This window comes from Telopea speciosissima, chromosome 11 (genome assembly GCF_018873765.1).
Source record: "Telopea speciosissima isolate NSW1024214 ecotype Mountain lineage chromosome 11, Tspe_v1, whole genome shotgun sequence".
Lineage (NCBI taxonomy): Eukaryota > Viridiplantae > Streptophyta > Magnoliopsida > Proteales > Proteaceae > Telopea > Telopea speciosissima.
The window spans coordinates 40,409,975-40,554,153 of NC_057926.1; the positions used below are offsets into that span (position 1 = coordinate 40,409,975).

General features: G+C 39.0%; 5 protein-coding genes and 2 long non-coding RNA genes across 8 annotated transcripts in view; 3 read left to right on the forward strand and 4 right to left on the reverse strand.

Moving 5' to 3' along the window:
* The first annotated feature begins 253 nt into the window (after positions 1–253).
* On the forward strand, positions 254–35,246 carry LOC122646334 (pyruvate kinase isozyme G, chloroplastic). Of its 2 annotated transcripts, none has more exons than XM_043839870.1 (12): positions 254–505; positions 2,375–2,626; positions 5,957–6,122; positions 16,676–16,810; positions 16,942–17,052; positions 17,149–17,237; positions 17,439–17,501; positions 18,886–19,061; positions 20,566–20,671; positions 33,952–34,103; positions 34,714–34,822; positions 34,911–35,246. In XM_043839870.1, exons 1-12 carry the CDS (start codon positions 257–259, stop codon positions 35,034–35,036), a joined length of 1,734 nt encoding a protein of 577 aa, XP_043695805.1. In that variant the 5' UTR covers positions 254–256; the 3' UTR covers positions 35,037–35,246. The 2 variants fall into 2 exon arrangements, with proteins under 2 accessions (XP_043695805.1, XP_043695806.1); XM_043839871.1 differs by having other exon boundaries at positions 20,566–20,668; positions 33,955–34,103.
* Positions 35,247–40,805: 5,559 nt separating this feature from the next.
* LOC122645505 (protein NRT1/ PTR FAMILY 7.3-like) lies at positions 40,806–45,958 on the reverse strand. The gene is made up of 5 exons (XM_043838816.1): positions 45,832–45,958; positions 45,473–45,617; positions 43,066–43,283; positions 42,395–42,957; positions 40,806–42,199 (listed from the first exon to the last, which is right to left on the reverse strand). Exons 1-5 carry the CDS (start codon positions 45,856–45,858, stop codon positions 41,290–41,292), a joined length of 1,863 nt encoding a protein of 620 aa, XP_043694751.1. The 5' UTR covers positions 45,859–45,958; the 3' UTR covers positions 40,806–41,289.
* Positions 45,959–59,300: 13,342 nt separating this feature from the next.
* On the reverse strand, positions 59,301–85,719 carry LOC122645732. The gene is made up of 3 exons (XR_006330507.1): positions 85,549–85,719; positions 71,550–71,560; positions 59,301–59,313 (listed from the first exon to the last, which is right to left on the reverse strand). It is a non-coding gene; the product is annotated as an uncharacterized LOC122645732 (long non-coding RNA).
* On the forward strand, positions 80,745–85,021 carry LOC122645731 (ent-kaurenoic acid oxidase 2-like). The gene is made up of 8 exons (XM_043839072.1): positions 80,745–80,983; positions 82,803–83,283; positions 83,391–83,660; positions 83,888–83,977; positions 84,061–84,139; positions 84,229–84,335; positions 84,432–84,553; positions 84,828–85,021. The coding sequence occupies exons 1-8, from the start codon at positions 80,745–80,747 to the stop codon at positions 84,931–84,933; spliced, it is 1,494 nt and encodes a 497-aa protein (XP_043695007.1). The 3' UTR covers positions 84,934–85,021.
* Positions 85,720–86,537: 818 nt separating the features above from the next.
* Positions 86,538–87,586, reverse strand: LOC122645733. The gene is made up of 3 exons (XR_006330508.1): positions 87,322–87,586; positions 87,133–87,283; positions 86,538–86,652 (listed from the first exon to the last, which is right to left on the reverse strand). It is a non-coding gene; the product is annotated as an uncharacterized LOC122645733 (long non-coding RNA).
* An 8,057-nt stretch (positions 87,587–95,643) lies between these two features.
* On the reverse strand, positions 95,644–121,393 carry LOC122645730 (probable galacturonosyltransferase 10). The gene is made up of 3 exons (XM_043839070.1): positions 121,271–121,393; positions 120,823–121,024; positions 95,644–97,178 (listed from the first exon to the last, which is right to left on the reverse strand). Exons 2-3 carry the CDS (start codon positions 120,970–120,972, stop codon positions 95,727–95,729), a joined length of 1,602 nt encoding a protein of 533 aa, XP_043695005.1. The 5' UTR covers positions 120,973–121,024; positions 121,271–121,393; the 3' UTR covers positions 95,644–95,726.
* Positions 121,394–127,954: 6,561 nt separating this feature from the next.
* The window catches only part of LOC122644606, a 24,215-nt gene continuing 7,990 nt past the window's right edge, over positions 127,955–144,179 (forward strand). Inside the window, exons 1-2 of the mRNA XM_043837986.1 lie at positions 127,955–128,204; positions 139,410–139,542. Coding sequence (XP_043693921.1) covers positions 128,037–128,204; positions 139,410–139,542 — 301 coding nt within the window. The 5' untranslated portion in view covers positions 127,955–128,036. The remainder of the gene's footprint in view (positions 128,205–139,409; positions 139,543–144,179) is intronic.

Here is a 144,179-nt window from a genome sequence, read left to right on the forward strand (position 1 = left end):
ACAAAGCTCCGATCGCCATTTCCCCCTCTCTCTCCGACTCTATAAATAGGAACAAGTGTCACTGATCAAATCAGGGCATATCAGTTGTGTTGCTCTCTTCTGTCTCTGCTATAAAACATCAAAACTGTTTCTTTGCTACTTCTACTACTCCTGTCGATCCGCGGTTTTAGGTTTTTGTTAATAGCTTTCTTTGCAGAAGCTCAAGTCTCAAACTGTTGTCATCTCTCTGTTTTCTTGCTCGCTTCTACGATCGGTAATGGCGGCGGCGGGGGCGACGGCGACGGCGACAGCAGCTGCTGCTGTGGAATGCAATCTCCGGATGGGAATGCCGTTCTTGAACGGTTCGGATGGTCTGTCTTCGTTGAGAAGTAAGAGTTCATCATTCTCGACTCAAACAAGAAGAAGAAGTGATAGGAAGGTTTCTTTCTTCCCTGTTTTGTCGATGAAGACCACGGAGAAAGACCAGACTGTTGATTTGGGGTCTGTCAACGGTGCTTTGAATCTTGTGAGTCTTCGCTTTAATCGAACGTTTTTTTTTAAAAAAAAATTTTGTATTTATGTGTTCGGTTTAGCGGATGTAGAAATTTTTGAACCACAGTGGCAAGGCGCGAAATTGTTATGAATTTAGAAGGTTTTAAGTTGCTTCGTGAAGATACTGGGCCTTTTGGAGTAGGCGAAGCTTATTTGCTTTTATCCTTTTGGACCAGAGATCCACTCCTTGCCTTATTCTCCTGGTTTCTCTCTGTTTGTAGATGCATTTTTCTGTTATTGGCTCAGAATGACACTGTTTTGTGTGTTCTGAGGTAGAGTTTCCTGATGGAGATGGGCTTCGTTATCTCGTTATTAATGTGGTTAGATTTGACAGGTCTCACTATTGCGTGTTAATTGGTAATCTCGTATGCCCTGACATAAGTGCTGATGCAGAGGTGAAGATAGTCCTTTGCTGCAGCAGTGGCTCATAAAATTTTGGGTATCACAAATTATTGTCCTTGTTGTGTTAAACGCGCAAGGCATATGTGATTGTCAGTTGAATTGGGAGATCATAAAATGTGTAGTTGATGGTTACTCAAACGGGCATCCATAATATACTTATGAGATTCAATGAGATGACTAACTGCCTCCATTCTTGATGTATACCCTTGAGTCCTGTTCCCTGAAATGCACTTCAGTCAGTCAGTGGCATGCTTTTTAAAATACATGTTTGACTTTGTTAAATGGATATAGAACTGCTCCCCATTTGTTCCTAGAAGGTAACCGTTATACAGTGAATGGAAGTGGGGTGGATTCTATTTGTTGGCTTTGGCATTACAGTTCAAGGCTGACATCCACTAGTTCCAGTTTAATGACTGGAACTTCACAACATCTTTTAGAGGCAGTCAATCACAAGATCTCTTTTAAGGGAAAAACAGGGGATGTGGGCTGGATCTGCTCAACTTAAAATACACATTGTTATTTGATTTTGTCTCGATACCCCGAATAATGAATGCAACTGCTGAAGGGACATGTAAAAATATTTTCAGGGGTTAATTGATTGCATTCATATAACCTTGATCAGTTCATAAAAAGTAAGAAGCCACAGTATTTAGATTCATGAGGTGTTCGGACATCTATCACTCACATTTATCTATTCTAGAAGTATGGGCTAGTAAGGCTTATCGGTTGTGGCTTGCATGTGGGTTTGATTTTGGTTAACCTTTTTAAGTTTCAGACTGACTCTGTTTTCCCAAAATAACCTTCGTTTGGACTTTGATTGTTCTTATCCTATATTTTCCTCTCCATTTTTATATGTTATTAGTCCACTTTATCTCGTTTTGCACCAGGTATGTCAAATTATAAGTTGGTTGAATGTGATATTGGGTCTATTCCATTCCAATTTTAGCCATATCAAGATATTGTTCAATCCTTACTGATCCTACCTCATGAAGCATGTAAGAGATTAACCAGTTTTATAAGGCAACTGGGATGGGGCCCATGTTTCTATGGAATAAATGGCCCGAATCTTCAATGACTAAGGGGTCCACGAAACACCTAGTGGGGAGATGGGACCCCGTGTAACTGGCCCTGTTCTCATCCTTAACGGCGGTATTCTGCTGTCCCCCTATAGTTCATTGGTTGGGTTTCCTAAGTGGATGGTGTCTATGAATGCTTCTGCATCTTTCTTTGGATTCCATAAAAGTATTTGTTTTGACCATCGGAATAGGATATGTTACTTTTAATTGCATTGTGAGATTGCTGATATGTGTGCTGTTTTGTGTATTCATTATGATTTGAATTGTACATTATTCAAATTTGTATGTTTTACCCTTCTATTTATAATTTTGGTATTTTTTAAGTTGTTCAGGATAAGATAAACTCTATTTTTTCCCCCTTTCAGTCAAGCAATACTAATTTGGGAGGGACAAGGATAACTAAAAATGCTCAGAGAAAAACAAAGATAGTTTGTACGATTGGTCCATCTACATGTACACGTGAAATGATATGGAAATTGGCTGAAACTGGAATGAATGTGGCGCGATTAAATATGTCCCATGGGGATCATGCTTCACACCAAAAAACTATCGATCTGGTTAAAGAATACAATGCACAATTTGAAGACAAGGTTATTGCCATAATGCTTGATACCAAGGTATGTTCATTGCCTACAACTTTTATATTATTGTTTTCTGTCTCTACAAATCATCTCAACTCAACTATGTCTTATCTCGAATAAATGGCATCGGCTACATGAATCTTGTTTTCTGGCTCTCTACCCTAAAATAGTTTCCTTGAGCTGAGATCATTAAATTGGCATGATGACTCATAAACATGTAGACTTGCTTGAAATACCAGCTCCCCCCTTCTTTCCCTATGGTATGCAAGATCTTTCTGTTTTTGTTCCTTTGCGTTATACCCATACATGCATTCATATTTGGCAATACTTCACCTTCAGTGGATATAGCAATACATTTAAACCCCCCCTTGATTGTACAATTTCTCTGTCTCATGTTTTCCTTCTTGATAAATAATCCCTAACTAATGTAACGGTATGGTCAAGCGATTGTGGGAAACTTTCACGATGGTCAAGGTGTAGGGGCTGTAGGCTGTAGGCCTCTTGGGGAATGAAAGGGAAGACCTCCTAAGAGTTCTGATGGGAAAGCCAATAATGTTTGCAATAACTAAAAGAAAATATTTTTTTAATACTTAAAAAAAGGTCCTGACATCTTTAAATCCTGTTTATAGTGATTTTAATGTGCCTTTCTTACATGATTTTGTCACCCTTTTGGGTTACTTGTTACATAACTATTGGATATTGGTCTGCTGCATTACCTTTTATTACATTAACTCCTAGAGAACCATATTGCAGTGTCTAAATATTGCATAACATAAATAGTTCGAAATTTCGGTTGAAATACCAAATTTTTTGACGAAATATTTCGGTTTTGACACTTGCCGAAATGAAATGACTTGCAAATTTAGGTGTCTTCAATGTTTCGGTTTTTTCACCGTAATGGACCATATTTCGGTGGTATATTTTGACCATCATTTCAGTGGTCTAATTCGGTTTTGTCCAGGGTCAAAACCTCAAGTCAAAACTGAAATCTTGAACCTTAATAGCTATAACTGTCACTTACACATTGTTGCATGTTTTGCCTCCTTTAACTGCATGATGCAAGTAAATATTTCATCTTATACAATAATGTTGCTTGTTGTTTTAAGATAAAGCCTCCTTTAATGAGGTATGAAATTCTAAAAAAGGGCGCACCCAGTGCACAAGGCTCCCGCCACTGCGGGTCTGGGATGGGTCATAATGTATGCAGCATTACCCCTGCTTTCGCAGAGAGGCTGTTTCCAGACTTGAACCCGTGACCACTTGGTCACAATGGCGCAACGTTTACCGTTGCATCAACCCGTGACCAGTTGGTCACAGTGAGTTATGAAATTCTTTCCTGTCTAAATTATGTCACATCCCATCCCCCCTTAAAAAAAAAAACCCACAGCAGGCATGAAGGAAAAAATGGAGGAAAGGAAGTGGTTGTAAAATTTTCATAATATCAGAAAGAGGTTCACTTATTTTCATATAGATCTCATGTAGCTCAGACAACTGACAAGTAGATGCTTTTGGGTTTGGGTAGCAGATATAAGTATAACTGTATAACAGCCATTATGCCAATCTTGGGATTCAAGATAAAGAAGAAAAAAGCGGTGCTGAACTGTTCATAAAGCCCAAATTAATAAAGGAGGTTGTTTAAGCATTTGGTTTGCCAAGGACTGAGGACTGATTTTTATTTTCCTTAGGATCTGTGGCTCACTGGCTCTTTGAAGTTTGCTTCAGATTGGCAGCATGTTGTTGCTTAATGGCTTTGCATTAAAGCCCTATCAAGACAAGGGATGCCTTGGATCTGTAGCTTCTTGTTGTCTTTGCTTTTTTAACTTTTCTGTTGTAGAAAAGTTGGATATTTGGTGGAGAGGAAAAAAGAATTGAGAAAGATTATTTTCCTTTTTTCATCTTTGCATGTCTGTTGCCTTTGCCTGTGGTATAAACTCTGGTTTTAGCCCTTTACGTAGAGGAATACTTCACTTGGTCTGGAAAAATGCTGTGGACTGTGATTTCCATTTTTGACTGAATGGTTGGAACATTTAAAAAAAAGCACAAATAGTTATGACATCTTCCAAGAATTAAGTACAGAGCATCTCACACTTGATTGCAAGGTAATGTGTCTGGACCAAATGGATTAAATGGAATGGAACTTTATAGTAAAATTTCTCACAATTTAAACAATGAAATTATGAGGCAAATACCAATCTTGACATTAATAATGAATACTGAATGGTAGACGAAAATCATCAGATTTGCCACGATAAGTTGCTTGTATCAAAGTGAGTTTATTCAAATTCATTGGTTTCTAAAGAAACAAAGAATAAAACCCATAAATCTTCATCTTAATAATCAATACAGACAAAAGCCACTAAATTTAGCGGCAATAATCAAATTCATAGCTGATAAGTGGGCCTAAAATACAGAAGAAGAATTTGGCTTAATCATGTTGGATTTATAGTGAATGTGATTCTGGTTTATCTAGCCAATGTTTAAATCCTTGATAAGGGTTGCCAAAAGCAGTGGGCTGTGACAGAAATACCATTCTATCTTGAAAAGACAGATCTTTTCTTCTTTTTTTTTTGGGGTGGGGGAGGGGGGATGGTGGGGACTGTGTTTCCATCGTAAACTGTCCTAGACTGTCTACTGAATGTATTATACAGGTGCCTCAGCAGCAGGGGGTATGAAAGAGAGAGAGAAGAGGAGGGGGGTTGGGGAGTGTGTTTCAATATTAATCTGTACTAGACTGTCTACTGGATGTATCATACAGGTGCCTCAGCAGCAGGGGGAGAGAGAAGAAAAGCACTTGATCCCAGGTCTTGGTTAGAACATTCCAAAGACTTTTCCAGCTGGCACCTTCTGAAAAGAGAGATCTAGAAATTTATAAAAAAAAGAGAAGAAAAAACAGTGATTTAAGTATGATATCTTGGTGGCAATTTATCCTACCATACCCTTTTTGAAAACCATACCCTTTTTGAAATATTTGTATTCCATCTTAAAAGATTTAATGAATATATGTGTCTAAGCCTTACCCTGGCCATCACTTGGTGCGATGGTAAGAACTCGGTCTGCTAGATTCAAAGACATAGGTTTGAATCTTAGGGTGGCCAAATTGGTGCAAAAAATGTTGAATGTTAGGTTCAACCCCAATCCACTGGCCTGGGATCCTGTGAAATTGGGGAGTGCTCCAAGTTGATGCTCCCTTTTTTATTTTTATTTTTATTTTTTTAAAAAATAATGTGTATTAATGGTATTCTCTTTTCGGATTATAATAATGTTTCAAGTATTTTGTTATGTTCTTTACATTTAGGTCTATTAGTACCTTTTTAACTTTTCTCCATAAAAGAAATGGTTTGTCACACTGGAATGTTCTTCATGTAGGGCCCTGAAGTTAGAAGTGGAGATGTGCCACAACCAATTTTGCTCAAGGAGGGACAGGAATTCAATTTTACTATTAAAAGAGGAGTCAGCACAGAGAACACTGTTAGTGTAAACTATGATGACTTTGTGGACGATGTTGAGGTTGGCGACATTCTTTTGGTTGATGGTAAGTGTTGACCCTGTTAACAAAAGACATGGTGCAACCCAAGAAAAAACAGTGTTTCCAGGAAAATTCGGTTATAATTTCTAACTTTCTGAAATCCATTATTCTCAGTCTGATTGGATTTAAAATTTGTAAATTAAAATGAAGTTAAAACAAAAACAAATTGAAAATTCTAACTAAAATATAAAATTATAGTGTAACTAACTTATATTTACTAAATATAGGAACTAAAATTTTCAACTAGATTCCTTGGATTTTTGGAGAGAGATTTTTGATTCAAGAGATGAAGCTGCTCAGCAGAACTAGATTTCGATTCAAGAAATGAAAGGGAGGGATTATGTGCTCAAAGATCTAAGTTTACTTGCTCTTTCTTTTTGGTCTATGTATTATTTGATGAAGAATTTCAGCAAGGAGAGAAGATGGGTCTGTTGTTTTGGGTTTGGTTCACTTCTTGGTTGAAGTTTGGCTTAATTTTGGATACCCAATGGCTTATATGGGCCATGGGCTTAGTATTTTGAGTTCTCTATTGTAATTGCCAATTCTATAAGCCCAAAAATAGGGATTTAGGTTCTATAGTGGGATTAATTAGTTATTTTCTAATTTATAGTAGTCTAGAAGCTTTCTGTTTTGTTTTCTCTTGAACTCTCTTGCTAGTGCAGGAAGAGTTACTATTCTCTTATAATGTTGCAAAGTTATAAATAAAGGAGTAGGGGGATCATACTACTATTACTACCCCAACGATTTTGGCAAAATACCTATAGTTATGTGCTGTTCTTCGTGTGTGAAACAGGAAATCTCTGTGTGATGTAGAAAACCCTAGTGGGCTGCTAATGGTGCTGGTGAGAGGTAGCAAGGCATGAGTATATGGGCCATGGGCTTAGTATTTTTGAGTTCTCTATTGTCATTTCCAATTCTATAAGCCCAGATATTAGGGATTTAGGTCCTGTACTGTGATTATATATATTCCTAATTAATAGTAGTCTAGAAGCTTTCTGTTTTGTTTTCTCTTGAACTCTCTTGCTTGTTGAAACAGGAAATCTCTGTGGGATGTAGAAAACCCTAGTGGGATGCTAATGGTGCTGGTGAGAAGTTAACAAGGCATGAGTGAAATGCTCGTCATATCTTCTTCTACTTTTATTCTCTTCAAATCTGTTCTGTGCATTCAAATAAGTGCTGTGATTAGTTTTCATTGATATGTTATTGGTTGAAGCTTGGATGAGTATAAAAAATTCTGTTGAGCTTGAGCATCATCTCAACCTTAACGCTGAGTTTATGTGGGCTATATTGGTGGAGTTATATCACTGTTTTAAAGGAGGTATCAGTATCTCACCATAAGCTACTGTTGGAGGTGAGACAACCCTGTTATAGGTCTTTGTTGATAATTTTTAATGCTTGATTTGAGAGGTTCCAGCCGTTGGACGGAGTAGATGTTTGATGTCATGTTCTACCTATTGAATGGTGAAATTGATGCTAGTTTGGTACTGTTTTGTTTTGTTGATTGGAAGGTACAGCATAGTTGCTAATTCTGTTGAGTTACTGAACTAAGGTTTCTGTCCATTGGATTAACTTGAGCTTCATCTATTATGTTCTGCTTAATGAATGGCTGAATCAACCCAACTGTGGTGTTGATCTGATGAGAGGTTGCTAAGTTATAGCTTTGTTTCTAATTCTGAAGCATAGTTTCTAAATTGGTTCATCTGTTTATTTCTCCATATCCAGCCACTGGATTGGAGTACTAGAGATGACCTAGTTTCGGTAGTAATTTCGGATTGATTTGAGTTCTATTTTGGGAGTCATCGAAGATCTCCTATTGCTGGTTTAAGTTCCTACGGTTCTGCTTGTGGGTTGGATTCTGAAATCTACTATGTTAGATTGAATCCATCATTATTCTACTGAAATTGGTGGTAAGCCATGTTGTGCGACGGTGTTTATTAGGATCCACCTGTGCCAAAGGCATCTCGATCCCTGGATTATTACGGATCGGGATTAGATCTATTTCTGGATAGCTGATCTAGAAATATTGTTGGTGTTTCTGGTGAATTGCAAAACTATAAAAATACTCTAACGTGGTTTGGGACAGAACCACCTCTATTGCTCTTCTCAGTTCCAATAGTCAAATCTCCCTTTAACTTTTAAATCTCTTTCTTACTTCCTTTGTTACCTTATTCCAGAAGAAGCGTGCACTCTAATGACATTTTTGGCAGCATTTTTAGTATTGTTTTGTTATAAAATTTGATCTTCTGGAAGATGCTTACTTATTTGTTTGTGGTTGCTTTATGGCAAACCTTAGTTTGAAAAATTACTTCACCAACATCTATTACCCCCCCTCCCCCCTCTCCCCACACCCCCCCCCCCCCAAAAAAAGAGAAAAAAAAAGAGTATCTTCACCAACTAACCTAAAAACCACTTTTAAAAATACTGTTCCCTCTTAAACTACCACCAAGATACGCAATTTAACGTAAATCAATCTCTGCACCCATGGTAAGAGTACATTAAAATTTGCTATCTGGTTCCTCTTTTTCCCCTTTTTTAACCTTCACCATAAGGTTGTTTTCCTTTTGTAATGCACCATTTGATAAATGGTAAAGAGGGAAAGGACCGAAAGGGTTCTAGGAGAGAGGGACAGCTGCACAGAAACGGGCAGTGAGGGAAGAGAGTTGTTGGAGAGAGAAATAAGGAGGGAGAGTATGGGGGGGGGGGGGGGTTAGGTAGGAACAACTCCAAAACCCTCCCAGATAAAATCCCAAGACAAACCCCATTCAGATAGCAAACCTCAAAAAACCTCTCAGATTAATGCCAAACTCTAGGAAACAATAGTTAATAGCAAGGATAGGAACCATTCAAAGGATGAGAATGATCCAATGAGTGGTTTGGGAGTAATTTAGGAAACAATGATCTCACGGGCCGAGATCCCAAAACAGTAAAACTAAAATTAAATTCAATACGACCTACAGAATTGAATGAAACTTGGGTTGATTCTCTATTTCAACAATCTAATCTGAATCCCCAAGGTATTATAGAAATCAGATAGTGTGATCAAAACTAATTTGAAAATCTCAGGTCTGAAATAAAACATAGGACAGAAATCAGGAGAATTTAAATTAAATCAGATCTGTGAATCAGATCAGCAATTTACCTATGTCGAAGGACTATCTTAGGGAGGTCTTGAATACCATAAAAGATGGAGTGAATCTGATGGACAGATTCCTCACTACAGGGAATCTCGTTTCAGCAAAAGAGGCTAAAAAACAGGGTAGCTGACAGGTCAAACTGAGATGGTTCTTGCTGTGATTTGATTCTCAGCATGAACATTATGTAATCAGCGAATTAAAGAGGTGATAATCCTATCCAATTACAGATTAATTAGATAACAGCAAGCTTGAATCAAATCGAATCAGATGAAACAACATTATTTGAGGAAGAAAAATCAGAGAAGACGAAGAAAGAGAAGGATAACTATGGCTTCCCACCAACAAGGTACAGAATCACACTGTCCTCCTGATGCAGGTGCACTACCTTGGACCGATCCAAACCCGTTTGAGAACCCAGATGGAGATGAACCAGGTCCAGTTTGAGTTTTTGGATCTAGTAGGGTTTTAGGAATCTATGTTATTTGGGGGAAATAATGTCTTTTTACTTTATTTTATTCTGTTAGCTTTGTAGGATATTTGGTTTTCCAATTCTTTTTAGTTTCCTAGTTAGAGAGTTAGTCTTAATTTTAGGAGTCTTTTATTTCTCTTTATATATGATGTAATTCCCCATCGTTAGAGATGGATTGAATAGAATGGAATAGTTGAGTTGTGGTTTGAGTAGCCTATGGGGCTGTGCGTGTGCACTCTTCCCCCCTCTTCTTCTTATGCGTTCTTCTCTCCCCTGCAACTTCTTTCCTACTGGCCCTCCGCCAATTTGGTATCAGAGTCGAAGGATCCAACTCCTTCTCTGTTAGTCTCCCATCCCATTCTTTTTCTTCTTCCCTATTCTCTCTTCTTCGTTTCTGTTCTGCCATACAACCAGCAGAAGTGGGAAAAAAAAAATTATGCTGAAACAGACATCTAATCAAAACCCTAACCCCATCTCATCTCTTCCAGCAGCAACTTCCGCTGAAACCTTACCCCAGCCCATCCTTTTGATTCCCAGTTTCCCACCCCACAGCTGTTCTGTTAATTAAAAAAAAAAAAAAAAAACCCACTGTCGAATCCAGCGACAACCTCCCACAACCCATTCTTTATTTTCCCCTTCCTCAATCGAAACCCCTTTCTAGGGTTCAGCCAGCACCCAGAACAAACAAAAAAAAAAAGAAAAAGAAAGAGAGAGATAGAAGAGGAGAGAAAAAGAGAAGCAGAGAACCATGGCCCAAAAAAAAAAAAAAAAAAAAAAGAAAAAGGTTGAAGCTTCCTACCGTGAGTCGTCCTCTCCATTGAAGTTGTAGTGTCCTTGACGAGTCCGATTCAAACTCTCTAACCGCTGATCGACTTGAACTCCTTGTCGAAGTGTGAGACTTCCGCCATTCTTTTCCTCCAGATTCTCCACTGGTAGAAGACTGAGAGTCATCACGTCTCTGCCCCTCCAAATGATACGTATCCCTTTCTAAACCTTTTCTCCTCATATTGCCCCCTCCCTTAGTTCTATTTGTTTTAACTTGATTTTCCCCATAATTACCCTTCCTACTGCATGTTTCTTACCCTAACTTTATTTTGTTCCAAAACCAACCCCCCCCCCCTGATTTCCTTATAATTCTTTATTTTGTTTTAGTTTCCAAGAATACCTACCTCCCTTATCCCGATCTCATACCTTATTTTTATTTGTTTCAAGATCACCTTCCTCTTTAATTATAATTCCTTCCATATCCTTCCACCTTCATCCCTAAACAGCCATTTCAGATTCTACTTATGTACAATTCTGCCATTGTTATCATAAACCCACTACATCATGGAGGTTGATTGGTACGATTTATTCCTTTCAATTAGAGATTGTTTCCGTAAATTGCAAACAAAACTTTGTAATCTCAATACAGGGCTTCTTGATTTAAAGATAGGTTGTCGGGAGCTTGCCTATAATAAAAACATCTTCTATGATAAGGTGTCAAGCATGATAGAATCTTTAGAAGGCGGATCAGAGGTGGCCAACGAACATGACAATCAAGCTGAAGTGATTGGTCCGATTAAGGTTGCAATTGAAGAATTTACCGACTGTCCGATTTTAGTTGTGGAACCCCACGATCAGATTCCCATCGAAGAGACGTTGTTTGCTAATGATCATCACAAGATCATGATGGTTGATCATGAGATGCGTTGGATCATCGCCCCATCAAAGTTGATATTTGTGGATGCCGATCGAATGGTGCTGATTCTTTTGGTCTACAAAACTCGAGGGTGAATTTTTCTCAACACCGAGGGTATTGATGCAGGTGCACTACCTTGGACCAATCCAAACCTGCTTGAACCCAGATGGAGATGAACCGGGTCCAGTTTGAGTTTTTGGATCTAGTAGGATTTTAAGAATCTATGTTATTTGGGGAAAATAATGTCTTTTTTACTTTATTTTATTCTGTTAGCTTTGTAGGATATTTGGTTTCCCAATTCTTTTTAGTTTCCTAGTTAGAGAGTCAAGTCTTATTTTTAGGAGTCTTTTATTTCTCTTTATACAACAACAAACTCAGCCTTATCCCAACTAAATGGGGTTGGCTACATGGATCCTTGTAAAATAAAGTCGGGAAAACATGACTGAATGTAAGAGGGTGGGAAAAAAGAGAGAGATGAAAAGTGAGAAATTATTAATGAAAGTAAGAGGAAAGAGGAACAACCATAGTTGTCACGGCGTCACGGCGATCCAAGTCGGTGGAGGGGTGTCACGTCGATATATCGATATATCGCCCGCCATGGTTTTGCCATGGCGAGCATGTCGACCATGTTTTATTTTTTATTTTCTCTATTTTTAATGTTTTAATAGATGTATACTCAAGCCATGTTTTATTTTTTCTCTATTGTTTCTCAAATTTTAAGAAGAAAATTCAGAAATCGAAGAGGGAAAGAAGAAATCGAAAGAAATCGAAGAGGGAAAGAAGACAGGAAGAAGAAATCGAAGAAGAAATCGAAGCGGGAAAGAAGAAATCGAAAGAAATTGAAGAGGGAAAGAAGAAATCGAAGACAGGAAGAAGAAATCGAAGACAGGAAGAAGAAATTGAAGAGGGACGCCATGGCGTAGGTCGCCATGCAACCCTCTCCAGCGCCAGGACGCCATGGCGCCGCCATGACAACTATGGGAACAACACAGGAAAAAAGGAAAATCTCAGCTAAATGGGGTCGTCAACATGGATCCTTGACCTCCAATAGGCTCTATCTGAGGTCATACTTGGTATAAGGCCCAAACTACGCATGTCATTCCTTATAACCTCTTCTATGATCATTTTAGGCTTGTCCCTAGCTCTTTTAGCTGCTTCGATCTGGATCAGATCACTCCTCCTTACGGGGGCGTCTCTAGGCCTCCGTTGGACATGACCATACCACCTCAAACGACATTTGTTTCTCTTTATATATGATGTAATTCCCCATCGTTAGAGATAGGTTGAATAGAATGGATTAGTTGAGTTGTCGTTTGAGTAGCCTGTGTGGCTGTGCATGTGCACTCTTTTCCTCCCCCCTTCTTCATATGCGATCTCCCCTCTCCTTTGCAACTCTGAAATTCCCTTCTTCCTAACCGGCCCTCCACCACCTCCAAGGATATCTCTAATGTAATTCTAGATGGCTAGAATACCAGCTAGAACCAATAACCAGGATCTATTCTTGAATGGGTAATTCGCCTAGGTCAAATATGTGAAAATTGTAAAATTAGGGTTAGGGTTTGATGGGACCTAGGAGTAGATGTTTGGGTTAATTTAGGAGAGTGGATGATATGGGAGAGAAGCGATGCCGAAAGTTATAGTTAAATCAGATGACTAAATCTGAAATTATTGAAGAATCCTTGTAGAAATAGGATTGAGAGGTAAAAGGGTAATTACAGACAATCGGCTGGGTGGATGGTAATGAAATTTGGATCAAGTCTCTCTTAGGGTTTGAGGAAGATCTGATCAAAATTTCAGCAGGTTCTAATTGTTAGATTTGGCTGGAGAGAATCCTCGCGAAAATCACCTTGCATGTGACCTAGAAGAGAAGAATAATAATTGCAGAATTTCAATTTCAGACTTGTTGTTTGAAAATATCTTGAACCTTGTAGAGAAATTCCAGCAACTAAATATGTTTCTTCAAGAGCGGCTATGGCAGAATTGAAACCTGAATGGAGCTTGATTGGAGATCGATGGAGGGGGTTGGGCAAGGGGCTGGCTATCTCAGCTCACCCTAGGCATCTCACCCAACCTATCTCAGGATTTTTAACAAAGACTAAAGCCAATATTTCATTAATCAAATTCGTATTCAATGCTTGCCTCCCTTACAAACTTATATAGAAGACTAAAAAATAGACTTACACTAAAAAGGAAAGGCCTAACCCTATCCTTAACTAATAAGGTAACCTAAATTGACCAAGAAAGTGAAATAATAAGGAAAACAAATTTAAAATAGGACTCTAACTAAACTAAGGAAGTAAATCCCATGCGCCTATTTTCTACCCATTTAGGCCCATTAAATTGGCCAATTACAAAATAAACCCATGGGATCAAAAGCATAGTTGTCATGGCCTCATATCGCTGGAAAAGTGGGCATATCGACCACCGATATGGATGATGTAAGAATATCGACCAATATGGCCTCCATGTCGTCGCCATGGATGCCATACCACGACATATGGTCATATCGGGTGACATAGTTGTTTCAAATTATAAAACTTATTTTTATAACAGTAATTTTTTTAACCAATTTTTATTTTAATGTTTTTTTCTTAACATAAAAAAAATTAAAAAAACATGAAACAGAAAACACTAATACACTATTGACTAATACACAATCACATATTCACGTCAGCAATTTTTTTTATTTATTTAGATGGGTTTTTTATTAGCTTTATTCACTCAATATAAATTACGTTTTTGTAATTGTTTTTTTGTTTTGTTACTTTTGTAGTCACTTTCATATGGAATCATATCTCAAGTCTCATGATTTTTCAACTTTATTATCAGCAAGACTATTGCTATCAATTATTTGATAATCCATGATTTCATATACACTAATGGATATCACAGTTTTATGAACTAAACCATAGTAGACTAGTAGTACACTTTCATGTTAATTTTTGATGTTACAGGGTATATTATAGCATACCAAATGACATTAAAAATAAAGAAAATAAAAAATAAAATATGGTCGATAGGATTGCCATGGCAATACCATGGCGGGCGACATGTCGATATATCGACATGACACCCCTCCATCGACTTGGATCGCTGTGACGACGTGACAACTATGATCAAAAGCTCAACACATATATGTCAAGGCGTCCAGGTGCCTTGACCTCGCCTGGATTTTTGGTGTCGCCTAGGCAACGCCTTGTCGCCTTGTTTTTTAACCCCCTCGTTCGCCTTGATTTTGATTCGCCTAGGCGCCTTAACAACTATGCATATATAACCCAACCCAAAGCTTATTTCCACTAAAATAAGCCCTAAATGACTTATCTACATCAATCGCGAAATATCCAAAATTTGGCGAAATTTCGCCGAAATATTGCATTTTTTCTGCAATATTTCGGGAGTCCATCTCGGTGGGTATTTGGCCATATCTAGGCCTAATACTTCATGGACACCCTTATTTAAGTTAAATAAACACATTTAAACCTTCATATTGCAAACAAAATGAACTCAAAGTGGTGTTTTGGGTTTGCACCCTTGATTGACTGTTTACGGTCGGACCCTGTTGTATAAAATAGTTAAATACATATTGTTTAAGTACTAAAAGACATAATAAGAAATTTAAACGAAGTAATGAAACAAAAATAAAGTCAAATGTAGCTTTTAGTTTAAACTCATAAAGTCATAAGTGCATAAGTCATAACTCATAAACTTCATAATAGTCAATAGTTCAATACTCAATACACAAAGTATTTCTACGAAATTTACTGAAATATACCGAAATGTACCGAAATTTACTGCTCAATACACAGTATTTCTACGAAATATACCGAAATATACCGAAATGTATCGAAATTTTGCCGAAATTTGAACTTTTTTCATTTCGGAAGCCCATCTTGTCTCAGTAGTGTAGAAATTACCGAAATTTACTGAAATTTCGGCGATATATCGTGAAATTTTGTACCATGCTTACAAGCTATATATATAAAACAAAATAAGAATCCTAGTTTGACTAGAAAAATCAAATCCTATTGCTAATTACAAAACATAGTTAAAAAAGGAATCATAATACTAATAGGAAAACTTAAAATCCCGTATTCCTACCATCCACCCATATTTCATGCCCATTAAAGTGGACCATTACAAAGAGAACACATGGAATCAAAGGCCCATTGCATGCATAACCCAACCCAAGGCTTATTTCTAAGCCCTCGAGGTGACTAATCTGCATCAGAGAGAGTGAGGGATGCCACATGGTTGAGAAAGATAACCATGTGGGAGATGGAGAAGGCCAGAGAAAAGAGAGAGTGGGTGGTGCAGGAAGAATTATATCTCATAGGGGCAATTGGGTAAATTCCAAAATCCTAAAGAAGGTTTCAAAAAATAGAGATTGTCATGGGAAATGGGCATAAGCTTTTGGGGACATTCTAGGTGTAACGATTCGGTGAGCACTAGTTCTTTTTGTAATAATAGTATAGATATGTTAATTTGGCAATTTTGAAACACATGGAAAACTTTAAAGTTGGTGGCTTAATCCATTAGTCCTAGTTTGACAAGGGGATGTGGTTAGAGTGTAGGTGGTTGTGAGTCTTTGCCTCTCAAATGTTTCTTTTCGGTTGTCACTATATCATCATAACTCATAAGGTAGTGTTGGATGAGCACAGCTTTGAGAGGCTTATTTTTGGACTTGGTACTTCTTGAAAGAAGACCAGGTGGGGGCTTTGGTTTTTTGAGAGTTTCTCTCTATTATGGTGTTTGCTTCTTCCCTGTGGTTTTGCTTGTTGATTGTTGTTTGCTACTGTTTCACCTAAAAGCTTGAACTGTTAGGGAAGGGCAGCAGCGTCAATGTTTACATTAACACTTCCCCGCACGTGCAGGCCAAGATCCAATGGTCCTTGCACTTGGAGTTCATGCGGCATTGAGGTGAAGAAATGTCGGCCCTTACCCAATGTTTGCACTTCCTAGCAGTTGAACACTCGACCTCCGTGCTCTAATACCATGTTCACTACCGTTTCACCTAAAAGCTCGAACTGTTAGGAAAGGGCAGCGTCAATGTATATGTTAAGACTTTTCTTGAGCCTCTGTGGAGGGTGTTCTATCATATTTCTTTATTGGTGAAAAACTATTTATATTCACCTTGTGGGTTCTCATGGATTGTTAAATACCTTGTTCCCAATGTAGTGATTGGTGCAAACATGTTTTCCAGAAATTAAATGTGTACTTAACATGTCAACTGCATTGTAAGTCGATTTTAATTAGTTGTTTTGTGTCACTGTGATAGGAGGAATGATGTCATTGGTAGTAAAGTCAAAAACAAAGGATATGGTTAAATGTGAAGTTATTGATGGTGGGGAACTCAAATCAAGGCGTCATTTAAATGTTCGAGGAAAAAGTGCCACTCTCCCTTCAATAACAGGTCACTTTTAGTTTCTGTTATTCAAGAATGTTGATGTGAAGATTCTTCTTTCCTCTATTGTTTCCTTTTGTACTTATTATAACTTATCTTCTCTATAATCAATGCTTGTGCTGTGGCTCCTATTCATACAGAAAAAGATTGGGAAGATATCAAGTTTGGCGTGGACAACAAAGTTGATTTCTATGCCGTGTCTTTTGTAAAAGATGCTGAAGTAGTCTATGAATTGAAAAATTATCTCAAAAGTAAAATTCTCTTATATCCTTTTTTTTTGTTTTTTTTGTTTTACAATTCTACGTGCTGTTCCTGGGAAGATTCATCAAATAGCTTTTCTCTTGTAGGCTGCAATGCAGATATTCATGTCATTGTTAAAATTGAAAGTGCAGATTCTATACCAAATCTTGATTCAATAATTTCTGCATGTGATGGGGTAAGTTATCTATGAGGTGGACCCTATAATTCCTGTTCTCTATTCATTCTGTCAAGTGTCAGTGAGAGGCTAAGAATGGATTGTCTGTGATAACTTTGTTGAAGCATAAATCTGAGTCTACAATATGTGAAATAAATGTACAGTAATTGGAAGAAAACTGCTTCTTGAGTGGTTTTGACTTTTGATTGACTCTTGCTATAGGCAATGGTTGCTCGAGGAGACCTTGGAGCTGAACTCCCAATCGAGGACGTTCCTTTGTTGCAGGTAGTTTTATTTTATTCTGGTTGAATAGTAAATCATGTCTCAACTATTGTCTATGATGTTTCCAGTTTATTTTCTTTTACTGTTTCCTGGAATCACTAATAGTAGTATAGTGCTTGTATGCTGTCAGTCAATTGTTATACATATGGAACATGGTTGATAAATATTCTAGTGTGGGTTTTGTGGGTTATAACCTTTCGGTTTTATCTGCTGTTTGTTACAGTTTCATGACCTTTAAACAATGTTTTGTTGGTATATAAGTTGTCCTCATTGATAAAGTTGACTTGAAAGTGGTTGTAAATTATGAAAAATGAACATTATCATAGCTAAATAGGGACTTTTCTATTGGAAAGAGTGAGTAGATTCAGAAGAAGGCTGTGGTCTTCAAGGGGAGAACTAGATTGAAAGAGGGTTACAATTAGAAATGAAATGCTTGTATATGTTCCTTTCTTTTATTGTTTTTTTTTGGGGGGGGGGGGGTTTGAATGTTACTTACTATCGTTTTATTTGTCATGAGAGGAAAAACAAGGAAAAACTAGACAAAATTGGGTTTGATTCTCTTCCAAAATTTTTAGGTACATAGCAAATGTGTGTTGTATAATAGTATTTATTTTTTCCCTCTAATTGAAATATGCAATAAGGATAGAATATGGCAGGGGAAGGTTTCTTCTAGCAGTAGGCCAAACTTTGGCTTGTTAAAGTATGTTTACCTATGCAGCCACTTGGGCTACAGAGCCCCCCCACCCTTATGACTGAGGTTCCTTTCAGTGTTTTGAGTCTTTTGACAACAATGTTCTAGTAAGATGAACTCTTGAGATGACTTAAATAGAGCTAATAATATTCTCTAGATTTATTTTCATATAAACTACTAGGACTGTTGATACTAAAGCCAACAAAATCTAAAATTATCAAAAAGCAGTAAATCAGAATTACTAGAGATAGTAATTATTAAAAATATTGAAAGACAAATTTATTAAAAGAAATTTACATAGATCTTTGAATAATCCTTAAAAAGATCAATATAGTATCAATCATATGCATGGATGAACTCACCCCCATGGTTTGATATGTGGAAATAATCAAAGACAAACCCATGTCTACTGTATACTGTTCTGCTTCCATGTTGGGGTGTTTTGTTTCTTGGTTTGGTTTCACGTCAGGGTGTTATAATGGGCTCTAGAAATATCCTGTCCAATGGGTTAATCACTATTAGCTTCTTGTGGTATAGATGATATTGCTGTGTCGCTACACATGCCTCATGAAATAACAGACAGAAACATAGGAACCCTGTAGAATGCACATACATGGATTAACAAAGTTCATAAAGCAGCGATGAAATTATCTTGTGTTTCACAAAGTTTCTCATGACATGAAATTATTCAAACAGGAGGAGATCATTAGAAAGTGTCATAGCGTGCAGAAACCAGTCATAGTAGCGACAAACATGTTGGAAAGCATGATAAATCATCCAACTCCAACAAGGGCAGAGGTATCTGACATTGCAATTGCAGTAAGAGAAAGTGCTGATGCGGTCATGCTTTCTGGAGAAACTGCGCATGGGAAGTAAGTTGTCTTGGTTACATCTTATGGCACGTAGACTTTGCCCCTTCTTTTTTTATTGTTTTGTTAAGTCAAGAAATTTTTGGGACTTGCATTATCCTTCACTGATGTATCCAGCGTCTGCCATTACCTATGAATCGGGGAGGCCAATTTCATTCAGAGTTCAAATACAATTGCTGTCAAAAACTTGACAGACTGCCAGTTGACCTAGTTTGATCAAAATATTCAGATTCATTTGTCTGGTTTGAAACTGAAATATTTCTATGTTTTCATCAAAAGCAGTCTATCCCAGCCACTACCATGGAAAAAGAAAAGTAGAAAAAAAGTACAATATTTGAACAGTTCATCCTGTTTAAAATATTCCACTCATTTTGCCTGGTTTCAGGCTGGAACACTCAGGCTTACATTCTAATTTTTTCCTCTGACAACAAATGCACATACTAAGTTTTCTTCATATTCGTAGGTTGTCCTTTTATTTTGTACACATCGTAGAAGGAAAACTAGAAAAAAATTTCATGTGTAAGTTAACTGCAGTTTGCACATGATCCAGATTCAACAGCTGGGCTTGTGCAATGCCAAAGAAAATTTGAAGGTCAGCCTGTCCAAATATAGCATTGGGTCTTCCAATCCACTAGCAACATTGGACCTGATCCAAAGTGGATTCTCTGATCCTATTAGTAGATTGGAAATCCCTTATGGAGCTGGTTGGGATTAATTGGGACCCATCAAAACCCCTTTTAACCATTGGGATCAACTACAGTCTGAGGCAACAGAATACCTGTCCAGGGCCTGGTCTGGTCCAGAAATTAAGATATAAATACTAAATTAGTGGCATTATTATCTTTTAATGTATATAACACATACTTCTCTACTTACTACTTTGCTTATTAATGTATATAATATTGAAATTAAGATATAAATACTAAATTAGTGGCATTGATATCTTTCAATGTAACATATACTTCTCTACTTACTACTTTGCTTAGTAATGTATATAACATTAAGTTCATTATTATATTCAAAATCTTATATATGTATGTGGCTAGACCTGGGTTGAGTCTTAGTTTAGCTTGCTCTGTAGGCCTGCAATTATCATGCTGATCAAGCAAAGGGCCTCTTGGCCCTGACTAGATCCTGTCTGATAATGGGTTGGGCATGTTAGGTGGGTGGACGAGCACATGTTGCCACTCCGTTGTCTTTTACTTGTTTAGATTTTTGAACTAATAATTTTCTTTTTTCAATGATACAATTTAATTGTTGGATTTTCCATTATTATTGTACCTTTGGCAAGTTCTTACTGACTTCAATTTTCCAGTCGAACTGCTTTGGCTTGTCAGATATATGACTTCATTATTCTTTGTTTATTTTTTAACTCTTTTGCACCCCAATGCTCATGTAATGAGATGAATTGTAAGTAAAGAATGTCGTATGATTGTGTATGTGTAACATACCTCCTCCCTGAGCTTAGTTTGGCGTTTGTTATGAACATCTATGATAATGGCTTCAGGTATCCATTGAAAGCAGTCAAAGTAATGCACACAGTGGCATTGAGGACTGAATCAAGTCTGCCAAACAGCACTACTACTCCCATTCATTCTACTGCCTTTAAGGTATGAATACTAACATAAAGTGTCTTGTGCCTCACTTTCCTTCAATATGGTGTAGGATGAGGATTTCAGTGGTTAGTGTTGTGATAATTGAAATTGATGCAATCCAGGGTTCTGAAATCCTTAAATTTGGATTGCTATGGGCCCAAAAAATGAATAAATCCAAATAAAAGTAGTGGCAATTCTGTAAATATATTGAACAATTTAAGATCCTTTTTTCTTTCTCTTGATGCGAAGGGAATTAACAATTGAAGAACAGGGATGAGTCTGGGATTTAAACAGTAGTGGGGATTAAATAGAACAAAAGTCAGAATCCCCAAACCATAAAGAAAGAAGTCTTCTTTTTCCTTATGATTGTACACAAACAGCGATAGACCTGGTATTCTTTCGGGTGAAGGGTCTCCTGCGATATAGCACTGATAAACACCCCAACCAGCAGCCAAAATTTAACTAAAAAATTTCTGAAATCTATCCAGGCAGTTAAACCATGGTTCTAAATCTCGGTCGAAACATGCAATTTCGACTGAGATTATCTCGGTTTCGACAAAACCCGAGATGATACCATGGGTCGAAATGGGTTCGTACTAGGTTTCGACTGGGTTCAACCATGGGGTATAAATCCTATATTTCTCACGAAACCTGCCTGTTTCGACAGGTTTCGATAGAGAACTTGAGGATGCCTCATGTTTTGACACTGAGGAGGAGTATTTTGCCGAAAACTTGTATTTTTTACCCAAAATTACTTCATTGATCACCATTTTTTTGCATTCTCATACGCATTCAACCATTCTATACCTTGGATTTGCTGATTGGAGCTTGAAGGTAATGCCTTTTACCCTAAATGTAATTTTGGTAGTGTATACTAATAGACTTGGTAGAATTGTTTCAATTTTTTATATGTTAGATAGAATGACCCGAGCTCACAGACTCGGATTATTTTTGAGTTTGTTACATTATTTAATGAATTTTTTGTTTTAAAAATAGGATTTTCCCTCAACAATTTTTGAAAAAATAGGGGTAAAATGTGATGGATGGGCTTCAAATTAATATATGGTAGACACTGTTGGCTGATCTACGGCTTGACGGAGTCATAATTTGTTTAGTGTTTTTATTTTTTGGATTTTTCTAAGTTAATTGATGAAATTTTAAAAAAATGAAAATTAGAAAATAAATAAAAAAATATTCTGTTTTGGTTTGAAAAATTAAGAAAAATAGTGAAAGTATTAAAAATATGTTTTCGGCCAAATTTGATCAACAATGTGATGTCCTTTAATTATTTTTTGTTAATTAATTAATTAAAAAATAAAAGTAGTTTTAATTATGCAAAAAATATAAGACTTAGGGGAACCCAGGGGTGTCAATACCCAGCCCGACCCGCTGAAACCGGCCCGAACCAACCCGAACGAGCCCGGACCACACCGGACCGATCCCTTAGCGGTTTGGGTTCGGTTTGAGGATCCAGAGATCAATCGGGTTCGGTTCGGTCCGGGCTAGCCCGACGATGCACCGCAAACCCGAACTGTTAGGCCCGAACCCAACCCAAACCACTAGGCCCGATCCCAACCCGACCCATTAGACCCGAAAATCACTTATTCCCCCCTAAATGCCCTAATCTATTTCACTCTCTCAGTCTCTCCTTTCTCGTCTCGAGTTCTCTGTTCTCGACTCTCAGTGGCGGCAACGGCGTCACTCCTCACTTCCTCACTCCTCATTGCTCAGTCACTCAACGACACTCAAGCTTCAAGAGTTCAACTGTTCAAGCAATCAAGCCTCAAGGCTCAAGGCTCAAGGGCTCAAGGTCACTCGGCAGCACCGGCATTCGACAACCGGCAACGGCACAAGCGCAAGTCGCAACCGGAGGTAAGTTCTGATTATCCCTTCTTTTTTTTTCCAATCTCAATTCCTGATTCTTCATTTCTATTTTTTGTGTCACTGCTTTGTTTCGTTTTTGGAATTAGTTTCTTCTGAACTTCTTTTTTTAAAATTTTTTTTGGATCTTCAGATTCAAATTTTGAACTTCTTTCTGATTATCCCTTTTTTTACCCACTTCTGAGAAGCCCTATATCTCCGACGATATTTACAAATTTTTTTTTTTGGTTCTTTCTGTATTGAATAATCTTTAACGATCTATGGTGTCGATTCAGATATGGATAATTCACCTCTGAACCGACATTTCGTTCTTGTACCTGCATTTTTGTTTTCCAATTGAGAATTCTTAAATCTCTTGCTGTCTTTTTTAAGTTTTCACTGGATCTCTTTCTGATCTCGTCTCGCACACTTTAACCAAATGGTTTTTTTCAGTCATTTATGCATTTGATTACGTTCGTTCATAGGGGATCAAATCACAAAAAAAAGACACTGTAGATCATAGGGGATCAGCGGCGGCAGCGGCGATAGCAGCGTCACTCCTCAGTCCTTAGTCACTCAACGACACTCAAGCTTCAAGAGTTCAACTGTTCAAGCAATGAAGCCTCAAATCTTTATATAAAAGTTAGTTAATGTTATCAGGATGTCCAAGGAAAGTTTGGAAGAATACCACTAAACCGACATTCTTATCTAAGAAGAAAAGCTTTCACCATCTCTTTATTTATTTGGGCGGTTTTCTTTTTTTGTTTCTTCCTTCTGTGTTTTTCATTTCTTGGAAGGTTGAGGTTGGTTTTGAATCACAAGTCACAACTTTCTTTTTTATTTTTCTTGGATGTTATTAGGCTGTCCTTCTCCCTCATGTTTGAATCTTACTTTTATACTACTAAGCACTAATCGGATCTTAGTAGTTATATAAAACCGGTTCCAAATCGAATCCAAACCGTTATCATAAACCGAAACCGACACGAAACCAAACCGCACCGAAACCGAACATTTCTTAATGGTCTGGTTTCGGTTTGTATAAAAGTCACACCGAAACCGAAAAGCCCGAACCGAAACCAGCCCGAACCGGCCCGTTGACACCCCTAGGGGAACATTTAGAATAAGCTTTGTTGCTTCAGGAGCCTTATTTGAAGTCTACATGTTAATAATTTTTGTGTTCTTATTACAACAATGTACCAACTAGTGCATAATGACTGGGAAGGTGGGGACATTGCATGGTGACATGGGATACCCCTTTCGGCTGGCAAGAAGAAGTCTCAGTTCAATTATTGTAAGAAAAAAATTTTGGGAGGTGGGTCCACAGGACTAAAATGGCGTCTTGCTGGCGGTGACAGAAATGTCATGGGCTTCCTAAGTGTTCCAAGTGAGATAAAGAAGGCCATAGCAACATTGATGAGGGGCGGGATACAGAAAAGGCAGGACTGGAGGGCAACCAGGGAACGGTTTGAGGATGCATGTCTGGAGAGGTTTCCTGAGTTAGGGGAGGAGGATTATGGTAATGAGGAGCTAGGTTAGGATGATGTAGAAATAACGATAGAGGCTGCACAAGTGAGGTGGGCAAAGGTAGCGAGCAAAGCTACCTTTAGGACGAAGCATGAGAGATTGTTGCAGATGGCCAGGGGAGCTGGTTCATCTAGACAGGCTCCAGTAGAGCCAGGGGGGAGGAGGAGGCTGAGACATAGAGAGTCAGAGATTCCATTTAGGAGGAGCCAGAGTATGGAGGCCCTAGCTCCAGCCCTATCCCGACCCCTAGTTTGTGACGTAGCCATTGAGATCCTTGAGTAAGATGCTGTCGTCTTTCCTAGATAGGACCGGAAACAAAAGAAGCTGAAATAGATATGGTCTGATATGAAGGGGCTAGTGGAGGTTGCTTTCTCCAAGTGGGCTTTCTACCTCAACATTCCAGCCCATGCCACCACAGGGCCATATTATCAAAACATGTTGGATGAGAATCTGAGATAGGTAGGGGTAACCTAAGAGTGAAGGGGCCTACGACATATGAGATTTACAATACTTGCTCCACCACAAGGAGTTGTTGGAGTATATTGAGGGGTTGAAGCAGATATGGGAGAACTATGGAGGGACTATGATGTGTGATGGTTGGACTGGACCCACTAGACAGTCCATCATCAACTTTATGGTCTATTGTGATGGTATGACTAGCTTCTTGAATTATGTGGATGCAACCAAGGAGAAGAAAAAAGAGCGTACCCAGTGCACAAGTCTCCCGCCACTGTGGGGTCTGGGGAGGGTCATAATGTATGCAGCCTTATCCCTATTTTCGCAAAGTGGCTGTTTCCAGACTCAAACCTGTGACCACTTGGTCACAATGAAGCAACCTTACTGTTGCATCAAGGCCCGTCCTCTTGCAACCAAGGAGAAGAAGGATGCAAAATATATATACAAGCTGTTGAAGGAGGTGGTAAAGAAAGTGGGGATGGAGAATGTGGTACATGTTGTCACTGAAAACAGGAGGAACATTAAGAAGGCAGGGGAAAAACTAATGAACAATCCCAGTTACCGACTTTTCTGGACTCCATGTGCATCCCACTGCATCGATCTCATGTTGAAGGACATGGGAAATCTTAAGCTTGTCAAAGAGGTTGTAGAGAGTACAAGATAAGTGGCCACATTTGTCTACAATCATGGATTTGCCCTACAGATGTTGGGGAGCAAGTATGGTGGAGAGTTGGTGAGGCCAGGGCTGACATGCTTTGCCACAAACTACATCGCTCTGAACAGCTTTGAGACGAAGAAACCTCATCCCTTATAGAATTTCAATTGAATGCACTTGTCTCGTGATATACTGTTCTCCTTTGTAGTGTTTATACATGATACATGTTATATATTGCTTATGTATAGTGTTTTATGCTCTAAAAGTGTATTCCATGCGTATCTTGACCATATCCATGCTTATCTTTAGTGTATCTGGCGTCTCTCTGATACGACACATCTCTTAAAATCACCCCTCCGATACAATATCCGATAACAGTATTTAAAACCATGGTTGCATGCATATTTAAAGAAATTAAATCATTCCTAATCATACTCTATTTTGGAGATAAAGTTTCAATCATACTCAACTCCTTGACTCAACCTAACAGTGCTAACAAGAAAAAAATAAAAAATAATAATAAATTGAAAATGACAAACAAAAACAACAACTTAGCCTTATCCCAACTAAATGGGGTCGGCTACATGGATTCTTACAAAAACCAAGTACGGAAAACCGAGGTCCTTACTAAGTGTAAGTAAAGTAAGAGGAATGAAGAATAAAAATGAAGAATTGAGATAAGAAAAGTGATAAATGGAAAAATGAAAAATGAGAGTAAGAGGAAAGAGGCAAGCCCAGGAAATCAGGAAAATCTCATCTACCTAGTGTCGACAATGTGGATTCTTGCCCTCCAATATGCTCTATTTGAGGTCATACCTGGCATAAGACCCAGACTCTGCATGTTATTCTTCACAACCTCACCTATGGTCATTTTAGGCCTGCCCCTAGCTCTTTTAGCTCCCTCAATCGGAATCAGATGACTCCTTACTGCGGCGTCCCCAGGCCTCCGTTGCACATGGCCAAACCACCCCAGGCGACATTCTCGGGGCTTGTCGCTGATCGGGGCAACTCCCACATCAGCTCTAATACTTTCGTTCCTCACTTTATCCTTCCTAGTTTTGCCGCACATCCATCTTAACATCCTCATCTCTGCAACACATAACTTTGCTATATGGCACTTCTTATGTCACACCCTGACCCGGTTTATAAGGGCCGAGTGTGACTGGATGTCTCTGACATCCAACCAATCCACCAGGATCGCAAGTGCAGTACCCTATTCACAATCATATTCATAAATACAGAGTTTAAATGCAGCGGAAGCAATTCAAATATAGAATTAAGGCAGTAATAAAGGAAATCTAGTGATAAGCTGTATATATATATATATATATATATAAGTGAAGTGAAACTGAGTTACAACACCATCCCATAGTAGTAAGGAACAAAAGACATATCTACACAAGTCTATGTACAAAAGTGTATAACAAAAGAAGGAAGAAGCCTGGTTTGTCAGGTAGCTCAAGAGAAAGCGCAGTCGTCGCACGAGCACGAAGCATCGTGCTCCACCACGAGAGGAGTATCAACTCCGAGAGCTGAAGGAGTGTCCTGAGTAGAAGAGACTCCCACAGAAACACCAGAGACAACAACAATATCATCTGAAAAATAAGGTGAACCACAGGGATGAGCTCCACTGAGCCCAGTAAGGAAAAACATGCAAACACATACAAATAGTCCATGATGAATGTCCCTAAACAACATGCTCCTAACATGGATATTAGGTCTCATGAGGTATAAGTACTATTGTAATAGAATGCTAGCCTCGGTCCTGGAAACACATAACCAGACGTCGATCACTCGAGCGAAAACATTCTACTACGGTGGAGACCCGGAAGCTCAGGCATCATACATCTGACGCTAACGGACCCCCAGTGACTAACCTTACTGTTTATTCCCACACTTGAGTGTTCTATGGTAACATGGGACAGTGAATGACATTCCAGAATCATCCCTGCGGACCTACCACGGGTTATCCAACACCTCTCCTCTATTGGTAAGAGACGTAGTATTGGGCAATGTAAATCCTAATCATATGCAGTCTAACATGATGGCATATGTATCAGATAGAATAATTGTAAGTTAACCAGTATATCATCATCATTCATACAATTCCAAAGTAAAGTAACAATGCAATGCGGTATGCCGATGCATCCTAATTCACATGCAACTAATGCAAAGAATATAAAGCTACAAAACTACATGAACTGGGTTATATTTATGATGCATGTCATGGCATACTCAACAAAGATACAATTAAGTCAATAAACACGCAAAATTAAGTCAAAATTCCCTTACCTGGTACGGCAGACTAGCCTAAGCCAATAAAACTCCAATGATCCAGACAAATCAGGCAAAGAACAGGGTATACAGCCCTAATTAACATACAAACAACACATATTAAGTTTAGGAAGAATCCCCAGGTCAAACCCTAAGGAACCAGTCTAACTAAGACACCAAAATGGGCAGCCGGATTCAGACTGCTAGAGGGCCGGACGACTGGCCCTAGGCCTGCAACTCCATCCGGCTGCCAAGTCAGATTTTGGGGTTTTTGCTCCAATTGCATGGATCTTCACATGCATAGGTTCAATTTCTGGTTTTTATCCTAATCTAAGGTGGGTCAATACAAATTTATAGTTTAATTTCAAAAACCATAATTAATTTGGGGGTTTTGGACAATTAACCCTAATTACTATCCTAGGGTTTAATAAACTACATAGTTCAGCTGTAATTTAAAGAACAGCATGTAATTCACAGCCTAATTTAATACCTGAACCACCATTCGGTCCAATTCAAGGGTCAAAAGATGGGTTCTGGTCTATTTAACCTATGATTACTAAGGTTTAATGGCTGTATAGGTTGTAGAAGTCAATTAGGGACAGAGAATGGAGAAAATGAAGATGGGAACAGCAGGTTTTTATGGCTTACCTGAGTTCAGCAGTGATAACCGTGTGTAAACAGCCTTGAATTATGCAGCAAGGTGTCCAATTGCAGTCCAAAGATCCAAATTCAAGTAGAGAAACAAAGCCCCAAGTATATGGCCTTCTCCTCCCGTCTTCTTCTTCTCCTTTCTCCTTCCTTCTACTTTCTTCTCTAACTTTCTTAAGGCTGAATCGATTGCTATGGTTTTAGAATAGTGAATAGTGAATTTAGCTTTGGTTATATAGTTAGTTAAGTTAAGGCATGTTTGCCTAGTTAAATAAAAATCTGTTTTTATAATTACTTCTCTAAACTGATTCTAATTAGAATTACTTCCTTAATTATCTTCTTTTAAATATAAAATGATGTCATATGACATCAGGGGAAATTCCAACACGGGTAACTACTGGGAATTGGATTTCCCACTGGGGATGCGGGTCCCACAGAGGTAAATTACTAATCTGTCCCTATAGACTCTAGTTCATCAATATTATACAATATACAATATACAATATGAATAGTTAGTACTTACAGTAGGTTTAGGAAATAGAAAGGTTCTGCATGCTGTCCAGCCAGTAGATCCGACACAGGTAGCTCTGGTTCAAGGTACCAACAGGGTCCTCAGACTCCAGAACAGCAAGTTGGGAAGATTCCCTGGAATCCTCCATAGGTGTGTCAAGAAGTTGATCCGCATCCTCTACTGATGAAGCCCACAGCATCGAGACAACCATGGACACAGAACTGAAACCTGAAATTACACAAGTTCCAAAGTTCAAATTTACAGTGGTTTTCACATCTTAATTGCCCAACATTCTGCCCCATACATCATAGCAGATCGAACCACAGTCTTGTAAATCTTTCCTTTAAGCTTTAAAGGAATGTGTTGGTCACATAGTTTTCCGGTCGCACCTCTCCACTTCATCCATCTCACTTTAATTCTTTATGAAACATCATCATCTATATCACATTCTTTGTGTATGATAGACCCCAGATATATGAAATAGTCACTTGGTGGTAACTCTCTCTCCTCAATTTTCACCATGTCATCATCCATCATAGTGTGGCCAAAGTTACACATCATATACTCCGTCTTTAATCTACTACTCTTAGAGCCTCTTGCTTCCAAGGTCGATCTCCACATATCTAACTTAGCGTTAATCCTTGCTTTTGTATCATTCACTAAAACGATATCATCGGCGAATAACATACACCACGCTACCTCGTCTTGGATGTTCTTGGTTAATTCATCCATGATAAGCGCAAACAGATAAGGACTTAGGGTTGATCCTTGATGTAACCCAACCGTAATTGGGAATTCCTTGCCCTAGCCTCCCACAGATTTCACACTAGTCACCACATTCTCATACATATCTTTAATTATATCTATATATTTATTCGACATCCCTCTCTACGCAAGAACATGCCGGATTAAATCTCTAGGAACTCTGTCATAGGCTTTCTCTAGGTCATTAAAGACCATATGGAAGTTCTTCTTGCTAGCTCTACATCTTTCCATGAGCCTCCTCAGTAGGTAGATAGCTTCAGTCGTGGATCTACCTGGCATAAAACCAAATTGATTCTTGGAGATATTAGTCTGTCTTCTCAGTCGGGCTTCAATAACCTTCTCTCAAAGTTTCATAGTATGACTCATTAGTTTTATGCTTCTATAGTTATTACAACTTTGGACATCACCCTTATTTTTGTGGACCGGAATTACAATGCTTCTCCTCCAATCATCTGACATTTTCCTTGTAATCATAATCTTGTTAAATAACTTGGTTAACCAATAAACCCCGCATGATCGTGGGTCCTTCCACACTTCTATTGGGGTCTCATCTGGGCCTGGTGTCTTGCCTACTTTCATCTTTCTTAAGGCTTCTTTCACTTCTCCCACACCAACCTTTTGTACATATCTATGATGTGTGGTGTCTTGATGACTAATTTAGTTAACCGAATCGATCATATTCAAATTAACTCCATTTAGAAGTTCACAAATATACTCATCCCTTACCAATACTCTTCCATCCTCACCTTTTATACATCTCACTTGGTCGAAATCTCTACTCTTCCTTTCTCTCATATTAGCTATCTATAAGATAGCTTTTCCCCCTTCCTTTGTGTTTTGATTAATATAGATAGAGCTCCTCATATTTCCTTGCCTTAGCCATCCCCACCATCTTCTTAGCCTCGTTTCTGGCCTCATTGTACCTCTTTTTATATTCTGTTTCATTAGTTCGTTGCCAAGTCTTAAACTTCTCTTTCTTGGTCTTGATGGCTGCTTGGACCTCCTCATCCCACTACTAGGTCTCCCTAGGGACTGACGCCTACCCTTTGCTTCCCCTAGAACTTCTTTGGCAATCCTCTTAATACAGGTCATCATTTCGTTTGACATCACATTAGTGTCTCCCTCAAAGTCCCACTTTCCTTGTGTGACCACATTTTCGGTAAATGTGCCTAGGTACTCACCTTTTAGTCTCCACCATCTTATCTTAGGGTACATAGGTTTCCTCCTCCTACGCTTCTGTGCACCAAGGCACATATCTAAGACCAACAATCTATGTTGGGTGGTTAAACTCTCCCTAGGAATAACCTTAAAATCCTTACACAACATCTTGTCTGCCCTTCTAGTTAGGAAGAAGTCTATTTGATTGGTAAGCATCCAACTTTTGTAGGTAACTAAGTGATCCTCTCGTTTTTTCAAAGAAAGTGTTCACAATAGAAAAGTCATAAGCTACCGCAAAGTCTAGGATTGAGGTCCCCTCCTCATTCCTTTCCCCAATCCCAAAGCCTCCATGAGCACCTTCATAGCCTCTACAATCGCTCCCAACATGGCCATTCAGGTCACCTCCAATAATGATCGCTTCATCTTGACCAAAACTCTGCACTAAAGCATCCCTGTGGTCCCAAAATTGGCACTTACTACTGTAATCCAATCCTGTTTGGGGTGCGTAAGCGCAAACGGTATTGACAACCTCATTCTCCAACACTAGTTTGATGGATATAATCATATCACCTAATCTTTTGACCTCCACTACATCTTTCTTTAGATCGTTATCTACTATTATCCCCACTCTGTTTCTACTATTTTGATCTCCTAAATACCAAAGTTTGAAGTCGTCCAACACTTAAGCTTTGTTACCCTTCCATCTAGTCTCTTGGATATAAGCTATAGTAATCCTTTGTCTTCTCATAACATCTATCAACTCCAGGCTCTTACACGTTAAGGATCCTATGTTCTAGGAAGCTAATCTAATCTGTGGCGTAACTCTCACTTGCCCTTGCCTACTTATCACTGCATCTGGGCGTCGATGCGGCGCGTCGCATACGGGGGATGCCCTAGCCAGATAAGGATGAGAAGACTTGATAACAAGAAAAAGAACAAGAAATCAAAACACAAGAGAATCCATGCAAAAAGGTGATTGGCTTAATAAACAAAGTGCCGGCTGCCTACCTGACACACCACTATAAGAAATATATATATAGTAGATAAGAATAAGAATATACAAAAGTGTACTTAATGCATTAAAAGACACTCACACAGCCTAAAAAAAGGTGCATATTCAAACAAAGCAAGATATCGGGATGGTACAACAATGTATAGAACTAAACAAATAATGTTGGAATGCGTAAACATGTGATTCAAACACAAGAATAAATATCTCGGAACTTCCCATACCAAATGAAAAGAGAATGCTACTAATACGGTGGAGCAACTTGTGCCACACTAAGCAAGGTGATTAAGCAGTAGACTAAGCAGTATATATGAAGCAAGTAAATAGACAACTAACTGTGGAAATATACAAGATAATGTCAATGTGAAGTATAGGTGAAGTGTTAGTGTGAATATTGGTGTAAAGTGATTGTGGAAGTGAAAGTGGTGATTTAAATGTAGGTGTTAGTGTAGCTGTAAGGGTGTAACTATAAGTACAAGTTCAAGAGATATCCCTTACTAATTGTAATTCGAAGCCAGCAGCCTAACATCAAAAATGTCGACAGAGTGATGCAGAGGCGGAGGGTCTAGCGTATCACAGTGTTACATGCAAGATAATCTGAATATAAAATAAAATAAAAGAGAAATAATAGGGATAGAAAGAGAGGAAGAGAGATAAATTTGGGATAGAGTTTTGCTTTACAGACATAGCAATGAAGTCTGGCTTGTTGGGAGGTAGCCGGCCTCTCTCAAGATAAACTCAAGATTTGTATCAATTTTCCAAAGTCTGATTTCTATTTAACCATTCACAAATAAATACACGTAGAATAATTGGTTATCACAACTACCCACTTCCCACTCCTACAACTTCTCCTACATTTTCTCTTCAACTCATCCGGTTGCTAATAACTAATTACACACTTACTACTAATTAACTACTTAATATTAAATAAACTTACTACTACTAATTAACTATTAAATAAGATACACATGGAGTACGTAACAATCCTCCCCCCTAAAATTGGTCTTGTCCTCAAGACCACTAAATTACAAATAAAAATTAAAAAAAATTCTATCTGGATCCCAAATCTTCTTGGTGAAATCCCAAGTTGCTTCCGCCGATTGCCAATGTTACACCCACGAACTCATCGGTTCAACAATACTTGAAGAACCTGATGAAAATCTCATACGGACCCGAGACGATCAATCTCTGTTGAACAAATCGCTTCCATCCAGCCGTTAAACAGAGGAGGATACACCCGTATAGACCCGGGACGGTCGATTTCCTCCGCCATGCTTGGTTCTGATGCCATTTGTTTCGTGCAAGATAATCTGAAAATAAAATAAAATAAAAGAAATAATAGGGATAGAAAGAGAGGAAGAGAGAGAGATACATTTGGGATAGAGTTTTGTTTTACAGACGAAGCAATTCGTCTGGCTTGTTGGGGAGGTAGCTGGCCTCTCTCAAGATAAACTCAAAATTTGTTTCAATTTTCCAAAATCTGATTTCTATTTCACCATTCACAAATAAATAAACGTAGAATAATTGGTTATCACAACTACCCACTTCCCACTCCTACAACTTCCCCTACATTTTCTCTTCAATTCGTCCGGTTGCTAATAACTAATTACACACTTACTACTAATTAATTGCTTAATATTAAATAAACTTACTACTACTAATTAACTACTTAATATTAATTAACTATTAAATAAGATACACATGGAGTATGTAACACAGGTGGTGGATGGAGGGGCCAAACACTGGTCGCCCTTCTGTAGGGGGAGGTCGAATACTAAGTGTCTGGTGTGAATCTGCTCACCCTTCTCACACTCATGTATGGGGTCAAACAGTAGGGTGAGATTGGTTAGGGTAGCAGGGAGTTGAATCAGATAGGTAGTCAGAGGACGAGAAGAGGAAGTCAATGGTGTTGGGAGGTGTGAATCTGTTCATCCTTCTCACACTTCTCAGAGTGCAAAATCAGATTGGGATGGTCTGAGTCGGGTTTCGGTTCCAAGGGAAAGAGGGAGATCGAGTTGGTTGGTGCTGGGTTTGGTTCTATAACAGAAATTCAAAAATGAGAGAGAGAGAGAGAGAGAGAGAGAGAGAGAGAGAGAGAGAGGGAGAGGGAATTTATCATTCTGGGTTCAATGGATATGGAACTTGAAACCAGGTCTACTGTCAGGATGAGGGTTTTAGTGGTTAGTTTGTGGTAATTGAAATTTATCATTCTGGGATTAATGTGTATGGAACTTGAAACCAGGACTACTGCCAATCAACTAGCTCTGGTGGTCCTCATTACTTTTTATGCTAAAACTCTCCTTGATATAATTTCCTTTCTTGACGATCTTCTTTTGAATGTTTTATCAGAGGATTGAGTACCATGTTTGCTTTCCATGCAACCACAATGGTAAACCATTAGCACTCTTTCTTGATGATCTTCTTTTGAATTTTTCTATCAGAGCCATATGAGTACTATGTTCGCCTTCCATGCAACCACAATGGCAAATACCCTTGGCACCCCGATCATTGTCTTCACAAGAACAGGATCCATGGCTGTACTTTTAAGCCATTTCCGTCCGTCTGCAACAATCTTTGCCTTCACAAGTGTGTAAGTTTTTTCACTCACAAACGATTCCTTCTGGTTCCATTTTTCTATTTTGCTTTCCTAAATGCTATCTACACAAGGGATATATATTTTGGTTTTTTTTTTAGAAGACACGGTTTCAACACAGTACCCCATAAAGCTTGAAGTGCTAAATGGCCATGCTCTTACTATGTTAATGTTGTCAAAATTATACTTATAAATTATTCCAATTCTGGCTTGGGAAGTGTTACAGAACTTTTTTCCAGATGAAGTACAGGAACAGTATACTCACTAGTGTATAATACCAGAAGACTGGAACTTATTAAAATTATTAAAATCCTTTGCATTAACAATCCTGCTGATGGATTCCCAATGTGGAACCAGTTGAAAACTGTGGTCGCTATCTTTTATTTAACTATTATGAGCCACTAGAAGAAATGATGGAGCATTTTAAAAGTCAAATGTTCCTATTTTTTGTATGTTTTTTTTTTCGGGGTGTTTTTGTACTCTTCTTGGTTGTATCATTCAAAGGTTGTTGGAGAGTGCCCCCTTCTTTCTTTCATGAAGTGATTTTGCAGAGTTACTGTGATTATTTTCTCTTATCAACCTCAAACACTAACTTTCTGTTGGGCAGGGAACGGGTTAAGCAAAGACTGGCACTCTATCAAGGTGTGATCCCCATATATATGAATTTCTCAGATGATGCAGAGGAGACCTTCTCTCGAGCACTAAATATTTTGCTGGTATTAGTTATTCCTTAATTTACCACTGATCATCTACTTAGATGATTGCATATATAGTTAATCTTTTCTTAAAATTTCCATTTGTCAGAGTAAAAATCTGCTGGAGGAGGGAGAGCATGTCACCATTGTCCAAAGTGGATTGCAACCAATCTGGCGTCAAGAATCTACACATCATATTCAAGTCCGCAAGGTCAAAGGCGACCTACGTGCTTAGGAAAAGCCTGTTGTTTTCAATCAAGATTAATTTTTGATTATATATTAGTCAAATTAAGTATACATATTAACTTACATGTTACTGTCATCAAAATACTTCATGTTGTCACCAATTAGAAAGAGAAACAGAGAAAATCATGAATTTGACAAACCAGGAAATTTTTAGGCAGTTGTGCAAGTTCTTTTATAAAATATGAATGAAATGGTTGATAGAAGTTCTTGGAAAAATTGTGCAAATTCTTTTCTAAAATAGGGAATGAAATGGGTGATAGTTCTTTATGTTCCAAAGGACCCCATGAAATTCCTGAATGGTACAAAATCAATCTTGAAATGACTGAATGGTTTCACTTGACTCCATCAATATATTTAGGGTACAAAACTTAAAATACACATTCGAAAGATTACAAGTACATTGTCAACGATGACCACCCCTGGGAAACACATTAGGAGAGAGGTATATTGTAGGCGAAGTAAAATATATCACAATCTGTCTGCTGACTGTGAGTTAAGGAAAGAGTATTTTCTTATAGTGACAGGATTTTAAACTCAAGGAAGATGCCTCACGTCTTACATACGTAAGAAAGTTTAGTGTGGCCTGAACAATTCCTTCTTTCAACAAGATGCCACAGTCATAGATACATAAGAAAGTTTAGTGTGGCAGAAACTGAAGAAGCCTTAAGAAAGATGAAAGCTGGTAAGATCCCATGCCCAAACGAGATTCTAATAGAAGTATGGAAAACCTTTGATAGTTGTAGGGCTGTTTGGTTAACCAATCTGTTTAACAAGATTTTAAACACAAGGAAGATGCCAGATGAGTGGCAGAGAAGCATTGTAGTCTCGATCTACAAAAATAAAGGTGATATGCAAAGTTGCAACAACTATAGAAGCATTAAGCTTATGAGTTACACTATAAAACTATAGGAAAAAGTTATTGAAGCCCGTTTAAGAAGATAGGCTCATATCTTGATGAACCAATTTGGCTTTATGGCAGGTAGATCCATGACAGAAGCTATCTATCTATTGAGGAGACTCATGGAAAGATATAGAGAAAGCAAGAAGGATCTTCATATGGTCTTTATTGACTTGAAAAAAGCTTATGTCGAGTCCTTAGAGATTTAATCTAGCGAGTCCTAGTGAGGAGAGGAGTTTCTAACAAATATGTAGATGTTATTAAAGATGTATGTAGGTGTAGTGATTAGTGTGAGATCTGTGGGAGGTCAGGGAAGAGAATTCCCAATTAAAATTGGGTTACACCAGGGATCAGCCTTAAGCCCATATCTATTTGCTCTTATCATGGACGATCTAACGAAAGACATTCAAGATGAGATCCCGTGGTGAATGCTCTTTGCTGATGATATTATTTTGGTGGATGAGACAAAAGAAGGGATCAACTCTAAGTTAGAGCTTTGGAGGTCAATCTTGGAGACAAGAGGCTTTAAGATTAGAAGAATAGAGACTGAGTATATGATGTGTAATTTTAGCCACACTACGATGGATACTGATATGATGCGCATTCAGGATAGAGAGATTCCACAAAGTGATGAGGATAAGATCGGCCTCCCGGTCATTAGAAGGTAATTTTTGTTCGGTTGTATTAGGTTTGTTCAGCTTGTTTGTAAAAGGGTGGGTGTGAAAGGATTGAGAGAGTGAGAGTAGTGTCTCCTTTGGTTTTGGGGTAAGGCGGATATGTGATCCCCGTGTAGTTGATTCTATTTTTTTGCACTTTCATTAATAAAATTCTAGGGGCTTCCCCGGGTCCCAGATAATATTCGGGGTAAAAAAAAAAAAAAAGATTCCACAAAGTGACTATTTTAGATATTTGGGGTCAATCATAAGTAAAGAAGGTGGCATAGAGGATGAAGTTTCATAGAAAATTAAAGTGGGATGGATGAAGTCGAGAGATGCGTCTGGAGTGTTGTGTGACCAACGTATTCCTTTAAAGCTTAAAAAAAAGTTCTATAGAACTGTTGTACGACCGGCTATGATGTATGGGGCAGAATGTTGAGCAGTCAAGAAATGTCATGTTGATAAGCTTTATGTAGCCGAGATGAGGATGTTAAGATGGATGTGTGGAAAAACAAAGAAGGATAAAATACAGAATGAACGTATAAGAGCGGACATGGGAGTTGCCCCGATTGGTGACAAGCTTCGAGAGAGTCGCTTAAGGTAGCATGGTCACATTCTTCGGAGGTCTAGGGATGCCCCAGTAAGGAGGAGTGATACGATCTAGATTGACGGAGCTAAAAGAGCTAGGGGCAGGCCTAAAATGACCATAGGAGAAGCGGTGAGGAAGGACATGCATAGCCTAGGTCTTGTATGGAGTATGACTTCGGATAGGGCCTATTGGAGGACAAGGATCCATGTAGCGGACATCATTTAGCTGAGTTTCTTTTGCCATGCTGGGTTGGGATTCTTCTTTCTTATTGTATCTTTCATTTGTCATTTGCCTTTTTCCATTTTCCATGTCTCTTCTTTTTTCCCATTTTTTTTGTTAGAACTTAGTTTCCCTTTGTTGTGTTTGGATCCATGTAGCCAACCCCATTAAGTTGGGATAAAGTTGAGTTTGTTGTTGTTTATTTTTCTTATTTTCATGACAGGGGCACACGAAATGTCCGACGCACCCCCTGGAACCCCGAAAATGAACAGGAGTATTGCAGTCATTTCGCGTGCCCCTGTGTCAGGGCATAGGGGCGGCATGCAGACTGGGTCGCGGTCTTTCTCCCATATATATATTTTTTCTTTCTGGGTGGAAGAATATTTTAAAGAGTTAGTGCTCAAAATATACAAAAAATTAATATAGCAGGTACTATTAGACAATAGTTATTTCTCTTCACCTACGATGAAGAGATCCCCTCCTAATCTCTCTCCCTATTAAAATTTGGCCTCGAGTGTCCAAAGTTCCATCCCAAAACGTATGTGGCTATTAATACATTTTGGACTACATTATGATTTGGCTCTCACTACTTCATATATGTGCATCCACGCACATTGGACTCATTCGGATCCAATGTGCCACAGAAAGCCCATAAGACACTTTCAAAGAATCAGGTAAAGCTTTGGCTGGGGATGCAAGAAAATAATTGGTTGTTATTCTAAGGGGGGAAGGAAAGAGCATGATTTTAGGTATCGGTATCAGATTGGTCCATTCATATCAGTATCGACCATGATTGATATTGATACCTAACCGGTACCATATCATTAGTATCAGAATTGGGGATGGTAAAATTATCTGAAAAGCTTAGACATCTGCCATTTGAAGGATAAAATGGTCCGATTCGACCTGATACAACCGATATGTATCGATATCGGTATCAATTTCAGAACTGACCAATACCCAATTTGATACCCTGCGCTAAAACCATGACCAGGCGAGCCCTTCCTCCATAGGGAAATCGTGTCTTTGGTATTGGACCATTGGTGTATATCAGTCTCCTGGGCATGATGTGGTGCTGACAATTATCTTTCAAAAATATGAGATCATGTTAAGTATGATATTATTAGCTTTGTTCATATTTTTTCCCTTAATATTTTCTTTCCCTTCGATACTAATTGTACTCCACTCATTATGGTCTCAAAAAAAAAAAAAAAAAAAAGAGAAAATATTGAGGGTGTCAGTAAAATTAGATTTATTATTCTGTGTATAACGAGGGTGGACCTTGATGCAATGGTATGGTTGCTCCATTGTGACCAAGTGATCACAAGTTCGAGTCTCTGGAAACAGCTTCTCTGCGAAGTGGGGGTAAGGCTGTGAACATTATGACCCTCCCCAGACCCCGCAGTGGTGGGAGCCTTGTGCACTGAGTACGCCCTTTATTCTGTGTATAATGACTTCTAAAATTATTACTAAGTTTCTTGTAAGTATGCTTAGGTGGCTCAATAATAAGTCTAAATTAAAAACACTCTCAAAACGTTACTCCATCCCCTCTAGTTTTGCTTGGTGTTATTAATAAATGTGTAGCTGATTTTGGTCTTCATGGTTTCCTTAATGAGTCTTCTCCAAATGAACTTGTTAATATGTCGCTTTTAGACTATCAAGCCATACCTTTTGTTGATCAACTAGTTATGATAAGTGATGGCTGTGTTGATAAGTCTACTGGTCTTGCTAGTTGGGTTGCTGTTTGTTTATCTGATTCACAATTTAGCTTGGTCTCTATGAGTTGTGGCTATGCAAGAGATGTGATGGCTGAGAAAATAAGAGCCATTCTACTGGGGTTGTAGCTCGCGTTAGCAAAGGGATTCTAGAAAGTGAGCATTTGGGTGGATAATATTGTGATTGTGAGGTAGATTTTATTGGGAATGAAGACTAGTTGGCCTTGGGATTTTTTAATTTTATTTTTGGGTGAATAACTCATATATTAAAAAAGGGAGAATGTTCGTTGGGCTGCAGCACAGGCTGCGCCTAGGCACATGGGCCAGCCACTCAGGGGGGCAGGGTGGTCATTGCGCTCACCCCCATGTGCCTGGGCACAGCCTGCGCTACGACACAGAGAACAACGCTCCACTAAAAAAAAAACACAGAAATATACAAGACACCTGAGAGAAAAGGGGGGGGGGGGAGAGGAGAGGGAGGAGGGAGGGGAGAGAGGGGGGAGGGGCAATGCCAAATTAGGTAAGCCCTAAAGGGGGGGTTTGAAAGTTCATTCAAGAAGGAGGCAAGGATGCTCCAAGTAGCAACAATGTGATGATTTCTAACATTATTAGGAACTGTAGGGATGTTAGATCCAATCTTTTCCTTAATTTCGAAGCCAATGACCTTCCATATTTTGTTATACGTCCTTGAATTGAAAGTTCATCTTGTAAGATTACTTCATACCAACCATGATACACCGAAGCACAAAAAACCAGCATTTCTATATAATCACAACAAGATTTCCCGTTAAAAGAAGTCTTTTCTCAACACCATTCATGGTCAAAGTCAAGGATTGCCCTCTAATAAGCCCAACATTTGTGATTAACTCCTTCCCATATAGAATGAGTGAAAGGGCCTTGTGATCTTTTTTAAGTCTTATTAGCTGTCTCCTCTTTGACTCGGATTGAAGAATGTTGATGTAATTTGTAAAGATCTTTTTGTAGTTTCTGTAGTTCGCAGAGTTGCTTATAAGACTATTAGGACTAGGACATCTACTGTAGTGGATGTAAGACAACGTTTGGTATACATTCTAGGTCGATTTCACTTTCTTGGATGATAAAAATAGTTGTTTTTATCGCTCGAGAATGTGAAATCAACCTAGAATGCATAACAAACACAACCTAAATGTTCATGAATTTATATTTCAGTAATGTTCTTGTTTCACATAAAAAAAAACTTACAGCGCAATAACCAAATTTTTTTTTTTTTTGAGTTTTTGTACCCCAAATATTAGTTAAGCAATCTTGTCATCCTTTGCTTATATTTCCTGTTTGGTAGAAACAATGGTCAATTGGGTCAGTTAAGATGTGATATTTAATTATGGGAAAAGGTTCTCTGAGCTACTGGGGCAGTATATATTAGCACTTTTGTGTCTATATCTCTCCTCCTAACATGAAATAACTTTGCTGCCCTCCAATGTAGGATAACGGCTTGTTGCACCTCATTGGTGTGCTCCTCTATGCTGCTTGCTCAGAGAGCCCTAGCCTTTAGTGCAATTTTACAAAATTCGTCAATAGTGAGTTGGAGACTAGGGTCCAAAAGCAGATTATGCAAATTATCCATCCTGCTAAATCTGCAACCAAGCAATTGACATCACCTAATTAAATTTACTTGAAAACTTATCAGGAAAACATAAGTTAGAGATTCAAAGAAAAGATATAAGAGTTTTATTAAATTTGAACATTAATTGAGAAATTCAAGTGGAATAGAAAGAACATACAAAAGACCAACTCTCTCTTCAAAATTCTCTACAACATTATTGTCAATTCTATGCCTATAATAGAATCAACAAATAAGAGCCAGTGGGAATATGGACCTTGATCAATACCTCCCACCTCTTAAACCCCTCTTTGGTCAGCTTAGCCTTAACCTTTACATTACATTTGAATCAGGGACAGTAGGATATGAGAAAAGGGGTGTAAAGGAGAGAGAGAGAGAGAGAGAGAGAGAGAGAGAGAGAGAGAGAGAGGAGGGTAGTGAAATGGGTTTTTCAGTCTCACACTATACCCTGTTCTTCTTTTGACATACAATTCCTAATAGAGTGACTACTGTGACAACCCCCCTCCCTTCCTGTTTTATTAATGTATAACAAATACATGTTATAGACGTCGCAAGAGACTCTTAGCTAGACACTGAAGTTGTCATTCTCGTCGTCGTCATTGTCCTCATCTTCATCTTCATTGTCCATGTCTTGGCAAAATTTTCCCTCCAACTTGATAGACTTGTACCACTTAGAACATATCACATAAAGCACAAAATCAACAGTAGTCAAAACTGCTAAAAGGAAATAAAACCTGTCTAGATGACCCCTATTAAGGTTCCCAGGGATCCATCCAGGCATATTATCTTTCTTAGAGATCTTCACAACAATGGACACAATCAAGCTGCTCACATAGTTCCCAAGTGACATGGAAGTCATGCAAAGTGCACTCCCAAAGCTCTTCAATCCATCTGGTGTTTGGTCATTGAAGAACTCTAATTGACCCACATACATAAACACCTCAGAAGCTCCTATGAGTGCATATTGAGGTATCTGCCATAAAATGCTCAAAGAACTTGAACCTTCACAATTCAAACATTCATCTTGAGCATATTTTAGTCTATAACACTCCACAATTCCTGCTGAAATCATTGCCATTATTGCTATGAGTAGCCCAACTCCCATCCTCTGTAGCTCAGTAAGGCCTTTACCATTTGTCTTTCGTAATCTACCAACAAAAGGATCGAGAATTCTCCTGTAAATGAAAATGAAAGCTGCCACACTAAGAATGTCAAAGCTAGACATGCTTGCAGGAGGAATACGAAAGCCTGAAATGGTAGTATTCATAGCTGCTCCCTGTTCTACAAAAATGGAAGCCATTTGGGTGAAGACCACTGAGTAGATTATGGTGCATAGCCAAATTGGGAGAAGTCTCAATATGCATTTCACTTCTTCCACTTGTGTAGTTGTACAGAGACGCCAAGGACTGTGAAGACCATCCTTGTCCTGTAGGGAGATGTCCTTTGAAGTGATATATGCTGCTTTATCCAAGAACCTACATGAACACATTGCACAAGAGAGTAGATATAGTTATAATTTGCTTAGTTTAGTTGTGGGTATTCCTCAATTCTCCTATGAAAGGAACCTATGTGAGTATGTGTTGATGGGTATGCTTCATTTTCTTTCTAAGGAAAACAGAGACAATTAAGGAAATGTAAATGAAGCTATAGTAGCTCTTAATTAAACTTACTTGAAACCATGGGTGTGGAGCATCTTTCTACCTCCCTTGATGGCACAATCCTTTCCATCCACTTCATATAGATCTTCCTTACCTATTGGCATCTCAACCCTCCATTTCTTGACCGCGGAGACAGCCACTTGGGCAAATCTAGAGAGAGGGTTGCCACTTGGTGTGAAGTGTCTGTACATTGGGGTCCCAACTAAAAATAGGATCAATGCTATAAATGCAGAGCCACTAGATACCCAAAACCCTAGTGCCCACATTCCTTCATCTTCAAAATACCCTAAAATGGTATTTGAGAAGAGAGAGCCAAGATTCAAAGCCAAATAGAAGTAGCTAAAGAAGGCCACCTTTGAGTGTGATTCCCTACTGTCCCCTTCATCAAACTGGTCTGACCCAAATGTGGCTATGTTAGGTTGGTAACCTCCATTGCCTAGGGCAACCATATAGATAGATAGATAAAAGAAGGCTATATGGTATGGTGAGTGAGGCCCACATGAGGTTTGCCCATCCCCACACCCATTAGGTTTAATCAAGAAAAGGTATGATGATAGTGATAATAGTACCAGGCCCTGTCATATACAAAACCACAAAATTAAAGAAGAGTAATTAATTAGAAAATTAATTATTTATGAAAAAAAGAGGATTGTACCTTAATTAATGGGGGATTAAATACTTACAATGACAAAGATGACCTGAAAAATGGCACAAGTCTTGTATCTTCCCCAGTAGGAGTCACTGAGGAATGCGCCAACGAGCGAGAAGATATAGACGGTTCCGGTCCATTTACTAACATTGTTTGCAGCTTCAGCATTGTCCTGTCCTATTACTCTTGTAAGGAACAAGACCAGATTCACTCCAACTCCAAAGAATGCAAGTGTTGCCAACCCTTGATTCACTGTTAGATTGCCAAAAAATTAATGAATACCCCAACTTCAGAGCTTGATTTTTAAGGAACTAAACTGATGTGTTTAAGTGAATATTATAAAATTTGAAGCTTAATTTGGTAATTAGTGGTAATATGATTTATCCCTCTTGAGGGATTTCCTCTAGTTGTTGCAGGATTGATCTTACGTTGATCATGTTTCATCACCTAAAAAGTTTGAAGGACAAAAAGTGTGTCTATGTTGGGAATCTGAAATCAAGCAGGAAAAGCTGAACCCAACACCCATGCACAGATTTGACAACAAACCAAAGCCTTTTATTAGGGTTAAGCGATTAACTTACAAATCATATCAGACCTAACTTTGCATCCAAGTTAAGCATATATTATTTCATATGTCATTGGATCCTTCATCCTTCAAATCAATCAAAATCTCTATGATTGGACAACCCTCCAATATGACCCATTCTTGCGTGAGTCACGTCGCCGATGATAAGGCGAGTTCTAACCATAGGATAGATAAAGCCTCATATGGACGTGGAATAGTCAATGTCAAATTTGGTGATTCAACTTAATCATATGATCCACCTTGTATTATTGATCTTTTTACTTATTATTTAAATAGTTATTTTTAATTTTGAGCAAAAAGTGAGTTCCAAATGGACTATAACATTTAAAAAAAGGCGTATCTAATGCATGAGACTCTTGCCACTGCAGAGTTTAGAGAGGATCATAATCTTTGCAGCCTTATCCCCATTTCAGAGAGACGCTGTTTTCTGATTGAAACCCACAACTACTTACGTTGCAGTGGAGCAACCTTACTGTTGCTAGTTATAAAATATCTAAATAATTTTTTTTTTTGGTAATAAAATATCTAAATATCCCATAGATATCATGAAATTATAATATATTTATAGGATTGCCCCTGAGAGAGAGAGAGAGGACAAAAAGATGTCCATCTCCGATAGAGTTTGGCCATATTATGATCAAAATTGGACAAGGGGAGGTAGGGCTTTACTATTACTATTTTAATCCTTCTTATGTTTTGAACAAAATAGAAAAACCCTACTTGTTAACCATTAATTTGATGACCATAGTGTCCTTAACAAAAGATGATAAGAATAAGATTTAAGAAGATTATCAAGGGAAAGTCAAGTAAAAGGTGGGGGCAGTAGTGACTTTAAGCCTTTAAGATTGTGTTTGGCGACCCTTCTCCAATCTCTAGCTTAAAGGGGAGACCTCACACCCTTCCTACAGAATAAACTGGTACGTCTTCCCTTATACAGTTTTTCCCTATAGATGTGATTCATGACACCACAATCCATTCTTTTAGGGTGATGTGTCTCTTTCCTAACCCTTCTTTCGCATGTGGATCACGAGTAATAACTGATGATATATTAGTGAATCCAAACCGTCCATTTCCATGTTTAGTGGAAGGTGATTTGAATGGGTGATGGGTTTATCAACATTAGACACCCATATATATTAAATGCCAAATAAGACCCAAAAGTATTTCAAGGAAAGTGACACAAATTATATATATTATACAAGTAGACCAAAACCTCAACTTTTCTTTAGAGAATAGGACACAAATTTATAAAGTCGACCAAAACCTCTCACTCTCTTTCTCTCTCTTGTCACCCCTGATCTTATATGTCAATTATGTAATATTGTCCAGCATATGAATGAGAGAGAGAGAGAGAGAGAGAGAGAGAGAGAGAGAGAGAGCTTATGATAACATAAATAAGAAGCTTATGATATGTATGATGAAAACTAAAGCTCTCCACCCTTAAAAGGAGAAGTGGAAAGTTGGAGGAGTTAAGGTTAAGCACAAGAGCCACACATGCATGAATCTTAAAAAATATTTATATTAAAACTAATTGGTTCAATTGGTCCATAGTTGGAGCATGCCCATAGCCGATGTGGGATTATTATTTCAATACTCCTCCTTACGTGTAGGTCTCTTCTGAGCTCTATCTTCATGGGTGGAACAAGGCCATCATCAACAGAGGCCCAACGTACCCATTCTGATACCATATTAAATTAAGTTAGATTTGTCATTATATCCATCTAAAAGGAAAAAATATGAATGGAATCCTTGATAAAGATTTATGTTAGAAAATAAAAGTGTTATGATAAGAAAGAAAAACAGTTCTAAGTAATAAGGAAGATCTACTACTTAAGTTCATTGATTTGAAGATTACCAAGTAACAGAATTCCGGTACCCCATCGTCCAGTTCGTTGACGGATTGCAGGGCGACCGCGAAGATCAATGGTTCCATCAAGAGTGTACTCTTCTTCCTCTTCTTTCATCTTCTTACCCTCTATTTCTTCTCCCACTTCCCTTATCTTTAGACAGGAAAATTAAGATAAAAAAAATTTAAAAGAAGATTTTACATGTAACCCAAAGGGTTAACAGTAATGTATGTGATAATCTTAAATACATCAGTGAAAAAAATGAAAGATTTTGAAGCATTTAAGATTAAGTGATAATCTTTATATGATAAAGTGATTAACAGTAAACCAAAGGGAGGAAGGAAGAGCCATAAGAAGCATCACTCACCTTCTTAGAGACTTCAAAGCATGCCATTGTTGGTATTGAGAAAGGATTCTTGTAAGATGTAATAAGGAGAAGATGAGAGAGGAGGAGGAGGAGGAGGAGGAGGATGTAGCTTGTGCTGGTTATGGAGAGAAGAGTAGCAGAGAAGTGCATATATAGAAGGTGAGAGTGCCAAGTGGACGGTGGAAATTAGACAAGAAATTAAATAGGTGAGACATATTAAATGGGCCAATATTATCCAAGATATAGTATTTAGTTGCAAATTGTTGGGAGGGGGTGAAAGTGATGCATGGCTCTGTTGTATCCAGGGCTAAGGCTAAATGGGTTTACTTTCAAATATCTATATTGTCTCTTTCACACTCACAGGGTTGGTTCGATTTTGACAGATCTAAAATAGCTCTAATGGTGTCCTAGTGTTACAAGTCTTTATTCTTATACCTTTCCTTTTACTAGTGTTACTAGTCTTTCTGACCCATAAGACATATAGACCCCCTTTTGTGACAAGCTCTAATTCCTAGAGTTTTCGTCTTTTTATTAATCATTATGTTCGGGACTAAGTTTTCCTCCACCCATAGAGGATGGTTCGTACACCATCTTAGGGTTCACAAATCCCTCCTAGGGTTTTAGTATGTGTTATTGGTGAAGTCTGATTTCAGTTCAAAAAGTGATGTGATGTTCCTTCAGTGGGCCATTTCGCTTTTGAAACGCGTGTAAATGGCCTAAAAGTGCATACATCAGCACTGAAGGTGCTGACCCTTATAGAGCTCGTCGAGATCTTCGATTTGATATGTATTTTGTCCTATTGTGATTCAAATCTCGGACCAGTCTGGGTGGGTCTCTAGGGGCAGTTTTGTACTTTTTGGATTTGGGTTTTCCTATATATTGTAGCTTTTTTTTTTTGGTAAGATCTTATGTATTGTAGCTATCTCTTTGAGAGATGTGAGAGAGGGTTTGTATTTGCTTCAAAGAAATAGTGGATTCATACTATCACTCGACCGTGGATGTAGTCTTCCTTCTTGAGGATGAACCACGTAAAATCTTGTCTTGTGTGTGTGATTTCTGTTTCTTTGCATTTCTTCTGCAAAATCGCTATTCTGTTGCGTTGTTTTTCTAACAGTATGTTCCAAAATACCCTACCCTTTCTCGCCCTCTCCCACCCTACGCTGAATGTCATCGTCGATAGAGGAAAACTCGGTCCTTATTTTTTCTCTTTCTTTCCTTTTTGTTTAAGGAGGGGGGGGGGATTGTGAAGAGTAGCATTGTGTGTATATAGAATATGAATACTTTTTTTTTTTTTTTTTGGGTATTCAATAGAAGAATTACTGATTTATGACCTAATCCAAATAATAATGGTGGAAGCACTTGATAGAATCCAATATTTGTAACAATGATCTCACCCAAAACTTCAGATAAGATAGAAAGATGGTTCTACACTAAAAAGAATGAAAAATATCTCTTAAGAATAAATGAATTAGTTATGATTAGTTTTGCAACAATCAACTCTATCCTTTCTTCAATTATGTAGCATACACGTAATTGATTCCATCCTTTCTACCAATTAATTGTTTTGAAGGTATCCATCTTTTCCATGTTGGAAATCTTGTCTCCCTTTATGATATGTTGTTGACATTAGAATTAGAGAAGCAGTTACCCAATTTATTTTGATCATCACTTTGTCCCTCAAATTGCTCAGACATATGACATCTTCCATATATATTCCTAGTGGGTTCTCTAAATCTATATTGTCCACAATTTGGCAAACCTATAATGGCCACTAATAATTGAATTAGGGGAAGGCCTAATTGGTAACATTATTCTATGGAGTTGCTTAATCATTTACTATACAAATCTTTGATAAATTGATATTTATACAAATAGAGCAATTTTAACTCGACATTAGAGTCCTAAGAGAGGCATATGATGGTATGCGGTACACCTCCCCCCCCCCCCAAAAAAAAAAAAAAAGGGGGGAAAATTGCCTATATCTACGTGATAAGAAAATTAATTATAAAATAAGTAAGTTTAACTTTGTTTTACATTTACTTGTCTTATAAACCTACTTGTAATTCTTTTTCTTATTGAGAAATTGCCCCCTCCTCCCCACCAAAAAAAAAAAAAAAAAAAGAAAGTAAAAAGGTGAACAAAATGAAGTTTGGACAATGGAGAAGCCTATTGGCCTTAAATTTTGGATACTCTTTTGCACTTTGATGACATTATCTGCTTTATTTGCATTGGTATCGTTACCTGAAATTTGCAGATTGTTGAGCCCTAAAAGTGGAAGAAAACCATAAAAAATGAAATCTAAACCTGATGAAATTTGTAGATTATTGAACCCTAAAATGTGAAAGCCAACTGTTGCCGTTGTTTTCTATCCGAGCTGAGGTAGATGACTTGTAAGACAAAAGGAGAATATTCGAATTGGCCAGGGGTTAATCCGAGGTAACTCCGATGATTAAGTTAGAACCGGGCAACTATCAATATGAGTGAGGAACGGTAAAAAGTAATAAATGTGAATACCTACCTCTGTCATACATTGCTCCTTATATAGTCTGGGTCGATTTGTATCCAGCTGGGTGGATAGTTAGCTGTCATAGCTGACTTGTATAAGGTCGGTCATGCTGAGTTGTCTTGAGAAGGGTTTGGAAGATGTAATATCATGGATGCATTAATGAAGGGTGGCCCACATGGTCGTATATTGTCAGAAGAGCCTTATGGATATGTTGACACCTGTATAAGTGTATTTTCGTATGTATCGCTAACCATAATCAAAGTTGCAGTAGTCATCAAAATCCAGGAAGAGATTTATTGTTGTCACTACTGCAGTCATCGTCAACAATGGCCATTATTGTCATTGTCATAGTCGCTCGGAGTCATAGCAAAGGTTTAAATTTGCAGCATAAAGGCATGGAGATCAAAAGGTAAAAAGGAGGATATAGGTGAAGGAGGAAGAAAGAGACTATTAAATGACCATTTTACTCCCATTATTTATTATTTTAAGTAAATCTTGTGAGATTTCAGAAAAGCACATACCTTTTGTGATCCCAAAATTTTGCCAATGTTAAAACTACTTATTTTGTGTCATGCACAATAAAGCAGATCTTAGAAGCCATTACTTTTGATATCAAAAATAGACTTTTCCCCATTCGTTCTGCAAATTCAGACTATTAATAGTGTATGTCTGTATCAGTTGCTAACACTCAGGGCCGCCCCAGGGCTACCTAAGGGTTTTTAATTTTCAAATATAGATGATGTTATGGACAGACAAAGATATCATATTAACATGGTATTTAATTTTAAACATGGATTGTCAGCAACCCATCATCCCTGTAGAGCTCATCGAGATCTTCGATTTGATATGTATTTGTTTGCCTATTTGAAACGAATGAATCAATTTCATTTTTATTTTCCTAAGGTATATTAGTCCATAAGATCTTTAACTAAAAAATGTAATCATCTGAGGTCATCCATCAGTATCTGAATAAACTATTATTTGGTGAAAGTTGAAGACATAAGATGATCTGACCTAATTTTTTTTGGATTTTTTAATGGACAATAGCATAAAGGAACATGACATGAGAATTAATGGTTCCAATTTGAAGCTTCTCCTCCTCATGTGTTCAAATGCTATGGAATTCTAAAATTTTATAGATTTTAATTTCATTGCGTGTGGCAACCAAACGTGACCTTATTAGTTGCCTTATATCCAGTTTTTGTGTCTTTTGCTTCCATTAAAAAAACTGTAAAGAGACAAACCCTATTCAGCTTTACTACGGTGGTCCTGCTTAGCCAACAACACAAAGTGGTCCAAGCCTGTAGCTCATTTAGACAGCCTGTAATCACAATCTTAGGGTCATGGTCATATGTCTAATCCCAAATCACTAATCAAAGTAGAATAAAATTAAGCAAGATTAATTAAAATAAAGAGAGGTCAACATCAGAGCCATCGGATCAAGGACGTCGTCGATCATCGGTGCCATCGCCATTACTTTGTGGTAGGGACAACAGTCAGATCTGAATCAGCATCCCTGTAGCTCTATAAGGATAGATCACTGGACTAATTAGTTTAGTGTTAATCTCATCTTGCATTAAGGACAACTTTTCAAACCTTTTTATAAGGAACAAAATTTGAATGCAAAGTCATATATATATTAGGTGAGAATTGAGACCAAAATTTCTTAGTAGCTATCAAAGTTTGACAATGAAAAGCAAATGCACTTATCCAATTGATGAATGGCTTATCATCAATAGCAGCCCATGCACTCAAATTAAACACTCAAGCTTGGTTTTTCAAACCATTGTGATATAAGTAGAAAAGGAGATATGATCTTTGATTATTCCTACTTTAGTCTTATTTTTGTCAAAATTTTATAGGTCAATATATCACGCCGACATGTCAGATCCCACTTGTCACGATTTGTCAGATTCCGATGACCGATCGAAAAAGGGTCTTAGGTCTCTTACAACATGATATGAAATTGATTGATAGACAATGACATATTCTTGTTCTCAATGGTGACAAGCACACTTTTGCATTTCAATTGGTCACTCTTTTGTGGTGGTGCCCTAATTTTGTATAGTATCTCTCATTGTTAGATGCAACCCCCCTACCTCTTTTAACATGGACTTGTTGAAGTTCCACGACGTGAATAGTTTGATGTGAAGACTTATAGATACTTGGGTACATTTTTTCTTAACGACTAACTTTTAAGGATGAGTTCTATCCAAGTTCTTAACAGGACTATTGTTATGTATCTTCAATCTATTTCATCTTAAGCAGAACATCAATGATCAATTTCAGTTTTCTTTGTTTTACTCTTTATGGGTTATGTGCTTCATCATAGTTAAGTACTTCAATATCCACTATCAATGTTTGTTTTATCTTCTAATAGTGGATCAATTTAAAATAATAATGATAAATGACATAAACCTAATATTTGATACTGATAAAAGGAAATAGTGGATCACTTCATCATAGTTTAGTGCTTCAATCTTCATAATCCATGATGGTGTTCTGTTGCTGAAAAAAGTTGAAAATTATGACATAAACCACTATAAACAGAAAGGGCCTACAGGACCAGAATTTCCTAAAATCACAATTAGAATCTTTCCAACTAATTGGAACCACAAGTTTGTACAAGGGCACAGATTTTGGGTGAATTTAAACAACAAATTTTGTAGGGTCCTCTAAAGTTTCTTGTTTAAACATTTTCCACCAAGTGTGTTCACATATGGAGACTGATAGTGAGATAAGGCACTGATTTATCACAAACATCTAATGCGCATGCTTATAGATGATAAGAAAATCATCTGGAAACAGTTTGAGCCATAAAGAATGCACCATCATTTTGATTTTTTTTTAATAATAATACATAAGTAATCATTTTGATTTTCTTTTAATAGTAATACATAAGTATATATATATATATATTTTTTCTATGCTTCTAAAGGGACTAAACAGCTCCTAGTAATCTTGAGATTTGTCATGTTGATTCTGTAAGTTCTGTCTATCTCACTAAATAACAAGCTAGCCACTGCTATTGTTTCTGTTTCACCTCTATTGGTTGTGCCTGTGAACATTAATGCTAGTATAACATAAGGTGATTGGTCTCATAGTTAGTAAAAACGGGAATGAAAAAAAAAAAAAAAAACAACAGTAAAACATTGCAAACGGAAGCTCAAATAAAATGGTAAAAAAATAGAGAACGGTAAAAAACGGAAAACGGATGGTATGGGTTTTAAAAAAATGGTACTATTCTTATATAAATTGAGGAATTTTTATTTGAAATACATGCTTCTAATTTCGGTGTTCGTGCATTGACCTTGAGTTGAAGGTGATATTATCATCAATGTAGCCCTTTGAGTCATCTTTACGTCGATGAAAGAATCAGGTCGATCGGAGTCAGGAGAAAGAGATATGGTCAATTTAGTAAGTCATAGTTCAACACGTCTAAGGTTTTAAAAAACACAAAAAAATAGTAACATGTTTTAAACATGTATAAAATGGGGATGCTTCTTGTTTGTTGTTTTTTCCTGTATGTTTAGGAAACATACGACAAAATATGTTTAAAACGGTAAAAAAAGGGAACCGTTTTAAATGTGTTTTTGCTAACAGAGATTGGTTTTCAACCTATGGTTCAATATTTTCAGCTCTTTTGGGTGTTAGATTTCATCCTAGCTCACTCAACCTAAGATCTTTATCCCCTCAATGTACCTGTCCGTCAATTTCATCTAATAGGGGGCAAAAATGACCACCCTACCCCCTACCCGAATACATTGCCCAGGTGGGGTCCACCTCCCCCTATTAGATGGAATTAAGGAAATTGACGGACAGACAAATTGAGGAGATATTTTTCCCCGAACCTACCAATAGAAAGGCAAAAGAAGAGAGAGACATAGGCTAAGTAATGTTTTCCACCATGGCTATGGAAAGATGCATTGTTCAAAGTAAGTGGAGAGCTTATTTAAAGCCAATTCTACCAAATAGCTTAAATAGTTTTAATTAATTCTGCACTTGAACATTTAGGTGTTGGCTTTCATCCCAACTTACCAACCCACCAATAGAATAGAAAAAAAAAGAAAAAAGAAAAGAAAAGAAAGATTGCAGTGTTCCTAAGTGGTGGAGCTTTTTGAACTAATTCTACCAAAATGTGCTTTCTTGAATCGCTTTTAGTTAAAGGCTAACATATATGTAATTCTGAAAAATATGTGAACCTTTCAAAGTTTCTTCCAACCACTTGCTCTTCTCTTTCCTATATAATTTCCAATAAAAATGGAAAAGAAAAAGCTCATAAAGTGACAAATCAAACAATTTTAAATGATTCATTTAAATTAAGTTGTACATCACTTTTTGTATCTTAGTGATGTTCAGACTCTATCAAAACAATGGTGCTTTAGTTTTGTTTTCATATTATAAATCCAATTGGCAGATGAAATACAATGTAACTTTTATCATATAATCATGGAAGTTCATGAAAAGGGAAAGAGAAGTCCTATACGCTTGAAATTCTTCCAACTTGATTCATTGGAGGTTATAGCAGATTTCAAAAGTTTCTCAAATTCTATTCAAAATTAGGTAAACACTGATCCTCTTATAATAGCCAATAAGAGAACTAAACTCCAATAATGTAAGGGCTCTAATAATAATAATAAGATAATCCTTGTGTTCGATTATGTGATTGTTGATTACGATTTTCATTCGTTTTCTATAGGGCTCCGTACATTATGATCCTCCCCAGACCTGGCAGTAGCGGGAGCCTCGTGCACTAGGTATGCTATTTATTTTTTTACATATAATGTTTCTACCATATATCTTGGGACCCATTTCTAGATAAAATATATGAATCCAAACTCAATTATTCTAATATATTCATTCAACCAACTGAAATTTATTTGAACTAAAATCTTAATAATCCAGCTTTTTGAAAAAAAATCACATGCGATGAGATCTGCTTCATCAATGGAGAATAGGGTTACAGTCGCTCGTTCTCACACCTCTCTCAGATTGATTATAGAAAAAGAACCATCGCTACAAATATATAGCGAAACCCTATACAATTAATTTATCGAAATACCTATAGTCACTCTCAATCTCTTTCATTCTGGACAAAATTTATTTTTTTCAATAGACAATAAAAAGTAATTATTGATGTCTAAGAAGAGTCACTATTCTTACCAAGAAAATTAAGGAAAGAGTCACTATAAGCTAACTAAGCAAAAAAAAAAAAAAAAAAAAAATTATTTTAACAAGATAAGAAGTATTAGTGTAGTCTGATACATTAAATTCTAAGAACATTCTCAAGAAACTTTCTCAGAAAAACTCCAAAGAAAACTACACTAGTGGGGGGCAAAATTTAGAGTAATAAGTGGGTTAGCTTCTAAATCTGGTCTTCTCCATATAATTGGTTTGGTTATCCCTATGGTTAACGTTCTTGCCTCCATTTGGCAATGGTTTTCAATTATTGAACCATTGGATACTTTATTTGGTACATTTGTTTTTTTTCTTCCTCTACTCCTCTCACTTTCAGTGGAATCAAACCTCACCTTTGAATCAGATAAGTTTCCCTATCCTCAATGAATATATAAACATATTTAGACATTAAATTTTGGGACATAATTCTTCTATGTCTTAGTGGCATCAAACTTCAAACCTCAATTAGATTAGTTTTCATATATTAACCTAATATAATTTATTTATAAAATAGAAGATACCCAATTGTTTACCACTATTTTCGATCGACGCGATCGATTGCATGAGTTGAAGATGCACGGGCATGCTAAAGATGACTGAATAGATTATCCGACTTCTAATCAGGAAAGAATAGATTCTTTTCATTGTCTCGATTACTCCAAGGACTTTAAATGATGAGAATCACAATGCCAATGAGAAGAAAGATAAAAAGATGATAATATTGATTAAAAAAAGAAAAAAAAATCAACATTTCATTCTTGGTCTGCTGATGTTGATAACATGGTGCCAATGACCTGCTGATAATATGCTATTAATAGCATGATGCTTTCGTTTCAAACCTGTTGATATTGATGACATGGTGCCAATGGCCTACTGATGTTGATAGATTACATGGTCGCTAATGGCCTGCTGAAGCAATAACATGATGCTTTCATTTCTGACCTGCTGATGTTAACAATATGATATCAAATAGCCTGTTGATGCTAAGAACATGATGCCTCCTCTAAATGTTGATGTAGTCTACATCTAAAAAGTCTAAACCCTAAAAAGTAAAAGATAAAATCTAGACTTGTAGAGTGTTGTGTTGTGTTGATCTCGGATCCGGTTTTCATCTCCAACTTTTCTTTTATGGTTGTTGTTGGCAATCTTTTACAGTTACTATGTGGTTAAGTAACTTCCCATGATCTTCCATATTCTTCATCGGTTGTAACCACTTTGGGTGTGGATTGATTATTTTGATTCCAATCTATTGACTGAAATCGGGCATGAATAATATTTTGGTCAAATTACCAAAATTGGGTATGAATACCATTAGAACAATTTTAGAATATACTGAAACTTTTTTTTTTTTTTTTTTTGCCACAAAAATTTCTAATATAATTATCTTTCTAATACACAAAAAAAATCTTGAAAAGAACTCTCTCTCTCACACACACACAAAGACACACAATAGTGGTTTGACCTGTTTCAACCATTCCTTTTTGATATATTAAGGGCCCTAAGCCTCATGACCAGTTTCGACCATTCCTTTTTCTGTTACATTAAAGTGGAACATGAAGGGCCCTAAGACTCATAACTTGCCCTAAGACACAGCAGTCAGGATTGTCAAGCGTTGAAAGACAAGAGGAATGCTTGCAGGCCTAATTCTCCTCTTGAATTAATGATTGACTTGTAGAAGAAATAAAGAAGCTAATGGTTTGGTGGTGTTGGGGGTATGATGTCTTGTATTTGTGGGTTGATTCCTTTGGGCCTACGGCATGGAGGAATCCACGATCCACCTTTTGTGTCAATCTACTGTATCGGCACGTCCTTAACAAACTAGCGAATTTTTTGACGATATGAGTATTTCAGTAAAATTCCTGTATAGAATTTCGTCATAAATTTGTAGCGAGGGTTCGTTCTTTGCAATGCAATTTGAGAGAGGTGTGAGGACGAGCGACTATAACCCTATTCTCCTTTGATAGTGCCATGGACGTAGGCAATCTGGTCGAACCACATAAATCCTTGTGTTCGATTGTTGTTTAAGATTTCCATTCTTTTTCTGCAGCATGATAGGTTTCGTTTTCTATAGGTGGATATATAAATTACAAGTATCCTATAGATGGACGGTTATGATTAACCCATTTTAGGGTAGTAACCTACACTGGCCCAAGAGATAGGACTTTCATATATGGGCTGGGATAGGACGTAAGATTTGGTATATGTGTCCGGCCCAATATTTGGAACAGGTCAAAGTCCAACCCAGTGAATATATACAAAGTGGGCCCATTAGTATTTGGAACTGGCCCAATATTCTCTCTTACAAAACACTGTATCTACTACTGGATTGGATTGCCAGCCATTTCAGCCGGCAGCGGCCCCATTCTGCCGAAAATTGATTAAGATCCAAAAACTTAGAGTCTCAATCTGTCCCATTTTTGAAAATATATGCTTCAATCTTGGATTTGACAATTTAATTTCAGTCAACATTAGTATCTATTTGGCTTGATTGCGGCTTGAGCACTAAGAACCGAGCCTAACAAACCAAACCAAACCAAAGTTAACCCAAGTTAGCAAGTCCATTAGAGACTTAATAGCAATGAGAGGAGAGGGGGAAGCAGTTGAAGATAGGTTAGCAAGATTTGAAAACTACTATTGCGGTTCAGATCGAACACCATTGATCCTTTAGCCGGATCGGCTAGTCTGGCTTGATACCGGCTGATTTCCTGTGGTATGTTGGTGGTATCGGCCAGTAGTATTAGATGGATCCGTGGATCAGCCCGATTAATACTTGAAACCATGTGGGTTGGAGATGGGAAGACTGAAAAACAAAATCAGGGTATGATCAGCAAATGAGCAATTATGAATCTGGGCCAGAACCAGCCCAACTTGGCCCAATAACTAGGCCATGTTTGTGGGCAAGAGTTGGATCAATGGGCTTCTTGGGCTGGAAAAAAGGGCCACTAACCTTTATATATTTTTTTAAGGCTAGGTCATCCAACTTTATTTATTACATTAAAATGGACATACTAGAGTTTATTAACTTGCATAACTTTCTCTCCTCCGACTTGCCTTCAAGCCTGATGTCCGAATTAGTCTCAGAAGAGAGAGGGATTAGGGTTCTCTATTTTTGTCTAGGGAGTTGCTACTTAGATAAGGGCCGAAGACCCATAAATGTCTCTCCATTTGGAGGAGAGAAAGTTTGACTCGATGAATAAGGGAAAGGTCTTTCTAAATCTCTTGGTAGGTTCAAAGTTACGGGCTAGAAAGGTGTTAGGCACCCAACCACGCCTTGCCGATGGCCGATCTCATTCTATTTAGATCATTCATAATCTTACCAGTCCAGATATATAATGAAAGTAGGTAAATCTAACGTAGTCTAGGTATATAGGCCAAAAGCAGTAAAGCATTTATGAAAGTAGATACTTTTAATATAAACATGATATTATTATTTATTAGATTAGATTATTGTTAATGTCATGTTTATATTAGAGTTATCTGTTTTCATAAAAGGGGGACCGAGTTTGAACGTAATGTCGTCAAGCTGCCTACGTACCCTTACTAAGGATCAGGTAACCATAGTTCCGCATGTGGATAATGGAACACAGAGGGAATGGGGATCATGTTATATATATCAGCATCTACTTTTGTAAATAATTTGGAAAAAACCAACAACGCAACAACATGAACGGAGGTATTTTTGGGAATGGTTTTCATGTATAAAACTACATTTCATTGCCCTATGGGGCATTTTGGTAATTGTTCATGTTAAAGATAAATGTAAGTTTTAACTTGAAATGATACGTATTTGGCAAAACAAAATGTTTTGAGCATGTGGGGAGGTTTTCAATTCCTTTGTGAGCGAAAAAAGGTATTTCCAGTTATATTTACCATTTTACCTTCTAGGGGCATTTTGATCATTTGGCGAACAAATTTTGCCCAAATCTTGAAGGATATTTTCTATCATTCCATTTTCATTCTCAACACAGTAGAACATGTTTTAGTGCAAAAATTGCATCCCCATGGATTTTGACATATCTCATGCATTGTTGCCCTTCAAGAGTAATCTTGTCATTTTGACCAACTTGGCTCTTAAGTTCATTGTAAATTAAGTGTTGTGATACTTTTGACTTTGCTAAACCTAGTTTAGGTTGTGATTAACATGTATAGTTGACATTGTTTGTGACCATAGAGTTAAGTTTCTAACGTAGGTAAAATATATTAATTAGATCAATTAAGATGCATAATGTACATAACATAATCACTTAACTTAGAGGTAGTAATTAGGATTAAAACATTAATCTTAGTTAGTCAAATTAAGTCCATAAATCTCAACAAATATAATCAAAATCTTTTAAAAAAATAATTATTTAACTAGGTTCATAATACATAAAATAACAAGTGTTACAGTGAATAGTGTGATCTAGGAAAACTAACTGTCTGTGGGGCTGTTGATTTTTTTCGTAAATCCTAAATTGCACGATAATTCGATTTTCAAAAAAAAATAAATTTATTTGAATTCCTCCCTATCATCATTTTCGTACATGATAGTCTCATTTTACATACATCCAAAAATTAAAATGCACAAATGACCAATCCACATGACAAAATAAACCAGTTTAATTGGATGGCATTCCAACTATGCCTTGGTTGGTAATGCTTTCCCTTAAGATTGCATTGTTACATGCACCAATCATCACGTTTTGGGCGATTCCCAACTGTTTGTACCCAAATTCCACGTACAAATTGGGATTCGGTTATATGTGACATAGGGTCGTGCATTGCACACTGTCATCAAGGAGTTACCATTTTAAATTTGATTTAACAAAGTGGAAAGGTGGGACCCGCCATGGCTGTAGATGGTGGGAGGTTACCAACCCCATATGGCCACATGGCACAGGAGTTTAGCACTTTGGAGTGAAAGTGGCCCCAATACAAGGAAGCAGGTGGAAGTGGTGGTTATGGGAGTTACCAAGTGAATATCTTTTATATAAGACAAAGCCAAGCAAATGAGAAGACATCATCTAACGGATCAACAAAACACCCTGCACTTTATCTTTATTTTATCCTTTCCCTTTTTATCTTTCAGGATGTAATCTTTCATCCTTCTTTGTAATTTTTGCTGGAGTTGGGTTCCAGCCACCAATGCCTCATTGGCTTGTGTTTCAAGGGGCATTCATGTAGGCCTTGCTTAGAGAGTAACTCCAGCAACCATGTCTTTTGGCCCGTGTTTCAGAAGACAACCACCATCATCGAGTTGCGAACTTCATCAGTCCGTGGCTGACAGAGTTGTGGAAGCTTCATCAAGACCGTTTTTGGGAGATGCTTGGAGAACAATTCCAGCAATCTTGTCTTTTGGCCCGTTTCAGAAGGCGACCATTAATATTAAGTTGCAAGCTCCATCAATCCATGGCTGGCAGAGTTGTGAAGCTTCATCAAATTCGTCTCTGTGAGATTATGCGATTCGATCGTAGAACAATGGCAGTGTAAACACCAAGTTGTAAATCTCATCAATGTCGGATTTTGCAAGTTGTAATGACTCCAATCGGATATTGACTGCAAGTAAGCAATTTGATCTTCAATCTTCTTCCTTGCTTTGTCCATCGTGATTTACTTTCACCCAAAAGACCTTAAAGCTACTCAGGCATGGAATGATTCCCTTCTCGTCCTAGTTCGAAGTCAGAACGGACCATTTTTGATCTCTTAGAACAGGCCGTTTTGTCAGTCAAAACATACCGTTTCACTTCGGTCTTAAGTTAGAACGGGCCGTTTCATCTTGGTTGGAAGCTAAGAAAGGCCGTTTCCGGTTCCGTTTGGGCCTGCGTCAAAGGCTCTGGCACACCCGTGCTACCTCCACCACATGCGCTGTGCCCCTGTGTGTAGGTGTTGGATTTCTCACCAACACCAACCTAACTCCATAAATCCATGCGAGCCCCAAGGGAAAATTATCTCCTGTGATTTCCTGTCTGATACAGTTCCCTAGTGCCTCTAATAGGGAGGGGGATGGACCCCATCAGGGCAGTGTGTTCAGGCAGGAGGTAAGGTGGTTATTTCCACCCCCTATGAGAGAGAAATTGCAGGAATTGTATCGAGCAGGGTTCCTTGTCTGGTACAGTGGTCCAGTTCCTCTCCTAGGGGATTGGAAATGACGAGCTAATTCCTTGCCTAAACACACTGCCCGAAGGAGGTTAAAACATCATTTTCGTCTCCCATTGAACTAATCGTCTCTCTTTTTTTTTTTTTTTCTTTTTTTTTTTGTGTGGATTAAGAGCTTGTATAATAGGGGGGGGGGAATTAGAGGATGACGATAGGCCCCAAGGTGGTTTGAACTCATGACCTCTTATTTGAGGAGTCGATATTTTGCCAACTGAGCTGACCCCTTGGGGTAATCGTCTCTCTTTTTTTCTTTAAAGTTGATCATTTTGTTTTAAAATTATTTAATATTTTTTTTAAAAATATTTATTCATCAGTCGCTTTTTATTTTATTCCCGTTAAAGATATCAATATCAGTCTTAGCCGATACCAATTCGATATCGATAAAGATTAAAAAAAATAGAATATCAGTAAAAATTGATATCAATATGGCCTTAGCTCTTTTAATTCCTTCAATTTGAATCAAATCACTTCTCTCTAATGGAGCATCCAAAGGCCTCTATTAAATATGGTCATGCCACCTTAAACTACTTTCTCGTAACTTATTATGTATCGAAACTATTCCCAGACCAGTCAGATTGATTTTACTACTAATTTATTATTATTAAATTTTTTTTTTGGTATTGAATGGATATCGACTGGGATTAAGGGTGTCAATTGGTCCGGTTCTGGGCTATCGGTCTGGTTCCTTAATGGTTTCGGCCCTAAGAGGTCAAGAGTGGAACCGGACCAATAAGTTAATCGGTTCCAAACCTGAGATCCAAGACCATTAACTAATGGGTGGGCCGGTTCTAGTTCCTAATCAGATCCAAGCAGTTCAAAACTTTTATAAAAAAAATATCCCTAACACATGCTTAAGGATGTAAACAGATCGAATTTGGTCGGATAGTGGCATTATCATATTCGTATCCAATTATATTCGGACGGATTCAGATAATATCCTATTAGTTTTTAGACGGATTCAGATAGTTTTCGAATAGTGATTTTTTGAATACAGATTCTCCTAAATGGATATGAATATGGATCGAATACTAATTTTCGACTATCCGTTGACATCTTTATCGTTTTGTTGACAAGGGTTAGGGTTGACACTTACGAGTTCAACAATTACCCATTCTTCTACTCTTCTTAGTCTTTGATTTTCTTATGATTTTTTACTTTTGATTTAATCTTGTATTTATTTTAATAGATATGTGATTCCAAGTATCACAGTGTATAAAACAATATTTATACACACCAATGGAAAATCTAGAAAAAGAATCACATTATCTTAACTTATAAAATTATAAAAGTAAGAAAACAAAATACAATAAGGTAACTTAATCGGATAGATGGGCACAAAGATATATTTCAGACATTTTATTACCGTTGGATTGTTAAACGAAACGGATAATAATCAGTGGAGCTAGATTATCATATTCGTATGCGATTAGTTTTCAGACGGATTCAACTCTTAAACGGATACGAACGCGGGTCGAATATAGATTTTCAAATATCCATTGACATCCTACACATGCTACATATATAAGCACAACAACAACTCAAGCGTTTTCTTATGCTATATATATTCAATAATGTTATAATAAGACTAATTTCAATCACATGAGATATGCAATCCACCGTCATTTTTTTTTTTCTCAAATCATGAAACTAGCCCATATTACCTCTTGTTTTATATTCAATTAATAAGTAGTAGGAACACCACCACTTTGCGAAACTAAGATTTTTTAAGGCACGTTCTTAAGCTAGCATTCCCAAAATGGACCTTTAAATCAACAATCGAATCTTTGTTCTTAAGCTAGCATTCCCAAAATGGACCTTTAAATTAATAATCGAATCTTTATTCTTTAGTAAAATAATGTATGGGACAAGAGATACCAGCCAAAATTGAAAGACTGAAAAAAAAAATAAAGGACTAAAGACCTTAGTTATCATAATCTTTAACTCTAAGAATTATCTAATATATAGAGTTAGGATGTGTATTTGTACTGGTTTCAGTTCAACGATTCCTAATTGGGCTATCGGTTCCAAAACCGTTGGGAGGCAAATTACTTAATCGGCAGACCCAGAACCAGACCAATAACTTAATCAATAGATCTAGAGCCGGACGAATAAACTATTGGGTGGGGCGGTTCTGGTTCCTAACAGGTCATTTCTTATCCAAGATTGACACCCTTAACCAGGATTGATACATAAAACCACTGTGTTCAAATAAAAATAAAAATAGAAAAATGAATAACAATTAAGAGACTTGTGAGAAATTTAATAAGAAATAGAACGATAAAAAAAAGAAGAGCAAATTGCATGCACCCTCTGGTGTTTGAAACAATAACGGAACATCCCCCGTAGTTTCAATATATATGTATTTCCCCCTGACGATTGACGGTGTTAGTTTTGAAAGGTAAAAGACAGTTTTACCCTTTTTACATCCTTGACTAACATGAAGTACCATTTTACCCTTATTTACATCTTCTCCTCCAAACAAAAAATCCCTTAAATCGATTTTTAGGGTTTTGCTACACACCATCTCCGGCGAAGGTGTAGAAGACCAAATCATCCCCGGCAGACCTCCGCTTGCCCAGCCACCCTTCGACGAAGGTTAGTCTCTCCACCGCCCCTCTTTCTCTCTATTTTTTTGTATAGTTCAAACACCTACACCTCCAAATCCAATTGAAGACACATCCCAGGAACCACTCACCCCTATAAACATTCCCACCCCTATTATTTCAGCAACTCACATGATGGCTGGAAACACTGCCATTGCGAATGGAACTCATTTTCTGGTTAAGATTTCAGGACCTCTCTTGCACTCTTTTCCTGAAGATAACAGTATGGATGCTTTGGAGTTCGGATTAAAACCATTTTCAATGTTTTCTTAGCTTATATTCTGAGAAATATTTTTGCTCTCTAATATTTAAGGTTTTACTAATATTGGTAAAAAGGGATTTTAGTTTAACACTACATACCATGATGCTTACAATAGATAGGAGGATCCAAAACGGTCCAAATCCCATGGTATAGAGATTGAACTCAACTAATAAAATAAGAAAAATTTAAATATATTCTAGCCAAATAAGAAAGTTATTTACCTAATGGTCTCTCGAAAAAAAAAAAGCCAAATCTTTTAACCACTTTCTAGATATCATCGGTGTACATAGATTTTGGAAGACAGTCTTTCCATGCTAAATCACAAGAAAAGATGACCACTCAAAACTTCATGGACCATAATTGATCCTGGATGTCTACCATCCCTACAAGGTTCTCTTGTATATAGAGATTGTGCGGCAACTAAAGTTGCGGCTACCATTATCAAGTCATCCTCATCACTTGAAGAGTCATTCTTGAACTGGTATATTGTTGTCATGATGCTAAATATACACAACAAGTAATAAACTTTTAACATAATACGATAAGTAAATTGTTTCAAACATAACTAAAAAAATACAAGATTGTATCATCATACCATCCAAATTAAACATAACACAACCTAAATTGTTTGGACCACCACCACGAATTTAAAAAATACAAGATTGTATCATCATACCATCCAAATTAAACATAACATAAGTAAATTGTTTCAAACAACCACACGATTTAAATAACATCACCCTATAACTCCTCCAATGACCACATCCTCCTGTCGGGCCTACAACCAATGAATGATTCCCTCCACGGTCCTGACTCCCTAATTTGTTTTAAGGCTTTGAGATACATGTCCTTACTTATATCTCAAGTATCTCATCAAGGACACGTGTACATGCCAAAACACTTGTATCGATAGGAGTCACGGCGTGCCATGGCGAAACTTGAAGTAGCCTCAACACTTGCGAGTTGCCTTCTCTATCTTTATCGACATAACTTTCCAACATATCCAAAGCGGTTGTCACACTACCGTTCATACTTCCCTTCCGTTTAGTGTTGGAGTTCTATCTTGTTTATGGTGTAGTCTCTTCCTCAACCTCATTGACTTCAAAGTCATCTAGACCCATTGAAGTGGTGTGGGTTGGTGTAGGTATTTCATCATCAACATCTAGATCATCAATCTCGTTGTCACCCGGTCTTGCGTGTTATCCAAATGACCATCTCCACGGGCATAAGAATCTCCAAATATAATTTGGAGTTCGACCAATGTGCCAAACCTTGATGCCTAAATTTTTTCCATCCTGAATTTGCCTATATACAATATCAAATAAATTATTAGATATTTACTACATAATCAACATAAGACTAAATATAATAGTTTAGATCAAACCAAAGAAGATATTAGTATAGTATTTACCGCTATAGCTTTATCCCAAACCTTTGTCATCGTCAACGATGGTATGCAGGTGATTGAGTTCCATTCAAATCCTGTAGTTTGAAGTAATGACTTGAAACTTCCATAATCTATCCTCATCTTGTTGAACTTGTTCCTTATCATTCCCTATCGAACACCCTACCAAGAGTGGTTTCCAACCGGTCGAATATCATCCTACCCATTCTTCTTTGAAGGTTGCCCCACTCTTGTTGCCGCCTTACATTATCTACCATCAACCGAACTAGTAAGGCAACCTCGTTAGTGGACCAAGATACAGGACCAACTTTTGATTTTCCTTTTGACCTTGATGAAGTAGCCATAATATCGAATAATAACACATACATTATGTAACAAACAATATGAAATAAAAATATCTATTACCCAAAAAAATAAATAGTCATATTCATTACCAAAGAATTGAAGAATGTTGATTAAAAAAAAAAAGAGAGAAATAGGAGGCTTGATCACAATGAGCAAAGCTAGGGTTAGTCCACTTGAAAGAGAACCACTCCTCAACCATAACCAAAAGACCCAAACAATTCCATACAAACATGTTGTTTTCAAGGCTACATATAGGTATTAACCACACTGATTTGGCCCTTTTGGCCAAGAACAAAAGTACTAAAAATTATAGAACAAATTCTGAAGTAAGCGATGGGTAATCTTCAAGTAAGAACAAAAAAATTAGAGAAGACCCACAAATTGTACAAGGAAAGCAATGAGAATTCAGTCCTGTAAGGCCCATAAAAGGGACTGCATAGAAGAACCCATGTGCTTGTTTTTCAAGAAAAACTACTGAATTCTTGAGCTTAATCTTGCTATGCGTGAGGAACCGTTTCTCCTGTCATGAGTTGTTAAAGACAAATCTATCCCAATTACCCAAGGGGGAAAAAGATATATTAAATGCAATTAAAGAGAGGGAAAGAAATTGGAAATATGTGTTTAAGAGCTTAAAAAAAAGATCACGAGATATGCAAACCGGAGACTGTAAAGAGAATGAAGAGAGGGCGAGATTTGGTGGATTTGGAGTGCGTGAGTTGAAAACAGAGAGAGCTCAAAGTTGTGACACGAAGTGTGGAGGTAAGATAAGAGATTAAGAGGGTTTGGACTTTGGAGTTTGGACCTCATGGTTGAAATCTAGGGTTACTTTAATGACTAATGAAGGATTGTGACTCCTTCTTTGTTCAATAAAGTGGTTTGATTTAATATAGGTTTTGATTCAATTGGATTACGATTCTGAGATAATTGGAGCATTAAGCGGTGTGACTTGCAACTGTTGGTTGGTAATAGAGAAGGAACCACAATTTTCTTCTTGATAAAGAAGGAACTTATCTTGTAGTTTGGGTTTTCCATTACACGAGGATGGGACAATGATAAAGGTGATTTGAGTATGGATCTACGATTACGCTCCTAATGCACACCAGCCAATCGAAGCTTAAAACAAGCATCAAAGGGTATATTATGATGAATACATGGATATATTGGATTGTTAGTTGTAAACACAAGACAGCCCTATCATTTCTTTTTTGTTTTTCATTTTCCATATATATATATATATATTTTCCCCTCTTTTCCATCCATGATCAATGGAGTTGTAATAGTAGTAATGTGAGTGTTTTAGACTAAAAGAGAGAGAGAGAGAGAGAGAGAGAGAGAGAGAGAGAATAAATATTGGTAAAAGTAAAAAAAGAGGAGTGTAATTTGGAAAAATTAATAGGATTGCATGCATGGATATGTGCCTGTGGGAGTAATGAGTGGGAATGTGTCAGTGAATGCATGTGATTTGTGAAATGTGAATGTTGAGAATAATATGGGAAAGAGAGAATGTTGGGAATAATATGGAAAAGTAGTGGTAGTACTACTGATCAAATATGAAGAAGTAAGTAGTAGTGGAGATGTGTGGTGGTAGTTCTTTAATATATAGATGTGATGATGAGTTTCAAGTTTAATTGGAGCATTAAGCAGTGTGACTTGCAACTTTCATGATTAATTGTTTATAAAACAAAACAATGATTAGAAAGGGAAAGAGAACTGAACTTTCAAATATATCGAGGAGATATATCTAGGTTTCTAGGATCAAACATCATAATTACCATGTACCCATAAAAGAAGAAGAAAAATTTTAAGACCACCTACTAATCCAAATCTGGTTATTAATTCTTATTTCTTTGAATCATGCTATGTACCGAACACTCAAACGAAGTACAAAGAATATGAACCATGTTCATGTTTTAAAAAACAATACATGATAGATGGGTTGGTTAAGAAAGAGAACATAAAGTAAAACTGGCAAAAAAAAAAACAGAACAAGGAGAAAGGAAGAGTATAACAACAACAGGAGGCGTAAAATCTGACACAAAAACAGATTACATCAAAGGATAGGACCCCAAATTCAATGAGTGCCTGACCAGCAACACCCCCAAAAAAGAAGAAGCTACAAGCAAGCTCATCCGCTATTGAGTTCGCCAATCTCCTCCTCCAAGTAAAGGTGAACTCCCTTGGGAAGATGATTCAGCTATAGTCACTGGTTGGATGAGGAAAGCCTCTAGTTAGCCTTGGTGTTTATACCCACCTTATTTGTTTCATCATTCACATTGCTTCCTAAGAGAATACCTCATACCTCATTCCAGTAGAAGCCAAAGTCAGCAAATGAGATAGCCAATGATCTAGCCAAGCAAGGAGTAATCGCTAATAAGTCCAAAATTATGTAGTGGGGATAGTTAAGACTTCTGAGAGTTTCTTGTTATATAACTTCTGTCCGCTTTGAATAGCCCTATGTGAGCTTACTAGTTTTAACACAAATTCAAGGCTGAAATACTCCATGGATTGGCCTACTAACAACCCCTGCTTAGTGAACAAGTGCCTAGTGCACTTGGTAGCTTGTGGTGCATAAAAGCCCATTGCTACCTCTTTATATTGTTGCTTCCTTCTCTGTATTATTCTTTGAGACTGTTTTTTTCTTTCTACTTCTTCTTCTTCGTTTTAATCCATTCTATCTTGAGCTTCTTGTCCTTTTCCTTTTCTACTTGATGGGTTTCTTTGTTTTCAACAAAAACCATTAAAATTTGCAAGTATGTTGCTGTGGGCAATGAACCCTTCCTCCAGACATACAATGGCACCTTCTCACTAGTCACCCTGCCTGCCTTGCAAAATGTTCAGAAAGCCTTAAATGAGGTTGGGCTTGGAAACCGTATCAAAGCAACTGTTCCATTCAATGCTAATATCTACAATTCCCCTGTTTCAAAGCCAGTCCCTTCTGCTGGTGACTTCAAGTCAGACATACGTGAACTTACAATTGAAATAGTTCAGTACCTCAATGAGAATGATGCCCCTTTCACTGTTAATATCTACCCATTCCTTAGCCTCTATGACAATGAATACTTCCCTGTGGACTATGCTTTCTTTGAGGGGTCAGACAATGGAAACTAGTCCATTGTGGACAAAAAATATCCAATAGCAATGACTGCATCACATGCTTCCTAGACAGTTCAGGATGTTCAGGACAATTACCAATTCTGGAATTGATATAAATAATATTATGAATCAATTGTAGGAGTTATAATGATAGTTTCTTATTTAATGTTATTTCTCCAGGTCCCTGGAACATGTTGTAAAAAATACAGTAGCAGAAATAATAGCAATAAAAATGGAAAAAGAAATCCTAACAAATTAATAACAAAAATAATAAAAATGCAAGTCAAAAGATGAGTGGCAAAACTATTCAACCAACTGTCCCAACTTATGATTCAGTCTGCAAAACTATTCCCCATGAAAAGCTATAGTGCAAGCAATTCCTGCACCTTGAATTTACTAATCAAAGACGGAAGAGAGTAAACCAGAAAACTCCAACTTCACAAAATTTACCATGGAATCATCTAGAGGCATACCAACTTGTAAAATCAAAACCATTTTTATTTGTCATCCATATTGTAATGAATCAAAATGGGAAGCAAAGGGAAGCAAAGGGGTGCTGATCCGTTACAGCAGGAAAAAAATTTAAAAGAAAATAAAAGTAGACTACACTAGATCTAAGATATAAAATTACGAGACCAAATGGGAAGCAAAGGGGTGCTGATCCGTCTATTGTTTTCGGTTGTAGGGTGTAGATCCACTTCACGAGACAAAATCAAAAAAAATTGGATCAGTCTTCCATAATCTCCACACGAGAGACGGTGAGAGGGAGAGAGAGAGAGAGAGAGAGAGAAAATGAACCAAAACAATGACACAGAGAGAGTATATGAGAAGGAGAGAGTGAGGCAGAGAAAGGGAAAGAGCGAGAGAGAAGTGCGAGAGAGTGCGAGAGGGAGAGAGAAACATGGAGAGGGAAACAATGCTACCTTCATGTAGAGATAGAGAGGAAGAGAGAGCGAGAGAGAGAGAGAGAGATCTCACCTAGGGTTGTAGATTGAGCCTTTAGTCGTCTCCCAAATTCGTGGTAGCGAGGCGAGAGAGATGTGAGAGTTGTGTTTTTCTCCAAAAAAACCCGTGATTTGTGACTTTGTTCGTTGCGTCTTGTTCTTTGTTCTTTGCGGACCGTCTCGAGGCAGTCTGAAAACGTTCTTTTGGTGCTCAAGATCTCCGGTTCGTTCTAAAAGAACGAAAAAATGAACCGCAAAACCAAACACTTTTTCATGTTTTTTTGTTCTTTTTGAACAAAAGAACTGTTCAGAACACTATTCTGAACGTTACCAAACGCACCCTTACTAAACACAAGAACAAAATTATTGCAATCTTAGAATCTGTGATGGTTGCCATCAGTTCTGAAGAGATATCCTCTCCTCTGTTTAGCTCTTTGTCGTCTCTAAAAGTGCGAATCCCATCCCGGTCCAACCAGTAAAAGAGATAATCGATGAAGTGGGTGCGAGTGTCCTGACCACAAAAACTCAAGAAGATATCATACATCCCTACCGGGAGGAAGGAGAGGCTTCGTAAGTGTTTACACCCTATTTCGGTCAGTAGACCGAACATAAGACTGATAAAAGCGTGTCTATAATCCTATTCAAACTCGTGTGACCCCGTTCAAATAGGATTGTGAGGGGCAGTTAGTGACCAAAAAATTGTTAGTGACTGTAAATGGTCAGAAAATGGTCAATGATCGAAAACAATCAGTGACAAAAACGATCAATGATTGACGAACGATCAACAAGGTTGTTATTACCAATTCTCAAAGAAGTGGGTAGTTGTGAAACTACCTAGTAACTACAGAAACCACCTGAACTACCAAAGATGCTTATAAAAAGAGAAATTCAAAACAAAGATCCAACAAAATCAAGACACCAAGTCTTTTGTCATTTATCTTTTTTTCTTAAGAGTAGTGTAACGTAGATTTTCATCCATCAACATGTTTTTTGGCTTGCTTCATAAGACATTCATTATCATCAAGTTGTAAACTTCATCAGTTCGGATTTAGTGAGTTGTAAAGACTTCAACAAATACATTGTGCAAAGTATGTAGTTTGATTTCTTCTTCTCTTCTTGGCATTACAATTTTTTATTTTTTAAAGTCTTTGAAGTACTAAGGCACTGATAGAGTCCATCGTCGCTTGGAGCAAATCAGAATAGTTTCTTGATCCATCAACAGTCTCCAGACTGAAAGAACTTGGGGGGAAACAATAAGTTATCTTGGCAGCAGCAAAGTGGAGCTCAAAGAACTTGGGGGGAAACAATTAGTTATCTTGGCAGCAGCAAAGTGGAGCTCCTCCCTTTCTTCTCTTCAATATCGTCGACATGTAGAGTTATAGCGACAGTAGAGTGGAGCTCTCTTACTAGAAAATCCTTAGCGATGACAGGAGGTTCGTAGATCCCCAGAGAAGAAAGAGATAGATGGAAGAAGATGACAATTGAACATTCAGTGGAGGAGACGGATTTGGGTTATGGGTTATGTCTCATAAGGGTAAAATGGTCAATGTAAATTATTGAAGAGTAGTATGACCTTTTTCAAATGTTTAACTATAATTAACTGTTTGAACTAAACGAAAAGGGCTTATTTGTAAATCCCAAAATCATCCAAGAGAGGTCAGTGTAAATGTTGAAACTACGGAGGATGTTCTGTTATTGTTTCAAACACCAGAGTGAAAGTAATTTGGTCTTAAAAAATGGAATTGAAAGAGATAGACAGAGAGCATAGGTCTTCGGTACAAGTGGGATGGGGAGTTCGGTGAATTTTTTTTCTGTTCAGTTCTTCTCATAAAAGAGCGAAAATGATGACTTAACCTCACTCAAGTAATGTATTCGGATAGAGGGTTAGATCGTCATTTCCAGCCTCTTCTCACTGGAAACCGGAGAAGATAATGATCCAGAGGTCGATCATCGATGCTCTTCGGTATGAGTGGAATCCCCGCATCGACCGACCACCGTACAAGGAAGTTTGTTCACGGACGCCTCGTGGTCGTGACTCCCTTATTATATACGGTCCTGCTTCTCAAATGACGCAACACCCAGTCACGACTCACGACATTGGACCACCCTTATAGTATTCTCGAAATACCACAAGTTAAACGTGTCTCCAGAGTATTATGGTAATGTTTATCTATTTATTTTATTTTATTCACAAGTGGATAATTCCAGCATGTTCCAAGCTGGCATGCTTGTACTCGCTGTACTCCGCTTGTGCTACAAGCCTACAACCAAAGAAAAGTCAAAAACTACAACAATGCCAATCTGATGATGAAATCGAATGGTTCAGAAATCCGAAGTAGTATCAAAATGATACTGCGCTCGAACATTCCAGATCAGTTTTTCCAAGGATTGTTATCTTTTTTTATCTTTTGATGAAAGTGTAATCACACAAACCACACACCAATCCCAAAAGGTTAATCAACTTCTGGGGCCAATTCCAAAAGGTTAATCGATTTTTGGGACCGTGGAATGGCGGACATACACAACACACACCAAGGACTGCTATTTATTTATAGATTAAATGTTATTTATTATATCAATTTGGATCCTCCACTGCTGAGCTGTCTGGCAAAGACCGTGCTATGTAGAAATGGAGAGTAGGAAATGATTGCCTTACCCCTGTTTGGGCAAGGGTAAGGCGATAATTTCCTGCTTTGTTGTGTCTGCACAGCACAGTCGTGCCAGGAAACTCGGCAATAGAGGATCTGGATCCACCTCAGTGCTCCATCGGATACCCAATTTGTATCTTCTATCGTCGAGTTGCCCGACAGGATCATGCTGCCCAGACACGGTGAGGTGTGCAATGACCATCTTACCCTCACCTGCCCGAATGCCTTGTCCAAATGGAGGGTAAGACGGTCATTGTGTGCCTCACTGTGTCTCGGTCTGCCTGGCAGCTCGGCAGTAGAGGATCTGGATGGTCGGATATTGGATTTGTACAGCGAATCTCAGAATGCTTTAAAAGCGGAAGGGTAAAAGGTTTCGGAGCTTCTCACCAGTCAAACCAATTCTCGCAAGTTCGACAAGGTTCGATTCCATTCAACTATTCTCTCTTCTCTTGAAGCCGCTGCTTTCTTACATGGTTTGATTTGTCTGAAAGGATTAGTTCTTGTGTTCGATCTATTGTTAGTATTTCAAGTTTTTTTTTTGTCCAATATTCTTTTGTTTAGGGTTTGTGTAGTTAAGTTCTCGTGTTTGTTTTTTTTACTTGATTTTGATCTTAAACTCCCCCTTCTCTCTCGTTCTCTCTGTTTCTGCTTCGATTCTTTCTGTGTTTATCTATGTATTTGCGTATGTAGTTCATATATGTATGAACATGTGTTTATATTGGTGATGTGATTGTGAAAAGTGAAAACAGTAGAGTTTGAGCTAAATTGGACATGTTTTGATCAAACAAAGGTGGAGGAAAAGAAAATAGAATAGGTTTCACAAGATTCACATGATTTGGTTCCTGTTTCTGTGAAAATTTCATGGACCTTACACTCTCTAGGGTGTTGTATACCGAGTTTCTGTTATTGATGTGAAAGAAGTGCAATGATTCTGGGCAATCTCCTGGAAGAATAATACAATGGGAATTAAGAAAAATCAGTTATTTGGAATTTCAAGTTATAGTTATTCATGAAATTTGGGCATTTTCTCATCACTGTTATTATGTCAATGACATTTGATACTTATGCCAATAGTATGGTTTGATTTTGACTCCCCCCCCCCCCCCTCCCATGCATATTCAATTAAGTTCAGTGTTACTGATGCTTATATTCCGAGTATGATCAATGATTATTCGGTCCTTTGTAGTACTTATTAGTCAATGAGAGGATCATGTTTGGAAACCTGAAATTTGATATTGTAAACTTGACTTAAAAAAGAGCTAGTCATACTGAGGAAACCAAAGTTTTTCAAGATTCCATTTCCTTTTCTTTTGAAGTCTTGATATTACAAAATTTTCCAACGGAATCCTTCAGACAGAGAAAATATTGCTCGATATATTGGTAATTGATTGAATGCCAACTATCGTTTTTGAGATGAATTGAATGACCTAAATGTTATATCCATTGGCTTCAGTATTGAATACCTGAAATTCTGCATTTGTTCATTATCAAATTAACTTTGTTATGATTCCAGAGATGCATTTTGCATGACACATTACATTCGCCGGATTGTTTTCATGACTGGTTCTGCTGCAGTCTCAGACATGTGTTTTTAACATAAATGTGTGGTGCCATGTCTCTATGTTTTAATTAATTGTCAAAAGGAGTAATGGGGTTTGAAATTTGAAGGAGGACAGCATCAAAATTTTATGGATACCAAAGTACCTGGCAAAGGGGAATCTCAGGAGCTGACTCGTGAGTCACTAATTGCTATCTCACAGTGCATGCCGGATACAGTGCTTGCTTCAAAGCTCTCATCTGAATCAAACAGCACAAATGCAGTTGAGTTGAAAGAGAGTGACGCAGCTGAAAAGTATAGGTCTAAGCTGATCTCTATTTCCTACACAGATACCGAAACCTCTCCAGCTGCCCTGGAGAACCATAAGGTTTAGCTGGGATTAGAATTCTCTTTTTATGGGAACCACGTGTAATATTAGATTCATATGGTTTGTTGTTTTCTAGAACTACAAGCGTCAAGTGGATGGTGCTACTGTCAATGTCTCGTTGATCCTCTGTATACTTCTTCTGATGTCAACAGAAACGGAGAAATAAAATTTCGTTAATCTTGTATGGTGATGGATGTTGTTTTTTCACTGATAAAGCTTTCTTGTGGCCAATGACTGAATTAGATCTCAATTTCTGTTTGCTATCTTGTTCCTGCTTCCTTAATTTAGATGGGTGATGTTAGATTTGATCTGGCTTGTATATGCTAGACTCTGAAAGCAATGCTCCAGTAGTGGTGTTTTCTTACTTGTTTGGTTGCATTTTTCCTATTCAACTAACAATATCTTCGTCTGTTATTTATTTGAAATGCTAACTTTGTGTGCTATTTGCTTGAAATGTTCATTTTATGGTCGCAACACATTGATTGCAGTAATAGGGCTTTCCAAATATAAATTTTGGTGTGGTTAACTGGTAGACACCCCCAAGCTTTATATTCTATTTGGATGCTAGAATTTCATACCTATAGAGTATTCATTGTAAATTTGCTAATTTTTTGGGTGCGCTTCTGGTGGGTATGGAGAATCTAGGCTTTGTCCACTATTGTGTTTATGGTTCAGATATATGATGCAAGAAAAAATTTTGGTCGTGGCTCTTTTTGATTGGGAGGAATCCAACTAACTAGAGATAAGTAATGTCAAATATCAACCTGCAGATCAACATATGGAAATAATGCCAAAGGTCACCATTTACAAACAATGTTGTCTGTTGTATCATTTTGAGTAGTGATCCCCCCCCCCCCCTGGGCCATTGGGCCCTGTTTCAGTTGGTAGAGTTTCAGGCCACTTCCGTACCCTTTTGGTTTGCGCAAGAACTAAAAATTCCTGAAATGCTTTGATTTCATTCTGGTTTTGAATGTGACAAAGAACACAGCTCAAAACTAGTAATGTAACGAACGCTAGTGACAGTAATTTAACTTCTGTACCCTTTCATAGTTTCATGCCAAATCTTTTGTTAACCAGAAGTGCTGATTATTTGTAGGATTAATGCAGCTGTGGAATGCAATAGAATCATCTGCTCTACGTCTACTTTCCCTTCTGTTGGATTTCTCATACTTCAGCAGTCACAGTTTGAATGATGAAATAAAAAATATATTCTCTATGAAACAACAATGACTCCTTTATGTGTTCCGAACTCTGTTGAACACTCGGTGTATGTTTGAATGCCAACTATTGAAGCTTATAAGCCTGTGTAATTTTTATGCCAGGTGCTATGCCAGATGCTGGCATCCATATCCATCTCTGACTATTCTGTGTTTGAATGACTCTTCTGTGTGTTCCGAACTCTGTCGAAACACTCGGGGTGTAGGTTTGAATGCCAACTATTGAAGCTTATAAGCCTATGTAATTTTTATATCAGGTGCTATGCTGGATGCTGGCTTCTATATGCATCTCTTTGTTACTAGTGTAAGATGTAGATGGAGTCCTGTGTCTGGCATTCTCAACCATCAGATGTGGCATATGTGAATCTGGGTTTGTGTCGATGCAAGTTAGAGAATTCGCTCAAGATTCTTACTTGATCTGAAGGCATTACCAGATGCATGAAACCACAATACAAGGATTGGAAACTATTATTTCCATATTTTGTGTCCATACAGAATTCTAATGATCCTGAAAGAATCTTTCCAGATTTGAGGAGGCATAACCTTATGGGCTAAATATATGACATTTTCCGTTTTCCTTTTTTATTGGGTTTTTTTATCAAATGTGCCCCGGGTGCTAAGAGGGATTTGAGAACCAGGCTTGGGAATCTGATCTTGTGGGTGGGGAACTGGGTTAATTTTATTCTATTATCATACTCTGTTTTGCTCGATCCAGGTACTGATTTAGTCACTCATTGATTAACGTTCCTAATCCAAGATTTTAATCTTTGATTTGTTTAGTTTTCATTCTCTGATCTAGTTGCTAATATTGGTGAGTTTTACCCGATGACATAAACCCCATTAATCACTGATCTAAATACCTGTGGCTCCCCTGTTTTTACCTTATTTTCACCCAGTTTTGATTATCAACCGCAGCCTGATCTGACCATCAGAATTGGGTGAGCTTTGGAGATTATGAAGACCTCCTAAGATAGGAACTCGATCTGTTTTTGAGGGTATCTGATGTACAGATCTGTTAATATCTTAAATCACCCAATTTCTGTCTACTTAGTAACTCAGACCTGAGTTTTTTGGTTTTTTTTTTTTTAAATCTGGCCGTTGAAACTGATTCAGATTTTGTGGTTTAGTCGATCCTGTTTAGTGTGGTACTCACTCCAAGTTTCGGGTTATTTTGATTCTTTGATTTGATTTAATTTCAGAAAATATTATCTCGATTTCGTGCTTAGATTCTGGATTTCCTCAATTACTCTCAAACTTCTGACAGGAAAGTCTCAGACTAATGGATTGGACTAGAGTGTTACAAAGTTTAGAAAGTAGGGGTGCATTTGAACTTCTGGGCAATTTGAGGGGGGTCATTTGATAAAAAAACCCTTTTTTGTTTTATATCACTTTTTCCATTTGCCCTGGTGTATTGTCTTTCTGGAAATTCTTAGAATATATCAGAACGGTTTTTTTTTTTTTTTTTTTTGGGGTAAGAAAATATTTCAGATTTTGATACTGGGAAAATTTTGTAATGACCAAGGTTGGGGAAAAAGTTGTAAATATTCCCAGTTAGTGGCTTTGTTAAGATATACATTGTCTTGAGCCTTAATTAAAGAAAGAAAGCTGTAGAAATGAGAATATAAATAATAATTGATAGATTAAGAATTACAAAAAGTATTATGTGCAACTATGATTTAAGTATTTTGGAAATGTTTTAGATAAATAATAAAAACTAAGATTTTTTAGAATACATTTTCTTAAGTGGTTTTTTTACTCAGTAACAAACACAACTTAGACGAATACTTCTTATTAAAATGTTGCAAAATAAACTACAACAAAATTGTCTTTGCAATAGATAGTTTGTTTTGCAACAATACAAGGGTAAGAATTTCCAGCTCAAAGATATAACAAAAACAAAATCCATGAAACTAATGGTAAAGAAGAGATATAACCCCAAGAGTATCCATAATTAAAAAATGGGATAAAGTCCTCTACACTGGGGCGCAGGGTGTGCCCAGACACAAGGGGGGTGAGCGAAATGACTGCCCCTGTCCCGCCCCATGTGTCTGGGTGCAGCTTGCACCCAAATGCGCTCCGGACAGAGAATGTGCGCCCTTAATAATTATAAAGCTATACCAAAATACATAAGCATGATGAGGAGGCTCTTGCGATTAGATTCTAGGACAAGATGCAATGTCTTATAGTGGACGACAAAGCAAGAGCTTCCAAGGTCAAAGCATAGTTGAATGTTCGGAGTGCCCACAATTGCAACAAAATAACAATACAACAACATTCTCTATTTATAAAAGGTCAAACGTTCTCTGTGCCGGGGGCAAAATGACCAGCTTGCCTCCTTGAATGGTAGGCCATGTGTCTAGGTGTAGGCGGCGCTGCGACACAAAGAACATCAGCCCTTTATAAAAATATGTTTTTTAAGAAATATTCTGTTAGGGTTCCCATATGACCTCTAAATGGATTTTTTTCCCCCACTTTGGTTTGAGAAAGATTTAAGGGCCTCTTTTACACCATGAGTTGTGGATTTTGACTCGGACTTTTAATGCTCTAGAGATTGATTATATGATAGGATGTTCGCATAATCCTCTTTTTGTTTGTTGGGTCGTACCTAAAGCATGGTGGTGTTCAACTATTCAAAGAAAAAACATTTAATCAAATTGAAGGAATATATTAGCTTAGCTTTTGACCATACTTTCGAAAATCGAATCAAACACAACCATGAGTGTTTGGCCTGAATCAAACCGCATATTTTTTCTAAATTTGTTCCCATATTTGCTTCTTAGTTTCAGCTAGTCAATTTCAAGTAGGCTAATACCTCCTACCAAGAACAACTTTCTCATTTTAATTAGAGATGTAAACAGATATTCAAAAATTCGTATTCGATCATTGTTCGTATCCGTTTAGGAGAATTCAAATTCGTCTGAAACTAATCGGATACGAATATGATAATCCCCCTATCCGATCGATTATTATCCGATTCGTTTAGTAATCCCGACGGTAATAAAATATCTGAAACATATCTTTATGTCTGTTTATCTTTTTAAGTTACCTTATTGGTATCTGAACATATCTTTGTGTCCGTTTATCTTTTTAAGTTACCTTATTGGATTTTGTTATCTTATTTTTATAAAATTATAAGTTATGATAATGTGATTCTTTTTCTATATTTTCTATTGGTTTATATATATTGTTTTATACAATGTGATACATGAAATCACATATCTATGTGAGAAAATCAAAGACTAAGAAGAATAAAAGAAAGGGTAAATATTGAACTCTCAAGTCTCAACCTTAACCCTCATCATAAAAACGGTAAAGATGTCAATGGATAGTCGAAAATTCGTATTCGATCTGCGTTCATATCTATTTAGGAGAATCCATATTTAAAAAGTCACTATCCGAAAACTATCCAAATCCGTCCGAAAACCGGTAGGATATTATCTGAATCCGTCCGAATATAAACGGATACGAATATGATAATGCTACTATCCGACCGAATGCGATCCATTTACATCTCTAATTTTAATAGTTTCAAAGAAAAATAGAACATTGTTTTTTTCAAGGAGAGATTGTTTCTTGATTCGAACCCATGATCACAAAGTGGCAATGGAGCAACCTTACTGTTGCGCAGAGATCTACCTTAATCCAACCAATACGAAGAAAAATTACTACCTACACTCTCAACGTCTAAAAATTGAATTTGTAGTCTCCAAATCTCCTCATCTAATGGCAAGAGAGTTCTTTAACCACTAAAAGTGCATCAGAAAGAGAATGGTGACCCTGTTCAATTATTGTTCTAGAACCTTCTTAAGAACCATTATGCTTGACATAACTTGGTCAAATTTGTTTTTCTGTTTTTATAATCACATGTTATTTTAACTGGATTGTAAGAAACAAGGTGGTTCATGGTTCGGCCAAGGCTGACCCATCTTTTATTATTCGGTCTGTAACTAAGTGACTTGATGACATGAGCATTTGTCCCCCATCCCCTACAACACCCCTATATTACTCTACCTTTCAGCAATCGAAATACACTTGTATCTGAGCTCCCCCAGTACTCTATCGGGGGATCCAGAGGGCTCGTTAACGATAGAGGGTGGTCATAGATCAACTGTCTTTTCCTCACTAAAATGGATTTAGATATGAAGTATAAGGACAGGTATAATTTAACAATTTGGTCAGCCTTATCGTCACGACGCCTGATCATCTTACGATGAAAAGCAGGTATATTCCATGGTAAACCACAACGAGTAAGCGAGAAACTTATATCATCTAATCCTACTTCATCTTATATCTCTTAATTTTCTGCACAATGGCCTATTTTAAGTTGTGCAGGGATTTCTGATCCGTAGCTAAAATTAACCGGTTGGGCTTTTTCAATTTTGATAGATGGATAACATAATCTAACTTCTGCAAGTGTACATACTACTATAAATATGGTGGAGGCGAAATTAATAGACTTACTTAAAGGTTGGACATCAACCATAAAATCTGGGATCAATCTTCAAGAGGTCTTTTGCAGCAACAATGATCTGTACTCTTATCTTCACCTTTCGGATCATACAACAATCCCCTGGAATATTGTTCATAACTTTTTGGAATTGGCAGAATTAACAACCAATTTTTCAACAGTAACTTTCAGTTTATGTATTGATAACTTAGTCCTGGAACATCTTGGAAACCTAGCTCGGAAATCCATTGAGGATTGGATTATAAATCCTACAATGGATAGGGTTGTACTTGGTCATTAGTTTAATATATTTTCTATTTCATCAGAAAAAAAAATTTGGGTTACCAAATTAAAGCAATGATTTTAATGGAATAAACTGTGCACAAAGAAGTCTTATAAAATTCTTACCTAATATAACTTAAGCCAGCTTATAATTCTTATTAGGGAAGTGCCATTAATACTAGCATTAAATAGAGTCCTAAACCTTAATATCTAATTAATTAATTCAAGACATACCTAAAATAGAGTTCCAAAATCGATATATGAGCTTACCTTTTTCAATAGTCTTCCCTAATAAAGTTACCATTAATTCAACATTTATTTCTTATATCCTTATTGGGATGATCTTATTGACACTTTCTTTGCAAACTCAATGTTGTAACTTGTAAGGACTCTTTCAAAGTCTCCCTCCTAACCAATGAAGGATTTTATTATCTTCTCCTCTTGGAAAGAAATTTTAAATAATTCCAATAGATGTTATAAGCAAGTGATTTGTGGGAGTATACTAATGAGGTCTACTAAAATGGCATCATTGTATATTGGAGGGCAATAAAGTCATTTCATAAAAAGAGGAGTGAGAGACACAGAGAGTGGTTGTGTATGCTACCCTAGGCGAATGTTCTCTGTGCTGCAGCACAGGCTGCGCCCAGGCACATGGGCAGCCTGTGCAGGGGGACAGGGTGGTCATTGCGCCCACCCCCATGTTCCTGGGCGCAGCCTACGCTTTGGCATAGAGAACAACGCTCCTATTAATTATTATGCTTACGTACATAAGAATTTTTTCTTCTTGAAAAATTAAAAAAAAAAATCTGTGTGTAGACGTAGTGAATGTGTCATGCTTAAAGAGAGGAATCACGCACACCACATCATTCATGATATGAGAAACGGTTTCCTTAACTAGAATCTATAACCCTGTTTAATTATAGGGAAAAAACCCTTTGTTCAAGAGTGTCGCTTACGCCAACACTCCCATGAGTCTATCTCTCTCCTCCCCATATGAAAAGACACATCTACCCTCTTGTTTTGAGGAGGAGAGAGATAGAAACATGGGAGCACTGGCGTAGATTACACCCCCGGACCAAAAACTTCTTCCCAAATATAAAAGGAAAAAGGAGTTTATCCAGAAACGTGGCTCCTACAGCTAGACATGGGCCCATGAAATGACCAACTCCGCCTCCCAATAAAGACGGAAATGCTCTCACTTGCGTTCCTATTGATCTCCGCACTGGTGTCATGCTCACGCCCCAACCTCCCATATAAGACGAAAATGCTCCCGCTCGCATTCCCATTGGCCCCCGTACAGGCGTCATGCTCCCACCTCAGACCCAACTCCGGATCCTCTCCAATGAGCCCGCCAACTCAATGAGTGCCCATTGAGCATCCAACAGTTGGGCTGGCTGGCACACATCCCTAAGCATGCACCAGGATGTATGCCAAGCAACCCAACCGTCAGATGCCTAATTGGGCACTCATTTGGCGGATGCATCCAAGGAGAGGAGCCCGACACCCCCGCCTCCCAATAAAGAGAGAAATGCTTTGAATTGGGATCCTTTCCTTGGAGGGCATCACGAGTGTCCAATGAGGCATCTGATGGTTGGGCTGTACCGCACACATCTTAATGTGTGCTCAATCCAAATACTTCCACTCACAGTCCCATTGGCCCTCGCACTGGGAAAGAAAACTCTCCCTCTTATATAAAATGCCGGTCAGATTCTAATTCAACCGTTCACATCCAGCTTGACAGCAGCTACTCCACAGCCTTCTCTCTCTCTCTCTCTCTCTCTCTCTCTCTCTCTCTCTAACTATAAATACAGGTACAGTCAACAAAGGGGGGGAGTAACTAGAGAGAAACGTATGAGCTGCTAAGCCAATTGGGTTTCGCGGAGAGAATTTTGCAAACAGAGAGGAGAGCGTAGGAGAGAAAAGATGGAGATGAGTGGGTTACTGTGTGCGGTGGGTTTCACAGTTTTGTTTGGTGGGATGGTTGCTTTGTTTGGGTTGATCAAGAATGTGAATGTTTGGTTATATGAAACCAAATTGGGTGAGAAAAGGTTTAACCTCCCTCCAGGCGATCTGGGTTGGCCTTTCATTGGTAATATGTGGACTTTCCTCAGAGCTTTCAAGTCCAATGATCCTGATTCCTTCTTCGTCAGCTATTACAACAGGTCAGTTTCCCCTTTATTTTCTTCTTTCTCTTTTATGAAAAAGAAAAAAAATCTCTCTTTCACTCTCTTGGTGTTTCTCTTGTTTTATGTACTTTGTCCTTTGGAATAATTGTCAGAGAAGAAAGGTTCAAAGATGTCAGAGGCGGTTCTTTGGACATGAGCAGAGTCATATTTTTTTTTGATAAAACATGAGCAGAGTCAGTTGTCTGTCATTTTCAAAGCCCATTTCCCCTTTTCTTTTCCGCTGTTCGTGTGTTCATGTTGGTGCATTTTGTATGGTTTCTATTAGGGGTGCAAGTTTGGCTCTGTCGGTCTGAATCCGCCTTGGTCAGTTCGAGGCCAAATAAGGCTTGGGCTGAGATATTTGACCTTGATGGCGGGTCAGGGTTAGAAATTTCTAGTATTGAGTTAGGGTCGGGTTGGGTTAGGGTTGAGGCCTCGGGTTAAACTTGGTCCAATCCTAATTTAAATTATACTATAAAATATATACTGATATAATATATGCAGTATAAACTTTAAATGTTGTCCATTCCAGCCCATGCATTTCTTTCTCCCTCCCCATGATCAGGGTCAATCAGGGTCAACCCGGCTTGACCCTGAGGGCGAGTCAGGGTTGGATTTGTCTGGCCCTGAGTCAGGGTCGGGTCAGGCCTGGGCCCATCTAAGGGGACTTAGGGTTGGGTTAGGGTTCTATAAAGCCTGGCCCAACCCAACCCTATTGCAGCCCTAGTTTCTATCATGGTTTTTATTCTTGGGATCGGTCTAGGCCAAAATCGATCCGATACCGATCCGAATTATTTTTACTTTTTAATAAAAATCAATTTTTTATTACCTTTTTACCCTTTGGCTATATCATTAGATCAGTATTGGATCGATCAAGATTTGGAATCTGCCTCAGCCGATCGATCTAAGATTATGAACCATGGTTCCTATAATTTTGTTTTGTAGACAGAAATTGCTCGTTCCATAAGATTGTTGACGAGAGGAAACCCTCACAACATAGTTTTAGCTCACTACCTATCCGGGAATCGGCTAGTTTCCAAACCGATATTAATATTGACATGTATCAGTCGATATCGATTGTATTAAATATTTTTGTCCTTAAAGATATCGATACCAATATTTTTTTTGGGTAAAAATATCGATACCAATATGGATTGTGATCATTTTATCCTCCGTCCGGACTATATCATCGAACCAATATTGGTATTTACGGGAAAGGCTGCATATATTATGACCCTCCCCAAACCCCGCGGTGCAAGGGAGTATGACTCTTCCCAAACCCCGCGAGAGCTTCGTACACTGGGTACACCCTTTATGTTGGCTGATTTCGATACATCTATGCCCATTGGACTATTTACTCTCTCTCTCTGTAGATGTCTCTTTTATTCATTGTTGTACCGGGCTGAATGCTGCACATGGGAAGTCCAGACCCATACAGAATGGATGGCTGCTATACAAAAGCCCAATAAAGCCCAATACTGAATCCAGCCCAATATTTCAAAATCTGAATCACAATAAGGGAGCTTGCAGAGGCAAAGCTCAGCACCAAGGATCCAGATCCTTTACGGCATGCTGCCCGTAGCGGTCTGAGCGGTACAGATTGAGCCGTGCATGCAAAGACCGCCTTACCCCTGTCCAAACACCTTGCCCGAGTGGGGGTAAGGCGGTCATTGCTCACGCAGCCCAGTCTGCACCGCACAGGCCGCTATGGTCAGCTGCGCCGTAGACGATCTGAATTGCAGCACCAAACACTTCATAATGGTATTGGGAGATTGATTCTGATGAGAACTTTGATGTTTTTTTTTTGAAAATGCAGATATAGTCGAATCCCTGGAGTTTACAAAGCCTACATGTTTGGAAACCCATGTATCATGGTTACAGCACCTGAACCTGCAAAACAAGTCTTGATGGATGATGAAAATTTCGGAGCCGGTTGGCCTAAAGCCACTCTTGAATTGATTGGAAAGAAATCCTTCATAGGCATCTCCGACGAAGAACATAAGCGTCTCCGGAAGCTAACTGCAGCTCCTGTCAATGGCCATGAAGCATTATCTGTTTACATGAAGTATATTGAGGAAACTGCAGTGTCTTCCCTGGAGAAATGGTCTGGTATGGGTGAAATTGAGTTCTTGACAGAGCTCAGAAGGTTCACTTTCAGGATAATTATGTACATTTTCCTTGGCACCGAGAGCGAACAAATTATGACAGATCTAGAGAAGGAATATACTGCTCTTAACCATGGAGTCAGAGCCATGGCCATTGATATCCCCGGATTCGCGTATCATAAAGCACTCAAGGTGAGGCCTTAGAAGCTTCTTTACTGCTAGTTGATGATATTTTGATTTCACACAAATCAAATTTTTGTTTCTATTATTGGAATTGAGATGGGTTCTGTTGTTCTCAGGCTCGGAGAAAACTGGTAGCTGTTTTTCAATCTGCTGTGAATGAAAGAAGGCAGAGGAAAGCTGGTGGTATTTCTGATCCCGGCAGGAGGAAAGACATGATGGATGCTCTGCTAGATGTCAAAGATGAAAAGGGCAGAGAATTGAATGATGAGGAGATTATTGATGTTCTTCTCATGTACTTAAATGCTGGCCATGAATCTTCCGGCCACATCACGATGTGGGCAACTCTCTTCCTCCAACACCACCCAGAAGTATTCAAGAAAGCAAAGGTGAAACAGAGAATCCAGCTCAATCATGAGTACTTCTAGTCCTTGGTTCATTTCAGAAGTTCAATATGAATGCTCACTGATATGATCTACATTAGAAATGTTTCTGTATTACTCAGGCTGGCAAATTGTAACTCTGGAGAGTCAATCCTATCTGGCTGGATAAGTTCACTTCAAGATTTGAGTGATTATATGTTTCTTGCCAACTGAACTTTGCTGAAATGAATCAGGTGGAGCAAGAGGAGATTGTAAAGAATCGACCACCTGGGCAGAAGGGATTGACACTAAAGGAAGTCAGACAAATGGATTATCTTTCTAAGGTATGAACTCTGTTCAAGAGATTCTCACAAATTGATTCAGTACTTCAAATATAAACAATAACAATCTGAACTTGGTTTTGTAGGTGATCGATGAAACTCTGCGTATCATTAATATCTCACTAGTGGTTTTCCGGGAGGCCAGAAAAGATATGAATTTGAGTGGTCAGTTTTTCAACTATATTTCCTTTCTATTGATAATAATTTTTCATGATAGTTGGTAGTTCACTGAAATGGAATTACCTGCTTTTCAGGTTACCTTGTACCCAAGGGATGGAAAGTTTTGGTCTGGTTCAGGACTGTTAATTTGGATCCTGAAATTTATCCTAATCCAAAGGAATTCAATCCATCCAGATGGGATGTAAGTGATATCATGCATTTGTTTTTGTTTCTGTTAACATAAATATGTATCCATGATACCCTGTTGTCTGATATGTAAAAAGTGCTTTGTGCCCAGGATTACATACCAAAACCAGGAACTTTCCTTCCCTTTGGAGCAGGAAACAGGCTTTGCCCTGGAAATGATCTTGCAAAGCTAGAGATCAGTATTTTTCTCCACCATTTTCTCCTCAATTATCAGTGAGTTCAATTTCTCTTTCTGTTTTTTTTTTTTAAATTTATCTGAACTAGTTTATTTTTATTTTCTTTAAATGAACATAGAAATGTTTTTGAGGATAGTTTTAGAGTTTTCTTTACAAAAGAAATTTGAAAAAATAAAATAATAATAGAACAATATTGAGATGCTTTTGATCAAGAAAAAAAAGGGACAAAATTTTCACTACATACATTCTAGAGGCTATATGTATATAATCCATCTATCTTATTTGAAACTAAATTAATTGTCCATGTACAGGCTCGAACGGCTTGATCCAGCATCTTCACTGAGGTACTTACCTCATACAAGGCCTGCAGACAATTGCCGAGCAAGAATTGAGAAAGTCTCATCACCAGCTGTGTAAACAGAGGGATATTATACTATCATATCAGTATAATGTTACTCTGATTCCAGAAATAAATGAGCTTTAAACATTTTACTATCATCATCATCATCAACTGCCTTCAATAATATAGATTATGTTGATTATGGAGAGTAGGAATACATTAACTATGTGCTAGTTATAGGAGTCCATGTCCTATAACCAACATCTGCATTGGAATCCATGTCCTTTGGAACCGCAATGCTTAGGAACATATGTCTAGGAGTCGAAGTCAGCACATAATGATGAATGTTTGTGCTGCAAAATTTCTTGAGAAGTCAATGCGATTTGGGGTCTCAAGAGATCCAATGAGTTTGAGAACTAACAGTAACCAAATTGTACATGACTACATGGTAGATGAGGAATTGTTAATAACACAAATTGCAGACTCAGTGCTGCTATCTACAAAATGACTATGCTTAGGCAGATGACTTACAACTCTGTTCAAATGGAAACAGAATCTGAATTGAACAGTGGGAGTGTCCTTTTCTTAGAGTCTCTAGTTCATATTTTTTGAGTTAATATATTAAATTTTCTATCTTTTCTTTAATTTCAATGGAAATAAATTAACATACAAGGCGGGAGTGGTGGAATTACCAAACCAAGTGATTCACTAAGCTTCGAGTTCACCTCAATGATCTCGCCGGAAATTGGAGAGTTGACATCACTGGTTGCTTTCAAACTTTCCACAGCTCCAAAGCTGCCAGCTTTAGAAACTGAACCCCCTGGTTATGGCAACTCAACAAACACAACCTCTCCAAGATGATCATGTACTCAGTTTGCATAAAGCTTTATAGTGACAAGCATATATGATTTGGGCAAAGCAAAACATCAACATGTAGTACCAATAACTAATTTATTTTCCATAAAAGAAAATGGCTAAGAGGGTGGGCCTTGGTGCAATGGTAGGGTTGCCCATTGTGACCCACGGGTTCAAGTCTCTGCGAAAGCAGGGGTAAGGCTGTGTACATTATGACCCTCCCCAGACCCGCCAGTGGTGGGAGCCTCGTGGATTGGGTATGCCCTTTATAAAAGAAAATGGCTATTTCAGGTGATTAAATAAATAATACTAGTTGCCATCTAGCTCTGTATCATAGTTTCCAGGACAAAATGTGTTTAGCTTGTACCATGCTCAATGCTCCCCTCCCCCATCCCCATTCCTTGTGCCCACAGCATCTTGAATTGAAGAAGTTCAATAAGCCTCCACCCCTTCCATGGGGCAAACCGTAAAGTTTCAACCATTTTATGATCTTTAACCAAAATTGGTCTAACTTAATCTCTTAGATTGAAGTTGTCTATTCATTCCTTCCCATAGACCCATCAACAAATGGAAATCAGGTCCTTATCTATTCCACCTCTAGAAACTAAACATGTGTCCTTGCTAGAAGATGTTATGAACAGAATCAATACATAGTCATGGAAATAGGCACTGCTACAATTATAATTTAAGAAAAACAAGCTATAGTGAGAAAAAATGAAACTCATTTAGCATGCAAGCAAAAGATCTGGGGTTCTGAAAAGGTATAATGGATATCTACAGACCCGTGAAGGTCACTATGTGGAGCTAGAGAAAATAATAACCTGAGCATAATCGGTGATGCCAACTGTAGCCACTAGGCCTTCATGCTTCACCCATTCATGGGAGGTGGCATATTTCAATCCATCCAAAACTGCGAATATACCAAACTTCAAATAAATTCACTATCGCCAAATTTCTTAAGTATCTTCCAACTCTATCTTGTTAAGAAAACAACGTCGAGAATGGCGATTTGCAATAGAAAAACGAAAATAGAGCTAGAGAGCACACAAGCACAACACTGAGATTTACGTGATGGAAGCTACATTCACGGCTGAGCAGTAGAACGGGTTTCACTATTTTTCTCTTGAAATGTTACAAACCCTCATAACCATATCTCAAAGAGATACATTATATATAAGGAAGCCCTAACCCCAGAAAGTACAAAAGTGCCCCTGACTCAAAATTGCCAAAAAACAGGGCCAGACCAAAACATAACATATGGCTCAAAAATACTCATTTCGAAGATCTGGACAAGCCCAACACAACTCCAAGCCTTGGGCATGGAGCCCCGCCTTTTTTGGCATTCCGAGGTTGATTCGATGCCAAAACAGCCCTCCGAAGGTCTCAACCGCACTTTCTGAACCAAATCAGGCTTCACCAACAACATATCTTTGCCCTTATTAAGGTCAAAAATTGAAACAAAACAGCCCAAAATCAGGTGAATGAACTAAATGAAGTAACTCAAAATCTTAGAAGACCCATTTGATGAAATAGAGTTGGAAGCAGAGGTCCTTATTGTAGTTTGTTCTGTAACTTTGGAGGCACACACGCACACATACACACACGCACACACACACACAGAAGCCAAACAGTTAATTAGGAGTTCAAAGAAAGAATACAATATCAAAAGAGAAGCATCTTGAGAGAGGGGCCTTGGTGCCGCAAGAGATTCAAAGTGCATTAGCTGTTGAAGAAGCCCACATTCTGAGAGCCATATTATCTTTTTCTCTCTGGTATATCAGCTTGGTTGGCTCAAAGTGGAAACAAATATAGACAATGAGAGAGAGAGTGGGTCGTCGTTATATATTCTTGATTTATCGTGAATGGGTGGATGGGTTGGAACCACTGGTGGGCATTGAGAGCCTAATCCTTAAACGGTTACAACTGAGGATCATTATCGTCTCTTGTTCCTTGCCGATACAGTGGTCCAGTTCCTCTCATAGGGGGTGGGAAATGACGACCTAACCCCCTGCCCGAACACACTGTCCGAGGGAGGTTAAAACGTCATTTCTGCCTCCCTATAAGAAGAACTGGACCACTGTACCGGGCAAGGAACAGGACAAGAAAAAAATTCTAACAACTAATCCCCACTAGTGCCACTGCTAGTACCAGTACCAATACCAGACTACTAGTGGCTTTAAAGGATGTTCATCCTCTAAAGTGCGGTGCACTGACAGGGTACCTTTAGAGTGCATTGGACAGTAGCCAGTGGCCACCGCACTTGGAGGATAAATATCAAGTCCCAAGTGCGATGCACTATCCAATACATTTTGAAGGTGCATTGGGCAATGCACCGCACAATTGAGAGGATAAAATTCTTTTAATCATGATTTATTAATTTTCACAGCCTAGACCTAATTGTTTCTTTGTGTGACATTTTGTATCCTCACGACTCTCAGTGTTTTTTTTTTGGTAGAAGACCCTCAATGTTATTATTGGCTTTTATGTCTTATATTAAGTAGTCAAGATGGTGTACCTTCGATACTCCTGCCATTGCGGGGTTTAGGGAGAGTCATAATGTATGTTGTCTTACTCCTGTTTTGTAGAGAAATTGTTTCTTTATTCGAATCCACGATCACTAGGTCACAACAGAGCAACCTTACGTAGCGATTCACATAATCAGGACTCTCAATGTTATTGTTGGCTTGTATGTCTTATATTATGTAGTCAAGATGGTGTACCTCTGATACTCCTGCCATTACGGGGTTTGGGGAGGGTCATAATGTATGTTGTCTTACTCCTGTTTTGTAGGGAAGTTGTTTCTTTATTCGAATCCACGATCACCAAGCCACGATGGAGCAACCTTTTGTAGTGATTCACATAATTCTTATTTAGGTTGATTAGTTGGTGAGAATCAAGTTGCACAGACCGGTTCACTCTTCAGTTTAGGGCTATGTTGGCTTAACCCATTGTGGTTTAGGGTTTAAGGTTAGGATTGTATTATATATACTATGTTTTAGATCCCCACAATCCTCAGTCTATTCTTCTCCACTTTACCACAAAAGAGAGATAAAAATGAGGTCTAAGGTATTGTTGAAGATCCAGAACCAGAGAAGAGAAGATGGTGAAGAATAACATCGAAATCATCCCCAACATACTTTGGTGTAAGGTACATATACCGTTTCTCCCATATTTGTTTAAATCGTATTCTTGATATTTGTATGGGATTCAATTAGAGTTTGATGTGAAACCCTAAGTATGTCTTACAATTGGTATCAGAGCAACCCATTCATGGGTTGGATCGATTTAATTGTTTGTATGGTTATGTTATGATCGAGTTTTGTTTTGACTGTTAAAAATAAAAAGAAAAAATTACGCATACTCCTCCTGTACTTTGCCTTAAATACAATTTGACTCGAAGTTTCAAAAATCGAACGTGTACATCCCTTGAACTTTTCCAAACATGCAAAACTTACAGTTCGTTAGCCATACCACGTTAAGTGATGACGCGAGGTTTAAAGTGGATATAAAAGTATATTTTTACCCTTAGATACCCACTAACTTAAGCAATGGGTGAAGAGATTCCTCGTTCTGCCATCTTTCTTCCAAATCTCTTCCCTTGTTCTTTCGCGTGCTAGAGCATCATCCTCTTTGGGCATGGAGTCCCAAATCCTTCTCCACCCATTTCGATTTCACCATCACCACTAACTCAAACATGCCCAAAGAGGACGAAGCTCTCCCAAAAAATTATGATGCCCAATGGTATGCCAACTATATCCAACTGCAATTTATAAGAAGATCTTTATTAGATACTTACCTCACAAATTTCGAACGCCAGAAGTCTACTCCGAAATCTTTTTCACAAACCGAACATTAAACCATAAATGGAATTAAACCTTCTTCAAAAAGGAAGATGAAGGCCCATCAATGTCAAACTTTCCACCAATTCCACTAAAACCCAAACACCCAAGAACTTGTCCCACACACTGCTCACCCGCAAATCCCTCGCATTGACTTTGAGCTCATCACCCTCATCATGAAAAAACTCAGATCACTCCTCTGCACCTTCCTCCCTGTTGACCACCATCTCTTCCCATCATGTGTCTTCATAGAATGCATCAACACATTGTCCATAAATGAAATTGGGTCTGTAAGTATCAGAAGGGGAAGGTAGGGGTCGGATACGCCCATGGTATATAGAAAGGACCCGACAATGGCGATGACAGAGGCCATCCACTGCCTTGCTAATAGATGTCTCCTCAACAAGCTTTAAGTCACCTGTATCACACAGGAGTTCATCGTATTGAAAATAGCCGTATAAGTCATTATCAACAACCACAACTCCAGGACGCCATAACCCTCTCAAACCCTCCTCAAGTTGTCTCACCCAAGCATCAATGATCAATCCACCACCATTATAAGCTCAATTTAAACACTGTGTAGACAGTTACAATAAAATCAAACAGAGAAAAGTTCGGAGAAACGCTCACCTTAAAGAATCATATAAAAATCCAGAAGTGAGATAACAGAAAAGAAAAAAAAAAAAAAAAGATGCCAAAAATCTATGGACCCCATTTAAATGAATGAATATAATAAGAAAACCACATTACAAATATAAACTAAAAGCTTGAATAAAATAATACCTCAAAGTAGGGGTGTCAACCGGTCGGGCTCGGTCAATCTCGGTCGAGCCTAGCCGGGCCTCACCAATTTTACAGGCTGCACCGTGTCTGATCGTTTAGGCATTCGGGCTTGCTTTGGGCGGGCATGGTACAGTTTCATTTCGGTGGGTCGGTGTTCGTTCTTTAATCGGGGCAGCCTTATTCGGGCTAAACGAACCTAAACCGGGTCCAAAATGGGCTAATGTGCCGTTTAACTCTAAACGGTCTCTAAATGGTGTGGATTTACTAATTGACATGCAACCAAAATTTTAAATTCAAACCATCACACCATTGGGCAGTTACGGTACACCTCAAATAAAGCTTATCCCAACTAAACTAGTAGTACAACACCAAATAGAAGCACATCTAACAAAGTAAGTAGAGGGGGAAAAATAGCAGCACAACACCGAATAGAAGGCACATCTAACAAAGTAGGTAGAGGGGGAAAAAAAATTGCAGCACAACACCGAATAGAAGTACATCTAACAAGTACGATCTAAAAACTAAAAACTAAGCCTTATTTCACCTATGTTAGTGTATCTAACCAATAAATGTCAAAGACCAACAAATAAACAAACAAAAACAAGAAATTTGGAGGGAAGGGGAGGGGAAGTTTATAAATTAAAGCGTCAGGCTACAATCGATCAGTCTAGGTTAGGCCTAGAATCGGTCGGTCCGATCAGGCGCCCGACGGGCTAGGACCCCACACCGGGCCTACCCGATTACTAATAGTGTCGACCTAAGCCCGACACGTTTAGAAATCGGGCCGACCGGGCTTTAACCGGGAGAGTTCGATTGGGGCTGCCGTGCCGGGCCTGGAATTGACACCCCTACCTCAAAGCCATCAGAGCTAGTATGAAATAGATAGACAGAAGAGACAGAGATATTGATTAAAATACTCAAACATGTCGTAAATTGAATTGGTGGTGGTGGAATTGAAGTGGGTGGAGAAGGAGTCGAGGTTCTATGCCCAAAGAAGACGAAACTCTTGCACACGAAAGAGAAACCTCAAGAGCGGAAGAACAAGTGAAGAGATTTGAGAAGGACGATGGAAGAAGGGGGAATCTCGTCACCCACTGCTTAGGTTAGTGGGTATCTAAGGGTAAAACAGACATTTCATGTCCACTTTAGCACCCACGTCATCACTTAACATGGTATGGCTAATGGCCCGGATTGGATTTTTCAACCCTGAGGGTGGGTTAGGGTTGAAATTTTCAGGCCTTGGGTCAAGGTCGGGTTGGGCTAGGGTGAGGCCTCGAGCTAAGCCCAGCCCGGCCCAACCTTGTGTTAGGTTATGCTTTATAAATTATTGTTTACATTTTGCATTTTTTTTTTAGTATCTAATTATCTATTAGTTTTTTCATACCAAAAAAAAAATTATCTATTAATTACAAAAAAAAAAAGGCTAATTATCTATTAAATGAAAATATTTACAATTTTAAGATTGGGCTAAGTTTTTTAACCCAGAGAAAAGTCTGATAGTCTATTGAGTATGAAACAAACCAATACCCAATCACATATATCTCATTTTTTTAATGCATAGGACGATGTAAATGGCACAAAAGCAGGGCAAGTCAAGGGCAACCAGTCCCTAGAAAAAATCAATGTCAATCAGGGCCAACCCGGCCCTACCCAGTCGGATCAGGGTCAATCAGGGTCAGGCTGGGCTGGCTAGCTAAGCCCTACAAGGTTGGGTTTGGGCTGAGTTGGGATTGGGTTGAGCTAATTAGAGGACTCAGGGTTGGGCTAGGGTTTTAAAAACCCGGCCCAACCCGGCCTTGTTTCACCCCTAATGGCCGATAATGTAAGTCTAAGGCAGGGTTGATTTTGGTGATGATATCATCAGCGACAAGCTGGCTGATTGTTGCTTGTCACGGCTTCTAATATTAAAATAAATAAAAAAGAAGAGACATTAACTTAGGGGTTCTTTTACCCAAAGGTGATTGAATTTCCGGAAGTTGGTGCTCTTGTTACAGTAAAGATAACATTTTTCCAAAGGTGATGTCATAAAGTTTGTGGTGTATGCACATGTATAAGAAAAGACATTAACATAGGGGTTCTTTTGCCCAAAGGTGATTGAATTTTTGACAGTTGGTGTTCTCTTCACAGTTAATGCAAGGAAATAAAAATGGACATTGACTTAGGGGTTCTTTTTCTCAATGGTGATTGAATTTCTGAAAGTTGGTGTTCTCTTAGCCTATATCCAAGTAGGCCTACCAATGGAGTTTCCCTGGTAAACAAAGAACCCCATTTCGCCCTTATTTGAGTAAGGCCGACCAAGAGAAGCTTCTGTTGATCCTGTAGATTACGATCTTGAACCAGTCCCTCCTTTACGTAATAGGGTAGTATCAAACTTGGCTCAACTTGAACCACCGGGCTTACCCATTCATTTTTTTAGTATATCATGCCTTCGTAGTTTTTGGTAGTTAAGCGGCCTTCCATTTATCTGCAACTTCTGAAACGGATGAGACTTTTCCCTCTCAAACTATATTAGAATCAAGGAGGGTCGGCCCGGCCTGTGATCGTAACACGATAGTTATTCTTACCCCAACTTAACCAATGGGGGTCCAGTAGTGCAGGGTAGGAATGAACAGATACAGTTAATGCAACGAAATAAGAGGACTTGTGAATTCTTATCCCAAAGGATAGAGATATAGTTGAAGTTATAATTCTTATTTAGAACACATTGCTACTATTGTTTGCTTTAATATTATGGTTCATGTTTTAAATAAGCATGCATTGTGTTGTCATAAATAACCTTAAGGGGAAACATCAAGGATTGTTGTGAATTTGTTTAAATTTACATTAATTAAATATTGTGTATATTTGATCATGGTTTTGATTGTTTGATTATATTATGATTGTTTGTCTTATACAATAAGAGTTTCCACACAAGATTAGCCATAATATATGTTTATGGAAAACTGTAAAAGGGTAGGTGGAACCCACCAAAGTAGCACATTCAATTCTTTTATGATTTTACCTTTGTAGCAAAGTTAGTAACATTTGTCCAAAGGTGATGTCATCAAAGTTAAAGAAATACATATACACACATATTGGAGGACAGTAACCTGGGATTCCTTCTGCTCAAATGTGATAGGATTTTCGAAAGTTATTGTTCTTTGCACGGCAAGTGCAGATTAATAAGAGGACCAATGCATTTTTAGCCCAAAAGATAGGAATGTAGCAGCGGTTATAACTCTTATTCGATATATTTTGCTAGTTGTACTAATTTTGTTAATTACTAGCCGGTCCTATTGATGGCATTGCTGAAGATGGGGTTGTCTTTTTTTTCTTTTTGTAATCCCTGGGTATGCCCAGGTTCATTCTTTGTAAATCCCTTTTTTTTTAATATATTATTTCTGATTCCAAGCACAAAAAAAAAGTGTTTCGATTAGACGTCAACGAATTTGATGGGGAATGAAAAAGAAAATAGTTCATTCAGCCCCAGATCAATGCTATAATCTATGACTCTCTGATTCAATTGGTTAGAATTGCCTCACAAACGTATAGCATTTATAAAATGATTTCACCGTCTATCTTGATTTCTTTGGTAAGAGTGGTTAAGCCTACAAGTCCTACTTTCATTTATAAAACTGAGAATCACTCACTATCTCAAAGAATCCAATCCGGTAGCTGATTTTCTTTTTCCTTTTTTTTTTTAATCAAAGGAAGCTGCAAGTTCAGGTGTATCAGGATCAGTCATTAGATTTCCTTTGCAAATTCAAGAAGAGATAAAAAATGATACTATGGGTATGCCCATATGTCGAAGGTGTATCAAGATCAACCATTAGATTTTCTGTTTTTAACCCATAATATCATTTTTTATCTTTTTTTGAATTTGCAAAGGAAATCTATTGATTGATCCTGATACACCTGACGTTGCAGCTTCCTTCGATAAAAAAAAAATCAGCTACTGGGTTGGATTCTTTGAGACGGTGAGTGATTCTCAGTTTTATAGATGAAAGTAAGGGTTGTAGGCTTAACCATTCTTACCAAAGAAACCAAGATAGACGGTTTGCTTGAACAAGGAGAACCACAGATGCTAAGTCACATTGAATCCAAATATTTGTGAATCCCCGCTCATTGGGATCATTATCCGCTGCTGTACTCATCGTGCAGTGCTGCAGGCGCCATGTGTGCACAGCGGGCCCCACATGACACCTACAGCGCCGCATGATGAGTACAGCAGCGCTGCAGTTACAGCAGCGGATTAAAATCCCTCTCATTGTAAGATCTTTTTGAAGAGGATGTGAAGATTTCTCTTTGAATCTTCGTGTCTTCTTAGATTTCTTTTAAATCATAGATTCTAAAGAATAATCACAAAACCAGATTTCCATGCACTTTTAAGAGAGATTATGTGGGATTTCCAAATCCACAATTGGGCTAGTAGATCTTGTATCAAACCGTTGCATTCGAAACAATTAAGGAAACTGGACAAAATCTTCTTCGAGAAATCACATTCCATAAATAAGTGATGAAGAGACTCCGAGTGGGAAATTGTGAATGGCATAGATCACATCTGGAAGGAATATTTAACCCAATGGATGATAGGGATTCATCGATTTGAAGCTTACCATAGATGACTCACCATCTAAAGATAGAGAATCTGGGCAGCAAGTTTGAAGTCCATATCAACAAAAACCAAGGAACTTTTGGGTTTCGGCACTTTATTTCATCTCAAACTGAGAAAATAGTAAAGGAGGCAAACGAAATGGGACTCCACATACACCTATCTTCAACTTCCATAGGTGGAATCCGTATTGATCTTGCCGTGGCAAAAATCTCATTCAAGAATGCCGAAGGAGCATTAGGAAATTACCAGTGTCCATTTATGATAAAGTCTGAGATTTTTATCCACGAATCAACGAAAAAGAGAAGGGAGACCTGAAGAATCAGCAATAGACTGATTGTCCAACCAATTGTCATTGCAGAATTTTGTTTTATTTCCCTTCCCAATAATCCATTTCTTCTTTGAGGAGATCAAGTCTCAAAACTCTATTTAAACCTGGCCAAATAGAAGATAAGCAGTAGGATCTTTTGAATGTACTGTTAGGCTGAAAAATCTTGCTTTGAGAATCACCATACTTTATCTTCCATGCTAACTTACATAAAAGAGCTTTGTTGATCACTTGATCAACATACTTTACTAACCATATAATTATAGAGAAGAGAATAAATAGTACTAGCTCTACTGCAGTAGTTTTGCAACAAAAAGGGAACCCATTAAATAGCACACACCCCCTCTCCCCCTCCCCATCACTACCATACCCAGGGCTTAATCTTGGAAAATTTTACATGCATTCCAGTTTACAAAATTTTGGTTGCATTCTAGGCAATCTTGCAACAGAAAACAGTAAACTTCCATACCAAAATTAATGGAAGTTACACTGCTCCAACATTGGATGTGAATAATCGACATACTTGTCCCACAGAGGCTTGTATTTTTCCATCCCAATCTTCAACCAAGGTTTGGAGTTCCCATTGAAATGCAACACAGCCCCCTTTTCTATCAACTCAGTATCAACAATTTTGTAGCCCAACCCCAAGACATGCCACTTGGGATCCAATGGCTCAGTTATCCCATAGAAAGTTAACAGTCCAGGCGGCAGAGTCCCAAGCTTCCACAATGTTCTGTCTACATTCCGCTCCTGCCAATAGTGGTAGATGCCAGTCACATTCCTTTTCCTCCACTCGACCAAATCAAATACGTTCATCCCAAATGCCCACCCACAGGCGTCTGGGTCAAAATGTGCACGAATTAGAGGGTGAGAACAGTTCAAGTATTTGTGGTATCTGTGGAATGTCTCCATGCATGTCTCAACAGCTCCATTCACATTGCCTTTCAGATCGATGGAGAACAGCTCAGACAAATCTTTCTGAACCACAACATCGTCATCCAGAAATACTACTTTCTCCAATGTGGGGAAAACTTCAGGAATGTAGAACCGGAGGTGGTTAAGCATGGATAGATATTTTGGATTCCGGTACTTGATTGGAGTCCGGCCATCATCAGTGTTGCCAGAGAAGTAATAATTCTTAGTGTCCGAGTCTTGGAGTTGCTTTAGGACAGGAACATATGAAGCATTGAGCCAGCTATAGTCCTCGAATTTCTGAACCTCTACCGTCACTCCTCGGAAATTGTTCATGGAGAACCAGGCCTTCATTGGAGCGTAATTGACTTCATCAGTCACAAGGTGAAAAACAACCATATCTGGATGAATGGAGTTTGTAGCAGTTGAGTTGACAACAACTGAAGTTGCAAGAATGTTGTCTGAGAAGACACAGAAATGATAGAGATGGCTGTCCTTAAGTTTCTCAGCAATTCGCCTTCTGTCTGTAAGTTTCCTTTGGAAATTAGAGTTCTTGAACCATTCAACTGTTAACCTGACACCCAGGCAGTATAAACTTTTTGGGACTTCCTCAGCAGCTATTTGCCCATACTTTAAGCTCTTCTCATTCACAGAGTTTGCCTGCTCTTCGAGAGACTGGATTTTAGCTTTCAACCTCATGATCATGGTTGCACTGTCATAATGGAATTGCTGTGCTTGGAAGAGCAAAAGTGCCATATCACGGATTACAGTTTCAGATTCTCTTGCTGTCAATGGAGTTCTCCTTGTTGCAGCATCTGACAGAAGTATTTGGGACTGGCGGATCTGGGCACTTAGCTCCCATGCAAATTGGAGATTGTTGCTTTCTTTCGCAATCACAACAAAAGCTTTCGCAAGAGAAATCTGATCACCCAATTGCCTTGAGATTGAGACAGGGCTCAACATTTCTTCAGTAATATTAAGACCTTCTGTGATACTGTTGCGCCTGAAAGATCCCTGCAGAACATTATAGAATTTAGGTTTTATTGGATGCAGCAAATGATTTTAATGGAAAGAAAGCAAAAGATAGCAGGCTGCCAGGTTGTACTCAATCTCATTGCAAATACCCAAAACAAACAGACAAATTCATCTTGCCACGGTCCTAAAAGTCTTTTTAGGCAACCATACAGCCCTATACAGAAGAGACTTCGGTATCACTGACCTATATCTTTAGATGACTTTAATGAAATAAGTTCAAAGTCCAATCAGTAGCAAAATTTGCTTCTAGACATGGATAAATGGGAAGAATTTCTCCCTAATGAATTGTCAAAGAGAAATGTTAAATTGCATGCAAGATGGTTTGGATTTCCAAACAATTCTCAGACAATCCTTGGCAGCCGATGGTCAACCAAGTCATGCAAGAACTTGCTGGCTTACACTCCAATGCACAATAAGAACCATAAATTGTTAGGCATTAGGATGCTGTGCTTTCAAACTGACTCACATTTACCCTCCACCTCCCTGTAATAGGAGCAAGGTATCCACACCCCACCACTGTCTAGGAGTCAGATCCATCTCATTGTCAAATTGTAGGATACAGGAACTTGGCTAATATGGATCCACAGATTGAATTAGGTACATAGAAACATAATAAATAAAATTACATAAAACTAATAACCAAGCACTATAATTTCAATGTATTCAGTATTAAATCCAAATTATCCAAAAAAAAATATAGCAACATTAGTATGTAATTATTAACTGACTAAAATATATAAGGTGCAAAGTTAAAGGTACATAGTATAATAAAAACAACAGTCCATAATTTATGTTGGGGTGTCTCCAAATAATGAGCACAATTGCACAAACCAATCAAAAAAACTCAAATTCAGAAAAATAAATGAAGACAGAAAGAAAAGTATAGATTTAGATATTGACACATTCCCCATATCTAAACCATGTCACCTCATGTCATTTCCGAAATGGGGTCACAGTCATAGTTGTCATGGCAGCAAGACAATCCCTGTTATATAAAGAGGGGAATTTTGTGTAAAACACTAAACGTATGTCTTATCAATTTTAATCTACCAGGGGACTTATAATAAAATAATGAGTTCTTTCCCTTTACTTATAAATATGAGAGGGCTAATGTGTAAAATAAAAATATCAACTTTTTCACTTAAATAAAAAAGAATAGATGCTATTCGGAAGCATTGGTTGCAGCATCTGTTCTGCTCCTCCTCTATGCCGAACAATGACAAAGACCATCTCAATGGTTCAGAAGACTAAGAGCAAGAAACTGCGAACAGGTAAGTACCTACTCCACCTTCTTATTCCTCCCTTTCTTCTTTTTCTGACACCTCTCACCTCTGTTGCTGCTGCAGTTGTGGTGGTGGTGGTGGAAACAGGGGCAGTTGTGTTTAAATGGCCCAAAATAGGCTGTATACCAAGTTTCATGACCAAACTAGGTAAAAAACCCACCGAAACCATCAAACGAGTTCCAAAAAAAAAAAGTGCACCAACTTGCCGAGATCTCGGTCCAACTCGGTTTTTTGGCTGACCGAGTTGGGGTCCGAAACCGAGTTCTCAAACTATGCATTCAAGACACCCCCCCCCCTCGATGATGGTTTGGTGTACATCAGATGGCTGGGTTTGTCTATGACACATTGCTTACTAATTTTTTATCCTATTTTCTAATTTCATGACCTGCTCATGTCTCAACGTCTGATCATCGTATTAGACTGTGTTTTGGAGGGTTTGTTCAGATCTATTGGGCCTCCATTCAATGGGAATATCGGCCCCATCCAACCCTCATGATTGATGTTTCTGAGTATTGTTATTCTCTTTGGCTGGGGTTATTCTAAACCCTTGTTAGATATTGTTAGAGTTGCAAAGGTGATGTCACCCTATTGTTCACCTACTGTTGGGTGATTGTTTATGTACTGTTGCTGATACTGATAGTAGTATTCTGATTTGGTTGTAATTGAGGTCTTGTTCTGGGGTTGAGTCACTTGTGACTTAGCTCTACGTTATTTGGTATCAGCCATGGGTGAGGGGAGTTTTAGTACCCCAAACCAGGTTCCAGAAGCTACTGATCTTCCTCTTGTTGAAGTGATTCGACAGTTGACAGAAAGGTTGTCCACCATGGAGGAGCATTTCGACTCATTCACTTCACAAACAGGGGGACAGCAGCAATCTACAGTCAACCATGCTCCTCGACCTTTTCCTCGACAAGCACAAGGGATTATACACACACCAGCCCCCTATGACGATTACAATCCAGCACAATTTGATCGTGATACACAGCAGTCTGATTATAAGCATAAGGTGATGCTGGAATTGAAGGAGTACAATGGGATGCACGACCCACAGTAGTTCCATGATTGGTTGTGTGCACTCAATGAATATTTCGATTGATTAAACCTTTCGCAAGAGCGGAAACTGAAGTGGCCCGCACCAAGTTAGTGGGAACAGCAAGGGACAGGTGGAGTAACCATGAAGACAAGTTAACATCGTTGCCGACAAGAGCCAACTACATGGGAGGAAATGAAATGAAGGATGTATTGAAGGACATGTACTTACCTCAAAGCTTTTGACGAAGACTTCATGACCAGCTTAATACACTTTGTCCTCGTGTATGGGTTTAGATGAATATGATGACCAGCTACTTTCTCACTTTCGATTGGGGTTACGAACAGATATCCGTGACGAGATGGGGGTGACCACCATCTTTAGTTTGAATGATTGTTTTGAGAAGGCAATGGATGCTGAAGATTTGCTCAGAGTATCCACTCAACGCTTCAACCCACATTTCGGAGATGCTAGAAAAAACCTCACAACAAGCAACCAAGTGGTTTCCCTACCCAAGCTCCACAAGTAACAGCAGATAAGGGTAAGACTCGTATGTCTAATGGAGGTGTTACGAAATGCTATGATTGCAATGGGTTTGGACACTTTGCAAAATTTTGTCCGCAACATCGCAAAACCAACTCTGTTATTGCAGCCATTGAATCCAACCCTGAGATGCAAGTTTATGAACCCCAAGTAGATGATAATTAGGCTATTAAATGCTGCCTCTGAGGGAGAGGATTACGATGCTATTCTAGATGATGATAATGATGACAATAATAGTAAGGTTAACATCGTTAATCGAATTCTGGTCGCTGAAGCAAAAAGTGAAGATTGGTGATGCCATTGTATACTTTACAGCTTGATGACTAGTGAACTGTCAACTGCACAAGTAATAGTAGACTGCGGCAGTTGCGTTAATGTGGTGTCACAAGCCTTCATTATTGAAGGGAAACTGAAGCTGGAAGCACACCCTTAACCATACAAGGTATCACTCCCCAACAATGACACTTCAGAAGTTAACCAACAGTGTCCTGTGCCTTTGAAGATTTCAGGTTATGAGGAAGAAGTATGGTGTGACGTCATACCTATGGTGTTGACTGATGTTCTACTTGGACAGCCTTGGACGTACGATAACAATGTGTTGGTGGGAGGCACCAAGAATCAGTGTTTCTGTGACTATCAAGGTCACCCTTTAGTGTTGAATCCACTCAACATACTAGTGATGAAGTTGAAGCTTAGAGCTGCCCAAGCCAAATGACACTAGATTCTGAAATCTGTACTCAAGAAGCAATCTTCAAAAGGTCACATGGTAAGACACTGCAAGAAAGTGCAAGTACAAGCAAGAGGCAGCATGCGGAGCAAAAGCTACTAGTCTTACCACATCGAGAATTCTTAGCAGCCAGTGAAGAAATGGGTTTAATATTAGCACTATGTACTAAAAAGTTGTCCGTAATTGAAACTAACTTTCCCAAACCTACAAGGGAGTTACTCTCTGATTTGCAGACTTCGTCCCAGATGACTTGCCTGACGAGTTACGACCAATGAGAGACATACAGCATGCCATCGATCTAGTGCCAGGATCAGTCTTGCCTAACCTGCCCACTAATCTTCTCAGCCCTACTGAGCATGCCGAGCTCAAGCGACAAGAGGACAACTTGCTACGTAAGGGATTTATCATGGAGAGCATGAGCCCATGTGTTGTACCAGTACTCCTTACTCCAAAGAAAGATGGCACATGGGGCATGTGCATCAACTGCAGAGCCATCAACAAAATCACCGTTAAGTATAGGTTTCCAATTCCTAGACTTGACGATATGTTAGACATGCTGCCCAGTTTTACCATCTTTTCCAAAATTGATCTGAAGAATGGATATCAACAAATACGGATCCACCCTGGAGATGAATGGAAGACTGCGTTCAAGACCATGGACGGACTGTACGAGTGGAAAGTTTTGCCCTTTGGTCTTATCAATGCTCCAAGCACTTTTATGCAAGTCATGACACAAGTGTTCCGACCATTTATCGGTAAATTTCTTGTGGTTTACTTCAAGTCTTCGTCAACATCCTTATATACAAAAAAGAGCAAGATGAACACCTAGACCATCTGAAGCGTGTAATGAGAGTGTTGTGTGCTGAAAAAATGTTCATGTTACCTATGGTGGTTTTTCTTGGGTTTATTGTGTCATCTCGAGGTGTGGAGGCTGACCCTAAGAAGATCAAGAGTGTGGTAAATTGGCCTGTTCCCAAAACTTTGATTGGAGTCGGGAGCTTCCGCGGCCTAGCATCATTCTATCAATGTTTCATTCGGAATTTTATCTACTATGGCACCTATTACCGAGTGCATGAAGTAGAGTAAAGGCAAATTCCAATGGATACCGGCTGCCACAAATGCCTTTGCATTGCTCAAACAGAAGATGACAAAAGCTCTAGAGCTTCATTTACCCGACTTTGATTATATCTTCGAAGTGGCCACTGATGCATCCCATGTTGGGATAGGAGTTTTGATGCAAGCGAGGCACCAATCGCCTTTTATAGTGAGAAGTTGAATGAATCTAAGAAGTGATACTTCATTTACGACTTAGAGCTGTACATCGTGATTCAGATTCTAAACCATTGGAGGCACTACCACATTGGCAAGGAATTTATACTCTATTCAGACCATGAAGCTCTAAATTATTTGCACTCCTAGAGGTCTATAAGAAATTGACACGCCAGATGGATTGCTTACCTCCAGAAGTTCATTTTGACTTGAAGTACAAAGTGGGAATGGAGAACCAATTAGCTGATGCGTTGAGTCGGAAAGTGCTTACGTTTAATGCTTTCACTGCCCATAGCACCAGCCTTGATCACATTAAAGATGTGTATCTATCTGATGCTGATTTTTCTAACTTTTACGAAATTGACAGCAAGGAGGTACCAATGCAAAGTACTCAAAACATGATTTTCTTTTCCTAGGGACACGTCTGTGCATTCCTAACACATCTTTGAGGCAGCACTTTGTTCGTGAGCTACATGGAGGTGGCACAGGTGGACACTTTGGCAAGGACACCTTGTCACAAGTGGTTGATTTGTACTATTGGTCACGCATACAGAGAGATGTTCAGCATGTTTTACAGCAATGCCGCACATGCCAACTTGCCATAAGAGGAAGCAAAACATGGGTTTATACTCACCTCTACTCAAACCACATGCACCGTGGTTACATATCATCATGGACTTTGTCCTCGGCTTATCATCGACACGAGAGCGGCCTGACTCTATTTTTGTGGTGGTGGACACCATGTTAAAAGACATTCGATGCCAGCCATATAGTCAAATTATTCTTCAAAGAGGTGGTATGACTATATGGATTGCGGATCCAGTGTGTCTGATCGTGATGTGAAATTTATGAGTTATTTTTGGAAGACCCTATGGATGAAGGCTAACACAAAGCTGCAGTTTTCTTCTACATTCCACCCTCAGGCAGTTGATCAAACTGAGGTATTAACTCGAAGCCTCCGCAATCTTCTTCATTGTCCTGTTTGTGATCATGAGAAGACATGGCCCTCAATTCTTGACATTGCCAAGGTCGCATATAACAATTCCATCAACCGCACCACCGGTCGCACACCTTTTGAGATCATGCTAGGTCTTCAGCCACACAGACCCATAGACTTGGTACCATTACTCCCTCAAGTATGGGTAAGCGTTGAAGCGGATGAGTTTCTTAGACACATCACACAGGTTCACACTGATGTTAGTCGCCACATTGTCATCAGTAATGATGGATACAAGGTAGCTGCTGACTGACATCGTCATTTCGTTGAGTTTCAGCCGGGAGATTAGGTTATGGTTCGTATAGCTTCGGTACAACTTCCTCCGGGTACCAGTCACAAATTGCACCCTCACAAAATTGGACCGTTTAAAGTGCTGAAACGCATTGGCCCTAATGCTTACATGTTACAGTAGCCACCAGATATGAAGATTAGCAACGTTTTTAACATGGCTGACCTTACTCTATATGTGGGTCATCACTCCAACGACGGTGACACTAAGCACACTTAAAGGCTTCCTCAATTTGCCTCTCCAGTCAAAGAAGATATAGAAGATGTCATCGACAACAAGTTTACTATGATGTGGGGTGGCAAAGGCTACTACTCTTTTCTTGTCAAATGGAAGGGACGACCTGAGCTTGACTGTACGTGGGTCCATGCTAATGATTTCAGATGTCTTAACCCAGATCTTTACGAACGGTATACGTATTTCCTTTATTCGTTGGAGTTGAATGCTTCTAAGCCGAGGGGAAGCTGATGTAGACAAGTTCCTGGGCCAAAAATACATCCGCAGGAACTTACGAGGTCAAGCCTGATAGAGTAACAACTCGTTTGTTACAGGATAAGTCATCCACGTCACAAGTGGAATCCTCAGAAGATAAAAACCCTAAAGGATTATCTCTGAAAAACTCCTAAAGTATAGCTACAGCTCTTGCACTTATCTTTATTTGAGTAATCCTCAAGTTACGCACAATGTAAACTCATGTAAAACTCAAGTATAAATATAAATCCTCACATACCAAAACGGTATTGAGAATTTCAGATCATATCAATCTCTTTCATGGTATCAGTTGCCTGCTAGGATTCTTAGCAGTTCAATCCAAGTTTACTCATCCTTTCTCTCTTCACATTTCTGCAATGGCTTCTTCCCCATCTTCCTCACTCACAACCACTCCCGTTACTGTCTCGGCTTCAACTCCATTTGGATTTGGAGGGAATATATCTCATATTCTCCAAATCAAATTGGATCAAAGTAACTACCTATTGTGGCACGCCCAATTTCTGCCACTGTTTCGCCTTCACGGTTACCTCAAGTACGTTGATGGCTCGTTTCCATGTCCATCTCCAACCCTTGCTGCCACCGTCGATGCTACTGATCCGGCTGCTACAGCGCAACCCCAACCCAATCCTGAGTTTGGCACCTGGCAACAGCAAGACCAGATGCTGCTCTGTTGCCTGCTTTCAACTCTCACCGAGTCTGTTTTCTCTTTGGTTGTGCGTCCCGATAATTCACATGCGGTATGGACAGCGCTTGGGAAACACTTCTCCTCTCGTTCTCAAGCCCGCATAATGCAGCTCGAGTTTCAGCTCCGTTCTTTGAAGCAGGGCACTCTGTCAATTGCCGAATATGTTCAAAAGGCAAAGACCATCGCCGCTCATCTGGCTGCGGCTGCCCAGCCCGTGGCTGAAAGCCAGATGGTTCTCAGCCTTCTACACTGTCTTGTTTCTGAATATGATGGATTTGTTTCATCAATCACTTCTCGTTTGGAACCTATTGGATTGGATGATTTTCTAGGTATTTTAACTAATCAGGAGGTCGTATTACACAGTCGAACTTCTGAGGTTGTTCCAGCAACCCCAAGTGCTAACGTGGCTGTTAAAGATACTCATGCCACTACTCATACCAATCCCAATCCAAGCAACTATCGTGGAAGAGGCTGGGGCCGGGGCAGAGGGCGTGGCCGATTCTCCAACGACCATTGTTCCAAGGTAATTTGTCAGGTGTGCTCTACACCAGGCCATTCGGCTTTGCAATGCTATCAACGGTTTAATCCGAACATCACCAAACAGCAGCCCCATCCTACTGCTATGTACACTGCCCCATCTCAAAGTGGCACTGATGAAGCCTGGTACCTAGACTCCGGTGCAACTCATCATCTTACGGCTGATATGGCAAATCTCTCAATCCCGTCTACTTATCATGGGACAGATCAGGTTCGGGTAGCTAATGGCTCAGGTTTGAATATCTCCCATATTGGTTCATCAATATTAAGTACACCTGTGTCTTCCTTTCGTCTAAACCATATTTTTCGTGTTCCAAATATTCTAAAGAATCTTTTATCTGTTTCTCAGTTTACAAAAGACAATAACTGTGCTTTTGAATTTCATCCTAATTTTTGTTTTGTCAAGGATCCATACTCGGGGAACATCCTTCTTCACGGCCGGAATAAAAATGGACTCTATGTCCTCAATGGTTCTTCTGCTTCAAATAAATCTTTTTCCTCAGGTGTTTGCTCACCAATTTCCAATAAAACTGGCTCTCCTACTGCCTACATTGGAGAACGGGTCCCTAGAATGGTTTGGCATGATCGTTTTGGACATCCTGCTCATCATGTGGTGAACTCTATTATTAAAAAGAATGCCTTACCTGTAGAACCGTCCTCTTCTTCTATTTTTTGTGAACCTTGCACTTTAAGCAAGTCTCACCATTTGCCCTTTCCTGGCTCTTTTAGTATTTGTAATGCACCATTGCAGTTAATTCATTCAGATTTATGGGGTCCATCTCCAGTAACTTCTTACGGTGGTTTTAAGTATTATATTTCCTTTATTGATGCTTATAGCGGTTATACATGGATTTTTCCCTTAAATTCCAAATCTGAGGCTCTCTCCACTTTTATTTCTTTCAAAACACAGGTGGAAAAATATTTTTGTACCAATATAAAGAGTTTTCAGTCTGATGGGGGAGGAGAATTTCAAAATTTTAAATCTTATTTGAATACTAATGGGATTCTTCATCGATATTCATTATTCCTGCCCCCATACACAGGAAAAGAATGGGATTGTGGAGCGGAAACACAGGCATATTGTTGACTCTGGTCTTACTCTTCTTCGTAGAGCAGGTGTTCCGCAATTATATTGGATGCATGCTTTCCAAACAGCGGTGTTCTTACTCAACCGGATGCCCACCCCTCTCCTGCAAAATAAATCCCCTTTTAAGGTTCTTTTTCGAAAGACACCTATTTATACTGACATGAGAGTTTTTGGGTGTGCTTGTTATCCTTGGCTGAGACCCTACCAAAAGCACAAATTTGATCACAGATCTTTACAATGTGTGTTTCTGGGCTACTCCATTCAACATCGGGGTTATCAATGTCTACACATACCCACCAATCGCATGTATATTTGGCGCCATGTCGTCTTCAACGAAAAGCATTTTCCATTTGTGGGTTCAAATCCATTACCATCACCTAAGCCAAAATCACATTCACCCATTACTGTTCAGTTACCTATAATGGCTCCGATCCAGGGGGTGCTACATAATGCATCTCAACAGTCTCTCACCCCTTTGGTTCGGCCAATTGTTGATCCTATTATTACCACCCATACTCCTACCACTTCACAGCCTGATCTACCGATCCAACACCCACCAAAACCGGTTCCACATCAACCAATTACAACCGATATCCAACCTGCTCCTGCTCCAACTCCGGTTCCAGTTACCACCTCTACTCATCCAATGTGCACTCGATCCAAGAATAACATTAAAAAACCCAAGGATTTTTTGAGCCCTCTTCAACCCAAACCATTACCCATTGAACCCACATGCTTTACCACAACCAATAAAGATTCCAAGTGGCGACAAGCAATGGCTGTTGAATTCAATGCTTTGGTACGAAATGGCACATGGTAATTGATTCCTCGCAAACCATCAATGAATGTAGTAGGTTGCAAATGGGTGTACAGGATCAAGACCCACTCTGATGGAACCATAGATCGGTATAAAGCTCGTCTCGTCGCAAAGGGGTATAATCAAGAGCACGGCTTTGATTATGATGAGACATTTAGTCCAGTAGTGAAGCCCACAACTATAAGACTAGTACTCTCTCTTGCAGTTACCTTTGGCTGGAGCATCCGTCAGTTAGACGTTCAGAATGCGTTTTTAAATGGCAATCTAACTGAGAATGTGTACATGGCTCAGCCCCAAGAGTTTATAGATCAACGGCATCCAGATCATGTTTGCTATCTTCGCAAAGCATTGTATAAAATAGGCTCCACGAGCCTGGTATCATCGTCTCAGCTCTTATCTTTTGACGACTGGATTCCAAATCTCCAAATCCGATTCCTCTTTGTTTGGTAAAAAGAATGGAACATCGATGCTTCTAATATTAGTTTATGTTGATGATATCATAATCACAAGCAATGAGCCTGGTGGAGTATCTTCCCTAATTTCCAAATTGGGAAAGGAATTTGCATTAACCGATTTGGGACACCTCAATTATTTTCTTGGGCTAGAGGTGCATCGTTCCTCCAATGGTCTTGTTCTGACTCAGACCAAGTATATGAACGACTTGCTCCACCGTACTGCTATGGTCGATTGTAAACCCTGTTCCACTCCAATGGCTACATCAGGATCAAAACTAGCCAAGGACACTGGACCATTATTTCCCGATGCAACTCTATATTGCAGTACAGTTGGTGCCCTCCAATACTTGACATTGACTCGTCCTGATCTCTCCTTTTGTGTCAACAAAGTCTGTCAATTCATGCACAATCCAGCTTTGGATCATTGGATGGCAGTAAAACGCATACTGCGCTATATCAAGGGCACAACAACTCATGGCATAGTCATCAGACCCATATCCAAGTTTGAACTCACTGCTTTCACTGATGCTGACTGGGCTGGATGCCCTGATGATAGAAAATCAACCAACGGGTATTGTGTATATTTTGGTCCAAATCTGCTCTCCTGGAGCTCAAAGAAGCAACCGACAGTTGCGCGGTCTAGCACCGAATTCGAGTATAAGGGCCTGGCCAACAAGGCTTCAGAACTGATATGGCTTCAATTTCTTCTTCGTGATATAGGCTGCAAATTGCAACATCCACCGTTGATTTGGTGTGACAATATAGGGGCCACATACTTGGCAACCAATCTAGTTCTTCATGCCAGGACAAAACATGTTGAAATCAACTATCACTTTGTCCGTGATCAAGTCTCCAAGAAGGTCCTGGATGTTCAATTCATCAGTACACAAGATCAAACGGCAGTTATTATGACTAAGCCGCTCTCACACTCATGGTTCAAGCAAATTAGGGACAAGCTCACAGTTCAAGAACTACCATTACGCTTGAGGGGGTGTGATAGAGTAACAACTCGTTTGTTACAGGATAAGTCATCCACGTCACAAGTGGAATCCTCAAAGGATAAAAACCCTAAAGGATTATCTCTGGAATACTCCTAAAGTATACCTACAGCTCTTGCACTTATCTTTATTTGAGTAATCCTCAAGTTACGTACAATGTAAACTCATGTAAAACTCAAGTATAAATATACATCCTCACATAGCAAAACGGTGCTGAGAATTTCATATCATATCAATCTCTTTCAAAGCCCATGTTCTTAAATAATGGGTTAGAGTCATGGGCCTTTGGGCCAGCCGGTGTGACTGGGTGTTACTTGTTCACTCAAAAAACCAAATCGTGGGGGACAGCTAGCTTAGTATCGTGTCTCTAATTTACTTTCTAAATTAAGTCTATGAATTAGAAAGTTAAGGTACTTGATGGACAAGTCCCAATTTTGCCTTGTAAGGAACTTTCAATCTTTAGTTGCTTCCCTTTCTGATATTGGCAATTATATATGTAATGGATCTCTTGGGTCCTCCCCACGATTTATGAATGAAGTTAAAGCTTGCTTTGCGCAATGACTGGAGATAGGAAGGTGAGAGCCCTATGTAGGTGAGATGCCTAGGAGAGTGAGAAGCTCGATCCACCTATCCTTTCTATTCTCTTCCCTTCCCTCCAATCGATACCCAGTTCTGATTACCTGGTCAGAGAGTTGTCTGCACATCTAAGTTCCATTTGAAGGCTATTTGTTGCTGCTGGAATTCTCAGAAGTAGTACCCTGCCGTTGCTGCGATATAGCCTGACTAGAGAAGTCCAAAACAGACCCTGTGCTTCACAAGAACTGGTTTTTCACCCAGAATTTTCGAGTTCCAAGATTTGCACATCCAACCATCAGTTGGCTGATATTTGGAGGACTGAATCAACATTCACGACCCCCCCCCTTTTTGATGCTGGTTTGGTGTACATCAGATGGTTGGGTTTGTCTATGACACACTGCTTACTAATTTCTGATCCTACTTTCTAATTTCAGATGCTCGTTTCTTGACCGGTTGACCTGCTTTGTTGACATCCCCTCTCCCCCTCCCCCCAAAAAAAATCCCAGGCCCTACCTAATGTAGCTCTAGATAGGCAAAGGACCTACTAGAGGCCAAATATCCAGGATCTAATGATAAAGGAACCAAGGGGCTGCTGGTGCTGCAGTTGCAATAGGGCAGAATTGAAGTTTAGGTCAATTTCTAGGGTTTAGGTTAGAATAATAGGTGAGTGTGATAGATGATAAAACTAGGCAGGTCTAGGGGAAGCTAATGGTATAGGTTTGATGATGTTTAAATAGAAAAATTAAAATTCATAAATTTAGGGTTAGGGTTTCGGGTTTTGGGAAAAGAGAAAGTGACGAGTGTTGAAGTACTGTTCACATAACACTGTTCATGTGACACTGTTCACGTGAACAATGAAGTGAACAGTGATTTAGACTCCTAGTTGTATTTTGAGTTATTTACTTCCCTTGTTTTAGTTTCCTATTTTCCTTTTGTTTCCTATTTTACTTCTGAGTTTGAGGTGTGGATTCCTATTTGTTCTAGGAGTCTGCATTCGCTCTTTCATGTAATTATGTTATTAGAAATAAAGTGGTGTGTGAGAGGTTGGATATTCATTATGGTCTTTTCAAATGATCCCTCAGATTGTGCAGTATTGGCAAAGTCAGGTTTGCCATGTTTGCTCCAACACTGACTTTCAGTATGATAGAGACGGCCACAAAATGTACACTTTGGTGGTGGTCTATCACTTTGCTGTCCACGACCTCCACCACCACGGCCACGATTGCTTGGACCACCACAACTGCGATTGGAGCCACGTCCACGGCTAGTAGTAAAGAGGGCAGACGTATCCTTAGGAGGTGGATCAAATCTTGACAGAGTAATAATCCTCTGAAGTCTGGAATAAGCTTCATCAAGAGAAGGGACTGCTTTACCAGTAAGAAGCTGTCCACGAGCAGATTGAAAAGTAGAGTTTAAACCAGCTATAAATTTGGACACAGAGAAATCTTCTTCCCGGCGCTGAAGGATATCAAGGTCAAGAGTCAAAGGCTGATGTACACGAATTTCATCGTGAATACCTTGTAAGGTATTAAAATACTCGCTAAGGGATTTTTCATCTTGTTGGAGATTGAACAATGTGGAATACAACTCATAGACCCGAGTCAAATTCTGTTCTGAGGAAAAACGTCACTTCAAGGCATCCCAAACTCCCTTAGCAGTGGATTGAAACATAACATTGGCTGAAATAGAGGGTTTCATACTATTCCATAACCAAGTACAGTATCATTCTCTCGCATCCAATCCTCAAAGTCCTTGATGGTTGCAGGGTCTTTAGAATCCCCAATGTCAGGAGGATCAGTGAGAAGATACTTCAACTTGTCACGGGCATTGATATACACACGAACAGATTGTGTCCATAAGAGATAATTGTCAGCACCATTTAGTTTAATGGTAGTAATTTGAATTTTGAAATTGTCCTTAGTCTCAGCCATGGCCACACAATGTGAAAAACAAAAAACTGTAGAAGGTAAATACCTGAAGAAGAACTTGCAGAAATCCAAACAATATCTGATTCAATTTGTTGAGACACAACACACCAACAAAAACTAGGAGAAGCAGCAACACACCACTGAGATCTTGGAGAAGCAGCCACACACAAACCGAGAAGCAGAATGATAGGAAATCAATCTGGAAGCAGCAACACACAAACCGAGAAGCAGATGAAGCAGCCACACACAATCCAAGAAGCAGATTGATATGAAATCAATCTGGAAAACACACAACAGCTCTGTGATCTTCAAAAGTAGAACCACAGAGACATAGAGACCAGAATTGCAGATCAAAAAACACAATCGCAGGTGCAGAAAAGACAGAATTGCAGATCAGACTCCATGCGTGAAGGAGAAACACCCTAGTTGTTCTTATGTGATCATCGAACTAGGGTTTAAGTACACACAAGCAGCAAAGGATGCTGCACCCAACACTGGAAGCCTGTGAGAATCTTCAATTCGAATCGCAGGATAGCAAAGAACTTCTCAAAGGAGTAGCTCATACCATAAAACCAAACTGAAGAGAAACCTGCAGTGGAGATCGAGAATGTAGAAGATGAAGGAGAGGAGAACTGGAACTGAATGAATATCCAGCCTCTCAACACCAATTTATTTATAATAACATAATTACATGAAAGAGCTAGGAATGCAGACTACTAAAACAAATAGGAATCCACACCTCAAACTCAAAAGTAAAATAGGAAACAAAAGGAAAATAGGAAACTAAAACAAGGGAAGTAAATAACTCAAAATACAACTAGGAGTTTAAATCACTGTTCACGTCACTGTTAGTTAGATTTTAGGTTGAGAACGTAAGAAGAGAGAAGGAAGAAGTTGGAGGAGGCAGAAGATAGCAAGAGAATATTTGGGTTGTAATCGATTGTGTTGGAGAGGCTTCTCCATATACCTATATTAATTCAATCATAACAAATAGAGAATTACATCCACCTCCCTAGGGAGGTACAAGGGAAATAAAGAAGAAAAACAGTATTACATAATAAGGTAACTAATAATGGGACTAGTTCCTAAACTACCCCTATTACACGACTTCTAACACTCCCCCTCAAGCTGGAGAATATATATCATGCATTCCCAACTTGCTTAGGAAAGAACTAAACTGAGGAGAGCCAAGAGCCTTGGTGAAGATATCTGCCAACTGATCACCAGTCTTCACAAAAGGAGTACAAATACAGCCAGAGTCTATCTTCTCCTTGATGAAATGCCTATCAACCTCAATGTGCTTAGTCCGGTCATGTTGAACAGGGTTGTGAGCAATACTGATGGCAGCCTTGTTGTCACAGTACAGTCTCATGGGTCCTTCAGTGTCAAGTCCCAATTCCTGAACAAGTCTTTTTAGCCAGATGAGCTCACACACTCTATGTGCCATAGCTCTAAATTCTGCCTCGGCACTAAATCTGGCCACAACATGCTGTTTCTTACTCCTCCATGTGACTAAGTTACCTCCCACAAAGGTACAATAACCGGAGGTAGATCTCATGTCTGTAATGAAACCAGCCCAATCGGCATCTGTGAAACCTTCCACTCTCAAGTGGTTGTGCCTTGCATACAACAGTCCTTTCCCTGGAGAGGACTTCAAATAACTTAGAATGTGATACACAGCATCCAAATGGCCACTCTTGGGAGCATGCATGAATTGGCTGACAACTCCCACTGCATAAGAGATATCTGGCCAAGTCATAGAGAGATAGATAAGCTTCCCCACTAGCCTTTGATACTTCCCCGCATCAACAAGAGAAGGACCACAGTCCTCTCCTAGTTTGTGATTCTGCTCAGTAGGAGAGTTTGCTGGTTTATAGCCTAACATCCCTGTCTCTATCAACAAGTCAAGAATAAACCTCCTCTGACATATGTTGATTCCTTTCTTGGTCCTTGATACTTCTATTCCTAAGAAGTAATTCAAGGGACCCAGATCTTTGATCTCAAATTGTTGTGCCAAGTAGCTCTTCAATTTACCTATCTCAGCTGTATCATCTCCTGTGACCACGATATCATCAACATAGACAATGAGAGCTGTGATAGTACCATTACTCCGCTTGGTAAAGAGAGTACGATCAGCTTGGCTCTTGGAATATCCATTCTTCAGAATAGCCTATCGGAAGAGCTCAAACCATGCCTTTAGTGACTGTTTGAGACCATATAGAGCCTTCTTAAGGAGGCACACTTTCCCTTTAGCTGAAGGCATCTTGAAGCCTGATGGAGTTTGCATGTATACTTCCTCTTCCAAATCACCATGAAGGAAGACATTCTTCACATCAACTGCTATAAAGGCCAATCTTTATTAGCAGCCAAAGATAAAAGAACTCTTATTGAGTTATGCTTGGCCACAGGGGCAAATGTCTCCTGGTAGTCAATTCCATAGACTTGACTGTACCCCTTGGCCACCAACCTTGCTTTGTATCTCTCAATACTGCTATCAGATTTATACTTGATTGTGTAGACCCATCTGCATCCAACTGGGACACGTCCCTTGGGAAGGTCTACAAGTTCCCAAGTACCATTCTTCTCAAGTGCCATCATCTCCTCAGAGATGGCTTGTCTCCACTTTGGGTCAGACATAGCATCAATGACATTCTTGGGAATGGAAGCAGTAGAGAGAGCAGTAATAAAGGCAAGGCCTGTAGGAGAAATTGCATCATAAGAAACAAACTGGGATATAGGATTAGTACAAGTTCTTTTCCCCTTCCTAATAGCAATAGGAAGGTCCAAATCAGATGGAAGAGAAGAAATGTCACTTGATTGAGAAGAAAGAATCTCAGGATGTGGATCTGGATCTGAAAAGGACTCTTGGTAGGTCTTCTTTCTTGTATTATGCAAGCCTTCACCTTTTTTGTATGTAATGTGATAATCCATCTCCTCACCAAAACCACTTTCAACAACCAAATTTGTATTCCCCCCTGGTTGATCATCTACCTCAACCACATCTACAGCCCTGTGTTTTCCAATGTCAAGCATAAAAGGAGATGTAGGTAGAGGAGAAAGGAAAAAATCATCAGTAGCCTATTCACTCCCACAATTCTCCCCCTGAAGAGGATGCTGAGAAGGGACAAAGAAAGGGACAGACTCAAGAAAGATAACATCCTTGGAAATGATACATCGGCGGGAAGAAGGATGGTAACACTTGTACCCCTTGGTAGTGGAAGAGTACCCAAGGAAGAGACACTTGAGAGCTTTGGGGTCAAGTTTAATGCGAGAGCAGATTTGTTAACATGTACATAACAAACACAGCCAAAGACTCTAGAAGGAAGAGAAAAAACAGAGGCCTTGGGAGATAAGATGTCCAAGGGAGATTTGAAATTAAGAAGCTTGGTAGGCATATGATTGATGAGAAAGGAGGCAATTAGAAGAGCCGCAGACCAAAAGGTCTTGGGGACATGCATGCCAAACAAGAGACTACGGGTGACCTCTAAGAGGTGGCGATTTTTCCTCTCAGCAACCCCATTTTGTTGGGGCGTGTCAACACACGCTAGCTGATGGATAATGCCATGAGTAGTAAAGAAGGTTTGAAAGCCACCAAACATGTACTCTCCCCCTTTATCAGATCGCACAATTTTGATGCAGGTCTCAAATTGAGTAAGAATCATTTGGTAAAAATTCTGAAAGGCATCACAAACATCACTCTTGTGCTTCAAAAGTACAGTCCATGTGGCACGGGAAAAATCATCAACAAATGACATAAAGTAACGATAGCCAAATAAAGAAGTAGTAGGGGAAGGACCCCAAACATCAGTATGCACAATATGAAAAGGAGCAACAATTCTATTACCATGATAAGGATATGAAGACCGACAATGTTTGGCAAACATACATGGTTCACATTGAAAAACATGAGAAGAGGCAATATAAGAAAATAAGTGAGGCAATTGTTTCCTCATTACAACAAAAGATGGATGGCCAAGACGACGATGCCATAACATAACAGAATCCACAGAACTACTATCATTACGGCCACACACATAGAATGAGCTGTGGGCAAAAACGGATCAAAAAAATAGAGGTCTTGCTCCTCACGTCCACTACCAATAATCCTCTTCGTCACCAAATCCTAAAAAAGACAGTGAGAAGGAAAAAATGTGACACAACAGTTTAGAGATTTAGTCAGATGACTCACAGATAAAAGATTCAGTGTAAGGTTAGGGACATGAAGAACAGAAGAGAGGGAAATAGATGATGTCACAGGGATACTACCCTTACCAGATATGGAGGAAAGGGAGCCATCAGCTACCCTAACCTTGTCCTTACCAGAGCAAATGGTATAGGAATCATAATAATGAGACGTACCAGTCATGTGGTCTATGGCACCCGAGTCAATGACCCAAGACTGGGCGGCAGTAGAAGTTGAGGTGGAGACTTGCAAAGCTGAGGATGATGAGGATCTAGCCATACTAGATGTAGAAGATTTGCTCAACTGTGACACAACTCTGCGAACCATTGCATCCATGAAGGTGGAGTCATCCTGTGGGGCATCAGCATCAGTCGCCGTCGCGGAATGAGCTCGAGCTCCCCCTCTACGGCTACCACGACCACGCGTACCAGGAGGACGACCATGGAGAGACCAACACCTATCCTTGGTGTGTCCAGTGCGTCCACAATGATCACATTTAAATTTGTCTCGCCCAACTCCACTGGCACCAACTGTCTCCACAGTACTGGCTTCCTCACGGTTAGGCCCTGGGCCTCTACCACCTCCATAGGTGTCTCGAACAGAACTGGAATTGAGGGCTGACCTCTCAAATGATGCTAGTGGTGGTGCCATAGTAAGTCGCCTGGTCTCTTCACTCTGTAAGTAACTACAAACTTCACTAAGAGAGGGAAGGGGAGACCGGCCTAACAGCTGGAATCTAACTGGCTCATAGTCAGGGTTCAGACCACCAAGTAAAGAGAAGACACGCTCCTTTTCAAGAGCCCGATACACTTTTGCTTTATCCTCTGGGTTGGTCAAATGAAGGTCCCTGTAGTGATCATACTCCTCCACAAGACTAAGGAACGCACTGTAGTACTCAGAAATAGTAATGTCACCCTGTTTCAATGAGTGAATTTTTTTATGGAGCTGATAGACCTTGGCAGTGTCACCTACTCTGTCAAAGGCCACAGAGACACTATCCCAAATAGCTTTGGCAGTTTCCTTCCTTATAAACCTTTTCCCAATCTCGGGCTTCATGGAGAAGATCAACCATGTCATAACTGTAGAATTTTCAATCTTCTATTTATCAAAAGTAGGTGAACCAGCTGTGGGAGCCTTGATAGCACCTGTGATATATCCAAGTTTTCCCCTACTCCTAAGGGAAAGTCTCACAGAATTTGACCAATCTAGGTAATTAGTACCATCAAGCTTCACAAAAGAAATTGGTGAGTACTCTCATAAGCCAACCGAGGGACAACAAAGTAGGAGGCTGTGAATCAGCATGCAAGCACGATGTATCCGAATCAGGCATGATGGAAGGGATTTGACAATAAACAAGAACACCAAAGACAAGTGGGAGTACACACTCAACCCAAACAGTAAGAAGTCCAATAAGCAGCTAGGATAGCACATCGCCGAAGCAGTCCTAGCAAGAAATCTCTAAGAGGACTTAAATCAAGCACTTCTAGTGCATTTCAACATCAGTCCAAAGAGCAGTCCCCGATAATACTGTACCACAAAGCTTGCAAGGAGTAGTATCAACTTCAAACAAGAGGAAAGGCCTCACAAAGGCTGTGCATACACATCCCTCAACCAAGAGAGCATCAAACTGCAGCTCAAATGCAAGAAAAAAAAAGGCTAAACACTCTCGGGTTTACCTGGGCAGAACAGAGGATCCCACAAAAGAAACAAATTTGCTCATATGGCTTCTTCAATCAGCAAGGAAGAACATAGCCATCATAATAGGTGTCCTAGGGCGATGCAAATGAACCAAACCAAGACACAAAAACAATCCGAGAAAAGGGAAGAGAAAACCTGCAACTTGAACCTGGCGGAACTTGTAGCAGCAGCTGTGTGAGATCCAAATCTTCAAAAGAGCTTCAAAACAACTCAAGTAGATCCTTCAATCATCAAAAGAGGCTAGAATGAGCCTATTCCATACTCTTTAAGCAAAGTTGTACACAGGAATCTCCTCTTTGGAATCCTTAGACACAAAGGATTTCAAAGAGAAGAGAAAGAATGGAAACAAGGACTGAACACGACTCTCAAACCTTGAGCCTGCTCTGATACCAAGTTAGATTTTAGGTTGACAAGGTAAGAAGAGAGAAGGAAGAAGTTGGAGGAGGAAGAAAATAGCAAGAGAATATTTGGGTTGTAATCGATTGTGTTGGAGAGGCTTCTCCATATACCTATATTAATTCAATCATAACAAATAGAGAATTACATCCACCTCCCTAGGGAGGTACAAGGGAAATAAAGAAGAAAAACAGTATTACATAATAAGGTAACTAGTAATGGGACTAGTTCCTAAACTACCCCTATTACACGACTTCTAACACTGTTCACGTGAACAGTGTGTCACATGAACAGTGTTACGTGAACAGTACTTCAACAATGAGTTTTAGGGTTTATAGTGGAGGATTTGGTCTAGGGTTTAGGTCGAGTTTCCCAAATAGGGAGAGGGTTGTTTGATCCAAATAAGGGGGGGTTTTTAAGGGCTGGTTAGGTCGGGGCAGATTTTGGGTTGTTTTAGGTTTTAATGGAGGTGAAGGGGATTCTAGGGTTTAATGTAAGGATGGGGCAGGGGTTACTGTCGAGTGTAGGGGAGGGAGTAAGGCCGCTGTGGATGAAGTTTGGACGAGATTGATGAAGGGAATTGGGCTGGACAGGTTATAGATGAGTTAGGGTTCAATGGAGATCTAGGGTTTTGATGGGATTCAAACAAAATAAAAAGGGGAATCGATTGGGGGAGGGATTAGAGGGTTAGAAACAGAATTTGAATGTCAATCTTACAGTAGACTCCTCTGGCAGCAAGCTTGAGCAATGGAGAAGGATAGAACCACCTTCAATGGAGATCCTCCCGGTCGTCTCGATGCAAGGAGTCGTAGGAGATCCACCTACCCTTTCCACCTTGGTAGAAGTGTAGAACCACAAGGACGCAACACTCTCAAGACGGCAGCCCAAGTTCTGTTTTTTTTTTTTTTTAAAATTAATCAACTGTGGGGGAGCCTCCCACGAAATTTAATATTTATAATAAAAGGCCAATGGCCAAAATCCTAGTCTAAGCAAAAAACACTCCCTCACTAAATCATGGAGGGGTGGGGACCTAATAAACAACTTAAAATAAAAAGATCTAATTGTCCCTAACAACTTAAAATAAAAGACTTAATTAAATCTCTATCCAAAAAGAAAAATAGACTCAATAAAATCGCTTAAATTGAACCATGGATTGAACCGGTCCAATTTAAGTTTACAAATAAGCTGAAATAAAAACTAAGCATGGAAAATACTAAAATGCAAACCTAATCTATGGCTCCCAAACTAAGCCCTAATTTCAGGGCTGCTTCTTCTTCTTCTTCCTTCGGGTGTGAAGGAAGAAGAAGAGGGACTGAATTGCATAGGTTGGGGAGCAACAAAACCCCACTAGAGAGCAACAAATCATATGCATAGGTTGAGGAGTACATTGGGAGGGGGGAGGGACCATCGTATGCGGGCATGCCCAAACTAATGCTGTTATGCAACAAAACCCCACTAGAGAGCAACAAATCATATGCATAGGTTGGGGAGTCCAACATTGGGAGGGGGGGAGGGACCATCGTATGTGGGCATGCCCGCAATAGTGCGCAAAGTGATGCAGGCGCGAACTACCACTGATATTGGAATTTTTTATTTGAGACTTCGGGTGTGAACTACCACTGATATTGGATTTTTTTATTTGGAACAGGGACTGAATTGCATAACACCAGTAGTTTGGGCATGCTGACCCATACCAGGGTAATAGTATCCCTGAGTCAGACTCAACTAACTATACAGTGGGGAACCAATATCAGACATTTTGCTCAACCCAGATGTTCCTGCCTGCATTACTAGTATTGTTCCTGCCTCATTAATGGTCATGTAGTTTGTTTCACTGGATTTCCTATTTATAGAAAAGGAGACATGAAATAATATCACGCCTGCATTACTAGTATTGTTCCTGCCTCATTAATGGTCTCTGGATTTCCTATTTATAGAAAAGGAGACATGAAATAATATCACGCCTGCATTATTGGTGGCATTTACTTATCCAAAAAATAAAAATGACAGGTGTTTGTAGGAAGCAACTTAGACTTCATTAGCCTAGCTGAGCTGTCCTGAGAGTATCCATCTAGAGAAGCCTCAGACAAAGTGTAATAATTGCCCACCATCTCCTAAACCTGCTGGTGTCAGTGTGAGTATGGCTTCTGATCTAATATTTTAGTCTGAAAACCAGAATTGTGGAAACAGGAGTTAATTTTTAGAATCTTTGACAGCAATATCGGAGAGCAAATTCTAGGCATTAAACTTTCAGGAGGAATTGAAAAAAAAGATTCTCTAATGTATAGAACTGATGGACTCACTGAAAAAAATACAATCGCATAGTATCTAACCATGACACCAAACAGCCAAGTCAGGTCATGTCATTAAGGTTTTTCTCTGGACCATGTATCTAGAACATTCCACCACCTTCAAGTGGTTCTTTTCCTATGGAAATGCATTCATTATATGATGCCAACAAGAGTAGAGTTGAGTCAAAGGTTTGAGGAGGATTCAAAAGTACAGTATTGTGTCTTCAACAGTCAAAGAAGTGTAAGCACATGTGCGGTTCAATTGTGACAAAGTGAGGTATACCAGGCAAGGAAGTAATATTGGTGCTTTCATCAGAGATACCAAAGGGCTACTCTTTATGGTACCTCAATGAACTGGGAGAAAAAAAAAAGAGAATAATGAAGTGAATGCCAAGGCTGGCATTGTAATAAAAGAAATCTGCAAACTAAGATATAAGGCCAGGAGGTAACAGCTACATATGAATATAAGCAAGAACAAGCAAGTGGTCCTCTCCGGAAATGGGGTGGTTCAAATTGAAGGGTGACACATCATATTATCAATATAAAGATACTTGTAAGGATCTTGGATTGTTCTGGCCTTGACCCTTCTTCTTCTTCTAATCCTCTAATCACACACTACTCATTAAAAAAAAATGATACTTGTGGTGTAGGTTTCATTATCAGAGACAATAATTTTAACGCACTAGGAACAGGATCATTGAAGCTCCAGGCCCCTTGGAAGCGGAGGCTGTCACCATAGAGAGAGGTCTAAAACTTGCTCAGAGTTTTGATATCGACAGAGTGGTTGAATCTGACAGAAAGTTGCTTATCTCCTATCTATATAAATCTGATGGTCCACCGTTGTATTGGTATGTTTTACCTTAAGCTGCAGATGCTAGTATGCCAGGGTGGTCAAAGGGCTAGGACTGAACTCCACAACCAGTTTTGGGTAGGGTCACCTCTAGCCTGACTGAATAAATTAGTGTCTAGTTAGTGAGCGAAGTGCATGTAGTTTGTAATGATTCTGTTGGAAGGTCTTTCTGATCATGTGTACTAGAGATTTAAGATGAACAAATATTATGTTTGCTTCCACGAAAAAACTATCTCACCAATCCAGTATTATCCAGGATTTTTTCCAGAGAAAGAATCCGTTATAAACACTAGTGACCATTAAAAAACCAACTACTGCTGACCTAATGTCACTACAAGGACTAATATTTCAGGATACTTTCCGGATCTTTCAGCTAAAATACCAAAGGAAGACACAGATGCTTCATAATTAAACTAAAAATCGACATGAACCAAAGTTTCATACAGCAATGAAAGCAACTCTAGAAGACTAACTGATTAATGAAGTTAACTTTACCTGAGCCAATGCGGCTTTGGATCCTGGTTGCTTGTCCTGGCTAAAAATCACAATGAAAAGCAGAATGGCCAAACCAAATAATGTCAACCAGAATGCCTTCGAAAATCTCCTCCTCACAGGCCGTCGGAAATCCATCGGTCTTCGCCTCATTTTTTCGTGATTTAGAATCACAGCCAATCTAATACACTAATACATCTCACTCCTGCGAGAAAGGAAAATACAAGAGCAGAAACTCAGAACTCTGTTCTAAATAAAGAAAGGGGAAAAATAAAACTACACTAAAACGGATCGAAGCAACGGTAATTGGAGAGTAATAGCTACAACAACAACAAAAATGCAGAAGACAAGAAAGGGGAAGGAAAATAATGAATAAAGCAGAACCAATTCAAAGTTCGTCAATACAGATCAAGGGAAGAAGATATTGTTTGACTAAGAAGAAAGAACTCACAATCGTTTGGTTTGAAGAAATGAAGAAGATTTGAGAATTCAGATGGAGAAGGGGATTTGCAGGAGTAGAGCTTCGGCTTCGAATTCCTTGTTGAATGGAGAGTTGGAAACTTCAAATTCATTTAGTAGAGCTTCGGCTTCGAATTCCTTGTTGAATGGAGAGTTGGAAACTTCAAATTCATTTGGTTTCCTTCTTCTTGATGACGAAAAGCGGCTACTGCTACTCACAAGTCACAAGTAGTATTGAGATCCAACGATTTTTCTTCTATTATATTCCGTTTTCCTTCTGGCCTTTCCGTCCTTCCAGTCCTTGTCAACGCGGAAATAACACTCTTAAATGTCACCATCATCTCTCTTCATGTTTTTTTTTTTTTTTTATTTCTTACATTTTTATTTAATTTTGGGTCTTGGCAAAATTTCCCTGAAGGTGTGGCGATTATTTCATGCTTCCTTGTGTTTTGGTGTAAGAGCAGAATACTGTGCGTGCCCATGTAGCATTCTCTCTCTCTTAATTTTTTTCATTTTTAGTCACATATATAAGACTCACCACCTCCTCCTACAATGAGCCGGAGGCTCCTCTCTAGGGAGCCTAGTGCCCAAGGAGTACCCAGGGAGGATCCAAGGACTGGGTTGTGTCGCACACATCCCAGTGTGCGTCCAATCAGCCATCGGGATGTGTGCGACACAACCCAACGGCTAGATGCTCCCTGGGCATTGGGATCCCTGAAGAGGAGCTCAATCCCTCCTGCAACCCCTCACCTTGCCTGCTACTTGATCTCATTGGATTTTCATCCTCTCAAGTGCGCCAATGCACCACACTTTTAAGAATCCAATAGTAAAAACATGGGTAGTGGTGTCTTAAGTGTGGTGCATTAGACACTCCATCACAATTGAGAGGATAAATTTCTCCATTCTCCACCTCTCTCTCTCTCTCTCTCCCTCTCCTTTTTTGTCAATGGTGGGACAAGTGGTGATCGAGATGGAAGGTAAGAGGAAGATAGAGTCAAAAATGTTAAAAAGCTATCAAAAAGATGTTTTGGGTAGTTTTGTGAACAGAAACCCAAAACTCATTGTAGTTTTTCTCCCTTTTTTCGTATGATATGTCAAAACTTTGGGTAGGACTATTTGAATTTCTCTCCCATCTTCTTCGCATATGCTATCAATTTCGGATAGGACAATTTGAGTCTCTCTCCTATCTTCATCGCATATTCTCTCTCTTTCTCTCCATCATTGCTTACACTTTTGATTACATTCTACCACTTCACATCCTTTCTCCACGTGTTTCATCATATCATGCATAACATCTTCATCAAAGTACTATTTGAATCGGAAACTTTTCAAAACTCGTTCTTTACATTGAAATGCGTCTGAGAACGATGTTGACCCCAAAATTGAGTCTTACGTAAAAAAAAAAAAAAATTACAAATATATCATTAACACTGTTTGAAGTATCATTTCGTATTTGTCTATACTAATTGATACATATCGTATCTTTAAAGTATTGATATGATGCACACAACAAAAAATAGTATCAGTATATGTAAGAAACCTCATCTTTCATATATAATCACTTGAATGTGCTTATCTTGTAATACTTTGTTCCCCTTTTATAACCAGAAATGAAGGCTGTAAAGGGAATAAAGACATCCTTCCCGGCTTTAGAATTAGAGTAACCTTGTTTGTTTTACGAGCTTATCGATGAAAAAAATGAGCTCTCAACGTTCTTTATCAACATGGATAGGATTTAGGTACCTTTCTTCGAGTGGATTAGAAGTAGTTATCTCACATTTTAACGAGCTTCTAGCGGGTTTAGTCATCATTCTCATAGGAGTAGACGATGCTTTATGTGGTGGTTCCCAATACGAATGAGTAGCTTCTAGCCCTCTCTTGTTCCTTCCCAATATACCTATTTTTATTATGCCGATTTATATATTATGTATTTATAGTGTTTATGCTAAATATACATATATATATATATATATATATATATATATATATATTTTGTACATATATCCTAAGCATTTTCATATGTTTCTTGATCATTTCCATATGTATCTTTAGCGTATATTACGTTTCCTTGATATGATACGATACGTCTCTTAAAATCATCCATCCAATACGATACCTGGTATCAATACTTTAAATGTTGATCATTAAAATGAAATGGCATTCATATAATTTTGTGAAACTTTATGGTGAAAGGTTTCATACACCGGCATTGTGTAAGAAACACGGTTAACACTTCAAACTTTGGATATGAATACTTGATTCCCGTGCACCTAATACGCAGTTGAAGTGGCATAAAAACTTGTTCCAAACTTTATTTCTATTATGCTAAAAGGTTTTATGCACAATAGTGTATGAACACGATTAATACTTCAGCTGCTGAGTAGGAAAACTCAATTCTTATTCATCTATCCGATAGTTGAAGTGTTATCTGGATTTCATATAACATTTATAAAAATAGTTCCTTCTTTTTCCAATCAAGAAAATAACTTTATATGGGAGCCCAACAAGGGAATTCTTTTATGTTTTCAATTAGTTTTGCCAGTGGTAGGACAATAGTTTCAAACCCAAATCAAATATACCTCCCACAAATAAGATATTCTCTAATACACTCTATGTAGTTTATACACTTCAGAATAGTCGCATGCACCATTTTTTATAATAGTGCTCGCAGAGGCAGGAGTTTCATGCACTGGGTACGCCCTTTATTTATAATAGTCTCATGCACCCTTTTGTTAGTCCCAAGTTTTTGAATGTTTTAATTTTTCCACTTAATCAACTTAGATTGGGTTATTCTCCTAAGGATCTTGGCAAGTGGACCTTCAAGCTTAAGGTCTAAGCACCTAACCTCACCATCACTTGTGGACGTGATTGAATTTTTTATTCAAAGTCCTTCTATGTTAAAATCGGATAAACATTACTTAATCTCTATCTTTGTTGTTATTTTTTTGTTTTCTATGCTGCCTCATAATAGTGTGCTTTTCCATTATGCAGATCCAAATCCAATTTCACTATTAAAGGTAATTGAACCCAAAAAAATATATATAAATATAATGGGTCCTAGATCTTAGGCTTTTTTCCATAGGTCCTAATCAAATTTCTCCCCCAATATCATGACGATTTTTTTTTTTTCTCTTTTTTATTATTGAATATTTTCATATGAGGAATCATGTATCATTCTTCGTGACAACAGTTATGATCTCAAAACGGGTATTGGATGATGGGCCTCTTTGTTTTGTTTAACTCTCAGTTTTTTGTGACATTCATGAATAACAGTTTTGTAGGGAATCCTCATGGATTGTATCAAGGTTTGCAGGGAGAGAAAGAACAAGGGTGGACACACATAGAAGCATGGATGGATTGTCAAGAGGTGGTAAATTTGTTAATACAGGGGACAAGTAGGGGATGGGCCATTGGAACACTTTATATTAATTCATGACATTTATGTGCTTATGAAATCTTTTGAATATATTTGTATAATAAAAAGTCTGGGCAGGTGATATCCATTGCCCATTATAAGGATCCAATTATCTCCTCTCCCTCTGTAATCCCCTGGCCCAATTGGAGGTGTTGAATATATTGTCTATGATATCAAACACTTGTCCACCTATTTCGAATCTTGATCCTTCCATTACATTTTCAGGGAGATTAATTGCGTGACTGACTCCCTAACCCGGAGGGCTTTGGCTTTAGCGTGTTGATCATCTTGGCCCATTTCCATTCCTTGGTTGTCTGATTTATGTAACTAGGATATTTTGCACCGGCCATGCTTCAATAAATAGTGCTATTTTTTTTTTGTTTTATTTTTTGACAAAAAAAAAAAAGAGAAAGGTTCTCTGAACTGCCAGTGGTGGAATGGAATCGCCCATGCTCCCTACGCTTGCACATTTTAAACCGTTGGATGGAAGGAGAAACATTTCAACCATTCATTCGTCTGCCTTTGCATCACTCCCTCTACTATTGTTGTTGTACCGTGTACATCTCCCCTCCCTCTTCCTTCTCGCAGTTGCAACACCGCCCCTTCCATCTCCTATCTCCCCCTTCTCTCTCCCAAGCATTTCTTGTGAAAAGCATGGAATTATAGACCAGAAATTTTCCCAAAGGAAACAAAAAAATTAAGGAGCAAAAAAGCACTTAATCCCTCATCCCCAAATATTCAATTAATGGCTCAACAAGGAGGGAGCGATGTTGGGGTTCTCCTCACAAGGAGGGACCTGTTGGTGACACGTGAGAGATACACCTCTTTGAATAGGTCGACGAGGGTGACAAGAATGAAGTAAACTAAAGAATAAAATATGAAAGCAAATAGCGAATAATAAAATAAGAGAGAAAGGAAAGAAAGTCCTCATCTTTTTGTTTTGTGTTGGTGGAGAAAGAAATTAATTGAGAAGAAGAAATGGGGAGGCACCTAACTTGGTCAGTACAGACCCACCTATCATACAAACGAAGACTTAAGAGTGGTGGAGAACATTGAAAAACTTCCTCTCCTATTACTGTAAATAGGGACAAGGGGAGAGGGGTGAAGTGTAGAGAAAAACCCATGGACTGCAAGGCGTGGAGGGAAGATGTAGCCTTTGCACCAGAGTCGGGACAAGCTATAAGAGTACAAAGCCATACTTAGGTAATGGGTTGTGAGATCCTTTGTGAGAGTGCATGGTGTCACAGAGAGTGCAGATTCTGTGAGAGTGTGCACAGAGCCTCATAGATGTAACCTCATTGATGGTGAGCCAAAGAGAGAGCAGCATTTGTGATAATTACATATTGTATACGGTATCTAAGAAGTGTTCTCTTCTAGATGTCAGTATGTAAGCCTCTAGTGTTACTTAGAGATACTATAATCCCATTATTTCATTGTAGTGTATGGTTTAACTGGGCTAGAGCATGGGCTAGAGCCTCGTGGTTTTTCCCTTTTGGTGGCAGAAGGGTTTTCCATGTTAAATCTTGGTGTTGTGGTTGATTGTATTTATTTTATATTTGTTGTGATGTATTTTTACTTTATGTTACTTTTGTACTATAGTGGGACCCATATATGTACTATTCACGTGTATTATTCACAGTTACTCTTCACGACCTATTGTGTTGTTGTATTTCCTCGCATGATTTACACGTAGGTGGGAAAAGTGAGTATCGTTTTTCCCAACAAGTGATTCCATGGTGAAGGTGTCCAACAATAATGAAGGAGCAGCTAATGATGAGAGAGAGAGAGACATGCAAGGGTGGTGTTGTAACGAGAGGGAAGTGAGAGGAGAGATGCACACAGTACAATAGAGAAATAGATGCAAAAGCTGATGGTTGGGATCTTTCTTTTTTCATCCAACGATTAAAAACATGATAGCATAGGAAATATGGGAGATTCCATTCCACTTTGGCGGCTCAAAAAGAAATCTTAGATTGGGTTGAGATAAGAGCATGAAGCCTTAAAGCTTCTCCCTCAGAAAGGAAACAAAGCTAGGGAGTGGACCGAGGCCAAACTGTTGAACATGCTACTGACAAAGCTTTCTAAGTTAGGCATCAACTATAGAGTTGATAGTCCTTGGAATACAATGGAAAGAATAGTTCTCAAAAGAAAGACAAAGAACATTGATATCCTAAATAATAGAGAATCCTGCTAAAGGAGGGATTTTGTTGGAGTCTTGGAGGCTTGTATAACTTCTTCGTTGTCAAATGCCTCTATTACTGGCTGAGATAGCATGAGATAATCTGTTGCGGATGCCAATATCTTCCCCTGTGAAGGGGGTGTGGAAGAGACTCCGTTTAAATATTGCCACTAGAGGAGAGCCAAGATGGCCCCTTAATATAATACCAATACCACCACTAGATCTGTCTTTCTCTAGAGAAGCATCATTGTTTAACTTCACAAAAACACTTTTTGTTGTGGGGGGGGGGGGGGGGAACTCTAGGATTGTTGATTTGAATTTTGGGTTGAAATTCAAAAATGTATTTGATTGAGAGGATTGGGAGGTTGCATGGTAATTCCTCAAAACTTCAAAAGCATTCTTAGCAGCTTTAATAACATCAGATGGAGACTAGTCCTTCCTCTTGAATTATAAACTAGTGCCACACTGCCACCAAGATAAACTTCCCTTCCTTTTTTTAGGGTTAGAATTTGACAACATGGACCACCCATGTATAGGAAAATTATCCTCTCCAATTCCCTAAAGTCTGACAGTGCGGCAGTGCTAGGTGGAGATGCCAACACGTGGCATCTCGGACATCCAACGATGTGCTATGTTGAGCTTGGACCATTGGATGTCCGAGCTGCCATATGTCGGCATCTCTACCTAGCACTGCGGCATTGCCGAGCTTTAAGAATTGGAGAGGACAATAATCCCTCATGTATATGGTATGTCAACTGCCAAGAATCTCTTTTTCTCTCTTTGGTGCTAATTATGACTTGGTGGTGAGCTAAACGACACTAAATATGGTGTCAATTAGAATTTATTTTTCAAGTAAATGAACTAGTCATTATATCTAGTGTAACCATTCACAAAGACTCTACGTTGTCCCGCATTAGTTTAGACCGTGCGATTCAAATCTTTTATTCTGAGCTGTGGTCCCAGTTTCTCTCTTTTCCTTCAATAGTTCTGATCCGACGGTTTCGATAGCAGAAAGACAAAAAGCCTACCAGTGATGCTTCGTTACGCGCTTTTGAAGGCATTAACTAACAGGTTGGGAGAAGACCAAAACAGAGGAGGTAATAGGAAATCTCAGTTGTAGTTTGTTCTTCTCAATCCCAATTCAAACGAGTTTCTGTCAAATTGATGTTAGCGGAGATTGAAGAGAACTTCTTGTTGGTGACGCCGGGAGCAGATGCTATAACTATCGACATGGCGGAGAATTGTAGCAGTTGCAGAGAGGAGGTGGAGATCACCCTCAAAATCATAGGGCCTGCCCGTCCCTCTCGTCTACGAGTTCCTTCTCCTATCAAAGTAAGCCCATCTGTCCACATCCCTCTATCTCTATCTCTTTCTAAAGTTTGAAAACAGTTGACAAGGAGAAATCAAATTCACATATTCAGATTGCCTTTGATGAGGAATTTATTATTTTGTGATCGATTTAGCTCGAAAAGGAGGATTTTTTTCTCAAAAAATCAACTGATGGAGTTGCCGTTTCTTTGTATGACGATCAGTAAATCTATATGAATTGTCATTTTCTTTGGTTCAACTGTTAAGGATCTTTCTGGGTCTCAGCCATGTGCTACCAATCTTAACATGAATTCTAGGATATAATGGTTAACTAGTTTCGAGAAACAGATAAGAAATCCCGGCACAGTGGTATCTTGATACAATTTAGCTTATCCCTATAATGTAGTCCTAGATAGACAAAGGGTCTACTAGGAGCCAAGTAACCAGGACCTTTCAAACTACTGGCTGATTGGGCAGGTTTGAGGGTTTAGGTCAAAGTTAGGGTTAGGTCTAGGGTAATGGGAGTAAGTCTTATATGGTAATGATAGGCAGGTTTATAGGAGTCTAATGAACTAGGTTTAATGAGGTTTGAATGAAAATTTAGAAATCAGAAAATTAGGGTTTCGGGTTTTGGGGTTTGGGAAAGAGGGGGGTGATGGAATTTAGGGTTTAGATGTGGATTTAGGACTAGGGCGTTAGGTCAAGTCTTCTAGGGGTTAAGAAGGACACTCGGCCAAGGTTTGGTGGTTAACTGATGGCTGGAAGTGATGGATCTGTATTTTAGGGTTTGGGGAATTAATGAGGGGATGAGGTGAATTAGGGTTTTAATGATGGGTTTAAGGTAGAAGCTAGGATCGTATGGAGGGCTTACTGTGGGGATGTTGTGGGTGAAATTTGATTGAATTCTAATGGTGGAATAAGGCTGGACAGATTGAAGATGAACTAGGGTTTAGTGGATCTATTAAGATCAATGGAGGGGATGATATTGAGGATCGATGGGCTTAGGTTAGAGGATTAGAAGAAGAAGGTTGATGGCTGAAATAGTAAACTACTTACTGGAGTTACAGGTCTTCAATGGCAGCAGCTTTGAAGATAGAAAATAGAGCCTCCCAATCGACAAGATGCAAGGAGTCGATTGGAGATCCACCAATCCCTTCACCTTTATAAAGTCTACAAGGTAGCACTCACAATGGAGCAAGGCAGCAGCAGTAGCAGCAATAGCAGAAAGCTTGATTATTATTGAAAATTTGAAGTGTGGGGGAGCCTCCCACATTGAGCTTTATTTATAATATGAAGGCCAATGGACAAACACCTAATCAACTTAGGAATTTGAATCCTAAAGCTGGAATCCTATTACAAAACAAATCATTCCCTCACATAAATCGTGGAGGGGGTGGGACACCTTAATTAAAAGCTAATAACTTAAAAGATCCCCTAACAACCAATAGAAATAAGTCACCTAACAACCAGTAGGAATAAATCACTTAAATTGGACCATATTCTGAACCGGTTCAATTGAAGTTTACAAAATTAGACTAAGTATGAAAAATAAACTAAGCATGGAAACTTGCAAAATAAAACTAAGGCTCCAACAATCGGCACTAATCTTAGGGCTGTTTCTTCTTCTTGCGGATGCTTGGACGTGCATCAGCTCTCCCCGGCTTAAAAGCATTCTTCTCCGATGAATGGGTAAAGGCCATGTAACTTTCATACAACTCAGGGTCAAGCTTCTTGAAATCATCTGCATGGATCCATATACTGTCCTGGAGTGGGCGACCTTTCCACTTGATGAGGAAGGAATGGTAACCTGTGCCATGTCGAGTGGTCTTGTGCATGTCATTTAGAACCTCCTCGATCACATCTTCAGTAGGTGGCTTGAGTTGGGGCAGCCTCAGCATTTGTTCAGAGTCGCCATCGTCTGAGTGATGTCCCACATATAGGTAAAGATCAGCCACATTAAACACATTGCTTATGCCCATATCAGCAGGCAATTCTAGAACATAAGCATTAGGGCCAATACATTTCAGTACTTTGTATGGGCCCATCTTCTTCGGGTGGAGCTTGCTGTTAACACCTGGCTGGTGTCTCTCTGGATTAACTTTGACCATGATCATGTCTCTAGGCTTGAACTCAACATATCAGCGATGCTTATCAGTTGTAGCCTTGTATTGATCAGTGCTGAGTGCTATTCTTCGTCGAACATCTGTATGCACCTCAGTGATGTGGTGTAGGAACTCATCTGCTTCTATGCTGACCCTAGCTTGAGGGGGTAGAAGAACAAGATCAATGGGACGTTTGGGCTGAATCCCAAGTAAAATTTTGAAAGGAGTGCGTCCAGTGGTCCTGTTCACAGAGCTATTGTATGCAAATTCAACAATGTCAAGTATGGAGGGCCATGTCTTCTCATAATCTCTGACCAAACACCTCAATAAGTTACCAAGACTTTTGTTTACCACCTCTGTTTGCCTGGCAGTTTGTGAATGGAAGGCAGTAGAAAACAACAGCTTGGTATTAGTCTTCATCCATAGTTTCTTCCAGAAGTAACTCATGAACTTCACGTCCCTGTCAGAAACTATAGTGCTTGGTAGCCCATGGATGCAAATTATTTCCTTGAAAAACAACTTGGCAATGTGGGAAGCATCAAGTGTTTTTCGACAAGGAATAAAGTGAGCCATCTTGGTGAATCGATGAACAACAACCATGATGGAGTCATACCTCTCATGAGTAGGTGGTAGCCCAAGAACAAAATCCATGCTAAGGTCAACCCAGGGTTGGTAAGGAATCGGCAATGGTGAGTAGAGACCCGTGTTTTGCTTGTCACCCTTAGCTAGCTGACAAACTCGGCATCTCCTGATTACATGCTCCACATCCTTGGCCAAGTGAGGCCAATAATACCGATTAAGTCACCTGTATGATGGTCTTGCCCTTCCCAAAGTGTCCTTCCAAACCTCCTCCATGTAACTCCCGTATGATGTGATGGCGTAGGGAAGAGTCAGTTATACACAGCAGTGTTCCTAAGAACAGATAACCATCGTGTAGGGCATAGGTGTTGTCCACCCTGCTTCAAATCAGCATAGGACAGTAAAGTCCTTGTTACTAGCATACTCATCACGAATCTGCTTGATGCTAAGTGCATGGGCTGAGAAAGTGTTTAAAGTCAGTATTTTTCTACTCAGTGCATCAGCCGTTGTGTTCTCCTTTCCTGACTTGTACTTCAAAGCAAAATTGAACTCCTATAAGTATGCAACCCACTTGGCGTGCCGGTTGCTAATGGACATCTGAGAGTGGAGGTGCTTGAGTGCCTCATGGTCCGTGTACAGAACAAACTCCTTACCAATAAGGTAATGTCTTCAATGGCGCAACACTTGAACAACAACATAAAGTTCAAGGTCGTAAGTCGAGTACCTCCGCTTGGCATCATTGAGTTTCTCATTGCAGAAAGCAATAGGGTGCCCTACTCTACATCAAAACTCCTCCTAGACCAATATGAAAAGCATCTGTAACAAATATTTGATCAAAATTTGGTAGGCGTAACACTGGAGCTTCAGTCATCTTCTTCTTAATTACTTGGAAAGCTTTGTTGGCGGCTAATGTCCATTCAAACTTTCCTTTGCTTTGCTTGGTGCATGTAACAGAAATAAAAAGAAAAAGACTGATCAGAAGAAGAGGATGAAGGAGAGGGAAGATGAGAGAAGAGCCTGCCAGAGATGGAGCAGTCTCGGTTGTGAGAGATACTCCTCTCATGCAGGAAATATATTAATAATCTTTCTAAATATGTTTCCTAATTTAAGGAAATAGAATTACAATCTTTCTAAATATGTTTCCTAATTTAAGGAAACAGAATTACATCTAATAACTGAAATAAGGAAAGAGAATAAGAACAAAATAAGAAAGACTACAGCTCACTACAGTTGGCCTATGGACTGGATAGCTGTATCCATGACTTATGTACCCCCACGGTACATTAAGTCATGGACCCCCATACATATTTAATATATTTAACACTCCCTCTCAAGCTGGAGCATACAAATCACCCAAGCCCAGTTTGCTGAGATTGTTCCGAAAGGTCGGCCCAAACAAGGGCTTTGTAAACATATCACCCAACTGATTTGCAAAAGAAGTAAATGGAGTAGTAATCAGCTTCTTCATAACCGCATCTCTCACAAAATGGCAATCCACTTTAATGTGCTTTGTACGCTCATGAAACACTGGATTCTTGGCTATATAGATAGCAGCTTGATTGTCACAAAACATCTTCATAGGAGGAACTGAAAAACCCATCTCCTGAAGGAGATTATGAAGCCACATTAACTCGGCAATTGTATGAGCCATTGCTCTATATTTAGCTTCTGCACTAGACTTAGATACAGTAGCCTGCTTCTTACTCCGCCAAGTTACTAGATTTCCTCCAACAAAAGTACAATATCCAGTAGTAGAACGCCGGTCACTGTCAGAACCAGCCCAATCAGCATTGGAAAATCCAACAAGATCAACACTATTACGTGGCCGATAGATAAGGCCTTTCCCTGGAGCACCCTTTAAATACCTCAAGATGCGACAGGCTGCCTCCCAATGTATTTTCTTTGGAGCATGTATAAACTGGCTAACTACTCCAACAGCAAAGGAAATGTCAGGGCGAGTGACAGTCAAATAAATAAGCTTCCCAACAAGTCTTCTATATTGGTGTACGTCATCAAAGTTATCCCCATCATCTTTGCCAAACTTCTGATGAGGATCCATGGGAGTATCGGCTGGTTTAGAAGCTAACATGTCATTGTCAGATAGTAGGTCTAACATATACTTTCGCTGTGATAGACTAATACCCTTTTTACTCCGGAGGACTTCAATGCCAAGAAAATAACTAAGGTGACCCAGATCCTTCATCTAAAACTGCTTGTGTAGATAGGATTTGACATCTGCAATGCCAGACTCATCATTACCAGATATGATAATGTCATCAACATACACCACAAGTACCACCAGCTTGGAACTTTGGCGACGGATGAAAACTGAATGATCCAAATAACATTGGGAAAAACCACATTGTGTCATAACACTGCTAAATTTGTCAAACCACGTCCTTGGGGACTGCTTCAAACCATAGATAGCCTTTGCCAGCTTGCATACACGTGCAACATTCTCCCCCTGAGCAATATACCCCGGAGGTTGCTCCATATAAACTTCCTCCTGGAGATCACCATAGAGGAATGCATTCTTGATATCCATCTGATAAAGAGGCCAATTCAGATTAACAGCAATAGATATAAGAACTCGAACAGAATTTAGACGAGCCACGGGAGAGAAGGTCTTAAAGTAGTCAACTCCATAGGTCTGGGTATAGCCTTTAGCAACAAGACGAGCCTTAAGTCGCTTAACGGATCCATCTGGGTTATATTTAATAGTGTATACCCAGCGACAACGAACCAAATCCTTACCGGGAGGCAAATCCACCAATGTCCATGTCTGACGAGATAATAAAGCATCCATTTCCACATCCATAGCACCCTTCCAACCAGGGTGAGAAAGTGCCTCCTTGTGAGTTTTGGAACAAAAGATGAGGACAAGGAGAAAGCAACATTACGAAAGGGCAAGGGAAGATGAGAAATTCCAACATAGTCCTCAATAGGATAGACAGGACGAGTAGTACAAGAACGAGTACCTTTCCTTTTAGCAATGGGTAAGTCTGGTGAAGGAACTTCAGCCGGTGCAACATTGGTGGAAGGTAGAGCAAGAGCCTGTACTGTAGCAGATGGAATTGTAGCCTTGCGCCGTTTGTAAACCTGTAAAGGAGGTGTAGCTTCAGGGTCCAAAACAGGAAGAGGAACCACAGATGGAATAGGTGGAGTGGGTTTAGGAAACATATCCTCACTAGGTGAGGAAGGAGGAGAGTAATAAGGAGTGCCCTCAAAGAAAGTAACATCAGCGCTAACAAAGTGCCTATGAGAAATAGGGTCATAACACCTGTAACCTTTCGGAGTCCTGGAATAACCAAGAAAAACACACTTGATAGCACGAGGAGATAATTTGTCAATATTTTGGTGCAAAATATGGACAAAACAAACACTCCCAAAGACACGCGGTGAAAGAGGAAACAAGGATTTAGTAGGAAATAAAATAGCAAAAGGAGTTTTATTGGACAGAACAGAAGAAGGCATTCGGTTAATAAGAAAACAGGCAGTAAGAACTGCATCACACCAAAAATACTTAGGCACATGCATGTGATTCATAAGAGAATGTGCGACTTCCAACAAATGCCTATTTTTCCGTTCACCCACCCCGTTTTGCTGGGGGGTGTAGGAACAGTTGGTTTGATGAATAATCCCACGTTCAGAACACAAGGTAGAAATGTCATTTTGCATATATTCTAAAGCATTATCAGACCGAAATACCTTAATACGAACATTAAACTGATTTTGAACTTCATTAACATAATTGTGAAAGACAGATAAAAATTCAGACCGATCTTTTAATAAATAAACCCAAGTTAAACGAGAGTGATCATCAACAAAAGTAGTAAAATATGAAACTCCTAACCTATTTTTGACACGACAGGGACCCCAAATATCATAATGAACTAAAGAAAATAAAGAACTACTCCTAGGCTCAGTACGAGGTGGAAAAGAAGTGCGATGGTGCTTCCCCAATTCACATGCTTCACAGGAAAGATGAGTTAAAGAGGAACAACTTGGGATCATAATTTTCAGCTTAGGTAAGGACAGATGGCCTAGCCGAACATGCCACTGATGAGAAGTGGGATGAGTAGATGCAGTAGCAGCAGTGGAAGGTCCAGTTCCATCCAAATAGTAGAGGCCGGCCTGCTCAAGCCCGCCACCAATCGTCGACCCGGTCTGAAGATCTTGAAACACACAATAAGATGAATAGAAGGCTACAGAACAGTTCAGGTGCTTGGTAAGTTGACTCACAGATAATAAACTTAATGGTAATTGAGGAACATGCAAGACAGATGATAAAGTGATGTTAGGAGTAGGAGAAACTGTACCATGACCACTAATAGCAGTAGAAGAGCCATTAGCAAGAAGAACAGGGTTGGAATTAGTAAGTGTGGACAAAGAAGAAAACATACCCGACTTACCAGTCATATGGGAGGAAGCCCCTGAATCAATAATCCAAGGGGTAGAAACTGATGTGGAAGAAAAAAGAGCAGATGTACCTGTGATGGCTACGGTAGCTTTGGATGGAGAACTAGATGTCTCAAGCAATTGCACACGCTTGAGAAGTTGATGATAATCGTCCCGAGACAAAGACATGGTGGGAGGAGCCCCAGGTAAAGACGAGGAGGGTGCCTCACTAGGTACCACAACAGCAGAAGCTTGATCAATAGCAGCATTGGCAACCTCATTTGCCCAATCCGGACGGCCGTGCTTAACCCAACAAGTATCAATAGTGTGGTTGGGCTTATTGCAAAAGGTACAATGACGGGCAGCTTTATCAACAAACTGACCGACAGATCCATGACCACCATTCCCTCGGCCACGACCACGGCCCTGGCTACGACCCTTACCAGAGGAGAAGGACCCTCGGCCCCAGCTAGCAACAAATGCAGAAGAATCCTTTTCAGAGGATGAATCATTCTTGGGTGCAGAAGACAGGCGCTGAAGACGACCAAATGTCTCATTCAAGGAAGGCACCTGTTCTCCAGTAAGTAACTGGCTTTTTACAGACTGATACTGAGGATGAAGGTTAGCAATAAACAATGCCACATGAAAGTCAGATTTTTGTTGTTTTAATACCTCGGCATCAGTAGTAAAGGGCTGATACACTTGAAGTTCCTCAATAAGTCCCTTAAAACTGCCAAAGAATTCACTGAGAGACCTATCCCCTTGCTTTTGTGTAAACAGTTTCTCATATATTTCATAAATGCAAGACACATTCTTGCCCTGGGAATATGTCTCACGAAGATCAGTCCATACTCCTTTGGCTATGGAGTGATACATAACATTAGAAGCAATGGCTGGTTCCATACTGTTCCATAACCAGATTTTAACAGTGGAGTTATCACGCATCCAAGTAGTGTAGGCAGCAGTGGAAGTCTTATCTTTAGGGTCATAAGAAGGAGGATCTTCAGTGAGATGCTGGACCTTATCCTTGGCATACAGATAGGTTTGTACAGCTTGTACCCATAGAGTGTAATTAGAAATCCCAGCCAGCTTAACACCAGTAATAGGTAGATGAATATGGTCCACAGTAGCTTTAGTCTCTTCCATAATATTAAACCCAAAAAGGAATAACAGGCAGTGAAGCAGTAACAGCAAGAGAAGGACCAGTTATCAAGGCTCAAGAGGAATATGGAATCCACAACAAGTTGTATACATGCAGAATACAAAGCAGAACTGGCAGCCAGTAAAATAGCTATCGAGAAGCCCAAAACAGGGATGAAAACTGGTTTTGATACAAATTAGAATAACATCACCTGATATAGATATCGAAGAATGCTTTTGGGAAGATAAATAAAAGCCCAGAAGCTCAGACCAAGAAGCCAACAGCTTCAGCAGTTATAGAGAATATAGTAGTCCCAGAAATCTTGGAAAAAACAGAGTATCGCAGGTCAAAAAAAAACCTGTAGTCCTTCAGGAGCAGCAATAGGAGAACTCAAAAAGTCTCAAAACTCTGATCGAGTGACACATATATGCAGCAAAATAGAACCCTCCAGGTTGGAGTAGTACATCTGGTGGAATGAAGAGATCCACAAAAAAAACTTGTATGCAGAATCCTTCACTCGATCCTTAGAGCATCAGTCAGCCCTTGTAGGGAATGTATGCAGAATCAATCCTTACACAGCACATGATCTTCAGACATAGTATATGATAGCAGTACAGTCCTAGTTTGCTTGCGTAATCATCAACTAGGACATCATGTAGATAGGTAGCATAGGCTGCTGCAGCCAAGAAGGAGGAGGAGGGAATCTAACTTGATCAAACCAGAATTGTAGAAAGAACAACCAGGATTTAATCAAGCTCTGATACCATGTAACAGAAATAAAAAGAAAAAGACTGATCAGAAGAAGAGGATGAAGGAGAGGGAAGATGAGAGAAGAGCCTGCTAGAGATGGAGCAGTCTCGGTTGTGAGAGATGCTCCTCTCATGCAGGAAATATATTAAATAATCTTTCTAAATATGTTTCCTAATTTAAGGAAACAGAATTATAATCTTTCTAAATATGTTTCCTAATTTAAGGAAACAGAATTGCATCTAATAACTGAAATAAGGAAAGAGAATAAGAACAAAATAAGAAGACTACAGCTGGCAGACTACAGCTCACTACAGCTGGCCTATGGACTGGATAGCTGTATCCATGACTTATGTACCCCCACGGTACATTAAGTCATGGACCCCCATACATATTTAATATATTTAATAGTGCACTAGGTAATGGGGGCCATTATTGCACTGAAATTGCGAACAAATCGCCTGTAGAATGATGCCAGCCCATGAAAACTTCTAACCTCAGTGAATGTCTTCGGAATAGGCCACTCAACAATGCTTCGCACCTTCTCCGGATCAGCTTTAACACTCTTTGAAGACACAATAAATCCAAGGAAAATAACCTTGGGCAGCATGAATGAACACTTCTTCAAGTTGATGTATAGCTTTTCCTACCTGAGTACCTTTAGTACTTGCTTCAAGTGGTCAATATGCTCACCTGGTTGTTTACTGTACACCAAAATATCGTCAAAGTAAACAACCGGAAATTTACCAATGAAAGGACGAAGTATCTGTGTCATGACTCTTATGAAAGTGCTGGGTGCATTCATCAAACCAAAAAGCATGACCTTCCATTAGAATAATCCATCCTTGGTCTTGAAAGTTGTCTTCCATTCGTCTCCAGGTCGGATACGAATCTGATGATAACCACTTCGAAGATCAATCTTGGAGAAGATCATAGAGCCGGACAGCATGTCTAACATATTATCAAGTCTTGGGATTGGAAACCTGTACTTGATGGTAATCTTGTTCATGGCCCTGCTGTCCACACACATACGCCACGAGCCATCCTTCTTTGAAGTCAATAAGGCTGGAACAGCACAAGGACTTAGGCTCTCTTCAATAAACTCCTTTTGGAGCAGCTCTCCAACTTGTTTCTTGAGCTCTTCATGCTCTGTAGGGCCAAGTCTGTAGGTGGGCAGATTAGGCAAAATAGAACCAGGCACCAAATCAATGGCATGTTGAATATCTTTCAGTGGAGGTAATTCGTTTGGCGGCTCTTCGGGTACCACATCAGATAAATGGTTGGTTGGTGGTGAAGACTTATGTGAACTTTGAATCCTAACTACCTGCTTAACTATGGGACCTGAAGTCCTAGGCAAATGTGAAGAATGTATTATTTTCACTTAGTGTCTCTTGATTATCTGTAAGAGGAAGTAGTATCAAATTCTAGCATTGTTGGTGTTTACCTTTTTATTCATATCTAGAATCCAAATGGTTCTTTGTTTTCTTTTGGATCTGTAACTCTAATTGTATTGATAAACTGTTGATGTTGCATTTCCATTTTCAATTGGTTCAAGTGAGCCTTGTTAAAGTTAATTGAGGAGATCCTACATTTTAACTGATCAGATCCTACATAGTTTAATCAACCATGTGCTTTAGCCTTTAGTATCTCATGTGTCAATGTTTCACACCCTATAGAAGTATTCAATAATGGATGTTAAGCGACAATCAAGATGAAATCTGTAAATTGACTGCCTGACCTGCTTGTATGGCCCTGTTATGGTGTTAGAAGTCACGTTCTTTTAAGTTTTATCTCAGTCTTGTAGGTAAGGAATCCTTTCTCAATGATTTTCAAGCCCAATTGCAGGTTTCTATGCTCCTGTTTGATGTCTTCTAGTGGTTTTTCTGACTGGCCAAGATTACTTTCATCTTCTGCCCTATTGTGACCTAGACCCCTAAATTCCAGATTCTGTCTCATTGCTTCTTTATTTTACATACTTCTTTTCAAAAAAATAAAAATTAAAAAGGACTTTGTGCTGTTTTTGGCAGTGATTTTCTTTCTATGTTACAATCACATTTTTTCATAGGAACTCCCTGGTTCACATTTTATTTGTTTCTCTTTTTGGATGAGTTGCATTTCATTCTTGAGTAAAAAATAGCGATGGCAATGGGCTTGGGTTTACTTGGCCTCGCATGTAAGCGTAAGTTCACTAGGTTTTTTTTTTTCAAATGATAAGGAGGTGATCTCATGTTGCAAAAATCCATTTGGTTGGACCATATTCAGGTGCTTGATTTGAGAAACTTGATTTCCAAGAATTGCCAATTGCCAATTGATCATTTGAAGCTTATCTTGCGAGGGGAGATACTCTATGACAGCAAAAATGGGGATGATGTGTCCCTCCGGCTCAGTGATGGAGGTATTTTTCACTTTCAAACTATTAGTAACTTTGTATGCTCTATATTAATGTTTTACCAAATGCAAAACTGTTGATATTCATTGAACCTTTAAAAAAAAGTATGTGTGTTTTTGGGGGGGGGGGGGCATATGACATTGTTATTTTTTTCACAGAGAAGCTTCAAATTTAGTCGAGCATATTTGCAACCCCCCCTCAGGTTACTTTATTATGGATTTGTCGCAATGGGAGAAATATTATTTCTTGTTTAATTTAATATAAAACTTAATCACATCCGTACAAGCTCCAATAAGTTGGTCAGTCGAAGTTATCCATGTAGGATGAGGGAGTTTCCTTTTCCAAAAATTTTGATTTTTATTATATACTATAATCAGAGGTGCATGTGCAATGCCAAGGTAATCACACTGCTGCTTTAGGACTTGCAATACCATGAAAATTGTACTGGGCCTATTGGCATTATAATTTGACATGATATAGTGTATGGCAAAAGGTTTTGTGCACGGTCGCGCACAAAACTATTGTATGGGGAGTGGGGGCAATGGTTCCATCGAAATACCAAAACCACCCCTATTAACGAATCGTCGACATAGTTGTCAAGGAGTCCAGGCGCCTTGGTCGCCTTGGGCATCTAGGCTAGCGCCTTGTTTGTGTCACCTTGATTTTGGACCCTCTCCAATGCGTTGGGGCGCCCAGATGCCGTGACAACTATGATCGTCGATGGGCCCGTCCCTCCCATGCACAAATCCCTTCCCCTAGTGCAATATAAACTTTGAATATGATTGGTGCCAAAGAATGTATATTATTTAGGTTAGTCCCTATTGGCAGATGTGATGTTACTGAAGGAGACAATGACAACTTTTGAGGATATTATTCAGTCCATGAAATTTTTTCTTTGTAATTGGCTTCTTGATATAATATTGGGTGGGTTGACCCTATAAAGGCTTTTAGAGAGTCTGATTGGCTTAGCGGCAGTGTTGAACTATTTTTGTCGGTGGGGAATTCGTTCATAGACTTTGACAACTTTCTTTGTGGACAGTATTCACATCCGGTTTTAAGACTTTGTTTCCCATATAATGTGCACTTCTATATTACTCTTTTACAGAAATGTGAATTACTTGTATTTGACTATTCCTTTTGGATTATAAGTCCATTACTTTTTGACAATTTTCTTCTTTATGTTCTCAAGTAAGAGAATATGAATGTTATATTATAGATTTGGGAAAAGGTTCTCTGAGAAAACGGGGTAAAAAGGAACCTACCACGCCAGCATATTTTTAATCGTAGGATTGAGCATGTTTAAAAAACAGCCATTGGTTTTTGTAGGTCCTTATAAGAGCTAATTGTATGCAGTGAGTATCTGACAAATACGTGTTTGTTGCAAAACGAGTTCTATCTGGCACTGAAAAAGAACACTTGAGTATCTCGATTCTCACATTCTCTCTCTGCAATCTGGCGATGCCATGAATCAACAAGGATGTAGCTCTCTGATGCAGATCTGAAGGTCTATCGCAGGAGATCCAAAAGAGGCCAGCCTAGCGTGGCCTACAGGCCTAGTGTGTTTAGCATTTTAATTTCTGTCTTACATTAGTTTCTTTAATGTTTTAAGTTAGTTCTCCTTTGTTTAAGTGTTCAAGTTGGCCTAAATGGGCTTATTTAGTGGAAGTAAGCCTTTCGGTTGGATTATGTATTTGTTGAGCCTTTGATCCCATGGGTTTTTATTGTAATGGGCCACTTTAATGGGCCTATAATCAGGGTAGAGGCTAGGCATACGGGATTACTTAGTTAAGTATTTTTATTTTTTTATTTTAATTGTTATTAAGTGTTTTAGTTAGGCTGGGTTAGGATTCTATAAGTCCAGTCTTCTTCTTCTTTTGTGGATGAATAAAAAATTCATTACCAAAAGAGAGAAAAAAGGGGGGGGGGGAGAACAAACAATCGAGAACCAAATACAAGGCCAGCTTACAAAAGGAATAGCTAGGGCCTGCAAAAGAGGAGGTGGGGAGCCCCAATTAATTACAACACACTAAATAGGGAAAAGCCGGGCCAAAACTGCAACCAAACCTATCCTCGACAAAGCACACTATCCAGAAGAATAAGGATCCGAAGTGCCACGACAGAGGGCATGGCCTCTGATATCTATGCTTAGAGGCATAATCTTCTCTATACTGGACAAGGAATAGGCTATGTAGGGCCGCTTCTTAGGTTAAGGAGGGCAGCTAGTACCACGTCGATGGTAAGCACGAAGGGAGGGGAGACAAGGGACGATAGGCAGATGGAGGTGATCAGGTAGGGCCTTAGGCTGGGGCTCAATAGGGGATAACCCTGCAGCAGAGGGGTGGGCCTGAGAAGGGCGGGCCAGGCTAGAGGGGTCAGAGGAAGAAGACAAAGGGCCAAAGGTGATATAAGAGGGAATAAATGGGCCGGGAATAGGAACTGGCCCATTTAGGGCAGTAGAATTTGAAGGTGGAAGGGGGGGTGGGCAGCGAAGGAAAAGAGAGAGTGGGCCCACCCGAGAGGTATTAGTGGTAAGAGGTGAGAGAGTGGGGTGAGTGGATCGAGAGTATTCAGAAGAAGTGACTGGAAGAGGTAAGGAGGGAAAGAAGGAAAGGCGAGAGGATGGCGACTTTTCAGAAGAAGCATTCATCGCAGAGGGCTGAAGATGGCGACTTGTCGGGGGCTTAGCAGATTGGGGGTTTTTGAGGTCCAGTCTCATTTTGAGTCAGTTTCCTAGTCAATTTAGGTTACCTTATTAGTTAAGGATTGGGTTAGGCCTTTCCTTTTTTGTGTCAGAGTTTGCTTTTGAGTTTTCTATATAACATAGTTGTCAAGGCGCCTAGGCGAACCAAGGCGATTGGGGGGGGGGGGGTGTGTTCAAAAACCAAGGCGACACCAGAAGTCAAGGCGTGACAAAAGCGCCTGGACGCCATGACAACTATGCAATATAAGTTTGTTAGGGGGTTCAACATTGCAAACAAATTTGATTAATGAAAAGCTCTGTCTTTGTTGCTCTTCTTCTCCAATGGTGAAGAAACCCTGTGTCTGATCAAGGAGTCCTTGTGTTTGATCAAGACTGGTAGGTGTTGATCCATCCAACCACCTTGCGATGTGAAGCCCGGGTGTTTCTCTTATTGCTCTTCTCCTTCCTTCAATCTTTTCCTCCATTAACAAGTAAGTATTGCTCTGAGCTTTCTGCAATTCCTAATCTGATCAGGAATTCATATACAATTGTTTTTTGCGTGAATTTGAGTTAGGAGAATCTAGCCATTAGATTATCTTCAAATTTTGATAAGTTGTTCTTTAACATAAAAAAATCAGTTGAGCAGAATTTGGTCTAGATCAGACCTGTTGATCTGGAGTTATACTGAAATCTCTATTTCACCCTCATCTCTTAACCTGAATTTTGTCCTTTTGAATACTTATCGATTAACTGGTTTTACTACTCTGTTGCTGAGATTTATAATATATATTCAGGATCAATTGATCTGTCTATCCTTCTCTTCTGAATTCTGTTTTGAGTGGTGAAATTACTGTTCTACCCCTCTCCGAGTCCAACTAGGATTGCTTCATATATTTTGATTCAACCCTTGGATCGACCTAAGATTTGCAGCAAGTGTTCATCCCTATATTTGTTGAACTTGATTTAAGTTTGATGGTCATCTGCATAGTTGTCAAGATGTCACCTAGGCGTCCAGCCACCATGGACACCTTGGTCGCCTTGATTTTGGACCCTCTCCAATGCCTTGGGTCGCCTAGACACCGTGACAACTATGGTCATCTGACCATCAGATTTGCTTCTATTAATTAATCTCCTAATCTGGACTTTTACTCTCTGAGAAAAGGTTATATTGGTACTGTTTTGATCCTTCAAATACTGTACTACATTACTCCCTCACGTACATTCTTCTGGTATTCTCTCTGCTCTCTAATGTTTCTTCTCCCCAGTATCTGTTCCTTGTGCCCTCTCTCTCTCTCTCTCTCTCTCCATTCCTCTTTTTCATCATTCTCCCTCACTTCATCTCTCTGGCCCCTTCTCCTTCTGATGCAGATTCATCACTGAAATAGGCTTGTTTTATTAGGAATAGGTCTAGGGTTGGGTTCTATACATGTTGGGCCTTTGATCCCATGGGTTTTCTATGTAATAGGCCACTTTTTTGGGCCTAAAATATGAGTAATCAGGTTGCATACGGGATTCCTTAGTTTTATTTTTATGTAATTAGTGGTCATGTGATCACTTAAGTGATCATGTGACTTGGTTAAGTGGTCATGTGACAACTTAAGTTGAGTTGGATTAGGACTCTATAAGTTCAGCCATGGTTTTTTAATCTATTTCCTTTGTTATTCACTTTCCTAGTTAGTTTAGGTGACCTAATAGATTAAGGATTGATTTAAGCCTTTCCATTTTAGTGGAGTCTATTTTTGAGTTTTTTCTATAAGGTTGAAGGGGGGCAAGTATTGGTACACGGATTTTTATATTAATGAAAGCTTTTGCTGCTCTTCTTCTCCATTGAATATTTTTGTCTTGTGTTTGATCAAGGCTGGTGGGATCGGTGTTTGATCTGATTGACACCTTGCGGTGGGAAGCCCTGGTGGTTCGTTGGTGGGATTGGTGTTTGATTCAATCGACACCTTGCGGTGTGAAG

What these genes read in the sequence shown, in the direction of transcription:
- LOC122646334 (XM_043839870.1), top strand. Translation starts at nt 257, where the DNA reads ATGGCGGCGGCGGGGGCGACGGCGACGGCGACAGCAGCTGCTGCTGTG. An exon ending in CACTCTCCCTTCAATAACAG is followed by an intron (nt 16,811 to 16,941) that starts GTCACTTTTAGT and finishes CTATTCATACAG; the next exon opens with AAAAAGATTGGGAAGATATC. An exon ending in ATCTTTGCCTTCACAAGTGT is followed by an intron (nt 34,104 to 34,713) that starts GTAAGTTTTTTC and finishes TCTGTTGGGCAG; the next exon opens with GGAACGGGTTAAGCAAAGAC.
- LOC122645731 (XM_043839072.1), top strand. Translation starts at nt 80,745, where the DNA reads ATGGAGATGAGTGGGTTACTGTGTGCGGTGGGTTTCACAGTTTTGTTT. An exon ending in CGTATCATAAAGCACTCAAG is followed by an intron (nt 83,284 to 83,390) that starts GTGAGGCCTTAG and finishes TGTTGTTCTCAG; the next exon opens with GCTCGGAGAAAACTGGTAGC. An exon ending in TCAATCCATCCAGATGGGAT is followed by an intron (nt 84,336 to 84,431) that starts GTAAGTGATATC and finishes CTTTGTGCCCAG; the next exon opens with GATTACATACCAAAACCAGG.
- LOC122645505 (XM_043838816.1), bottom strand. Translation starts at nt 45,858, where the DNA reads ATGGCATGCTTTGAAGTCTCTAAGAAG. An exon ending in TACCGGAATTCTGTTACTTG is followed by an intron (nt 43,284 to 45,472) that starts GTAATCTTCAAA and finishes GCAATCTAACAG; the next exon opens with TGAATCAAGGGTTGGCAACA. An exon ending in TTCAGGTCATCTTTGTCATT is followed by an intron (nt 42,958 to 43,065) that starts GTAAGTATTTAA and finishes TGTATATGACAG; the next exon opens with GGCCTGGTACTATTATCACT.
- LOC122645730 (XM_043839070.1), bottom strand. Translation starts at nt 120,972, where the DNA reads ATGAGGCGAAGACCGATGGATTTCCGACGGCCTGTGAGGAGGAGATTT. An exon ending in CCAAAGCCGCATTGGCTCAG is followed by an intron (nt 97,179 to 120,822) that starts GTAAAGTTAACT and finishes AATGTTCTGCAG; the next exon opens with GGATCTTTCAGGCGCAACAG.